This window comes from Orbicella franksi, chromosome 13, assembly GCF_964199315.1.
Source record: "Orbicella franksi chromosome 13, jaOrbFran1.1, whole genome shotgun sequence".
NCBI classification, from domain to species: Eukaryota; Metazoa; Cnidaria; class Anthozoa; order Scleractinia; family Merulinidae; genus Orbicella; species Orbicella franksi.
The window spans coordinates 17,501,507-17,644,063 of record NC_138157.1 but is presented as its reverse complement, the minus strand read 5'-3'; the positions used below and the strand labels follow the sequence as shown (position 1 = coordinate 17,644,063).

The window sequence follows — 142,557 nt, the reverse complement described above, 5'->3', positions numbered from 1 at the left end:
AAAAGCTTCAATTAGGTATACATGTAAATATCAGTCCTTTAAATCTTTCGTCGTTTGCAAATGGTAGACTGAAAGACAGCTGGGGTTTTACTAGAGTTCAGTGACTGGAGTGGGAAAATCCTTGAGGCGTGGAAGAGCTTAAGTATAGCAAGGTCCTTATAGACTGACCAGCAGCGGCAAAGGGATCTTTGAAGTCTGGCTTGACCAACTGTACCCAAAACGTGTTGAATCATACACAGGATAGTTATATAAGATTACACGACTATATCACATTGTTTCTTAACGGAGTTACGTCACGGTTTGGGCATCTTCATTCTTGAAAAGTTTAGCCTATGTTCGTCGTTTGTAATCCGCGTTAATCTTCTCCATCCTTAACCACCCTTGTTTCTTTATGGTTTATTGATATCTCTTTGGTGTTTTTATTTTAGTTAACTACTATTTTTAGGTTTCCTTCAATTCAAAAGTAGTTTTGTACGTGGCCAAAACAACTCAAATACCGTGACTGAGCTCCTTTAAAGCCCACTTTATATTTTTCCAAAAAATTTAGCCTCTCTAGTAGAGCTCATTCTCCATCCCGCCAAACGTCCACACACCCTTCCCATCTTCCCTCGCGTCACTCGTCCCGGTAAGGTACACACTAATACGCAAGTATCGATTTCATGAATTCGATTCAGGCCTTTTCTACCTTTCATCCAGTAATTAAAATGTTTGATAGAATACCTAGCAAGAATCTTGCTTGGAGTATTGCTGACTTTACTTCTAACCAGCGTAGTTGGAGTACGTAATATGACCATGTGTCCATTACTTGATCGCCTTCTGCTTGGGGGCATTTGACTTGATTTAGAAGAACTTGGTTCATTTGTAGAAACACGTCTGGGAGCTGAAAGGTACATGTAGATATAAGATATCAGTTATTATTACTGACTGAGCCATAGTTGAGATTGGTTCTACACTGTAGTTGACAAGAGACCGGCAACTTTCCCTAATAAAGAAGCTTGCATAACATGTAAAGGTACAAACTGCAGCTACTCAAAGTCCACTATCTCCGTTCCTACCGTATCTTATGATTAATACTTTTGAAGCCAAGAAAGGTTTTTGAAAGAGTTTACACTTCTACTGATACGAGAGAGAAAGAAATTGCCTGGAAGCAGGGGAATTTTTTCCTGTAAAATACACGTCTGTAAATATGCTCAGTGTATACCTTTACTGATTCTCTGGAGAGTCTTTCCTTTTGAGTCCATAAGAAACTTCTCACCCTGAATGTTAACGGTTTTTGTCAACTTTCCTACGGGAGTAAAGCGCTGTAAATTAATTTGTAGCTTAATTAAGAGGTGATCTTGTTGACAAATGAACACATATTTTGATCACAATTACAGTGCTGAAATAATAAACTGTAGATTTCCATGAAAAGATTCCTCACAAGTACCAAGAAAAAGTACAACTAATCGTAAGCGTAACATTAAGGCTCACTCCAATCGATCACATGTTCAACTAAATTCCAATTCAAGGCTGTGGTCTACAAAAAATTACTAGGAGCCTCAAGGTTCCTAACCATATGCATGATATCCTGGGTGGCCAGCACTTAAGCTTATACGAAAACAGTAAATTTTTTCAGTCGCCCAAAGGCAAAAGTTGACTTTTACCACTTTTTTGACATTGAAATATACTGTAATAAGTTAAAAGAGGCTCACCGATTTTGCTTGTTGACAAACTTTTCATGCCTCTACCACTTTGCCTCTCAGTTGAAGATGTTCTTGCTTTGGTGAGTTTATTGGATGACGTCTTGTATGAAACACCTCCAATAACCACTTCTTTATTTAACTTCTGCAAACAAGCAGCATTAGGAAAAATTAGTATTATGATAAAATAAAAAAAAAAAATGGTTTAAACGTTACAGTGCAAGGAAGTTGTTCTAAATAGTTTTTTCTCTCCCCCCCCCCCCCCCCTCCCTTAATCAACAGATTTTCAGACTAAAATGGAACCATTATGAAACAGGGTGCAAAGAAAACCAATTTTTGAGCTAGCCTTCTGGGCAAGCTGAAACTATGATGTACTAGTCCAGAAGCCATTCTCACCTCCACCTCTCCCACAGTATAGCTAGTATGACTGATGTCCTTGAAAAGATGACAATAATTTCATCTCTTACAGTAGATGTGTGATTAGAATTTCTTGTAGATTCACCCCCTCCCACCACACCCACCCACTCAAAAAACGGTTGCCTGTCAGGCAGGTAAAGGCTAAAGCCCACTAGCCCAAATGCCAAATCCACTAGCCCCAGACTATCAGATACAACTTTCTTTGCATGCTGTAAAAGCAATTTGTCATACATGTACAGGGTAACTGCATCAACAACAGTTTGTTGAAACAATCATGCACTCAAACCTTTCAAAAGCCAAACATATTTAATTCTCAGTATTGAAATATTCACTGATTATCAACATCATGCTCTCCTTCCCTTTCTTTTATTAAAGACATTTTCTACTATTGTTGTCTAGTCGTTTCAGACGGGGTTTTTAAGCTTTTTTGTGTCCAGTTCTATCCTTTAATATTATAGTTACATGTTTTTGTTTTTTTTGTTTCTTTGTTTGTTTGCTTGTTTAGGAGTTCATGTACATGTACTGTAGAAGGGGACAAGAAAGGAGAGAATTTTTCATGTCCCAATGTTTTCCCACTGTTAATATATTGGTCGTAAATCTACATTTACATTTTGGAGGGCAACATCTGACAAACTACCCCTGCTACAAACTAGTCTTTACTTCAGTCGCAGCTTTGTTAATGTGTTTGTTGGTTTGTTTTATTGGTTGCTGTTCTCACACAAGTATCATCTATGCAGATATTTGTTTTTTCATTTTTACATGTACAATGTATGTTTTAACCACAACATAATTTATTTTGCTGCAATATAATTTTTTTTTATATTTTATATTTTTTCTCTGATGGATTGCTATTTTGTGCTTACAAGCACTTGATTGTTTGCTGCATGTTCTAACACATGTTAACATGTCTATTCTTTTTTTCTTGCAGCATTATTTTTAAAGTGCACCTAACCCCCAAAATTTTTTTTCGCTAAAACAAATCTAGACTTTATTTGAAGCATTTGGGCAAAGAAATTTTTGAATTTGGTTGAATCCTCGATTTTCTATGCCCTTTCAAAGTCGCGATTAAGTGTTTCACGACCGCGTTTTAGGGAGTCTGGGGCGGCGGTACCTGATGACGTCTACCCAGGAACCAAACACAATAGCGCCTCAGTCAACTCACTGTATTTGCTCGAGAAAATAGAATGCAAAACTAATCGTTCCGATGTATTTTGGGACTAAAACGTCCAAGAATCATTTTGTCTCAGAATCATTTCTTTTTCGTCACTGGAGGCAGAGTTAAGTTTCGATTCGGAAGGCTCCGAAATAAACTTCGATCGAGCACGTTCGACAACTGTGAACTCACTGCTTAGAGCTTTGAGAGCAATTTGCAATATTTCAAGCGACGACGGGGAAGACGTCTTTGCGGACGAGCTGCTTGTATATTAGGAATGGAAAGCTAGATACGAAGTGGAGGAGCAGGCAAACGAACAGCAGGAAAGAAAACTCAAGGACTGCTTTGGATGGTAATTTCGTCAACTAAACATAAGATTCCCACGCGTGTTTATAGCCCGTTTACATTTGTCCTTACCGAGAATGTATTTTGTCAAGGTTCTGTTAAATCCAGTTTGTGTTTTACTTTCAGTTGAATGCTTCATGTTTATAAGAGCGACGTACGTGTTGCAGTTTTCGAGACTTGATGACCTCCAAAACATTGGCTTCGATCGATTGAAAATCGTATTGTTTGGACCTGTATTTTTGAAGCTGCGGGAAGCAAGGCGGAAGGAAACATTTCATACAATTACCGATTTCACATTGTCACACGTTTTAAGTCGTAACTCCAAATAACCAATGTAAATTGTTCTCAAAGTTTGCAGTGAAATTCGTCGGATAAGCGAAAAGGATGTGTTCCCTAAGCGGTCCGCAGATAATGTTACGCGGTCATATTTTCGACGCTATTGCACAGAATCTTTGTCACACTGCTGATTTCCAAACCTTCGAAAAACTCTGTGAGTCTAACAATTTTGTTATCATGTAATTCTAGAGGATTAATCTTCGACTTTCATCTAAATCGAAAGAGAAATAAGTGTTGATTAGCGGCGTACAGTTGCGATCTATTTACGTATCAGTATAACGCTTCTTGATCATGACCGGATCACACAACTTTGCCGGTTATGTTATAAATACTGCGGGATTGGAAGATATAGGTTGTCGGTGGTATTTCTACAAATTGCTGGTTAGCTTTAAGCAGAAAATTTATGAAAACAGCGTTCGAAAGTCTCCGGAACAAATTCCAGTGAGAGTTCTTCAATGGTTCTCACAGATTCAGTTCGCTTGTTTCGGTTCGACAAAATCAACCATCGTTTACGTCTTTATTGCACCATTAGCCGATCATCGCCAGTAAATTGTACAGTATACCTTTCTTTAAATCTGGAATATTGCTGCAACAGCCGATAGCACCTCTGGAAGGCGTTTCTGCGCACCTTTCGAATGTGTATTGCACCATCCTGAAGGAGATGAGAGGAAATGAGATATCCAACCTTCCTGGGTAGACGTCACAAGAGCCGCTGGACCCATTCTCCTCAAACTCGGTCGTGAAACAAAATGGCGGTGTTTTGGAGCTATTTTCGAGATTTCGTCGTGGCACAGAAAATCGAGGATTTAACGGAATCCAAAAATTTTTTCGCAGAACTATTTCAAATAATAAGTAGATTCGTTCTAGCGAAAAAAAAATTTGGGGGTTAGGTGCACTTTAACTAGTGGCTTTTTTGAACATACATCAATACTAAATGTACATATGCCTCTGTAATGTTTCTTTATGTGCATGTACATGTAGCTACAGAGTGTAGTACAGTAGCATAAACATAATTAATTTGAAGCTTTGTGGAGCTACATTGTTAAGACTCTGACTCTGACTTTCTTGATCAGTGGACAGGAGGGGGAGAGGAGAATAATACCACACTGATGTTGTGCCAGAATGCCAGAAATGAGCTGGCTACTGGTCACAAATTATATGTACAAAGTGCATACCCTTCTCTACATGACTGTATGTAAAACTGTAAATGTAATCAGGGTCTAGAAGTGTGCAGTCTAATATAATATGATGAGGCATATAGTAATTATATATTTCAATAACAACTACAACTTGATGAAATAGATCCGATTTTCTCATCTTCGTAAATGCGAACATTGACGGCCATGCTAGAAGCTTGTACACTGTTGGAAGGATGAGAGTCAAAGATCCTCTCTTAAATTATACACCTGAAGGTATGTGTATCAAAAGAGGAAGCATTTTATGTCAGTTACAATGTACATGTACATGTAGCCCAGGCCACTATAGGATTGTGGAAATGAAAATAATGTCAATCAAACCCATTGTTAACTGGCCAGATACATGTAATAAACATTACAAAATATATGCTTTGAAAGAAAGTGATCTCAAAATTTACTGCAATATAGAATTAGACCAGTCACTTCACCAGAAGTGAATTAATATACATACATGTAATATACTGTAGTATTATCAATATGTGCATAATATGCATTATGTATGTTAAGTTTTTGTATACAGTCATGTAAATGTACATGTTGGCAGAGACAAATATTTATTATAGTCTCTTAAAACAAAAAAGTGCATGACTGTAGGTACTTTGAAAAATTATCAAACCTGAGCTTTAATAGCAGCTTGTTTCCTCTTTGACCTCACAAACCTGTATCTGGAAAAGTCCAGTTAAAAAAGAAGCAAATGTCAGGAAACATAATTGAACACTAAGATGTGTATACAACAATTTGTGCAGCAAACAGGTATACACCCCAAAGCACATGTACTGTTCACATGTATATAATTACCCTCTTAACAGACACGTCTAGTTTCTAACAAAACAAATCCAAATTTTACTCCGGAAACATATCCTCTTTTGATATACATGTAAGTAAATGCAAAATTTAATTAGATAATTCTACAGTACCTTGTTACATGTACATATCATAAGAAATTACATGTTTGCTAGACAATCAAAGAAGACAGTTACATTTCAGCTTCACTACGGGACAGACAGAACACAATATGATCCACTACTGTAGGTTTATTTTGCATGTCTTGACCAAGCACCAGAGTACTTCAGTGTACAACCTAGTACAGACACTGATATAATCTTTCACATGAAATGTTACAATTTAATTTATAACTCATTATGATAAGATCAAATTCACATTCACAATTTCCACTTGGCTACTAATTACCAAAAGGTAGACCATACACATACCGCTCAATCAATCCTGTAGAGGATCTTCTTGACAAAGCTCTTGATTGACCTTTCCTCCTGTCTAACTTTAAAGCACTCTGAGACCTCCACACACTAGAAGTCTGCAAAACAGACCACAGGTGTCTTGTTACAGAATGCAATGAACCTTGATTGAATACAGAGTATGCACAGAACTAGGGTCTGTAGCACATACATGTACTACAGAACTGCACTTCCATTCCCTATCCCCTGAACTTTGCCTTGATGTCAGTCATGATTTTTCTGTTTTTTAGCTACATGTAATTTGGACAACATACATGTATGTACATTGTAGATCAGGGCTTAAAATAGTAAACAAATATAAAATTACAGAGCTGGGTGATGCTGATCTGTTTTGCCATACACTTGAGTTGTATCACATTAAAATTAACAGCCAGGGTTTGGTCTTTGGCAGTTCAAAACTACAACTGTCTGGTAAAATTTTTGATCTTTTCTACCATAAGAATAGAAAACTCCAGGGTTATGATTCCTTTGAGTTTCCTTGTAGCTTCTTTTATCTTATGGAGTTTTGCTTTTATTTTCACTACTTTATATGTAGATGAATACTAAAGAAATGCTATTAAAACGTGAATTAAAATGAAAAATTAATTAAATTGAAATATGACTGTGAATTCATTTTTTTCAATTTACTTATTTTATTTTCATTTTATTATTGGTTACTATAGTGTTTTTAGGGGTAGTACATGTAAAAATAGGGGGTCCATGGACCCAGTCCATATTTTGATGGACCCGGTCCATGGACCTGGTCCACAGAGGGGGTCCCTGGACCAGGGGGCCATGTTTTGTACTCTCCCAACATCACGGGCTCATCAAGGATACTCAGCCGTAAGTACAGGTGTTACAGGTTAAGGCCCTTAATGACAGCCCTGAGTGGTACAGTGGAACCCCACCTTATGGACATTCCATCGATACCTTATTCTGGGCTGAACCAAAGGTGTCCTTACTTTTTTCCTTATTTAAAGAACCTCTAAAACACAGATAACCTGCCTATACACAGCCAGATTTTTGTGGTCCATTGGTGGAATTAACAGGGTTCCACTGTTTTTACTTGACCCTAGCAGGAAGTCTGCAATCCTTTAAAGTGTCTACTGAAGAGTAAAAGTCGATTCAGCTGTGTCAGTTCAGCTATGCCTCATTGACTAATCACTCAAAAAAACTCAGGCTTGTAGCGCAATTGTTACCTATACTGTCATGTCCAATCATGTACATATACAGTACTTCAAATACTTGAGGATCTTATTCACAACTCAACCTTGGAGGCCTGCATTTATTTACCACTGACATTTGACCAAAAAAATAAACATTATTAAGATATTTTAAGATGATCACTTGTACTTTCTCACAACATTGCATCTCATCATAAAATACTGTACCTGATTTTGGAGTATTTTCTTTTGCGTTGAATGCACTGGTCCTCTGATCAATTTAGTTTTGTTAGCTGTTTTCAGCATTCCTCGTTTCTGACCAGCACTGCCACTAGCAGTATTTTCTTTCCTTAGCACGAACGGATTCAGTTTTCTTTTGATTCCAACTTCAACAGAAGCTACAGAATCTCTAGGTTTGGTCCATTTTAGCTTGGATCTTGAAGGCTTGGATTTCTTGGTACTTTTCTTTTGACCAAGACTGCTGGAAGCAGTTGGCTTTGGTTTTGACCACTTAAAAGATCCTGGAACATTTGATGGAACTTTGTGGTGAACATTTGATGAACTTGGTAACTGCCCTGTACTTGGAAAGTTTGATTTCTTAGCGTAAAGTTCTGAATCTGAGAGGCTCTTACTATTCGCAGAAGACAAAACTGTGCTTACACTTGGCTTTGACCACTTCAGTGCTGATTTCTGAGCAACAGCTGATTTGGGAATAGATACACAAAATGTTTCCTTTTTATTCAAAACATAAGGATTCTTCGCTGTGACTTGATGGCTTGGCTGTGAAGATGAAGAGTGATGAGAAATTAAAGATTTCTGCGGCAATCCTGTCTGCAGAGGTGATGATACTGTACTTGATGATATTGTTGGGGTTGATGTCGATAACTTAGAATAATTTTGTCGTGTAATAGCTTTGTTGTTAGCAAATGATTTTGTGCCTTTAGCACATGTAGTCCAAGATGACCCAGACAATCCAGAAATGCCAGGAACATTCAACCCAGTCACTGTGGTGTTTGAACCTGGAATCGAGAAACACAGCCAGTAAATTTGCAGACTTCTGAATGACTAGGAAAGGATGCTTTTGTTTCTTTTATTTCCTGTTTGAATATCAAGCTAAACATCAACATCAATGCAAGAGGTAAGTAAACCTTGTTGTTATATTGCTGGAGATAAGTTGAATCTAACGCGTGCTCTCACTGGCTGATTTATGGTCACATGACAAAAAAACAATGATCCCTTGGCCAACAGTTTTGTTTACCCACAAATCTTGATGTTTTCCTTGACTTCGTCTTGGGAAACATCGAGATTCAAAGGAAAACTGAACTGTTTCTGCCGGGAACAGCAATTAAGTGTATATTAGTGTATATTATACCACTCATTACAAAACCCCAAAAACTCAACAAAAAAGTTGGAAAGTACATGTATTTCTTAACAAAATGCATGTCACCTACCTCTGGGGGTTAAAGATAATTAAGGTATTCATTGAAGAAGTCTTAAATAAACTTTGTGGGCTGAGATGAGCACATTACAACTTTAAAACCTTATACATGTACATACATACATGTACCTTACAGTGGACAGCAATTAATGCCATGAGCAACAAGTGTGCATTGCACAGCAACAGGAAAATACACAGGCAGCCCAAGCTCACGATGCAAGGAGTTATTATTATTTTTTTTAATCTTTATACGAATGTTCAGCACGTGGTAATAGTAGATGTCGGCGGTGAATATGTCACGTTTCATGCGCTGAACATTTGCATAAAACTTAAACAAAAGAAATAAATAATAACTCCTTGCCTCCTGAGCTTGGGCCACCTGTGGAAAATATCTTGTAAGTGCATTATCTGTCGTTACTACTAAAAATGATGGATTTACAGTTTAGTTCTGCCAAAGATAGATACTGCACAGTTCTCTCAATTTAAAGCAGTACATAGTGCATATTGTAGGTGTGAGAATTACATTGTGTAGTTACTGTTATGTTCTGATGAAGTACCTCTTATACAATCCTGGAACTCATACCTGAACTGACACTGGTCATCTTCCTTCGATCCAGACTATATGAATGGTTGTGGGGAGGGCCTGTTGCTGGTCGCTTCTTTTCTTCACCTGGCTGTTTAGGTTTTTGCCAAGAAAATGAGCTTTTACTCTTATTTGATATGTTATTATTAATTGAAGAAACATGGCTTACATGTGATGTTGTCTGTTTATGGGATTTGATGAGATCTACATTGTATAGAAGCAAAACAGAAAGTAAGTATGACTGTACAAAGATAATACCTTTGTAATACAGTTTGGATTTTGCAAGCACTCTGACTGATTGGTAAGAAAGCTATGTTTTGAACATGGAAAGCACTGGAAATAAACAATGTAAAAGTTGTCATCAGATGTTGTCCCACCAAATTTTTAAAATTATCCAACTATCTTTGCATTATGATAAGACATCATAACCGAACACCAATTTTAAGACCTTGTTTGCTAATTTCAAATATGTTAAGAATCACAAATCATATCGATCTGTGGTTTATTTTCCTTAATTACATGTAACTTCTCCAGACTTGAATAAAATGAGAAAAAAAAACCAAGATCCTTTGCCAAGTGCATGAAGTTTGCACTACATGTCTATGTACTAGCAAACTTCCTGTGTAGTCGTTTACTTTTGTGCGATGACTGATTCAAGCTACAACTTTCATTTTCTAAATTTCCTGTCAAAGAACTTTGAATTCTTGAATACAAATTATCAAGCTTAAGCTTATGGCCTTTACCCTTCCTTTCTTTAAACTTTAACAGCATTAATAAAGTCTTTGCTGCTTTGCTCTGCAGACTCTGTGTGTGGAGCTGAACCTATGCTTTCACTCTTTCAGTCACTGTGACCGGTTTACCAACTCAACGCTTAGAATAAGCAACTTGATCACAAAAAAACGATGAATTTTTCTCTCTTGACAAATGCTTTTTTTATGGGTTTACTGGGACAATAAACCCACACGGGATGTTGGGAGCTTTTTTTTTTTTCATGTGGATTTATTGTACCAGTAAACCCATGAAAAGAGCAGCCTATTACTCAAACACCAAAGTTGGCTACTATGGACATTGGCAAGCAAAAAATAAACTTTGAAATTTGAAATGAATACCCCAAGAGTGTACTACATGTGTAACGTCTATATGAGAGGAAGACGTTTGTGTACGAGAGAAACATTTGTAGGCAAACAATACAGAAACTCTAGGTGCATGTAGCTTGTGCTTCAATTCGTGATAACTATAAGCATTTCATACCAACACGTCTGTCTGAAAGTATACAAAATGTATGTAACCAGTGGGTTCATCTAAGTTGTATGTACGTGTATGTAATGTATCTCTTCCCTGGTTAGTTTTTCGTATATTTTTTCAGTCCTCATAGTGCACCAAAACCACGGAATATAAACTTTGTACTTTCAAGTCTTGGAAAAGTTACCGACACAGTTCATAATTATAAACCGTTCCCTTCCCCTCAACATGAGTCGATCGAAGATCAAGGAGAACATTGTCTTTCGATCTGTATTTAAAAATATTTTACCAGCCAAATTTCACTTTGAAGCTTTCGGACGAATATATGCGCTCGGAGATAATTTATATCCCTTTGATAGTAATTTTCAAGCTTTACCCTCTGTCGTTTACAAGTCAAAACAGCACAATCGACTGAGCACGAAAAACTAAAATGCTTTTAGCTGTATATGTTTTACGAAATACAAAATGGAGTGCAAGGTTTACATGTTTTCAGTGAAATGAACTTCATTTAACCGTATTACTAATACCAAATACTAAAGAGATAACAAATAGTTCGATAAAATAGCACAAACGTAACTAGAATTGTAAAGCAACGAAAACTTACCCGTCAGGAACGCTATTTTTGCTTTCAGCTTGGACGAGTCGTCCGCCATGATGTTTGTGCCACAGAAGAACTGCTGACGTCCTGACGTCCTGACGTCATAAACGCTTGTAAAATTACAGGAATACCACCTTCTCAAACTGCACAGCCTACCAGAGAAACTGCAGCATGTCAGAGTATGGTTTTTTTCTTTTCTTTTCTTTTTTTTTTTTCGAAGAATGTGAGTATTTTTTCCTAAAGATTTTGAACCCAGAGACCCACACCTTCGTTGATTTGCTTTGGCAGATGGCACTTTTCAAAGGAAATTGGCTCCCGGTTTTCGTAAATGGTAAATTCACTTTCTTTCAGTTTGTGTGTGAAAAGATGTGTTCAGTCCCAAACCTTCTTTAAGACGTTTTGACATGGTTGTATTGTTAACTAAGAGGAAATGGACTCAAATTGAGTCATTTACATCGTTACCAGCGGAGATATTACCCAAAACAAGAGCTTCAGGTGTTTGTAACGGCGCACCATTCGTCCAACTTTGCACGTTGAATGACACATTTAAATCAGGTCAATTAGGATTTGGCCTGTAATTCCTGATTCAGTAATTGGTTTTAAAGCTTTTATTTCAGAAATGTAGAAAAGAACAATGTATATACATGTAAATATTAACTTAATTTATGACACCTCACTCTTTTGATCATGAGTTATTTATTTTTAAACTTCTAGTTCTGTATTTACTGTTTTAGAAGTATACCATGGCCAATTAGAGATTGCCGATATTGAATCTGCATCCCGTCCGATGCTAGAAAAGAATGCGTCAGGTCTCCCAAATATTTATAGAATAAAATAAATTGAATTGAAGTCCGTCCCAAACTGTATTAAAATATAAGATTGAAACAGTTAGTCAAAACACATATTTATTAGTCAATGGTTATTTCCGGCTTGTTATTGGAGAACTGTGAAATTTAATCATCGCTATCTCACTGAAGAGTGTTTTATATACAGATCATTGAAAATTTTGTTTACTAAAGCTCTTAGCATAATGTATTCGTAAACGCGTAGCTATGTAAATTGGGCTCAAGTTAACTTGTGGCCACCGAAATGCTACAAAAAGTAAGGTTCTTGTCAATTTTCATCGTCTTAAAGATATGCTATCGTGTTCACTGCTATGAGGAATGTCAGAGTCTCACTTTTGCTGCGATTGGAGATTTCGGTGGAACTCCATTTCCACCGTATTACACAAACACGCAAAAGAAAGTAGCAAAGGTTATGGGAGAAGTATATGTGTTGGAAGAGAATTAACATAGCTGATTTTACAGCCGCGTTTTATCATTAGAATTATAACCCTTCCTATATAGCATAAGACGTGAGTTTTGTTGGAAAGCCAAACGTCAACCGGCGGCTGAAGGACTTGTATGAGAATTTTGGATGTCGATTTGGTATATATTCGGCCGAGTTTGCGCTGGTTTTAATAGCAGGCACGCGCACCTCCCTATGGCGCCCATCTCTCCATGATGCTAGAAGTTTCCCATATACCGCGATCACACTAAAGCTCCCTTCAATATCCATCCCGGTTAAAAGAGAAGTTCAATTGTTCTCAACTTGCCTCAAGACGGTCAAAGCGACAGAATCTTTCGGGCGCCGGTATAGTCAAACTCCATTTCTGAACTTCAACTGGCTAACCTTGCCAAGAGACTTCTCAATTCTTAATTCGGCATATATAAGTGTTCGGGAAATATATGTTTTTTGTTACTATAATTGTTGTTTTAGTTCTGTGAAGTGCCGGGCATGATCCACAAATGGAATCCTGATTGGACTAGAGTGTTTGAATTCAGGGGAGTTGATAAATCCACGCGCAACCGAAGTCAAATTTGCAAGCATTTCTCAGTACAACGAAACATGCACACTTTAAGCGGGTATCGACGCTTATATTATGTTTGTTACACCAATAAGTCCAAGTTCATAAAACAGATGGCCAGAAAAAAAGATGACCGGTTTATACATGTAATTTTTAAAATTCATACACATTCTAATATGTTGCCATGCACCCTCAGAACATAGGAAAGTATCCAAATTGTACCAAATTAAAATTTAACCACAACATACGTGATATGTCAAACACGAAAGACCGCGTGTTTGACCGCATTTCCAAAACCGAGAAGAAACGCATCGTGTCTCAAAATATTTTTTAAGAATGTGAGAGTGTTTTACTAAAGATTTCGCTACCAGAGAATTATACCTTCTTTGGAATGCTCTGGCAAATGGAGTTTTCATGGCAATGGCAAATCGTAAATTCGCTTTCTTTCCGTTTTCGTTTGGAAAGATGAGCTCCAGCTTTAAAACGTTATGTCATAATTGCATGGTTAACCAAGCGAAAAGGCACTCAAACTGAGTCATTGTCGATATTAAATTTGCATCCCGTCTGATGCTAGAAAAAAAAAAAATGTCTCGTGTCTCCCAAATATTTATAGAATAAATTAAATTAAAATGCGGGATTTAAAAAGACATGTCCGTCCTTAAACTGCATGTACTGCTCTATTAAAATATAAGATTGAAACACTTAGGCAAAACACATATTTATTAGTCAATAGCTATTCCCAGCTTGTTATCGGAAGAACTGAAATTTTGATTATTCATCAGTGCTTACTTGTGTTATCACTGAAAGGTTTGTTTATTAACTCTCAGCATAATGTATTCGTAAACGAATAGCTATGTAAATTTGGCTCACGTTAACTTGAAGACAACGGAAATGTTAGAAAACGTTAGGTACTTGTCAATTTTTCTCTTGTTACAGATATGTTGTCATGTTGGCAGCCATGGGGAAAATCAAAGTCTCACTTTTGCTGCGATTGGAGATTTCGGCGGAACTCCATTTCCACCGTATTACACAAGTACCCAAAAGAAAGTGGCAAAGGTTATGGGAGAGGTATGTGTTTGAAGAGACCATCCATAGCTGACTTTATATTATTTGTTATTCGAATTATTTTTTACGTCTTTCAATTATTAGAATTATAACCCTTCCTTTATATATAGCGATGTACACTATTTTCCTTGGAAAGCCAAAAATCAAGGGATGAGGGAACTTGAATGAAAATTTTGGTACATCTGGCATTCTAGCCGAGCCGTCAAATTTTTTTTTATCGGCGTCAGTAAGTTGCCAAAGGGAAGCAATCTGCGGACATCAATGAAACTTTACAAGACTTTGAAGGGTGACTAGTTCAGGCTTCACGTTAGGTGAACAGAATCCCAAACAAACTCAGTACAGTCGAGCTGATTCTAATATCAACAGCCTCCCTAAGGCGCCCATCTCACCACAATGGCTCGGAGTTTGCATCCCAACTGCATTACCTGTATACCGTGATCCATAATCTCTGCTATAATCTGAAACTCCATACAATGGCCAGCTCGGTATAAAGAGAGCCGGTTCAACTGTAATAACCGTAGCGATATTAAATCACTGACATAACCACCAACCGCAGTGAGTGTTCTCTACCGCAAGCGGTCAAAGAGACAGATATAGCCCCACACTGCCTAACTTCTTAAGTGACTGTTCAGTTCTCAATTCTGCTTATAGGCGTTCGGGTAAAAATGATTTTTTTTATCATTGCTGTTTTAGTACAAATCAGTGTACAATACACCAAACGGAATTGAAGTGTTTACTACAACCAACGACAATATTCGCAAGCATTTCTCATACAATGGTAACGAAACATGCTTACTAAAAGGAATATCAGCTCATGTTGTGTTTGTAAGTCAACAGGCCTAAGTTTATTAAACAGAAGCCCAGAATATTCTGCACGCTCACAGGTTAATGCGTAATATATCAAACGCGAAAGACTTCATGTTTGACCACATTTACAAACACCGACAAGAGAGTTGAAAGTATATTTGACAAACTTCCAGGTGTTTGAAGAAGTGGTCAAACAGTGCACTGAGTGTTTGATGTATCTTCGCAATCAAAGCTAAAACTAAGGAGAAAACAAAGAAATAAAATCATGAAATTCTATGCTAATTAAGATCAGATATTCAAACTGGCGTTCTTGGTTTCCGGAACTTCGCGTGATCGAATTGTTATAAAAACGTTTTTTTAAAAAGAAATGGCTCGTTAAAACCTGTTTTGATATCCGGTTTGCAAAAGAAGTCTCAAGGCCCGGTGAATCAGTTATCAATATAGAAACTCTCGGGACCTTCAGCCATCCGTGATAGTCGAGGTTTGAAGTCTGTTGTCCTAAAGAACACAACACTTTTGTAAGAATGCTCTGGAAACCTCTTATTGCATGGAATAAAAACTAACATTTCAATCACAATGAGGAGCTTTGAGACGCGAAAAATTGTTATGCAAATTGGCTGGCTGCATATTGAATGTGCAGCCAGGTAATTTGTATACATATGTAAGTCAAAGCCAAGATTTGACACCTCTCGGTGTGACTTCAGGTAGTCGCCCGCAAAAACTAACTTAAGCTTCCCTACCTATCGTGACATGGGTGTTACCACAATTTCCGATTAGTGCATTTTTTTTATCATTTTCCTAATACAATACATTATACCAATTAGATATCGCTTTGTCTGCTATGTTTTAGTGCTTTTACAGCAACAAAAGTCTTCGCACTTCTCCATCAAAATATATTCGGGAAACTTTCCAACTAGTTATCTCCATAGCGAGAAACCGAAACTACTAGTTCGTCAGTTTAGCGCTTTTACAACAACAAAATGTCAAGGAGTTCATGGCATATGAAGCAGCAAACTCCTTGATACTTAGCTATGGGAAGATCTTTAGTTGCAGCGGTACAGTTAATTTACAGTTGTTTAGTCGTGAAGGATGAATCTTGAAAGAAACCGTCAGAGTTCAACGTAGAAAGGAAATATGGAAATATTCTCCTTGGTTTTGCCACAACGTCATCGCATCTCTCCATCAAATTATAAAACTCAGTCATTTTTCGGTATTTTTTTCGGTAAATTTCCCAACTAGTTGTCTTCCATAGCGAGAAACGGAAGCTAGTATTAAATTTTAGCGCTTTCACAGCAACAAAATGTCTTCGCATCAAACTCAATAAGTTTTCGGTAAATTTCCCAACTAGTTATCTCCACTAGCATTTACAAAACTCGGAATTTTTTTTCGCACGTTTAGTGCACTCTCAGCGGTTTCTGGAAACACAACAATGTCTACGCATTCTTTAGATATATGAGCACAAATTCTACAACCGGGTTTACAGGAAGTAAACGGCTGCTGACGACAATGGTTAATTGCTTCAGTTCCTAAAAATCGGCATAATAAAATACGCTCTAATTTCCTTAATGGCCGGTCGCTCGTCGAGCTAATTTTTCAAAGCCCTATTTACCACGACCATGTTCGTGAACAACATTCCATGTACTTTTCGGACAAGAAATGCTAGAGAGTATGTCTTTTTTCGCAGATGGTTTTCCGGTACCATCAACCAATTGCGGCGCAACGTAGCTGTCTTTGTAGAGTGATTTTAAATGTGCAGATTTAGGGTCGGGAAGTTTTGCTTCGCTAAATGCGACACTTGTCCCAAAATCATGATCACTGGATAAAGTCTTTCATCACCTCGCTTTTCCAAAACAACATTGTCCGATTTTAGATCATTATGTGTGTATCAAACACCTAATGCTTCCGCGGTGCCACAAAGAATCACGTGCCACTCCTGTTTTCCAGCAACATGCTTTGTTTTTGCCGCTTTGTTTTCGGACAACAATTTTTTAAGCTCTGGCTATTTGTACATTATACACATTTACATTCCCAACAAATGAAAAGTACCTACGTTTCTGGGTACCTTCTGCGATGATTCCGGCACCAGCGCTTCTATCCTGCGCGATCACTGCTAGACGACGAAATAGCGCCATGAGGTCAATAATGAAGCAAAGAAGAGCGTCAGCGAAGCGCATAGCCTTCTGGTCATCTAAAATCCCACATCCAGGCAGCCACTGTGGGTAGAATGTACCTGAGAATAACAATCTATAAATAGGGTGACTGTTAGGTATAACTCTTAGGTATATTCTACCCACGATTGTTACAAAGTTAATATGATGGCGTGACTATTAGATTGTAACTCTCAGGTATATTCTACCCGCGATTGTTACAACGTTAATATTATGGCGTGACTATTAGATTGTAACTCACAGGTATATTCTACCCGCATTGTTACAAAGTTAATGTTATGGTGTGACTACTAGATTGTATTAGCTCACAGGTATATTCTACCCACGATTGTTACAAAGGTAATATGATTACTCTCAGGTACATTCTACCCACAATGGCTGCCTGGATATGGGATTTTGAATACCCAGCCCGGGCTCTGCACTTCGCTGACGTTCTTCATGGCTTCATTCTTGATCTCATGTCAACATACTTACACTTGCGCCATTTTGTCGTAGAGCAGTGATCGCGGGTAGAATCGCTGGTCAAGTAGCTTTGGTCGTATAATTCGCTTTGACTTGTTAACTTTCCACAGCCCATGGGTTGAAGTCGCATTTTCGGCACAATGTATTTGTCTCCGATTATGTTCATGTCAACGGCATTTCAGTTATTATCCCTCAGTCCGAAAAGACCATTCTTTTTGAAATACTTCAGAAACGTTGAGCTAAATCTTCTTCGTTCAAAACCTACCAGTTTTCCACCCAGTCAAGTCGACGTGTGCTGTACCTTTTGACTTAATAGTTATTAATAACTTCTCGGGGGCTAAAATTACACCAATATTCCCCAATTTTCAAAACTGCACGTGTTCAGAAAACTGAGATTTGAAGGATAATCAACACAATAGCCTCTATTTGGCGCGAAAATATGCTCGGATATTTGTCCTTGGACATTCTCTACGCTCTAGGAAAACTGTTCGCTTCTAGGAACAGACTGTCCGCGGACAACTATCCGAGCATATTTTCGCGCCAAATGGAGGCTATTGTTTATGAAATTGTTAAAACAACAAAATAATATGAGGTTAATCGACCCCAACTGAACGAATATTGACTAAACATACTTGTTTGCGTTATTGTTTTATATTTCTTTTTTCAAGTAGCAAGAAAGAGTATTTCGGGAAATTGGCCGCAAAACTGTGTTACTTGTTTGATAATCTCCAGGGCGGTTTTCCATTATTTACTTTGGGGCAAAAATTTCCCTGAATGCGGTTCCTCGCTCGTGGCTCACGTTTCCATTCTGTTGTCTTAATACTAGATGGTACGCCAGCCTTCTCTTGACCGCTTCAGTTTCTAAGCAGTGTTCTATAAAAAGATGGACACACTGAGAATTTCTGAAATCTCGGCCCTGATTCTAGTTTTAGTGTTAAAGAAAGCCTTATGCATCCACGATATTAAGTGTTTAAATTTTCGTTACAGGCGTCGGTTCGCATTTTTTTTTCACATATTGTTCTATAATAATTTAATCTAGAAGAAATCTGTTTAATTGACAGGATGTATTAAGACTGGGATGCCTAAAACGTCATTTTGAGAAAACACCTTTGACCGCAAGTGTCAATATAATTATTTCATATCTAAAAAATGACTGACGCAACCAAACACATTTGTAATCTTCCCTGCTGTGATTTTGTTTGGACTCTGAAGTTCGACATGAGTGACGTTTTCTTAGTTAATTAAATTTCTTATTCATTCTTAGTACGCTGATTTCCAAGGAGTAAAATTCGTCATTGGATTGGGCGATAATTTTTATTACAAAGGTGTTCATACGGTGGATGATCCCCGATTTACTGCGACCTTTGAGCACGTGTACACGAGCCCCGCCTTAAAAGAAGCGACGTGGTACATGATTGCTGGAAATCATGACCACGGCTCAAACGTCTCTGCACAGATAGCTTACACTAAGATCTCCCCTCGCTGGCACTTTCCGAATTTCTTTTACACTAAAGGTAAGAAATTTAAAATAAATGACAGACCCTTGACAATGGCTTAAAAAAATGTATGCTCTGTCTTCTCAGTGGTTGATTAGCGTTTCCCTGGTAAAATAACTTTTCATCATTTAAATTCCAACATTTCGATTTGAATGTAACTGAACTGGAGGGAAACTGTCGACCGTTGACTTTAGTGTTGACCCGCACGATTCATTCTACGGTTGATGGTTTTACGGCTGTTTGCTTGCGAAATTAGGAAGTTTGAGTGATCACGATTGGTTTATAATCAATGAAAAGCTGGGCGTGTGCCAAAAAGCGTGCACAGGCGAATAAATAATAGGGACCTTACGCATATACGACGGCGACGGACAGGACGACGCCTAGTAAAAATGTGTTTCTATTTTACTTAGGAATTTCGCATTTATTTGGAACTATCCAATGTGTTTGTCGCAAGAGTCGGTATTAAAACTTGCCGCTGCTGAATATGCTACGAATGCGTTCAGTTCCAAATAGAAATACCAAAAATTAGCCGTTGTGGTTCACGTTCTCCAGACAACGCAGAATTTGTCATTTCACGTTGTTGTTTCGCAGAGGGCGGCAAAGAAATGTGCCAAGAAATATAATGCACGTGCACGGCCATCGTTTTTCTCGTTAAACCTTTTGTTTGGTGACGTTAATTCTCGTTGCCGTTGCCGTCGTGTTTTGCGTAAGGTCCCTAATAAAGACATGCGCGGAACTGTAAAACCCTCCCTTTAACCTTACAAACTGAAGAAAAGACTAATTAATACTTTTCGTATGTCTCGAGTCTTTTAACATAAAATCTTAACCAAAAGGTTTGTAGTTTTTTCTCTTAGTTAATTATACAAGACAAAATTAAGGTGGCACGTACCAGAAGTCTCTAAAATGAAATAACTTTTTTTTTTTCTATTTGCAAAAAGAAATTTCATTATATAGTCAGTACGTTCTTATTCTTTCTTTTCCAGTTTTGAAGTTACCAGGAACTTCCAAAACAGTTCAACTGGTCATGTTAGATACAACTATGCTGTGTTGCAGAAAGTGAGTAGAATTTTGTCAATGTATGAGTGTGACAATCGATGTAAAAATGGAATGAGAGCAATCAGTAAACGCGACTCTCCTATAGGTGTATCCTTCCAGTTTCCTTTTTTATTGCGTTTTTTCCTGTAGAAAGGTTCAAATTTCGGCATATACAGGAGAAATCCCAATCCAATGGTATGAAATATCTGTAAATTATTAAGATTTTTTTTGACCGTCTTCAAAAAATGTCATGGAAAGATGGAAAGCCGCACACTGTAGCACTATCTATGAAACCGTATTGTTACGCACGAGGTGGCCTCAACTAAAAGCCTGGTGGTTTCTAAAGGTCACTTCGCCATACATTGAAATATTTACAAATAATTACTGTATTAGGTAAAAAGGCAAATAAACAGAATGAATGAAAGATGCACGAAGACAAAACGCGTTGTGTCGTCGTCTCCGTGAACTGGGTCAGAAATAATTGAACTCACAGATATTGCTAAGCAACACGATACATTCCTATAGCAACATGCTGGCCAACCTCGGTCTCTTTGAAATTAGGGAAAGGCCCTGGGAACGAGGTTGAAGTAAAAAATAACTGCCGCTTATTTTGAAAGGCTTTTCAAAATGCCTTTTTGCTTACTGGTTTCGGCAAATCGCTCCTGCTTCAGCTTTTACCAAATTTCTTGCCTGTAAAGGCAGTCAAGAATGTTCCGCCCCTCCCAATTTCAAAGGGAAAATCCCTGGAACGAGGTTTCAGCCGGCGGGCTCTGGCGGATCAAAAGCCAGACTTAGGGAGGTATGCGCGACATTTATTTGGAGTTGTTTGTTTTTCCTATTTTGATAATAGCCAACTGCAGAAGTTAAGGAAATTCTCAAGTCAACGACAACAACTAACCTGGATAAAAGATACACTTCGAAGTTCTACGTGAGTGTTGTCTAAATAGGAAATGCAATAATGTTTTTAAACCGGTGGGGGGCGTAGAAATTTCTAGCTTTCGCACTGTCCTTGTGTGACTCTCTCCCAGGCGTTCATGGTCAATTGATTTCGGTGGCGTAACTGAGCTAAACGGTGACAGGCAGCTCAGCGGCTTTTGTGACAAGTCAACAATAACGCCAAAAATGTTGAACAAGTGGGAACCAGTGTTTTCGAAATTAAAGTCATTAGAACTAAGGTAATGTCAGAAATACTTTGGTTCTTTTAGTTTTTCAGACGTATTACGGAATTTGTTCGCGCATTACACTACACGTACAACTTTGCACTTGGTTAAATAAGCTCGTGCTCTGTTATTAACATGAAATCTCATGTAAAACCAAAACCACCGTTGTCTTTTACGCGCATACGCATATATTTGCTTCATGTTCTCACCGGCTTGTTTTCTCAATATTTTCACTAGTTTAAATTGGTCATTGTAATTGCTTGGGTTTTGCTTTAAGCTCCTCAAATGAAAACCACCATATCTTCTTATTGTATTCCAGCGCGGACTACCTTATAGTAGCTGGCCACCATCCCGTTTTCTCAGCCGGTTCTCATGGCAATACTCGATACCTTGAAATTAAACTCAAGCCACTGCTGGAGGAAAATAACGTCACGGTTTACCTCAGTGGCCATGATCACAGTCTACAGGTAAATGTCTACAGCCGCCTACCCAGGGAACTCTTTCGGTAGCCTGGTGAAAAGGTTCCCAAACTCCCGTTTAAAGATGTCCTTTTGAAGTTGTCCGTTTACAATTGACCGTGAAACAAGAGAAATTGCTTCCATGGCAACACTGCTTTGCAAGTGAGATCATGTCCTGCTTGTATTTTTGCAGTGACGCCTTAAGAAATCTTTACCGACGTCATCGGTTGGCTTACTGTGGGTGTAACATAGAAAGAGACGTTGGCTTTCTAAACCTGGAAAAAACTTCCGAGTGGCAAAGGCGCTAATAAGCGTTTTTGTTCATTCATTGTTAAGTGTTGAGCTTTTAAACCCACGTTACGCAAAAAGTACTTTACGCATCGGGCTTAATTCAATTTATTTCTGCCGTGCCTTTCCATCATTCAGGGTAAATATATATATTTTTTGTATCTGGGTTAGATAAGAAACAAAAACTTTTATGATGAACAAATATTGTAAACAAATTCCTCTCTATCAACAAGTTACAACAAGTTGAGACCTGACAGGGTTGACCGTGAATTTAATTGGGTGTGCCAACTTTAATTGACTTATTTACCCCCGATAGCCCAACGCTAATCAGGCTCATGTGCCAGTTAAAATAAAACATAACTTTTGTGATAAAACAATTAAAACAAGTGAACAATGCCACTCCAACCATCATGTAATACTCGCGCTACTCTTGTTTATTTCGCTCATGGAATTGTTTCCGGAAGAGGCTAAATTCATAATTAGAGCTCCTTGAGCTACTGGGCTCAATGTTTAAACCACATCGTTACAGATCTTGCAAACTGATAGAAGTAAATGGTCTCCTTTTAAATTTCCATTTTTCAGGGTTTTTTTTTTTGTTTCATTTTCTATATTGACATTGTCATATCACTGTATTTGTTAGGGCCCGTTTACATGGAAAGAGGTTGCCTCGGGGGGATAGGGGCACCCTACCTAGTAGGGTTGAAGATACCGCGGTTCTACATGCAAGCTAGGAGCACCCTCCCCCCTAGGGCCAAGAGCTAATTTGAAGGGGTGGTCGCTAAGTTTAGTAAACAGACAAAATGCGGATCGCAGACAAATTTCGGCGGCAAACGCAATTCTTGTCACTCTATCATCTTTGGCCGCTGCTTTTCAGTTGTGTGGATTGATTTTAACATATTTAATTCTTGAAAAACGTCGTCTTCAAATGGTTGGCTTTCAAATCGCTAGCCAGTATGATATTGCCGTGGCCCGACTTCGAAACGCTCCGATTCCAAACGATAACGCAGTCGTGGCTGGTGATCCTCCCCAAATGTCTGTCAAAAAATCGTAATGCTCTTTCACAATGCGCCCGCTCCCGCTTCGTGAGCCTTTGTTAACGGCGTTGCGATAATCTTGCCTTAAAGCCTTGGTATTTTCCTTGATTCTGGAACACCCACTCTTTACCATGTTTATTAGCGCCTTTTCTGCCTCACTTTCCGAAATGTATTTGTTGTACTCTTCCTTGTTCATATTCTTGAACTCTTTTTCTGGGAGAGTGACGTCCTCCGGACCAGTCTTCTAGTCTTCGCGGCTTCTTCTTCACAGGCGAACGCTTGCTCTCCATCTCCGTCTTTGCCGCTTTCCAGTTGGTCGTTGAATTCTAACTGCTCCTCGTTTTGATCTTTCTCCTCGTATTCTAAGCTTTTCTGCAGCTGATAGCGGCGAAATAATTCACCTTTAGAAATGTTGTTCGTAGCCATGTTGAATTCTTCCTGAAATTTCGCGCCTTTTACTTGGTGGTCAGCGGCCTTATCATAACAAGACATAGCCCTAGCCCCCCGAGCCAGCCCTACCGTTTCGTTCTACATGGGCTTATGTCAACAAAAGTCAACCCTAGCCCCTAGGGGTACCCTACCCCCTAGGGGCACCCTATCTTGCATGTAGAACGAACCGCATAAAACAAAAGAGAAGGGAAACCCTACTACATAGGGTGCCCCTATCCCCCCGAGGCATCCTCCTCCATGTAAACGGCCCCTTAGAGCAATTTTCACTTGACTGTTTCTTCTTGGTGTCGAATATAACTCGCGTTTACTTTGGTTTGCATTACTACGACAGGTGATTAGCTTAAAAAACTCGCACCACTTTCTCATCCAATCAGAAGTAAAACCGAAACCAATCGTGACTCGCTCGCACACGTTTTCCCGCTTTTTGGGTGGTCTGCATGTGTTTGCGTTGAGTTTTGATTGGTTCACTGGATTGCCTGTGTTCTTTGTGATTGGCCATAGTGATTCGGCTGGTTCTGGTTTTAAAACACTCAATTGAGAACTGCGCTTTGTCTCTGGTGTAAATTAAGTAACAGTACAAATAAAGTTATTTTAATATCTATTTTTAGCACTTCAAAGAAAACAACTCTATTGTGAACTACTTCGTATCTGGGGCAGGAGGTGGGAATTTTCAAAGACAAAGCCATTGGAACAAGGATCATCACAAGATTGTCAGCAAAAAACTCAAGTGAGTAAATTACGCCAATGGTACTTCATTCGGCGATTTGACTTGGTAACATTCTGTGTATGTAAGACAGAGTCCAGTACAGGTCTCTCTTTCTTTGCAAACAAATGTTTGTTGTGTTTTCAACTCCTCTCAACATTCTCTCTTCAAGTCATTGCTCGTTATTTCAAAAAAGACTACTGTGGAATCTCGATTTTTTTCGAGCCCGCAAGAGAAACGAAGATTCATTAGAAAAATCGGGGACGAGCTTCAGACACCGGAGGTAAAATTAAAGTATCTGATTGGGTGGGGGGAAGGGGGTGGAAACGACTTTTGGTTCCAGTTATCGGGAGATTTGAAAAGTCGAGAGTTCAAGAAATCGGGATTTCACTGTAATTGTTTCAGTTTTCTGAAAACTATAACCTGTGATAGAGATGAACTAGACGAATATCAGTTCAAGTCTAACCAGAGAGCCATCTGTCTCAATTAAATAATTAGGAAGGTTTCCAGTTGCTAAGCTACGTTGTGTTACTAAGCAACGTTTCTGACGAAAACTGCGCCAACTGACCTAGTATTAAGGACGTTCGCGCTAATTGTTTCTGCGCATCCTTACTGCGCACGCAAATTCACACGCCACGTCACGCATGAGAGAGTGCGCTAAGTAATAAAATGAACATGATAGGGCAGATGGCCATTGCTATAGCTTTGCCAGGATTTAATGATCTTGGACGTTCGGTGACCCGTACTTTTCTTTGTAGTAACATTTTTTATTTACAATTATCTCCACATTGTCCAAAAATGAACAAAAAATCAAGTACAAATAACTGGCGCAATGGCGCCGAATTTCGCTTTGCTGACTCCCTTTGCTGGTTCAAGGGGTAGCAGGAACTATATCTGCCCTGGTGAACCCCTCAAGAATGCTTCTGTGCTATTGCGTTTCATTAAAACAATTTACACTTGCATTCATTTTGTATTTTCAGGTTTTTCAATGGTTACTATGGAGCTTTCACTTTGTTCAAAGCCACTCCTGAATTTCTCAAAATCAAGCAAATCAATGAGAATGGAAAAGAGTTGTACAAGGCACAGTTAAGGCCAAGGAAATCAAGAACAGTCGTGGCTTTCGATTTTATAAAACCGAAAACACAACCGAAATTAATACCAAGTGTGAAATCGACATTAAACCAAAAACACAACCGAAATTAACACCGATATAAAACCAACATCAAAACCGAAATTAAAGCCGACATTAAAACCGAAATCAAAACCGACATTAAAACCGGTATTAGTACCTCGCGGAATTAGTAACCTATGGGGTCCATTTATTGCTCTTTTACTAGCCGTTGTGGGTACCTTGGCTGCCACAGTCTTTTTGTGTGCGCTTCGGTCTTCCAAAGCGTGTAGAAAAACAAAAAATCGAAACATCTGAACCAGGGAGCCTGAAGAGTCGAGTCAAGAATCTGAATCTGAAAATTAGCTTCAGTTAATAGCTAAGTTGTACATCCACTATAAATGTATTTATATATAAGCATCTTTAGTTCCTCTAGTGTCGATCTTGTGATCATTCCAGCTCAAGGTTAGCCTACCCGTCTTTCTTGTCAATGATAAAGGTTTAAGTTTCCGTACTCGTCTTGGAGGTTTAGTTTTTAACAATAGCTTATAACGGTGATCATGTCTACTGACCAATTGTTGAGGCCCTTCACTGAACGGTTCCTGATTTGGCGTAAGTTCTTAACTGAGTGTTACACTCGTTGCATCAAGTGCTTTGCCTTTCATTTGCTGGAGTCGCATAAAAGTGTTTAGGTTAGTGTACCGTAAAGACGTTAAATCCTCCAAGGTCAGTCGTTCTGTAAGCCCACAATGCTTACCGATGGACTTTCAAGTGCGTGTGTAGTCAATCAAAAGGAGTTTGCCATGCAAGTCACTGGAACGAGGTCAGCCAATGGAGATTAGATTCCTATGACCTCTCTCTACTTGTTACCGAATGCCCCAATAAACCTCTATTTTCGTCTCAGTGGCGTTCATCCTTTCTCCAGCACCTCCCTCACGCTCTACATTCTTTTATATTTTCATGTAAGAGAGCGACCGGGGAGTCGGGTACTTGTATTCATGTCTTAGGTCTCGTGTCACCCAAGCTCACGATTCTTATATTCAGGGGTAAAATATACTGATTTGCACGGATTACAACTAGGGCTGTCACTAAGGTACTCCAAATTTAAAAAAAAAAAAGATGCTCACAAGTTCTCAAAAGGTTGCTTGCTCAAAAGTGTCCCCCAAAATAAATAAAAGTTGCTCAAAAGTTGTTCCAAAATCTTCACATTGCTTTTCACATTTTCTACAAGTTCTTAATTTCCCTACCAAAGAACCTTTTTTAACTGCTACTTGACTCCTCAGCATTTAATATCTGCTAAAAAGAGTTGCAACCTTTTTCTTTAATCTTTTCGTTCATTATTTAACCCATCTGGCATGCTTACTCTCGCACTCCAGCGCTTTGGTAACTATCTCGGCGTCACTCGAGCTTGAGGAATCGTACTCCGCCTCTACTCCGCCATGTTCAATTTTATCTATCACCCACCGCTGACCAGTTGAATCACCTTTTCAAACCAAAGGGAAACCAATGCGGACAATGTCTCACTTTGTGGAAAACTTAGAAATGTTTAGAAAACTATGCCGTATTTGACGATTGTGACCAAAAAATGCGAAAAATGTGCTTCATGAGTGCTTTATACGGCCAGTTTGGTCTTCATAATTTTGCTGTATTGTCTTAGAACATAAGAAGTTGCCCCAAATTAGAAAAGTTTCCCGAAATTGAAAAAGTTCAGTGCCCAAAAGTTTCCGAGCTTCTTAGGGACAGCCCTAACTATAGGTAGAAAAGGCATTTAACAAAAATGGTTACTAATTAAATATCGTTTGTAGTCTTTATACGGACCGGTTGACAAACAATATAGAATCATAAATAAACAAAAACAACATTATTTTAGCAAGGGACCACTTCACCAAAGGTGCTCTTCCAAGGAGCCTTGCAAATAGAAAATATAACATTATGCGTTTGGAAAATTTAAAGGATGAAAGCAGAACAATGAAACGTTTTTATAAAAAGTGCATTGAATTCGTCATAATACGAATAAAAACAAGATCAACAATTTTTTGTGATTATCTTTCAGTTTAGCAAAAAAAAGAAAAAAAAAAAAGAAATGTTTGCCTTGATGTTGCCTGTCTATTTGTTGTTTTGATTGTCCTAAACCTTTAATAAGCTGCATTTTAAAAACAGTCTGAAATGTGTCTTAAAGGTTGTGGAACTATCAAGAAAGGCGGACCACAGGAAGAAATATTTTAAGCTTTACGGACAAGCGTACGTCTGCATCTACCAGTAACATCTTAATCTCCAACCTCAAGTTGGATAAGTACAATTTTCTTTTTTTTGCCAAAATATTTAAAATCCTTTTTTGCAAGGCGTCAGTAAATTTGCAGACGGCTGCGAACATTTCAAAACGGCAAAAGGTCGACATCTATTTAAGCACTACACACGTCTTTCGATTTATGCATTCCTTTAAGGCCTGTCAAACGACTTAGTCCAAACAAAACACGATCCATAGCTTTAGACCTTTTGTATGAATGTTTGTTAGTGATAAAGGGAGAATACACAGTGCCAAGAGATGGGGGAAATCTAGTACTAGTCTACTTACAACAGCAAGCTTCCTCAATGCAGATGATGTTACGTTTTTTCCTGCATTTAAGTTAGGAGGCCGAAAAAATTGAGTTCGATTCATTCCGTTGTGTTTACCAGATTGTGCAAGTTACCATGAAAATCTGTGTTATGCGTATTTCAAGGCTGCTTGGAAGTGAATCGACATTGTTCGGGTGAAATGACATTCATATTACTGCGACAGGTCACGGGAATTTGTCTAGTCCCACAAGAGGGGATATGTTGGAGACTGAACAGTCCTTGCAACAAATTATATTACCACCTGGTGCAATCTACTAAGAGCTGTGTTTGTTGTGGTTTAATAATTATCAAGGTTCTTTTTCCCACTGTTCGTTCAACCGTTATAATGAAGGTGTCAAGTGTAGACAGCAGTCGTGCACTTTAAAAATATCTCTGCTCTGGATTGTTGACACAGGTGGCAGTACGCATGCGCAGCCAAAACCAACCATTGTTGACGTCACCGCGATGTTGGTTATTTTGACAACTTACATGAACAGGGTTCGAAGATTTATTAATAACATGAGGGGCCACAAAGGTGGAGTATAAAGACGTCGATCGAACGAACTCATGGCCGGGAATGAATGGAGGAGGTTAGGCTCTTGTTACTGTTCCTGTTTTTACAGATATGTTCCCGTGTTGGCGCTACGGAATATCCAAGGCTCACGTTCGCTGCGATCGGAGACTTCGGCGGGATCCCACTTCCACCGTATTCCACGTACATGCAAAAGAAGATAGCGAAAGTTATGGGAAAGGTACGAGTTTATAAAGAGTCGCTTTTTGATTTCACGACGCTTTTGCTCTTAGTTTTATGATCCCTTATCTCTTTATTACTGGTTGCTTGTATTCACCTATTCAAATTTAACGGGTGGCCTCTACTTGAACTAGCTAAGGGAACAGAGCTTTTGGCTTTATATATTTTAATGTGTATTATTCGCTCGACTTATCAATTGGTTTCTGTGGTGATTAAACTTAAAAATAACTCAGAACTTAAGGCGCCCCGAGGGATGATTTTCATTTAACCGGACGACTTAGTGCTAAATCTTCCGGAAGTATTGGTTGTGTTCGCGATCAGGGAGCTAATAAATTATTTAGCGAAGAACCAATTGATCCACATGCAACTTCACAAGCAACTGCACACTGAAATTTAGTTAGGTGCTACTTTAAGCTTCTTTTACAGGGCAACCAAAGCGATTGAATTCTAGATCTGGAGTTTGAAAAGTGCTGAAAGGGGGTTGCAATAGGAAGGCAGTATTTTTGAAAATATCATTTGGTGCTAAATAAAGTGAAAAAAATTCAGAAAAAATGCTTATCGTAATCTCGGTAAGAGAGGTTCTTGGATAGAGTTTTGACAAGCGGTTTGACTTTGACATTTTATAGTAACGAACTTTAAGATCATATCGAAATCGGAATCTTTTAACTTTAGTAATCTCTGTCAAAGGATTCAAGAATTTCCTCAATTTTTTCAAAGTTCATTATGCAAATTTGAAGCTGTTTTTTTTCTTTTACAGTTGCTAAGGGAGCATCTCAGATCCCTTAAATATTCGTTCAGTGGTTCATTGACGCGGCCAATGTTCCCAGTGACTTGGAGACTGAATTGCACTCTAGGCGTCAAAGTTCACAAATGTTACTTTGAATCGTAAAATATGCTCAGCTTTCGTAAATAAAAATTAGTGCGCGCTCTCACGAATCAAAATATGTCAAGCGTAGTTATAGCCTCTAAGGCAGGGATTTATGTCAGATTTTTAAGCTGCTTTGGGCATTTTTTTCTTGGGTAGTCTGGTTAAGTACAGGAGTTTATTTTGTTAACTTGGGGCAGTCACTGCTGTCAGTGAAAAGCATTTCTGTACTTAGCAACAAATCAACTCCTTCACTACGCGACGTTTTAATAGGCTTGCTAATGTTAGTGTGTAAATCATGTTTGTTTAATGGTTTCATTGTTTGACAACAGCTGTTTGGACCCACTTCTTTCGTCCATTAATCTTGGACATTTTGCGGTTTCGAATCCCTGCCTTAAGCTTTATTCTTTTATCACGGTAGGGTGTTTGATATGATGTTTTATTGCCTTCTGTTCAGCGAGATAATACGCTGCAGTCCAACGGAGATGTGCGATAACGTGTCGTTAATCCCTGAGGATTCATCCCTGTATCATGATGGCGTCACGGGACAAATTCTCAATCCTTGAACGACAAGCGACTAGAAAAACATTTTCAGAATCGAAAAGAGCAGAGCAAAATTAAGACATGTACAAAGTTCCAGCTCAATAGAAAAAATATTGAACATGTGAGAGTTCGTTAAAAATATTTCACTTGAGTGGGTGGCAAAATTATTTGACCCATAGTTATATTTAACAATCTGTAAAACTCTCACATTGTCAATAGTTAATTTTGCACTAATGAAAACTCTGCAGTAACCTTGACCTACTCTTCCCGTGACTTGCACTCCAGATCCCACATGGGACTCGTATGTCTCGTGAGGTAATTCGATCGGAGTATAGCAAGAACCACGAATATTCATCATGAATAATTTTAGGGAAGACAGCACCTCAAACATATAACGCGATCATATGGCTGTCATATGGCTGTGACAGCCTTCTAGAAGGTTATTGCCGTCTTGCTTTGCCATAAGCGATCATTTCTGGGTTTTTGAATGAGTAGATTTCACAGAACAATAAAGATAAAATTATGGTTGTAAGCCACTCACGCGATTACAGAAAAGAGAAATTACTAAACATAAAGTTTCAAGACTGTATAACGACCTTATCATACTGACTTCTTTAGAGGGCCAATAACTAAAATCAACCAATCAAATTGCTCCATAGCCGGTCTAAAGTTTTCTAAGTATTGGACCTGGACTGTTCCAAATGATCCCTTGCCGCCACTATTGACGATTTTCTAGTTGTTTTGTGGGGGCTTACTTAGTTTGCCAAAAGCCTATTAACTTACTCGTAACAAGTTCTTTTCCCCTTTCTTCTAATTCTCTTGTCCTTCTTTTTCTTTGAGAATATCAAAGTTAACGTGAGTAAACGCCGACTCGATCTCAGAATTACGCGTTGGAAGTTAACTGTGCCTCTTTCTAGTCCGTAATTGTGGAATTTTTTCCTGAACAATTTCATTCATGTAATAAATCTCTTATTAACCAAGCACAAAGGCCGTACTGAGAGAATATCGCCCCTCGGTCTTTGCTGTACGAAACTCGCTGTTCTTGGTCTGCACTGTCAAGACCTCGGGCCGATATTCTCCTGGTACGGCCCTTACGCTTGGTTAATAAAGACCTATATTTTTGGCCTTTCAAGAGCTTTCCTGGGAGCTTTCATTTTCGCTGTTCAAGGCTTCGTCACAAAACTCCTGAATGAAAATAATCTATTCAAATGCTTGGATAAAGTGTAAAGATAAAGTCTGCATGCGAGCCAAGAGGCTCATCAGGCCGGCGCTTATCCCCTGTTTCTGTAGCATGAAGCGACTAGGAGTATTTCTACTCCCCCCTGGATGGGATGCTAGTCCATCCATCTATCCCAACATTAAATTCGCCGGTACCCATCTATACACCTGGGCGGAGAGAGACGTTGTGTAAGTGAAGTGTCTTGCCCAAGAACACAAAACAGTGTCCTCGGCCAGGGCTCTAACACGGACCGCTCGATCCGGACTCGCGCGCACTAACCATGAAGCCATCGCGCCTTCACAAAAGCAGAGTTTTTACTCTTGCTCGTTCAAGAGCTAATGCATATCGAAAAGTTTAGAGGCAATGTTACTGGTCACGCTTGAAATTTGCATAATGAAAATTAAACCAATGAATGGAACTTCTAGCATGATCAAATCCTGAGCTGTGATTGGCCACCCCTGCCGACAAGATGGGGTTATCTTGCCCACTCGGGATTACCCCGCTGTGCCCGACAAGACAGTGGTTTTCTACACCCATATAACATTTGTATTTAGCAAGATGACTGGAAACTGGCCTTATTCGTTTTTCTTTGTGTGTGCGTTCATGGACCCGTCGACTGCGTTTCGATCCATATTAGCACACAAAAAAGGAATTGGTCAACATGCAGCCATCTCCATGCTATTTGACCAATAACTCCTTTACACATAATGCTGCCGTTTTTTACTCGGCACTTTGTTTTCTTTGTAAACGTGCAGAATGCGTCTAAGACATACAGCGGTCTAGCCATTTTGAAAATTGTAAGACAGGGACCATCCATAAATATATTGTTTAATTGGTGTTTTCATTTACATTTTTTTTTAGAAAGCCGATTTAAAAGAAGTAAAATTCATCATTGGATTAGGCGACAATTTTTATTATGAGGGTGTGAAGTCGGTTGAAGATCCTCGCTTTTGTTCGACTTTTGAGCGTGTGTACACGAGCCCCGCCCTAAAAGCAGCCACGTGGTACATGATTGCTGGAAATCACGATCACGCCTCTAACGTCTCTGCACAGATAGCTTACACTAAGATCTCCCCTCGCTGGCACTTTCCGGATTTCTTTTACACTAAAGGTAAGAAATTAAAATAAATGACAGACCCCTGACAATGGCTTAAAAAAATGGATGCTAATAATAATGATAATAATAATAATAATAATAATAATAATAATAATAACAACAATTATATTCCAGAAGGAAAATTTAATCCCTTGTTGCAAAAATCGAGCGGAAATTCCAATGAAGATTTGTCGTGTGCCATTTATAGGCACCCCTGTTTATGGTGTGAATTACCCAAATTGGAAGTCTGAAGCACTTCTCCAGAAGGTCCGAGAAGTTTCGACCGTTTATCGTGCGTTTATCGTGTTTTGGGGGACGGAAATGACAGTTTGTGGTCATTTTTCTTAAATTCCTATTCGACTATAAAGATTGCAGCTACCTCTCGCGTGCCCGATCACAAATGCAAATGGTATCATGGAAACGTGAAATGGTAATGGAAAATGTCCAACTTGAAAAAAGAAAAAAAAACACCCGCACGTTCAGAGGGAACTCCAAATCTCTAACAGAATTTCCGTTTGCGTTGTTTTCATCTATTTATACAAGCACCAAAAAAGAAAAAAAAAAAAAAAAAAAGACAGTTTTCTTCAATCAGAATGTCATAATAGGGTTAACCGCTAGAAGGTATTTAAGTAGTTAATCTTCAAGCGCTGGCCTGGAGGGCTAAATTTGACCATAAACCGCTATTGAGCGAAGAGTTATTTGCTATCAGTCGGTGAAAGCCTATTATTTTAAACCAGGTTTCTATGTTCAAACATTCCGTTCTATCTGGTGAATACCCAAAACCTCTCCACTCAGATGAAGGAGCATTTTACGTATTCAATTACTTTCAGACTGAAGGAACTACAAAATGATAATTTTCTAAAGTGGAAAAAAATACCAAAGAGAGAAAAGTCCACAGAAAAAATAAGGAAAATTTAAACAGATAACAACTGACAAAGTTGAAAAATTATTAGGACTGTCTTTTTCAAGATACATCGTCCGTGACATCGCTATGTTGATGGTATTTTAAGTTACCCAACAACGACAATTTAAACGTTAATGCAAGCTTGTATACACGTGTCACAATATATTTAAACAAGTCATTTTACACCTGGCTGGTTAAATATGGGGTTGCGTCTGCATGTCGCGCTAATCCAAAGGCAGTTCAACTGACAGTCTACATAATCCCGAATTCGAAACATCAAGTAACCCTCATGTGGATGTAAGTCATAACCAACCAATGCGATGGAATAAAATAATTTTTGAAGTTTTCATATAATTTCCGTGCTTTTGGCATCATGCTACGTAAATAATGACGATATACACCAAAAGCATTTTTTTTTCCCATTCTTTGCCTTTGACATCCTGAAAGAAAAAGAAAAAATTAAAAAAACTTGGCGTTATCTTTATATATCTCTCAATGTTTCAGTTTTGGAGATACCCGGATCATCCAAAACAGTTCAGCTGGTAATGATAGATACGACCTTACTCTGCTGTAAACAGTAAGTAGAATTTACTATCATTTACTATTATTAATAATACTATTCTAGTTAATGGCAAGGCGCAAGTCTTCACTGACTGATCCACTGGACCAGTCTCATGAAGTCCGTCCCAGGTTACGTGACTCCTATTTTGCGATTGTCAAAAGTGTCACTGTGTAAACCTCGAGGCCAAACGAGAAAGATAGTCCAAACGTTGTATATGAAAGTCAGCACTGGTTTCACATCAGCCATCTGTGCGCATACATGGAAAAGGTTTCACAAGCTAGCGTAATAGCTGATAATGGTTAAATAAAATTAAGACGCACTCCCTTCAACTGCTCATTTGAATTTCCCTTTTTTTGTCTAGTCAGAGGCATTTAAAGAATTTGCCCGGTCCTCAAGAGCAACTGAGATGGATAGAAAAGACGCTCAGAGATTCCAGGTGAGTATTTTATTGCTCGTGTACCACGTTCTCACCACTGGCAGGAATGACAATGTAGGCTCTCAGTAAGGAGAATTGTTACTTAGATTTTAAAATATGGGGCAATGGCAAAAACGGATAAGAAATACTTAAAAAGGCAAGCGGTGTACTTGATCATAGAATCAGTTACGTCATAAACAAAACAACACGTGTTAACAACGCGTCCAACGCATGGCCTAATTCAGTGTGAGTCTTGTCGGCCACAATCACACAGAGCTTCTGTAGTATAGTCTCACGTGTCTCGTGTCACGTGTCTCACGTGTCACATGTCCAGCGTAGACCTTAATCCTCCGTATGACCATGGCTGTGCTCGAGTAACTTAATTTATTTTAAATTTTAGTAAGAGCTCATTTAACTTATATTTAATTGCGTTTCAGCGCTGACTATCTCATAGTGGCTGGTCACCATCCAGTCCTGTCAGCCGGTGTTCATGGCAACACTCAATATCTGGAATCTAAACTCAAGCCCTTGCTGGAAGAGAATGACGTCACGGCTTACTTGAGTGGTCACGATCATAATCTGCAGGTGAGTAACGCTTCCCATCCTGCAGTGCTTGCTGAGTCCAGCGTGTATCTCGCGTAACCGTTTCGATGCCTCGCGCATGCGTACTTAAAAAATCCACTCTCCACTGGGACAAAAATCAAAATCTGATGGAACAATCGGTGCGCGCTTGCAATTTGCCGAAAAAATAAATCCGCTTTAATTAAGTAATCTTTGAATAATGGGAACGATTCTTCCAAAATTAACTGAACAGACAAGAGGCAGATCATTGTGAAGTTCTTCCTGGGTTGTCAACAGAACCCATAGCGCGATTTTCATGGAGATTGTAAGCTGGAGAATAGCGCGTATGGTAATCGGCCTTTTTGGCGTTTTCGTTTCAACTGAGAAAGAGAAGAACCTCTAGAGGTATTTTAGAATATGTTTTCGAAAATTATGTATTCTCGGCGCCTTGCGAGAGAAAGTAGGTCGTTCAGTCCTCGACAATCAATAAAGGATCTTATGAACGTGAGGCTACAAGAGAATCAAACAGAGACTTTTAGATAGCGGTATGAGTGCGAGATCGATTAGGAGTTTCAAATTCCATTCTAAAACTCATTAATAACTCGTCAAGTTAAAACAAAGAAAATCACAACTGTAAAGGAGGTTTGGATACCTGGTCTTAATTAGCATAGGTTTTGACGATTTTACTTCTTCGCTTACTCCTTAGTTTTTGTTTCGATTAAGAAGATATATCAAACATTCGAGAGAGTGTTTCATTGGCCGTCCAAACAACTCGAATTTCGTCTCAACTCACATCTCGGTGTTTGGGTATCTGGATGGAACACTGTCTCTCGTGTTTGATATATTTCACATCTAGTCACCTTCTCAGAGCCCTGACTCTTTTCTGTTGCTGACCAGTTTTGTAAGAGACTATCGATAGGAGATTGGATGGAAATATGATTATCAAAATCGTACGTAGGTACTAGTTTTAAAAAGGGAAACTCTTTCTCAGTCTGGTACTCTTACTCCCATCTAAAGGTCACAGTTACTTCTCCCCCCCCCCCCCCTCCACCCGCGCTTCCTCCGCCATCCGAGCAAGATATCTGCTAACTTCTCGGGTAAATTGTGAACGTCCGGGTATGAGTAATATGAGACCAATACCTTGAGTGTTTCTGCTGGTTATTTGCAGCACCTCAAGGAAGAGCACTCTAACGTGCACTACTTCGTGACTGGAAATGGCAATTTTTACAGTCCGGTCCCAATGCATAGACATAGAGTCCAAACATCACTCAAGTAAGTCAAGAATATATGATCATAGTTTTCTCCTACAAGAAGATCCGGCACGTATGTCGTCAATTTTTCGTCTGTGTGCCTATTTATCTCGTCGTCTGTTTGGTCTGTCTGTTTATCTCAGCTCTATCTGTCTGCATGGCTGTTTGTCTGTCTGTCTGTCTATCTGTCTGTCTGTAAATCAATCTGTTTGTCTGTCTAACCACCTGCCTGAGCTGTCTGTCTGCCTGTCTCTCTGAGCTGTCTGTCAGTCGGTCTGTCTGAGTGAGCTGTCCTTATGCCTGTCTTTATGCCTGTCTGTCTGGTCTTTCTGTTTGCTTGGTCTGCCTATCTGTCAGTCCTATCTTTCTGTTTGGTATGTCCGGCCTGTCTAGTTACTCTTTCTATCTAGATCTGTCTTATTCGTCTGTCGGTACAGTCTTTCTTTACTGTATGTCTTCTGGTGTGTTGTTTATTTGTCTGTCTAGTCTTTCTGTTTGTTTGGTCTCCCTGTTCAGCGTCAGCAGACAGCAGTGTGGCAGCTTTGTCTGTCTGTCTTTCTGTGATGTCTGTTTCATCTGTCTGCCTGGTCGATCTGTTTGGTCTATCAATCTGTCTCTGTCTCTGTCAGCAACTTAATATTAATGACGTAACACCACGAACACCTCTGCACTGTTTCTGATTGGTTGTTACGCGCGCGCGAGAATTCAAATTGAGCGTGCGTAACTCTCTCGAAGTAGCAGTAGGGGCTGATACAATTTTTTTTATAGAAATGGTTCCTTTAGAAAGCTCACAAACTTCGTTCGTTTTGTCTTATTTTCAGATTTTTCAATGGCGAGAGTGGAGCGTTCACTCTGTTTGAAGCCTCTCCCGAATCTCTGAAAATCTCTCAAATCAACGATAATGAAAAAGAAGTGTACAGCGCCGAGTTAAAACCAAGGACTATCCTTCGTTCACTGAGTGATAACGAAAACACGATACTCGATGAATTCTTTACTTCTCAGACTTAGATGTACGTTCGTTACTAGTAGAGATAGCTATATAAATGTATTAAATAGCTAGGTGACAATTGGCCAAACATTATGTAAATATTTCTTCACTATAATGGTATTAACATACCACAAAAATTCAAGAACATTCCTTCCCATCAGGGATAGAGTAGAACCTCACTACCTCAAACTACTTTTTCCCCCTCGAGCATACTTTTCAGTCATTTAATATCGGCTATTTCAAACCACCGTTTTCTCAAGCCATTCTTTTCGTTTTCCTTGAGGGTTCGAGATAGGGGAATTTATCTATACTTAGATTTTTTTATGTTAGGGGCAAGGGTGCTGGGAAGGGTGTAAACCAGCATTTTTGTGGAATTGATTGGGAGTATTCCACTTCTGTGTTCTGATCGACTAAACGTGAAATTTTGATCTCGATGAAACGTTAGTTTGTTATTGTTTGCTTTTCTGATCGGCTTATCCGTTTAAGCATCATAACAAGTTCTCAAAAGCGAAAGATGTAATAAGAAGAATGTAGTTTTTATAGGTTTAAAAGTTGCTTTGAACGTTAATGTCTCGTCACTTCTCCCCCTCAGTCCCTGAAAGGATCTCTTATCTGTGGGAAGCGTTATGATCGAAGAGGGGAGCAGAATTTTTGTCGATATTTTTATTCGGTTTGTAGAAATGGCTTTTTGCATCGGAAGAGCTTCATTTTAAGTTATGTAAATATGAATAAAGTAGCGTAAAATAAGCTATAACAGGTTCATAGAAGGTGAAATATATTGAGTAGGTGATAATAGACTAGAAAGGTTGTTGATAGCGAACACGTAATGTGACAAGAAGAGATAACTAGTATCCAATCTCTCCTCATCCAGATAGCATTGAAATGATGACTAATATTGATTTGAAATACGAGAAATGGGGGAGGGGTAGGTGGGCTCCGTTTCATAACCAAAATCAAATTGTGAGCCTCAAATATGGAAACGTTTACATTAGTGTAAACCTCAAATTATTTTAAACGTATCAATGGTCGTATGGAGAGGGAAGAACATGCTTGTTTGGACTACTGGAAGTCGAGTCTGGTCAAGTCAAGTCAAGTCAAGTCATCCTTGATTATTTAGGCAGGGTAGTCCCATCAGCCATAGGCCGGTATCAAAAGCGGTCCTGCGCAAAATCAAGACTACATGATAAAAAATTCAGGATATAAAAATTACCGCAAAGTTATGAACAAGGAGTTTAAAAATTGAATAAGAAGGAAATTACATATCTATGAAGTACGATTTTTCTAGATCAATACAACAAAAGAGAACAAAGTATATCTAAGTATTACATTGGTAGAAAACTAATTGCTAAAATGAAAACTAAGAGAGTTCTTAAAAATGGAAAGCGAGGTGGCTTCTTTTACTGATGTGGGTAAATCATTAAAAAGAACCGCGCCTGAAATTCTAAATGCGTTTTTCCCTAGCGTTAACTTAAAGTTCGGTAGGTCAAAAGTAAAAAGCAGTTCACAATGGATCCGCGGTCATGGTTCTTAACCAATCACAAGTTTTTCTATGAAATCGTTGACTTTTTCGTGGCTGATATGAGCCCTGAACCAGTAATTTGCTCAAAAGTTGCTCAAAAAGGCAAAACTTGCTCGACGTTGCTAGTACCGCAAAAAGTTGCTCCAAACGCCAAAAGTTGCTCGAAAGTTGCCGAGCACAATTCCTCTTAATTATTTAGAGCACTGGACCTTCTTCAATCCAATTTGTGGTAATAATTCGATAGTTCCTTGAATCGGTGGAGGATCTGAACCATATCATGAACAAACTTAATGAACTGTCTGTAAATCTTAAATTTACAGACCTGGGGCCCGTTTCTCTAAAGCCCCGGAAATGTTTCGGACCCGTAAAGCAATTTTTAGTTCATCTGTATCTGAAAACGGAGAAGTGTATACGCCTGAAACTTCTTGTATGAAGAGAACCTCTGTTTATATTAAGAATATGCGAATAAAACAACTCTGTAATCATCTGGTTTGAGATTTTGCTACGGCTTTCCGGGTGCGAAAACATTTCGGGGCTTTCGAGAAACGGGCCCCTGGTGCTTTAATGGGACATTGCACCAGAGGTAAATTAACATTATGATAAAAAAACATAACACAGTTTGCGTTTAAACAAAGGTTCGGAATAAAAAAAAAAAAAAAATGTCCGGATTAAGATGTCTTAAGATGTTTAAATTTGACGACATTTTGTTTTGATTCAGGCTTTTTCTTTCAGCTTGAAAATGCAGCATGAAATTCAGATCAGAAAAACAGATCATCGAGACTGCAACCATAATGAGCGACAAAATTCTGAAGTTTCTGAAGCTTTTTAGCGAACCCTTTATCAGTTCTTACAGTTGTTCCATACAGTATTGCAATAATCGAAGTGGAGTTGAAAAATAGTCGAAGTGGGGTTGAAATTTATTAATTTTACCGTTTTTGTAAACGAAATTATCTACCTGTCTGTCTTTCGATCTATCTATCTATTTACTATATGGCAAAAAATAATTAAGTAAAAGGTGAGCGAAAGGTCTCCATATCCAAGGTTTTGACACTAATAAATTGATTGATTGACTGACTGACTGACTGACTGACTGATTGATTGATTGATTGATTGATTGATTGACTGATTGATTGGTTGAAAGTGGACAGGAGATCTAGAGGATATATTTAAACAGGCTTATAAAAATAAGCCAAAAGTACGGTGCTAGATTCAAAACGGTGTTTCGTAAAGTACGCACAAGTCCCCATTGGGACAGCTTACCAATTCTGGGGGATGATGGACAAGTGACTATGATACACTTAATATTCGTTTTTTATGCCCCAGAAGAAAAAGACGCTCCTCTAAACTAACTAGGTCTTCCGGTTGACTGCAATCTCAGAAGTGTCCCTGCCCCAGTCCAGTGACTTCGCTTGGTCGCCATCTTTATAGACGGCGCTATCTTCATGGCAAGTTCAACTGATTGAAGAGCAAGCCTGGGTAAAGTTTACCAAAGTTCTGGGTTGTTTAACATTTACAAGGCGAAACTGGTTTGTCAAAGGTCTGTGCAAATGACAAGCAAAAATGCCTAATCGTAAGTTCCGTTCGAATTGACCATTTTACCATTAACTCAAAAAAACCCAATTTACCGAGAGAAGCCTAGGACGAGTTCGACCTGATCATAAGTCCAAGATGGCAGTAAAGAATTACAAATGGTAAGCACATTTTCCACTCGGATATATCGGTTGGAAACTTTGGACTACCCTTCAAGACGTCCCGTTTGATTTCGAAAACTTTCCGATCGGCAAGCCAAAATTGTCTTTCAATTTATATTCTGACCAAAATTTCAATGCCAATCAATCTTCCAATAATTGTTTTTGGTCAAAGACGCGGGGCTTTAATCGGGCTTCATCGGCTGGGGTGCTGAAAACTTTGTTATGTGTTCAATTTAGACAATTTCTGCTTTCAGAACGGTTTTCACTTGAGTGTCGAAAGCGATTTACATTAGCTTTGGTTTTGCATTATTACGCGGCGCGATTGGCTAAAAAAACTGGCACCAGTTTCTCATCCATTCAGAACAAAAATCCAAACTAATCAAGAATCGCTTCCGCGCGTTTTTTCGCGCGTCGCGTCGGCTGCACTGATTTGTTTGAAGTTCTTGGTTCAATAGATTGTCTGTGTCATTCGTGATTGGTTAAAGTGATTGCTAACGTTTTCGTCTCACGAAGCCCAATTGAAAACAGCTTCGACAACAATTATAAAACGTAAAGAGGACAATATTCATACAGTGAATGTCAATATAATTGCAATATTTATATTATCTCCTGGGGCTCTTGCCTATTTTAGAACTTAAGGTTACAGTATACCTTCGGGTCGGCAATTTTCTTCAAATTTGGATTTTTGGGTCAAAATAGTGGTCGAAGAATAATCTCTAATTTCTGAAAAAAAATTTTGAAAAAGGCTAAATATTGGCGGAGAAATGGCGGTTTTACGTTTTCACCGGAAGTAAAAGTTACCTCTTGATTGACAGCCCTATGGCGCGTATGCAATCAACCGAGACGATTTTCGCGGGAATTACCTATGTGGATGTCACGAATTGACTACTCAGTTGATCAGCATTGTTGTTCTGACTACCCAGCATTTTTGGTATTAGGCGTGTCTCTATTAAGTTATAAGTAAACATAGACCACGTTTAAACCATGGACCAGTTCGAAAAAGCGAAAACAGCGAAGAACGAATGAAAATACATCAGTGAGTGAAGAAGCGAAAGTTCGCCACGCAGATGAAGCTATAGTTATCGTATAAGGCGGGGAAATATTCGTGGTAAGAGAAAAGAAAGGTTCTGTAAAAATTTCGGAACTTGACAGCAATAACAGGATGCTGAGTCCGATATCGTCGGACTCATTGAGACCATTTGAAATATTATCCATGCACAGTTGCCCACACACAGTTGCTCTCTGCGCTTTCTTTTGTTTGTTTCCTTCGCTCAGCCACTCTAGCGTTCGTATCCTTTTTAGTCTTCCCCATTTTGCCAGACCAACTTCAAGAAAAACCGAGCTACAGAAAAATTCTCTCTCTGCCTTCGGTTCCTTGAGCGCATTGCTAAACACAAGAGTTTTTTAGAGATTCGCGCGTAAATTTCACCAGGGGGTTAACGGTAATAAACTTTCCCTGCACTGATTGGCTTAGTTATCTGAGAACCCAGTTGAAGGCGTTTGTGGGCGGAGTTTGTTTGCGAAGCATAAAATTGTTCTTAGCGCTGTTTTCTCGAATAAATCTTTTCACTTGAAGCAGACACTTTAAAGAGTTATAACTCAAAGGGATTTTGTTCAATTGCTCTTAAATTTGGACAGTGGCTAGTTTAACATATAAACTACAAAAGCGTGTCTGGGAATTGTTAATTTCGAGATACTTTTTCTTCGAGAGCGATTTTTGTACGATCACTCCACATTTTTTAAATCCTATTTCGAAAATGTTCTGTAACTTTTTACTGCAATTGAATATACCAAAACGCAGACACGTTTTTTAAGCGCTTTGGGCCCTGAAACCGAGGAAAAAATTAAATTGGCGAAAAACGAAATTCGCTTTGACTTGTAGCTTTCGAAAGGTGATTCGGGCGCTCGCATTTAGTGGTCGTGAAAAATTCGACAATTCATTTTCTTTCAAAATTCTTGGTATAGTTTGATAGCCAGCTCCATAAGCTTTAATTTGATATAGGGGTTTAGGTATCTACAGCTTAAACTGCACGCGCTACATCGCTTGCGCGCGAGACACCCCTTAAGGTATACTGTAACCTTAAGCTTTCCTGAGTTAATCTGCATGACAAGAAGGTCCCGGATGAATTCTGCCTTCTCTTTTTCCCAACTTTATTTGGACCACTATTTTGAGGAAAAGGTAGGTATTATAATTTTTTTAGAAAAATTTCAAGATTCTTCTGACACATGACTGGAAATACGACATTTAGAAAAAAAGGTTCACTTTTGATTCAGATTTTCTTTCAGAGAAGGTTTGTGAAGCTTTTTGTTTATAATAATTTTTATCATTAAATCTAAATTAGTTGAACGGCACTTGCACATGTGTATCAATGAAAATCACATCGTTAACTGGCATTTGATCTTCAAGATTCAAAGGCAACTGAAAACCTCAATAAAAAAACTGCCTGGTGGATACTGTAAAATAAAAAGACAAATGCCTCAAATGATAACCATATTTGTAGACCTCAAGTTTCGAGTGGAAACTGAATGTTAAACGAACGTGGTGAACATTTCGTCTGGTTCTAACACCAGCCAGGCAGACAGAGCTAATCACCACTGGACCCACATATAGTTATGGCAGGTTTACTTCAGTCACGTTTACAACAATCTCGGAGCTTGCCGGTATACGACAACTTAAGGCTTTCACATCCTCAGTTGGAACAGTTGGGAATGAGGGCTGACGACCATGTTGGTCGCCTGTGGAAACTTTCAGACATGGCCTATCAGCACGGGCTTTCTTTTTGCCTTCAGTCGGCAGCGGAACAATCGAACTACCTCTGAATAATTTCTTGAAGGCGATTCTGAACTCGTTGGATCTGAACATGTAAATGATCGGGTTGAGAGCGCTGTTTATTGCTGTCAACACAATGACGACAGAGCGGAGTGCGTTGGGAATTCGACTGGGGCCAAGTTTTACCGTGAGCAGTACACAGATGAATCCTGGGAGATAGCACAAGGTGAACGCGCCGATCACCATAACTGAAAAAAAAAACAAACAATAATCTGATCACCTACTGTAACTCGTAGCTTGCTAACGCAATCACAAGTTAAAAAAGGAAAAAAAACCACAATAACCAGGTTAAAACAAGTAACTTAGACGAAAAGCAACTCTGGAAGAGACGACATAAGTTTGATTGATCACACTGATCAATGTTGTTTTATAGTTCGACCCGAACTGTATATGAATGTCAAATAATTATCATGGAATACGATGCTAATCATTCAAAACAGTAAAAAAGCACTTAACAGGCTTCTTAACAGGCTGCTGCAGAGAGGAGTGGCAAACATGTACTAGCAGACGTGTACAAAGTGTAAGACACACATTGTACATGTAACGTTGGACAAAGCTTTTCCTCTAACCGGAATATTTTCCTTTAAATTCAGAGGTTCTTTCAAGAATCTTCCAGGTTATTTACTGACAAAGTTAGGCAAAATATGTAAAATTAGTCTTGCTGGCTTCTGTTTGCATTTCTACCTTTCTTTTCGAGTTTTGTTTTTTAATTTTAACTTTTTATTTTATTTTTTTTTTATTTTATTCAGGCCACAGTTTCAAGAGACAATGACATTTTATAGCTGGCACATTACTCGTGGTTCGGACAACAACAAACGAATCACGACTCGGAGCAGAGTAAAGTGACCAAAAATGAACTTAGAATAATAGCAAAGTGAATTTAAAGTGTACCGTTAGGACTAACAAAGCTCTGGTTACCTATTGTCTTCATCCATTTCATCTCTTTTTTCTTCCTTCTTCTTAACTCAGCAGTTTCGGGATTCAGGTTTTCGCAAGGTTCAACTCGGCTGCTCTGATACCAAGAGATTTTGGCGACATGGCCATAGACGAAAATCGTCACCACAAATGGAATCACCAGAAACAGGGTGCCGTTGAATGCGAGATGAACTTTGTACAACGAGGGTGGCTCGCCTGTGGACTCAGAGCAACCGATCATGCTTGTTCGAAACTGAGAGTGGGCTCCGCCACCAAAACACAGAGGCAAAACCACCGTGGAAACCACAGGGGCACCCCAGGCAACCAACAAGGCTAGCGTCACACGTCTTCTGGTGACAATTTCAGTGTACCTCAGAGGATATATGATAGCAATGTAGCGATCGCAACTGAGAAGACAAATATGACCAATGCTGACGTACAACAGTACTATAAACAGCACTATAAAATGTTCGCACGCTTTGTTTACTGCTTGAAAATCGTACAGCCAAATCAAACGGAAGAGGAGAAACGACAGCAAGGAGAAGTCAGACATTGCTAAGCTGGCCAAAATAGAACTGCTTGGTCTTTGTCTGAGGGAACGCGTGCCCCAAATAACCAGGCAAACAGAAATGTTACCGAGGAAGTTTGCTATGAACGTGGGGCTCAGAACTGCGGTTTGTAAAGCAATAGAGACGGCACTTGGCTGGGACGCTGTGAAACTAGGACCAAAACTTTTAGAAGCGCTATTAGAATCACCCATGTTGCTTAAGACTTCGTTTCCTCGATCGATTTCTTACCAAACTGTTGAAGTACTTGGAACTGTACGTTTATCAGTAGCGATTGATTATGAAATCGCGGGATTTCATGCACAGACTTTATGAGTTCTTTTCAACGACTCGTGTTCACTTCCTCGTTTTTGTCCTGGCCGCATAATTAAAAGTCGTCATTAAAAGGAAATCCTCTGTAATTATTTCAATGTAATCATAACTTAATCGAGTGTTTTGAAGAAGATATCAGCCTGGTCTATGAACGCAAATAACAAACTACAGCTTCATAAAAAGTTTATGTTTCAAAAAACTTGGGCTGAACTGATTCAGAACTAGTGTCAAAGCTTGCTGTGTACATTTAACTAAATAGGTGTGACACAACAGCAGAAAATCAGAAAATTAAGTGCCATTGTTATACTTTGTGTAGGCTTTACCGTTAAATTTGACGAAAAGAAGTGATAAGAAGCTTTTTATAAAATTTACAGCATTTCTGAGGTAAAATAGTCTTTTGTAACTCGTTGTCAGTTGTCACTTAAAAAAATGATTAAGAATGATAATATTTCAGAGGAATTAGTCACTTATTTAAACTAAGTACTTAAATTTTGTTTATTTGATCCTCAAAGCAGGTAGAAATGTGTGAAGGTTACAAACAAACGCAGTTTTTATTTTTTTTTTAAATAACAATTATAATAAAACAAAGGGAAAAACGGAAGACTTAGGATATGTTTGACGGAGAAACATATTTCGTTTTTGTGTCAACGTTTCCTCTTTTCGTATTTCTCGTGATTTATTGCTTCGTTCTCGCGCAACACGTGAGTTGTAACTTTAGCGTAAATTTAAGGTAGCTCAAAACAGTTTCCAGCACTTTCCAAGACTGATAATTTGATGAGTCATTATAACCACTCTTTATCAGTTGATGCTACAATCATGGTATCAAAACACTGTCTAATCATTGCTGAAAACGCTGTTATCATTTTCGTGACACAATAGGTTACCATGACAAGGTAGCTACTAAACAACACTTAACTTTAGCTTTAAGCACTTCTATTTCAAAAATAGCACGAGGAGACCCCTTTATCTTTATCGAATTTTGATGAGCAGGATAAAATTCAACCAGCATTTTCTAAAGATGCGTTCTTCACAGTCCAGATGTAGGCATATCAGACCGGAATTATACACGCTTTTAGCCATATATTTTTTCCTTTCCGAACAATTTTTGTCGTAATTTTTCTTGGCTGTATTTATTGAATGGTTACAGGAGCCATAATCGGGGACGGAGACCGTAAGCGCGCGCCATTTCTAGTATTGGGGTTGTCCCCATGATATGGGACAATAATTCTATTTTTAGAACAAATTGCGCCATCGCCTGCGGCACACGCGCGTACATGCTGCGAGGATTTTTGCGGATGTCGCGCGGGGGGAAATGGCGTCCGAAATTCCCGATATTTTTTATGTTTTTGGCCCACAACTCAACGCGTTTACGTCTGTTGGAATTTTGCTTAAGTATTTTCGTCGTAAGCTGCTCCAGTTTGAGTGAAGTGAGACAGTGTCGAATTTGGGTATGTTCCGCTTTAAGCTTAGATATATATCGCTGACCAAGTTGTGTTCTGACGGATGCTTCTTTTACATGAGCTGTACATTACTCCACTTTAAATTTCACATATGTTAAAGATTAACAGCTTTTCCATTACACAACAAAAAACTAGCTCGATATATTTAGATATAGCAGAGCTTCAGGACTTCATAGTTTCCTAGCTCCTCTTGCCACACGCTTCCGAGGAATTTGCCAGTCTATCGCGACCGAAAAGTAAAACAAAATAATTCTTAGTTTGAGTTTCGCCTGAATTGTAAGCAACGCTTGATGTTTCATTAAGGCCCAATAACTTTACGTCCGTAGATACCGCTCAGTTTTATTCGTGTAAAAATCCAGTAAATTCTCTGTTGTCGATGAATGAGAGCGCCCGCCGATGCGTGTTTTGTACAGTCAGTAAACATGACAAATTGTACTTCCGCCGCACTTTCGTGTGAAAGCGTACATCGAACTCAAACAAGAATTCTATAGTTTTTAAATATGTTTAAGCTTGATAAATGTTTGAGAACATATTAAAAGCTAAGCTGAAAATATGCGAATAAAGCAGAAATAATCAGCAAAGTTACGATGACGCTTTCTTTAATCAACTTCGAATAACCATTTTGATTTTGTTGATCGAGTTATCAAACTCCTTGTCTATTTCCATTTTCGCAGTGTAAAACTTCACTATGCTTATGTTGAAGAAACACACATGATGTTAGTAGCCTTTTTTGCGTTCGTGAAATTTGTTTCAGCATCTCAGCACAAAAGATAACGAAAGAAATCTTTGTCAAGATTTGTTGACAATTGAAAACAACGACTCGGACTTGAAAGTGCACGAGCCGCACTATGCAAATGAGCTAATTGTACGCGTCAGACTTTCCTTTCAAAAACTTTTGCAGACTCACCAAACAAGCAGAAGCAATAAGAAACCATCAAAACAGGTTTTGGTTATGATTAACCATTGTCCGAGAAACTCACAAATTAACTCGATACCAGAGTAGAGAGTTTTCTTGCTATATTCTTAAGTCAGAACAAACACAAAAACATATGCGTAAGCTTACAACTAGCGCGAGCAGATCTTATTATTCATTCCCAGCGCGAGATTGAAGTCTTGTTTTCGACCCTGAAAAACCCACCTTTTCCGTTGGCTCAGAGCATAAAACTACATATAAGCGCCCTGGTTCTTAGTCCCTGTCTTATACCCTGCCATCGCTGTGAAAGATACGCAAGAGAATCTCTCAACTCTCACCATTTGATCATGCAACGTGACAACATCCACACGAAAACCCCCGACATGTGCGTGGATCCGCGCGGATATATGACGTCAGGATGGCGCAATTTGTTCTAAAAATAGAAAATTGTCCCATATCATAGGTGCGCGCGGATCCCAAGACTTACGGTCTCCGTCCCCGATTATGGCTCCTGATGGTTACGATTTTCATTTTAAATTTATATTCAAAAAATTCTTTTAAATTGCGTTCTCCTAAAGGCTGAGAATGTTTGAAATATCACTCGTACTGTAAATCCTTAATTGCATTCATATGATTTTGATAACAACAACAACAATAATGATATTCATTTAAACTTGGAGACCTTTCGCCAAGTAGTGACCCACAAATACAGAATGCTTTTTAGTTTATTATTATCTTTGGTACTGAAATTTGACCATTTCATTTTTTTTAATTCTGGACTTGGCATGTGCTTTTCCATACTTCCCTCCTTTTGTATCACCGGAATTAAACATCGATTAACAAAATAAGTGATGTTGATGGCATTTGTCTCCAGTCACCTGCTCTAAAGAAAGGGAAAAGGTTCAAGACAGATTATAAAGATGAAACTGTTTTGAATGGCTGAGATAATGAACAAAATATGTTATTTCCTGTTATAATTCGGGCGAAAATTTCAGTATTTTAATCATGAAAACTGAACTCTTCACGGATTTCATCATTTATTTGGCTTCTCAGATACTCGCCTGTGTTACTTCAGGAAATGTTTATTGCAAATTTTCGTTCAATTTTCCAAAATTTAAACGTACGTTAAAAGACGCCTTTATAACGACTACGAAACTCAAACATTGTACTGCAACCGACATGAACAATCACTCTTAGTTTTGGGGTATTTTGTTCACTAATATATTATTAAGTTATCTACAGTAAACCTCAATCTTATGTTAGTACGTGATAAATTCTTCTCATGAGATTTCATCGCAAGCTCTTTCCATTGCTCCGTTTGAACGAGAGGATTCATCCGTGCTAAGGCAGAATTCTCGATTTTCGTTACTAAATTTGAATTTTCTCCTGCCTTCTTATTACTTATAAATTTTCAAGCCACTTGAACAATAACGAGGAAAGTTTGCCTAAGCCGTTTAGGAAAATAACTATTTTTGAAGAAATCAGGTGACAATTAAGTCGCGGCTGATAAACAGGCAGCGCCAATAATCAAGCGACGCAAACTTAATAATAGGTATCGCGCCAACAAGCTAGAACTTAGAACTTAGGCTTTCCCGTGTTAATCTCCATGACAAGAAGGTCCTGGATGTCATCTGCCTTCTCTTTTTCTTAGCTTTATTTGGACCGCTTTTTTTAGGAGAAGGCAGGTATTATAAAATTTTGTTTCTCAAATTTCAACATTCTTCTGACAGATTGGAAATACGACATTTGGGAAAAAATGTTAAAAAAGACTGTCTGGTGGATACTGTTAGGCCCAGGTCAAACGCCGTACTTCACACGAGCCGAACCTAATGACAGTTTGGGTCGACTCAAATAATTGTAAGAACGCCTGTTTGAGTCAAACGTTGAACTTAATTCAGTCGAACAAAACTGCTACACCAAACAAATAACAAAAGCGGTCTTGTTGCAATTGGTCAGTGGTTTTTCAAGGTAAGGTTTAAAATGACACCTTTAGACCTAGACCTTTGATTATGCGTTTGGTTCGACTCATGTGAAGATCGGCGTTTGACCCAAAGTAGGTCTTCAGGCGTTATTCACGGCTGGCCAGGCGTGAAGAACGCCTCAGCGGCTCCAAATAGAATCAGTTGAACTTAATTGGGTCAAACGCCGAACTTCACATGAACCTAATAGGTTAAATTGGGTTCGGCTCATGTGAAGTATGGCATTAGACCCGGGCATAAGATGCCTTAAGAGTGAGTGTCAGCAAGAATCAAGCAAAATCGGAAATTAGCGGGAAAATGTACAATCTAAATTTGTTCAAACCCCGGCCGTTAGTAGTCAATTTTGAACTCCTCATCGCTGTGTGGTTTTTGGTTCGGCGGAAAATGGCGATACTAAATTTCTAGGCCAGAAGTTTAGGCTTGAAAAGTGCTTTGCTTTTCTTTGTACGTTCGAATATTTTCTACGAAAACATAAATAAATAAATAAAATAAAAGACTTTATTTAACCTGAAAGGCCAATCAGTGATCACTGGATCCCTGGTATTAACTGGCGATCAGCATTTACAGATAAAATACTGCTATTCATAAAATTTTACTTTAAAAAAAAAGAACAAGAAGATATATATAGTGAACGTTTACATTAAAAATTACAACCATTGTGGAGATTATATAAAAACAAGCATTTAAAAAGAAGAGCAGCAACGACAAACAGACAAGCAAAAAATTGAACCTAATTTACAGTACATACACGATTGATACGGTCTTGATCCATAAAATGCTTAAAAATATGTGTTTTAAACTTAGAAAGAGTGTTTAATTCTCTGATCTCTCTTGGTAATCCGTTCCATTCTCGTGCAGCGTCACACTTGAAAGTAGACTGACCCATTTTCGTTTTAGATGGTGTGACGTTTAAAAGTGTTGAGTCTTTAAGTATTCTTCCATGCAGATCAGACCTCTTAACAAGATATTCCTCTAACTGGTGCGGACAGTGAACATTGTGTACGATCTTAAACGCTAATTGTAATTTCAAAAACCGCCGTCTTACTATCTAAGGATAGCAGATATAGCCTGTTACGCATATCCTGTGAGCACGTTCTGCGATTCGCAGCAAGAATAATACGCATGGCCTGATTCTGTAATCTCTCTAATCGTCGTGAATTACTTTTTCCACAAACACCCCATATGATACACCCGTAATCTAGGATGGGTAATATAGTTTGTTTATAAATGTTCAGTAGAACTCTTTGGCTAAGAAAGGGCGCGATTCTGTTCAACATTTTGAGTTTAGGGTAAACTCTGGATGCAATATACGTAATGTGCTTATTCCAGGTTAGGCAACTGTCCATATATACACCTAAATATTTGCAATGTTCACTTTGTTTCAACAGCTTTCCGTCTAGTTTCACTTGTAAGTCACGAGTGTTAGCTACCGAATATCTTGATCCAACTAGCATAGCCTCGGACTTTTTATGGTTGCTGATGAGACCGTTGCGGCGCAACCAAACGCTTACTTGATTAAGATCATCGTTAACACACTGTTCAGCAGCACCAACATCATTGGAACTTGCATGAAATTCAGTGTCATCGGCATAAAGAATGACTTGGCTGTTTTCACAAGCACTGGATATATCGTTTATATGTATATTAAATAAGGTCGGTCCTAAGACAGAGCCTTGGGGGACTCCATGGGTGATTTGTTGCTGTTCAGACTTAATTCCATTGCAGCTGACATGTTGAGATCTCTCCGATAGGTAGCTTCTGAACCACTCGTACTCCTTTCCATGTAGATGTTTTGAAAGTTTCTGTAGTAGGATGTTGTGATCAATGGTGTCAAATGCTTTCCTCAGGCCGAGAAAAGCACATACAACTTTCTTGGTATTGTCAATTGCCATTTTCCACGAATCTACCGCTTTAATGAGGGCGATTGTTGTTGACGAGTGTTTCATAAAGGCAAACTGATGTTGTTTTATCATTCCAGCTTAGAGTGCAAAGTTTGTTAGAGCATTGTTCGTAAACGCTTCAAAGATCTTCGAGATGTACGGAAGCACTGATATAGGTCTGTAATTGTCGCATTCTGTTTTACAGCCACCCTTGAAAATAGGTGTTACTTTAGCCACTTTAAAAGAGGAGGGGAAGTGACCAGTGCTGTATGATAGGTTGAAGATCTTGGCTAGAACTATACTGATATGCGGAGCGGCAATCTTCAAAGCTTTGGCTGGAATGTTGTCTGTACCAGTTGCCTTTGTGTGATTGGTAGTACTCAATGCTTTAAACATGTCCCACTCGTTGATAATAGGTAGGCTGAAAATCTTAGATGGAGTCTGGGACTGGGGTACTGGTTGTTGTATGCCAGGTGATGGTCTGTTCTCAAGCAGCGTAGAGGCTACGTTTGTAAAATATTCGTTGAAGGAGTTGGCTATGTCGAGCCCATCATTCAGTTCTATTTCGTCAACAACCAACTTTTCGGTTCCAGATATTTTGCTTTTAGATAGTAGAATTTGCCTCAATGTTCTCCAATACGCTTTTGGATTTCCACGGTTCTCTTCAAGTTTGTAAGCAAAGAAATTCTTTCTTCTTTTTCTGTTAATGCTCGTTACCATGTTACGGAGGCGTTTGAACTCATTCCAATCTGTGGACAGTCCATGTTTAATTACCTTTTTGTGTAGCTGATCTCTTTGCCTCATAAGTCGAAGAACAGAACTATCAAGCTATGGGTGTGTCTGTTTTCGTACTCGCTTTAGTTTTGTAGGGAAGTTACTATCAATAAGAGACTTGAATAAGGATTCCCAGGCAGAATACGTGTCGTCGATGTCGTCAAAACAATCGAGAAAACTCCAGGGGGTTTTTTCCAATTCAGAGAGAAAATCTTTCATACTGCTTTCCTTCCATGATCGCGTTTTAATAATTCGATGTTTTGTTGGACAGGCCGCGGGGCATTTCATTATTCCATAAATGGGATAATGGTCACTGAAGGTTGTGCTCAGAGCGCCGGAAGCTTTAAACAAATTGGGCGTGGAGGTGATGAGTACATCAATAAGACTTTTTGTGCTGCGTGTTACACGGTAAGGCTCTTTTATCAACTGTTCTAGTTCGTTGGCCATAGGAAATTCCTGTAATCTTGTTGTTTGTTGAAGAGAGGTGTTAAGGCAATCGCAATTTAAATCACCTAGGATAATGACTTCGAGGTTATTTCGTGTAGCATATCTCAACGCATCATCCATGTAGTTGAAAACCTCCAGAGATTCGTTTGGGGCTCTGTAGATGCATTCAATTAAGAAATTGGTGTTGCATAATTTAGCTTGAATCCAAATTGCTTCCGACTCTGCCTCTAAGTCTCTTCGACAACTATATTTCAAACCATCCAGTAAATAAAACGCTACTCCTCCTCCTCGTCGATTTGTGCTTCAGTCTAGACGTTCTAACGAGTAGTTAAGAATTGAGATCTCAGAGTCCGCGACAGAATCGTCCAGCCAGGTCTCCGTTATTGCGATAATTGAAGGATAAACATCACCAAAAGTCAACCTTAATTCATCCATGTGCTTTAGTATACTTCTGGTATTGATGTGAACAATCATGCTTGAGCGTTTGCCATGAGTAATGTTCTGGGTAGTAGTTCTGAGTAGCGTCTGTCTTTCCACTGGGCCAGGATCGATTTGACGAGACATCACAGCATAGGGCGAAATAAGCGCTGATTTGGACGTTTGCATCGAACGGCAAGACAACCGCGTGTGTTCCTCGTTTCACTTGCTTCAATATAGCAACCCCGAGAGAAGTCGAACGACGAGAGCAGATAATTAAACCGGGTTTGAGTAGTAGACCATGAAAATAAACTTTGTCGAAAACGCGACCAATTGAGATTGAAGCAATCTGGACACCACGGGGTTCAAGATACCATGCAACCGCAAGTGGACTTGGTATATCTGTCATCTCAACCTTGGTTACCGACCTAAATCATGGTTAATTGCAGGGTAAATCGAAAATGCTACGCAGCAATAATAAATTCGGTCCAGCTCCAATTGCATCGTGGCAGAGGTGAAGTTACTTGTCAAGTTATGTATTAATGAAAACAGCTTCGGACTGGCAGCTGAAGCATATCGAAGTTTAACTAGACAGTGTGCTTGTCATAGATTAGCACAGATTAACGAAGTTTGGATGCTGAATTTAGGTCTGAGAAAGGTCAAACAAGAAACCACAGCACCGCAGATAACTTTATTTTACCGAACACCGTAGCGTGAAAAACACAAAATCGCACACCAAAGGGTTTGACATCACCAATGCATCACCGCTTAAAAAAACAAAAGAACAAGCTTAATTTTTGGTCCGTGGGCAGCTTTAAAGCTCCCATTCAATTTGCGTTTATGAAAATCCTCTCGCACGCCCAAAGCACAGGGAACCCGTGCACTTTATCAGCAATAACATAATCATTAACCAAATAAAAGCACTGTTAAGGTCCAGTAATACGGGCAACATTTTTCTTCAACTTGTCTCGCACCATTGTTGCATTGCAAGTTTGTGACCAACTTGTCTCGCAGCAAAATACGGTGTTGCAAGTTGAGGCAACATGTTGCGCAAAGTAGACTCGAGTTCTGCTTTCCGCAACCGGACAAAGTTCAGTTTTGCTGCTCGTATTATCACTGAAGCTACAACTTGTCTCGCAACAAATTTGAATTCAACGCTTGTGATTGGCTGTCGGAAAGCGCGGCAACGCGGCAAACAAAACAATCATGGCGGACGGTGAAGACGAGCGTCAATTCGAAGTAGGCCAGTAACTCTCGCAAAGTCATAAATTTGCCCTGTACAAAGACCTCGAGGGCTAACATAGTCTTTGGGACACCTCGTTTGCCCCTCCAAAACAAGCGGCAAAAGGGGCAAAAGGCTTGGAAGCACTGTCGCAAACATACAACTTTTCGCCTAGCTATCTGAAACGACACTGAGCTTTACTCTAAGAGAACTTGGCTGGCGCGGAAAATTAAGAAGAAAATGACGCCCAGAACTAGAAGTGCAAGTTCGTCGAAACGCTTAATTATGAAAGAAGGAACCATTTTTATTTACACACGATTGACCAATCATACGTGTAGAATTCCGCAGACTTGCAACACTGTATTATGTTGCGAGACAAGTTGGCCACAAACGTGGTAATACGCGCAACAGAGGGTTTCAACTTGCAATGCAACAATGTTGCGAGACAAGTTGAAGAAAAATGTTGCCCGTATTACCGGACCTTTGTTTACCCGTGTTCCTGGGTCTGTTTGAGCCGTTTAGAAGGGATTTGACTAGGGGCAAAGGCAGTTTATCTCAAATATCATCTTGTCTGCCGCTTTGTTTTCACTATCTTCATTAATTATTAACTCTCATCAGGGAGAGATTTTCAGATTTCATAAAATCCTCAAACCTTCAACTGAGCCGATAACTATATGAGATTGTGCAATAATATTGCATAATCTCACAAAACTCTTCGCAATGGTTAGACACAAAAGCATGTATTGAATAACAGATACTTTTCTTAGAAATTAATATTCATTGCGTTTAGCTCACCGCTTATGTTCTACAAAATTGTTTTCCCGCTCTGAAATTTTGTGAAAAGTTAAAAGTTGTACTGCAAAAACAATTTCTGCCAGTCGTTGCGAATCGCTTGAAATCAGACATTTATACCGTAAATTGAATAGCAGAAAGCACGAAAACTCGTCAAGTGCATTCCACAGAAATTCTCTTAAATACACCAACGAAGAGGTAAACTCCACTGAAACTGACTATATTTTAGTTAAAATTGTATGCCGAAATAAACACATTACGCGCCATTACAGAGCCCAGCCAGAAACAACACCAAACAACTCTCACAGATCAAACACTCGTTTGAACTTACTTACAGTGACTCTCCTTGCGATTTTAAAGTGAATAGAGGTAAACTTGTCGTGTAAATTGATCGTCGATAGAAGTGTAACTCGAGTACATTCAAACCTGTATTAAGCGAACACCTTCTCAAAATGCACCATTATGTAATAAACTTCTCTACATAGACACGTTCGTGCGGATTCGATGGCGGAATGTCTATGAGAAAGCGGCGGAAGGAGTGAAAGAAGGATCGATGGAAGGATCGAGTGAATCTCCCATCTATACCTACAACTTGGATTTTGCAAGTCAGAAACGATAATTGCAAGTACAGCCTGCTAAGCACGTAAACATATTTCAGAAGTTATGGAAGCTTTGATAAAACAAGCATGCCAATAAACGCTGTAATTTTAAAAACAGTAGTACATGTAAATAGCAAGACTCAACATCAACAAGAATAACCACTATATTTTCAAAGAGCTTTTTCACTGAGTTTGGGCGGAAATAGTAGATCTGTCTGTCACGGTCCGTCACGCAATCTCTTGTTCGATTTCGCAAGTTTAAGCGCTCTCTCATAGACCACAGCCTGATTTCCCCACAACAAAAATCATATCAGTTAAAAGCCCATCCCTAAAGAGGTATGATCTCTAAATTTCGTTTAATTTGTGATAAAGGTAGTGGGTAATTTCTTTTTCAAGTTAGGTAGTGATTTCCATAAAGAAACAGGGGGTTTCTTTCAGGAGTGGCGAATGGTCCTTCAAAAGCTCTGGGCCTCATAAAATTTTAGTCGAATTTCACGGGTCTCGCAGTCTCGTTTTTTAGCGGTTATGTGCGTCTCGCAGTCTCGTTTTTTCTAGGAAGCTGTCTCTGAGTCTCGATTTTTCGCAAGGCTAAGGGTCTCGAAGTCCCAAATCGTTCATTTATCTGTTTTTATAAATGACGTCTTCTCTTCACTTGATATGGAGTTTCAATGGAGCAGCTTACAAATTTTCCGAGAAAAAGTTAATCCTAACTTCTCCTAATTACCTTACTTCCACAAAAAGGTACAAAACCTACCGCAACGTCCGTTTTGGCGCCAGAAAAACAGTCACTTTTGTCTAGGATATCATAACGTAGTGTGTTATAATCGAATTTCCAGTTCCAGTCAGTTCCAAGAAGCTGGCGTAAGGCTGTACAAGCTCATTCTTGCTCTCAACTAAATCTGGGGCTCAAAGTTTAAGAGTCTGAACGTCTCGCGCCCGCACTCAAAACACTTTGAAGTCTCGGTCTCGCAATCTTAAATGTCAAAACATCTCGGGCTCGCAACGAAAAACGCTTGTCTCGCCGTCTCGCAAAGTCTAGCATTTACCGTTCGCCACCCCTAGCTTTCGCACAATGTCAGATTTTTTTTTCAAATGTCATATAAATTACAACCTGGAAATTGAAACCTGGATAAGTTGTAGAATAAGCTAATTGCAAATGGATATCTTCTGGCTTCATACTTCAGGCATGCGGTTTTCTTCAAAATGGCAATGAACCACATAGCGATGAATAGTTCAATACGGACTACTCATAGCCAAAGTTTGAGCGATTTTGAAATTTTCAAGTTTGCCACTCCATGTTTGATTTTCGTGGACATGTGCTCTTAATTAATTGACAACCATCTTTGATTCTGTCCCTCAGTTAATATTTAAACTTAACTAGCTATGCTGGCTAGGGTATTCCAATAGGGGGTGCAACGTATAATATCATTGTCCAGACAATAAAAAGTTTAATGCATGTAGACCTCGAGTTTCGAGTGGAAACTGAATGTTGAAGACCACGGTCAACATTTCCTCTGGTTCTAACACCACCCAGGCAGACATAGCTAATCACGGCTGGTCGCACATCTAGTCATGGCAGGTTTGCTTCAGTCACTTCTACAGCAATCTCGGAGCTTCCCGGTAAATGAAAACTTAAGTCTCTCACATCTGCAGTCGGAACAGTTGGAAATGAAGGCTGACGACCATGTTGGTTGCACGTGGAAACTTCAAGACGTGACCAGGCTTTCTTTTTGCCTTCAATCGGCTGGCGAACAATCGAACTACCTCTGAATAATTTCTTGAAGGCGATTCTGAACTCTTTGGATCTGAACATGTAAACAATTGGGTTGAGGGCGCTGTTTATCGCCGTCAACATGATGACGGAATGGCGGAGTGCGTTAGGGACTCGATTGGGTCCAAGTTTTACCGTGAGCAATATACAGATGAATCCTGGAAGATAGCACAAGGTGAACGCACCGATCGCGATAACTGAAAAAAGCAAACACAAAAACCAAAACCAGGTTAAAAAATGTAACTTAGGCCAGGAGGAAGTCTGTAAGAAAGCAAATCCTTACTCTCGACCAAATTTATTTGAGGTCTATATCATTGTGTCTCATTCTGAGAAGCTATATTTTAAAGTCACACCTGTCTGGTGATTGATCATTCTTATCGATGTTTTTTTTCGGCCCAAACTCTTAATTTAGTTTCAAATGATTATCAAGGAATACCATGCTAATCATTCAAAACAGTAAAAAAAGCACTGAACATGGCGCTGCATGTATATGGGTGATACTTGAGGGTTTGTTCCTTTTGAATCAGAGACTCTTTCAGGATTTTTCCAGGCTTTTCACTGTCAAAGTTAGCCAAAATAAGTTTGTTAAATAATGTTTGGATTTCTGCCTTTTTTTTCGAGGTTTCTTTTATAGATGTAAACTCTGGGCATTTTATAGCACGCAACATCTCATTGCCATATCAATAATCCCTCAGAAGCAAGCCATATTTCATGATCATCTGAAAAAAAGATGCTTCCTTGTTCTCGCCGTCAAACCCAAATTTGTAGCTCACGTAACAACAGCTTTTTTCGGTAATTAAAATCGTACATTGTGTTTGTATCACGTGATTAGTGTACTGACGGGGTCTCTAATTGCCTGCATGTGACGGGAGATGACACATAGGGCTCTTGATTAATTCTAGAAGAACGTGATGTGTTATCACCATAAATACATTACACGTGATTCAGATGAAAAGTAATGAATGGCTATCTGGACTAAAGTAAAGTTGATAAAATGAACTTAGAATACTAGCAAAATTAATTTGATGTGTATTGGTGGGATTAATAAGGCTCTAGTTACCTGTTGTCTTCACCCATTTCATCTCTTTTCGCTTCCTTTTCCTTAAGTCAGCAGTTTCGGGGTTCAGGTTTTCGCCAGGCTCAACTCGGCTGCTCTGAGACCATGAGATTTTGGCGATATGGCCATAGACGAAAATCGTCACCACAAATGGAATCACCACGAACAGGGTGCTGTTGAAGACAACATGAACTTTATGCATCAAGAGATGTTCACTTGTGAACTCAGAGCAACCTATGATGCTTGTTCTAAACTGAGTGCCGTCACTGTCAACGTAAAACAGGGGAAAGACCACCATGGAAATCACAGGAGCAACCCAGGCAACCAACAAGGCTAGCGTCACGCGTGTTCTGGTAACAATTTCAGTGTACCTCAGAGGATATATGATAGCAATGTAGCGATCGCAACTAAGAAGACAAATATGACCAATGCTGACGTACAAGAGTACTCCAAACAGTACTATAAAATGTTTACAGGCTTTGTTTGCTGCTTCAAAATCGTACAGCCAAATCAAACGGAAGAGGAGAAACGACAGCAAGGAGAAGTCAGACATTGCTAAGCTGGCCAAAATAGAACTGCTTGGTCTTTGTCTGAGGGAACGCGTGCCATAAATAACCAGGCAAACAGAAATGTTACCGAGCAAGTTTGCTATAAACGTGGGGCTCAGAACAGCGGTTTGTAAAGCAATAGAGACGGTACTTGGCTGAGACGCTGTGAAACTAGGGTCAAAACTTTTAGAAGCGCTATTAGAACCATCCATGTTGTTTAAGACTTCGTTTCCTCGGTCGATTTCTTACCAAACTGTTGCAGGCGGAACTGCATGTTTATTAGTGGCGATTGATAAACGTACAGTTCCGGGTATATACGTTCGATTTATACGTTTTTTTTTTTTTTTTCAGCGACTCGAGTTCGTTTCCTCGTTTTTGTCCTTGCCGTATATTTAAAGTCGTCTCTAAAAGGAAATCCTTTGTAATTATTTCAATGCAATCATAACCTAATGTTTTGAACAAGAAATCAGCCTGATCTAAGAACGCAAATACCAAGCTACAGCTTCCTAAAAAGTTTATGCCTCAAAACTTGGACTGAACTGATTCAGAACTAGTGTCAAAGCTTGTGTGTACATTTAACGAAATAGGTTTGACACAGCAACAGAAAACGGCGGAAAATTAAGGGCCATTGTAATGCTTCCTGTAGGCTTTACCTTTAAATTTGACGAAAAGAAGTTTTATGAGGGACTTTTTATAAAATGTATAGCATTTCTTAGCTAAAATAGTCTTCGATAACTCCTTGTCAATTGTCACTTAAAAAAGGTTTGGGAATTAAAATATTCCAAATGAATGAAAACTTTATTCACTTATTTAAACTAAGTACTTAAATTTTGTTTATTTTATCCTTAATTAAAGCAGGTGGAAAGGTGTGAAGGTTACAAAGAAACGTAGGTTTTTTTCAAAAATAACAGTAATAATAAAACAAAGGGAAAAAACGGAGGACTTGACACATGTGTGACGGAGACACCTTTTTCGTTTGTGTCACCGTTTCCTCTTATCGTATTTCTCGTGATTTATTACTTCGTCTTCGCGCAACACGTGAGTTGTAACTTTGGTGTCAATTTAAGGTGGCTCAAAACAGTTTCCAGCACTTTCCAAGACTTAGATTTTGATGAACCAATATCACCACTCTTTATCAGTTGATGCTACAATCATGGTATCAAGACTGTCCAATCGTTGGTGAAAACGCTGTTATCATTTTCGTGACACGAAGGTTACCATGAGAACAGTAGCCACTAAAACACCCATAACTTTAGCTTTAAGTACTTCTATTTTAAAAACGAATTTTGATGAGCAGAATAATATTCAACCAGCATCTTCTAAAGTTGCGTTTTTCAAAGCATCCAAATATAAGTATATCAAACCAGAATTTCAAACTTTTCTTTAAGTCGCAGTATATCCGTAGTCAACCACATGTGACTTAAATTTATGCATTATAAAGTGGAGATCACCGTGCTCGTTTAGGACAAAATGGAACATTAAGTTCGCTGTCGAACTTAGCTTGAAGGAAATTTCCTAATGTTTTATTAGTTGCACCTGCTTGAGTGGGTGCACTTTTAAAGAGAAAGTCGTTCGTCATGTTTTTTGATAAGCAAAGAGAAGGGTTGAAATGTAAAAGTAACGCAAAGACGTAACGTCATAATTGTTCAATATATGCTCACTGTTTTCCTTTCTGTATGTAGAGAGATGTAAAAAGTGAAACTATAACTCATTAGAATCGCTTTCAAACGGCACGGAAACACAAGTAGCACACGGAAAGGTCGAAGTAAGTCGTTTCATTGGATGTTTTTTGTTCTGACGCTGACGCGCAGTCACATAATGTTCACGGCTCGCTCGTTCACTACGATACCAGTGTAGTGAAACATTTCTCCAAATACAATAACAAATTTTATCCTTGAGCAACGGCTTTTGTGCCCGATTTCAGCTACATCTTTTATCCCTTCCGAACAATTTTTTTAAAAATTGTCCAACTTAAAGAGAATAATTTTTTATTGAATGTGGTTACGATTTTTATTTTTAATTTATATTTAAGAAATTCTTTCAAATTACACTCGCCTAAACTGGGCTAAGAATTTTCGAAATATCACTCGTACCGTAAAATCCTTAATTGCTCTCGCTTTCATATGATATTGATAACGACAACAATAATAATAATACTAATTAAAACTTGGACACCTTTCGCCAAGGAAGGCTCTCCAAATACAGTATGCTCTTTAATTTCTTGTTACTTTTGGTACTGAAATTTGACCATTTAAACTGAAATTTCATTAAAAAAAATTCTGGACTTGGCATGTGCTTTTCCACACTTCCCTCCCTTTGTATCACTGGATTTAAATGTCGATTAACAAAATAAGTGATGTTAATAGCATTTGTCTATAGTCACCTGTTTCAAAGAAAAGAAAAAAGTTCAAGGCAGATTATAAAGATTAAACTGTTTTGAATGGCTGCGATAATAAACAAAGTATGTTATTTCCTGTTAAAATTGGGCGGCAATTTCGGTATTTTAATCATGAAAACTGAACTCTTAACGGATTTCATCATTTATTTGGCTTTCCATATACTCCCCTGTGTTACTTCGGGAAATGTTTATTGCAGTTTTGCGTTCAAGTTTCAAAATTTAAACACACGTTAAAAGTCGCCTTTATAACTATTACGAAAACAAACATTGTACTGCGAGCGACCTGAAGAATCTCTCTTAATTTTCGGGTATTTTGTCCACTTATATTGTTAAATAACCTTGTTAGTATGTGATAAACTCTTCTCGTGAGATTTCATCGGAAGCTCTTTCCATTCCTTTGTTTAAACAAGAGGATTGTTTCGTAAACGGTCGATTCGTACTAGGAGAATTCTCGGTTTTCGTTTCTGGATTTGAATATTATTTTCCGGCCTTGTTATTACTTAAAAATTTGCAAGCCGCTCGAACAATAACGAGGAAGTTTATCTAAACCATTTAAGGAAAGAACTATTTGTAAAGAAGTGAGGTGAAAATTTCATCGCCGCTCATAAACATGCAGCGCCAGTAATCAAGCGACGCAAACTTGTGAGGCATCGAGCCAACAAACCAGCATGGGCGATTCGTTTGACGGGTCTCGACATTCTGGCGGGAGCTTCACTGTGTCGTCTCCGAGTATGGTATCCACAGCCTTGCAAACTGCAGTTCTAGGCCCCACTGTCATAGCAAACTTGGTTGGTAACATCTGTGTTTGCTTGGCCATTTGGCGCGTGAGAAGCCTCCGTCAAAAACCAGACAGTTATATTCTGGCCAGCTTAGCAATGTCTGACTTCTCCTGGCTGTCGTGTCTTCTCTTTCGCTTGATCTGGCTCTACGACTTTGAGGCTGTGTCCAAATTGTGCGAGCATTTCGTAATCATACAAGCAACACTCGTGCACGTCGATATTGCTCACATTTGTCTACTCAGTTGCGATCGCTACATAGCTATCCTTTGCCCTCTGAGGTACACCGAAATTGTCACCAGAACACGCGTAAAACTAGCCTTGTTAGTAGCCTGGGGTGCTCCTGTGGTTTCCATGGTGGTATTGCCCCTGTTTTATGTCGACAGTGACAGCACTCAGTTTAGAACAAGCATCTTAGGTTGCTCAGAGTCCACTAGTGAACCTGGCTTGTTGCACAAAGTCCATCTTGTCTTCAACATCACTCTGTTCGATGCGATTCCTTTTGCGGTGCTGATATTCGTCTACGGCCACATCGCTAAGATCTCTTGGTTTCAGAGCAACCGAGTTGAGCCTGGCGAAAACCTGAATCCTGAGATAGCTGACATGAGAAGAAGGAGGAGGAAAGAGATGAAATGGATGAAGACAATAGGTAGCAAGAGATTGATAGTTTAAATTTTGTTTCCCTTTACTATAGTAATTTAGTTTCCGAAGCATATTGAGATTTTATCCAATTAGGTCACTGACAGGACTGACAGAAAATACATTAAATGCGCATTTTAACCAGGAAATTCTATGTTTAGGACTAAAAGAAACCAATAGCATAGTCAAACGCGTGAGCTACAAATGCCTATTTTATGAAACGGACATCGTGTGTGTGATAGCAAATTAAAAATAATATTAACACTCTCCCGCGGAAGCGTAGATAAAAATTATTACTAGGGCCAGTATTGTTCCTTGTCAAGGTTTGTCGACCTTTGTTTTTTACGGCCTTTTTTTTTTTTTTTTTTCTTTTTTTCTTTTTTCGTGTCGCAATTGTACGCGCCTGCACTGTGGGAGATGATTTTGAGCTCACGACACTTGATTACACCCAAGGGTAAGGTTAAGGTGAAGTCGGCATTCAAGCCAAGTGGCCCATCAGGCCACTTGGCTCGAACGCGCGAACAGTGCTCGAACAGTCGTATGCTGGTACATCCCAGGGTTACCTCTTAGCATTAAATTTTCTGGAACTGATTTAAGCACCGGGATGAGAAGAGACAATGTGAGAGAATAGTGTCTTGACCAAGAAACAGCACACTGTCCCCGGCCAAGGCTCGAGCCTTGACCGCTGTTGTATTGCCATTTGTTATCTGTGTTTTACAACATGCAGACTGAAGTTGGAAAAATCCTTTTTGAAATGCCTTGCCATGTCCCTGTCCGCCATCCAATATAAATGACAGGACAGGAAAACTTACGAGCACGGTGAGGGGGTGAGCAAGTGTAGTTGAATTCGCCCGCGACTGTTTGTTTTACGTGAGAAAGCGCCACAAGTGTAAATTTGCCCGATATTTTTGCTCATGATTGTAGATATAAGGGCCAACCACATTATTTTTTCTCTTTCACTTTTCGTTACGCTCCAGTCTATCGGCTCTTCCTCCCACTGGTTCGTATTGCAGTAAACCCTGTATATTTCTGTAGGTTATGCTGCTAGTGTGATGATACGAAGGGTGTGGCGTCCCCTAGACCAGCTAAGATCAGTGAACGTTCACCATCGTGCCATTTCTAGTAGTTAATATAGATATCTTTTTAATTTCTCTTTTTTTTTCTTACAGTAATGGTGATTGGAGCGTTTGTGCTTTGCTATGTCCCAGCGGTGGTCTATGTCCTGCTCACCGTCAAACTCGGTCCCAGTGGAGTACCCGATGCAATCCGCTCTGCCGTTATTGTGATGTTGGGAGTAAACAGCGCTCTAAACCCGATCATTTACATGCTCAGGTTGAACGAATTCAAGCGCGCCTTCAGAAACCTTTTCAGAGGTGCTTCGGTTGAGCCCAGCCGCACCGCCACCACGCGTATTGGCGAGACCAGCCTGGATGCATCCAAGTGCGGAGTGCGACATGATCTGCGTCGTTTATCGGTGTCCCAGTTGTGAGTGCAACGGTCGCAGAAGCACGTAGACCAAGATCGGATTCGTAGCGCGAATGATGGCGACGAAGGGGAAGACAATGAGTGGAATGAGAACTGGGAGGAGAGATAGGCCGAAAGGACCAGCTTCCGCTCGCTGCAAAACGCCCGACTACCTTTACAAATTGGGAGCCTGGGACACACCAGACTTCAATTACGGAAGTGGTGGTGGATTCAAACATTGAAACTTTTAGACAAGATTTATCTGACGAGAATCTTAACCAGGAGAACGGACGCTAGACTAATTATCAAGGCAGTCGGTGGAAACCCTCGGGGATGTACTTTATTCCAGAAGCAATCGAATTGTCTCAAATAGTAACAAAAAGAAAACGAAAATTGTCCACGTACGTTTGCTGGATCGCTAAATTGTGTAAGGTTGTTGCTGAACGGACTGGTTTTGAGCGCATAAAAAAGCCCTCAAATTGTTTAGGGATTACAAAGGTCCTCAATATATTACAAAATTACCAGTACATTAAAGCTGATTGATTAACTGTGCACATATGTAATCGAAGATTTTAACATTTATTAAAATTGTCTTCTCAGAGTCATCTCGTTTGTAATTTTGCAGTCTCTTTTGTAATTATTCGTTGTACTAGAAGGCATTACATTCAATAGCTGTGCTTTGGGCTAAATAAATTAACCGTAATAAATGTCAGTCAGGCTGAACTGAGGATTTATAGGTGTTAACAAAATCCTTTTCACATGAATGAATCATGTGGCAGTCCTTATACAAACAACACTACACGCAGCTAATCAGGTGTTTAACGCTGGGTAATTTATAGCGCACGTACAAATATATCCACGTGTTAAGAGCGTGAATTGCTGTTTCGATAGATCACAAAGAAACAATCATGAACCTCAGCAAACTTCAAGGACAATGTGTTAATTGGATCTTCGTGGTGAGGAGCAGAACGTGTCGAAGGTCGTGCCGAAGTCCGAAGTTCGTCAAAAATACTCCACTGTGCTGCACGTCCTATTTTCAACTTTTTTTCGGTGTTCAGGAATGTGATAAAACCTTGTCTCCGGTGTTTGATATGTTTCCTCAACACTGTAGAATAGTTTACAAATTTGTTGTTGTTGTTGTTTTGTTGTGATAATTTTTGGGGGAACGTGCTCAACTTTCAAACATGTCTTAACCTGTACCCTTTCAAACCGGAACAGACCAAGAGATAACTTTAATATTTTAGAAACATGACACTGGTGTTTTCCAGAAACTGGATATATAAAGCTAAAACGTTCTTCAAATTGTGAGTATTTTCTTCCACAACCACAGCTGCAAGGTAGGCACTTAACCGATGAACTTAAATGCAGTAACTTTGTTTTGCTTTGCTCAGTAAATGATGAATTGAAGGTATTTCTTGATAACCGCTAACCCACATTATGTATCGGATGACTTTGTACGGTACACGCTTGAATACTGGAAACTACACACACGTAAGAACCTTTTCCTCTAGAACAAAAACGAAGTTTTCACGTCAAGTGGGTTGCCTCGACTTTTTTTTGTAGCTACCGTAAAGATCACATGAAAACCAGTCTTTACGACTCGACTAAATGACAAAAGAAACTAATCTCACAAATGTCCTTTTCTACATTGTAAGTCAAAACCAAAATGAAGAACCGAGGTCATAAGTCGCACATCACCAGACTGTAAGCCACGACTGATTTTGTCATACAAACTGTGATGCAGACTTTTACCGCTGACAATTTTACGATGAAATAACGATTGCCAAGTAATGAAACACTGTTAGTCGAAACATTTTCCAATGTCTGTCCGACAGTCTCTTTTAACCTAATGAATAAACTGAACAGTAATAGTCGAACACAATTATAAATGTCTCTCCTAAATCTTCGAGGAATCTTTGGAATTTTTCGGAAAATGACCGGAAACTTTCGCTTGACTGAGGATCATTTTCAAACAAACAATTTTCAGGAATAGTCAACATCTTCTTATTTCTTTTTATGTTGGTGTTATATAAAAAGATATCAAGTTAATTACCCATGGAGAATTTGCAAATTTCTGCACACAGCCACATACTGTGGTACTACAGTGACACTGGAATTAAAAGGGACACCCTTGGGACACTCGCTAATGTGCCCTTAATACAGGGTGTTCGCTCTAAACAGGTTCTAATATATTGTGGAGTATTAGTTAACTAGTAGTAATCAGAGATTATGAGAGCGCGTTCGACGCTCTCACATTAACATATATATACCCTAAATAAATGATTTCACTAGCTGACTTTCAACCTTTGTCTATTGCTAAAATTAGCATTTTTCAGCAGCAACCGAGGTTTTACAGTCAGATATGCATAGTGTCAAAGTCCATGCTAGTGAAGAGGTCACGATTTGTCGATACGTTGCGTGACGCTGCCAGTTTCTGTAGACTCTCAAGTTTCATAGAATATTTAAATTACGTACATTATTCTAAGCTAGCATTTGCAATCGCGTGATCGTTTCGCGTGGTCGATTATCGTAAACAAACTTCGTGCGACTAATTCGAGTATTTCCCCTAATGAATAAAGTAGTCTTATGGATCTTGCCTACAGAGTACTTTTCCACCGATTCCAAACAATAAAATTGCGACCGGATAAAGACTGAGCTATCTGTCGCGACTGAACCAATCAACAAATGCAATCAAAATGTAGCTGTTCCCACGATTATCATCCCAAAGCCAAGTCGCGTTAATAAACAAGGACAATTCCCTCAGATTTCGTTAAATGCCACCGTCGAAGCGTTTAAATTCGCCAAAACCTAACGCTGAGACCACATAATAGCGAAGCGTACGGCGACTGAATGGAAAGAAGTCAAAGAAAGATCCATAGGAAAGACGAGCTCACATAGCCTGCTCACACACTCACATGTTCGCCACATGTCTTATCACATGTCTTAGCATTAAACGCTACCAGTTTATTGGCCGTGACATGCCCCTGCAAAAATCAAGCGGGGTGGCCATTTTGGTGTCCTTACAGGAATGTGGGGTTTTCGGCCTATAACCATGCACAGGGCAACCAACTCTGAAAAGCCACAGGTCACAATTAGGTTTGCGTTCCACTTCGTCGAACGCAATTATTAAATCTTTTGTAACACAGTCTAACACAGTCTAACACAATGTTCATGCCGCGAGTAAACGTATCAATCTAAAATAATTTACTTAGCTTTAAAATGACATCGCTGACCGATGTTAAAGGAGTCTGTGCTGAGCTTTTAGAGGTAAAAAGCCCTTGAAGTGTCCGCTTTGCAGGTTTTGTGCGACAAAATGGCTTGATATTGGTGTCCCCATCCGCTGCACGCAGGTTTATTTTAAAGTTAATGTGGGAAGAAATTTTAATAGATGGTGTCCGCTTAATACAGGTTTCACTGTATTCTCTATTTATTCTTACTCGCAGATCAAATGCCATCATATCAAAGTCAAATGAACATTTCCCACACCATGTTGAGTTTACTCGTTTTACCGCTGATCGCTTTCTGCGCCACAGCAGACAGCAAATCAAGTGCAAGTTCAAGTCAAGACAAAGTGAGTTGATTACATTAAAAAGCTAGTCAGTATAAATCAATCCCTAATACTTAAAATCAGGCTGATTAAAAAGGTAAGATAAGATAAAATAAGATAAGATAACATAAGTGATCTCAGTTGTGGCCAAGGTCTTTGAAGGAATCGTCTATGGTCAATAATTATTATACGCCTACATAGAAGAGCATGACATCATCTATAAATATCAATCGGATTTTCGTGCTATACACTCAACTGTCTCGCCTCTCCTTGAGGCCACGGACACGTGGGCGTACAACATTGACCGCGGTAAAATCAATGCGTTGTTTTCTTAGACCTAAAAAAAGGTCTTCGCCACAGCTGACCACGAGATCCTCTTGTCAAAATTAAGAGACCACGGCATATATGGAAACGCGCACAAATGGTTTCAGTCATATTTAGAGAATGGTACTCAAATGTACCCCATCAACCCGTCGCTCTCTAAAAGTTGTTCATTAAGTTGTTACGTCCCCCAGGGGAGGATTGCGGGGCCACTACTATTTCTATTATATATCAATGATCTTCCAAACTGTCTGTCAAATTGTGAACCGAGGATGTACGCTGATGACAACAATCTTACATATGCAGGGGATAGTGCAGACAATGTTCAGTTGCATCTAAATCAAGATTTAGAAAATGCTCACAATTTGCTGATAGGAAGCAAACTGACTCTAAATATGACCAAAACCGAATTGATGTGTGTCCCTTGGGATGATCAACCCTCCGTACTGAGGAACGCGCCCTTAAGTGACCGCGTCACACTCCCCTTCTTCTTTAGTAAGTGCATGATATCTGAAAATCACCTAGTGTCGAAAACGTTCGGTTTTTTACTTTTAACTTTTTTAGCCGTGTAAATAGAAATGATTTTTAAAATCAAAGTAAATATTATGACATATCTATTATTGTTACCAACCTCTTCACTCTAAACGCTCCTGTGAAATCTTTCTGCTAGGTTTGACCACAGACGTCTAATTAACCCATCCGATGCTCAATTTCTTGTTATGGCTGTAATTATGAATGTAATAAAAGGAAACTCTTAATATTTTTTTTCGTATCAAAAATTCAGTCTCGCAGTCTACCAAAGAGGTCAAAGACCATTCGGAAAGAATGGAAGAATAGATGTATCCGTTCTGTGTTCCAAAGCAACTTTTATGAGCTAACAAATGCTCATTTTGCTTTCTACATTAAGGAAATTCAACCGACTTGCGGTCAAAGTTGCTGTTGTGGCGCACCAGGAATCCCAGGTATCCCTGGCAGCCCGGGTCCCGCCGGACCAGCAGGTGCTGGGGGGTCGCTCGGCCCGCAAGGACCCATGGGACAACGTGGAGACCAAGGCTATGATGGCAAACCAGGAAGTCAAGGCCCTCCAGGCCCCCAGGGACTTCCAGGGACGCTGACAAGTAACTGGAAACAGTGTGTTTGGAAAAATATTAACGACGGGAAGGATACTGGATTGATCAAGGTAAATGTTACACTTACCATTCTTTCGGCTATCTCGTGTGACATTTTTACCCATTACACAATGTACTTGTTCAGCTCTCTGGCCCCTCGCAAATTAACCCCTTTTTCCCCCAACCTGCAGTTTGTCACGTTTCTTAACAGCACAGCAGCACCAGTTTTTAAAAGAGGTTTCTAGCCTAGACCGCTTCAAGTGGGGTCCAACGAACTATCACACTAGCACACGTCTCCTACAGGGATAGCACTGTGGCAACCTCATTTGACTACATTGCGTTACTGGTATGCTGCCAGTGAACTCCTTGCTAAGAAACACGTCAGCACCTAAACTTGAATTTCTTATTCTTGAAGGGTTTGGTTTTTTTTTCGAGTTTGTTTTAATATTTTTATCTTCGCCAACTGTATTTTGACCTTTTCAGTGAGATATGTTTAGTGAGACAGATGACTGAACTGAAAAGTCTCGATTCAATTTAACGGCTTGGAAGAGGTGCAGGCGGCCCTTCATCTTGGTCGTGAAATATAGAGTAATATACTCTTCTGTAGGCGCTTTCACAGCCTAGCAAAAGCATTAAAATTAATTCGGAAGCTATTTTCTTGTGACCCTCGTTTGTCACAGATTGTATTTATTCGTAGGTATGTAAGAAAGGGCCTTTAAAAGTTAATTTGGTCTTATGCCATAGTTTGGACTCTTATAATTCCATAGCACAGATACCATGATGCATTACAACTGCCTTTAAGCTGAAATTAACTAACAAATATGCAGCATAGAGCGAGTTACAACGCTTCCATTACAATATCTCGTGTCTAAACATGACCGTGCCATGTTATACTCGTTAACAAGGTAGACGTCGATAAAAGTACTGCTATGAATCCAGGCCGAGCTGAAGAAACGTTTTCTTTCAGAGATTTGAACTTATATTTTAACGTCCCATGGTCACCCTTCCTGTTCAAAATTTCCCGTTCAATTAATTTTTGCAGGAATGTCTTTTCAACAAAGCGTCAGACCAAACAAGCCTGCGCGTCTTCTGGAGTGGCAATCTTCGCATCTATAACTGCCATGCCTGCTGCAGACGATGGTATTTTACCTTCAACGGAGCTGAGTGCTCAGGTCCAGAGGCGATTGATGGCGTGGTCTATATGGTACACGGAAATGGTGGCAAGAAAGATTTACACCGCCCTCGCCACATCGAAGGAGTGTGTGAGAACATCGCCAAGGGCACTGTCCGCGTGGGATTCTGGGTTGGTAACTGTGCCAGTCAAGGATCTGCTGACGCGTACACGGGTTGGAACTCAGTGTCCCGGATTTATGTGGAAGAAGTACTACCTCCACAGGCTTAAATTCTGAAGATACGAGGATAAAATTCCAAATCTCAAATTCCAAAACGCCTCATCTCGAAAACAAAGCAATCTGCTGAAAACCCCACAATTTATATGACAATAGTAACAACAACAGTATTAATACCAGAGATTATGATCCTGAGAGAACAAATTCCCGTGTCTATGATAATCTTTTCCAATCTATTTTAATCTTCGCGTTACGCTGTGAAAGGTATATTAGACTCGGTCCCATGATTGCGCAGCCAATGCCCAACAGTCATTCGGGTCGCGTCCATTTAAATCCGAAAGTAGAAATCTAACCGGTTAACAGAGAAATAAAATCTTTTTTTTAATACCATACTGTTTGCATTGGAAATCATTTTCAAAGCGCTGGGAAGGAAAAATATCTTACACGTGTTTCTCCGAAGTTAAAATAGTAGTCTTATCATTCCCTTGCACGAATGATTACCGGCACAGCGCCAAGACTTGTATTCAAGTGAATATGATAGAAGGATCACGTATTTGAACTGCGGAGAATGATATGAGGACAAGATTGATCATCGCAGTTATACAAACAACTTAAGTAGTTGTGAAATTAGAAGCCTGGAAAAAATTCAGGTTTGAACGGGATTCGAACCCATGACCTCTAGATCGATATCAGTACAGTGCTCATCTGGGAGTTGGCCACGATAATCAATCATGGCTTCACTTGTATTCGTCACCATCTACGGGTATATTACGAATTCACAACGTGACCAGCTCCCAGTTGGCTTGACAGCTCAGTTGGTAGAGCACTACACTGAGGGCAAATGTTTGCATATTTAACTTCGAAAGTGCTGTGTAATATTTACCAAGGTTTGCAAGTCCACGGCGAAAAAAAAGCTGCTTCCCCGGAACTACCGCACCGTTTGGATCGCGATAGAGGTCTCTTTGGAAAGCATTTTCAAAGCACTCGGCAGGAAAATTATCTTTTATGTGCTTATCCTATGTTGACTTCGAAAATAAGTCTTGTCATTTCTCTGCATGACTGGTTCACATGAGGCGCACTGGCAGCTGACAGGAATTGTATTCTAACCCGCTCGAAAGTAGTTTCACGAAGAGTACTTAACGGATTAAAGCGAAAAATATCTCTTTGGAAAGTTCTTTAAAAGCGCCGGACATGTTATGCTCCTCTTTCCTTACAAATTGCGCTCCGAAAATCCAGGCGAAAGTTTTTTGGGCACCATGAATCCTCGAATTTGTGTCTCCCTTCAAATAAGCGCCCCTTGGAATAAGCGACCCCTCTATCGGCCAAAATTTAAAATAAGCGCCTCCCCTCGAATAGGCGCGCCCTCTCCTCCCCTTGTTTTATGCAAGAGTTACTGAAACAACAAAAGATGTATAGTTTTGGTCGTGTCCAATCACGAGCAATCACGAGCAAATCATTATCGACTCATTCAAGCACTACGAATTGACCATTGCAACGGATGATACTGACGATCTACTGATTCACTGACTGAAGCCCAGCCAACCTTGTGCAGCATGACTAGACTGGTCAAAGGTGTTATATCACGTAGTTCTCCAAAAGAGACAGGATCCTTCTAAGAGACTGACACACACATTTATTACAAAAAAAATACCCCGATCATATCTGACCACGATTTGGGAAAAATTAAATAAGCGTCCTCTCTCCCCCCTCCCCCACCCTCGCTTTAAAACGGCGAATCAGTGCCCCCGTCTTCTCCTAGATTTGAAATTAGCGCCCCGGGCACAAATTCGAGGACCTACGGTATTTTTTACGTCATTTAGCCAATCAGTTTTGGCCAACACATGTCTTTCCTAAACCAGCCTCGCAGTATGACCAAGTGCTAAATTAACATTGAGAAACATTATCATGGGACGAGGCCATGCACTGGGTATGTGCTCTCTCAGATCGTAATCTTGTGATAAATATCAATTTAAACTTGGAAACACAATGCTATCGAGCCTATAAATTTCTGGTTCTTTTTGGTACTGAATTTTGGGCATTAAAACTGAAATTTCATTGAATATTTTTGTTAATTCTGAACTTGGCATGCGCTTTTCCATACTTCCCTCTCTTTGTGACGCTGGAATTAAACATCGATTAACAAAATAAGTGATATTAACAGCATTTGTCTCTAGTCTCCTGTTTTGAAAAAAAAAAGAAAAAAGGCTCAAGACAGATTATAAAGATTAAACTGTCTTGAATGGCTGAGAGAGTGAACAAAATATGCTATTTCCTGTTATAATTTAGGCGCAAAATCATGAAAACTGATCTCATCATAAAAACTGATCGGTAGATTTTATCACTTATTTCACGGTTATTCAAACAAAACTTACATTTTCCATGTATCAACATTGCCCAAATCCATTTGCGATAAAACAACGGCGAAAAAGCATTGGTCTCTCCCCAAAATCGTTTTTTGGATGTAGAAACAACTTTTCGCTATACATTTTCATCTAGCGACTTGCCCCCTGACGATCCCGGAGTCCTTTGCGCATAACACGGGTATCCGATTACTGGCAACTCATTCATTCCCTTTATTCTGCCCCACAGTTAATATTTAAGGAATAGCAAACATTTACCGTGTTTCTATCGAGTTATAGAAACACGAGTGGAAATTTGGGAGAACGAGAAATGCTGTGGGAACACGAACTGCAGGCGATTGTTTCCACAGTTTTTTCCAATTCTCCCAAACTTTCACGAGTGTTTCTATAAGTCGATAGAAACATGGAGAACATGTTTTCTATTTCTTTTAGAAAACACCTTGACGACAAAAAAGAAAAACAGCGTGTTTACGTTGATCATCAAAATGTGAATTCTCTTTGCTCGCGCCATTATTACTTCAACAGCTCGTGCTAATTCTGTGTTTCCATCGAGTTATAGAAACACGATTTTTTAACCAATCAGCGCGCGTATTTTCTTGTGGCTTTTTCCTAATTAAACTTAACTAGCTACGGTGGCTACGGTATTCCAATAGGGGGTGCCACGTATAAAATTATTGTCCAGACAATAAAAATTTTAATGCATGTAGAGGTCGAGTTTCGAGTGGAAACTGAATTTTGGAGAACACGGTCAATATTTCCTCTGGTTCTAACACCACCCAGGCAGACAGAACTAATCACCGCTGGAGCTTGCCGGTAAACGACAACGTAAGGCTCTCACATCTCCAGTTGGAACAGTTGGAAATGAAGGCTGACGACCATGTTGGTTGCACGTGGAAACTTCCAGAGGTGACCGAGCAGCAAGGGCTTTCTTTTTGCTTTCACTTGGCAGCGGAGAAATCGAACTACCTCTGAATAATTTCTTGAAGGCGATTCTGAACTCGTTGGATCTGAACATGTAAATAATTGCGTTGAGGGCGCTGTTTATTGCCGTCAACACGATGGCGGAATGGCGGAGTGCGTCGGGGACTCGACTGGGCCCAAGTTTTACCGTGAGCAATATACAGATGAATCCTGGGAGATAGGACAAGGTGAACGCACCGATCGCGATAACTGAAAAAAGCAAACACAAAAACCAAAACCAGGTTAAAAAATATAACTTAGGTCAGGATCGAGGAAGTCTGGAAGAAAACAAATCCTTACTCTCGACCAAAATTATTTGAGGTCTATATCATTGTGTCTCATTCTGAGTAGCTATTTTTTAAAGTCACACCTGTCTGGTAATTGATCATTCTGATAGATGTTATTTTTCGGCCCACACTCTTAATGAATTTCAAATGATTATCAAAGAATACCATGCTAATCATTCAAAACCGCAAAAAAAAAAAGCACTGAAGATGGCGCTGCATGTATATGGGCGATACTTGAGGGTTTGTTCCTTTTGAATCAGAGACTCTTTCAGGATTTTTCCAGGCTATTCACTGACAAAGTTAAAACAAGCCATATTTCATGATCATCTGAAAAAAAATATGCTTCCTTGTTCTCACCATCGAACCCAAATTTGTAGCTCACGTAACAACAGCTTTTTTCGGTTATTAAAATGGTGCATTGTGTTTGTATCACGTGATTAGTGTACTGACGGGGTCTCCAACTACTTGTATGTGACAGGAGATGACGCATGGGGCTCTTGGTTAATTCTAGAAGAACGTGATGTGTTATCACCATACATACGTTACAAGTGATTCAGATGAAAAGTAATGAATGGCTATCTGGACTAAAGTAAAGTTGATAAAATGAACTCAAATTACTAGCAAAATTAATTTGACGTGTATTATTAGGGTTAATAAGGCTCTAGTTACCTGTTGTCTTCATCCATTTCATCTCTTTTGGCTTCCTTCTCGTTAAGTCGGCAGTTTTGGGGTTCAAGTTTTCGCCAGGCTGAACTCGGCTGCTCTGAGACCATGAGATTTTGGCGATATGGCCATAGACGAAAATCGTCACCACAAATGGAATTACCACGAACAGGGTGCTGTTGAAAACATGAACTTTGTGCATCAAGAGATGTTCGCTTGTGAACTCAGAGCAACCTATGATGCTTGTTTTAAACTGAGTGCTGTCACTGTCAACATAAAACAGGGGAATGACAACCATGGAAATCACAGGAACAACCCAGGCAACCAACAAGGTTAACGTAACGCGTCTTCTGGTGACAATTTCAGTGTACCTCAGAGGATATATGACAACAATGTAACGATTGCAACTGAGAAGACAAATATGACCAATGCTGACGTACAAGAGTACTCCAAACAGCAGTAGAAAATGTTCGCAGGCTTTGTTTGCTGCTTCAAAATCGTACAGCCAAATCAAACGGGAGAGAAGAAATTAAACGACAGCAAGGAGAAGTCAGACATTGCTAAGCTGGCCAAAATAGAGCTGCTTGGTCTTTGTCGGAGGGAACGCGTGCCACAAATAACCAGGCAAACAGAAATGTTACCGAGGAAGCTTGCTATGAACGTGGGGCTCAGAACTGCGGTTTGTAAAGCAATAAAGACGGTACTTGGCTGGGACGCTGTGAAACTAGGACCAAAACTTTTAGAAGCGCTATTAGAACCACTCATGTTGCTTAAGACTTCGTTTCCTCGCTCGATTTCTTACCAAACTGTTTCAGTACTTGGAACTGTACGTTTATCAGTAGCGATTGATTATGAAACCGCGGGATTTCATGCACAGACTTTATGAGTTCCTTTCAACGACTCGCGGTCACTTCCTCGTTTTTGTCCTGGCCGCATAATTAAAAGTCGTCATTAAAAGGAAATCCTTTGTAATCATTTCAATGTAATCATAACCTTATCGAATGTTTTGAATAAGAATCAGCCTGGTCTAAGAACGCAAATAACAAACTACAGCTTCATAAAAAGTTTATGCCTCAAAAAACTTGGGCCGAACTGATTCAGAGCTAGTGTCAAAGCTTGCTGTGTACATTTAACGAAATAGGTGTGACACAACAGCAAAAAATCGGAAAATCAAGGGCCATTGTTGTGCTTCCTGTGAGCTTTACCGTTAAATTTGATGAAAAGAAGTGATAAGAAGCCTTTTATAAAATTTACGGCATTTATGAGCTAAAATAGTCTTTGGTAACTCGTTGTCAGTTGTCACTTAAAAAATGATTAAGAATTATAATATTCCAAAGGAATTAGTCACTTATTTAAACTAAGTACTTAAATTTTGTTTATTTGATCCTTAAAGCAGATGGAAATGTTTGAAGGTTACAAACAAACACAGGTTTTTTTTTAAAAAAAAATAACAGTAATAATAAAACAAAAGAAAAAACGGAAGACTTGGCACATGTTTGACGGAGAAACATATTTCGTTTTTGTGTCAACGTTTCCTCTTTTCGTATTTCTCGTGATTTATTGCTTCGTTCTCGCGCAACACGTCAGTTATAACTTTAGCGTGGATTTAAGGTAGCTCAAAACAGTTTCCAGCACTTTCCAAGACTAATAATTTGATGAGTCATTATAACCACTCTTCATCAGTTGATGCTACAATCATGGTATCAAAACACTGTCTAATCATTGCTGAAAACGCTGTTATCATTTTCGTGACACAATAGGTTACCATGACAACAGTAGCTACTAAACAACACTTGACTTTAGCTTTAAGTACTTCTATTTCAAAACCAGCACGAGGAAACCCTTTCATCTTGATAAGCAGGATAAAATTCAACCAGCATTTTCTAAAGATGGGTTCTTCACAGTCCAGATGTAGGCATATCAGACCGGAATTATACACGCTTTTAGCCGTATATTTTTTCCTTTCCAAACAATTTTTGTTGTAATTTTTCTTGGCTGTATTTATTGAATGGTTACGATTTTCATTTTCAATTTATATTTAAAAAATTCTCTTAAATTGCGCTCTCCTAAAGGCTGAGAATTTTCGAAATATCACTCGTACTGTAAATCCTTAATTACACTCTCATTCATATGATTTTGATAACAACAACAACAATAATGATATTAATTTAGACTTAGAGACCTTTCGCCAAGTAGTGACCCACAAATACAGAATGCTTTTTAGCTTATTATTATCTTTGGTACTGAAATTTGACCATTTCATTTCTTTTTAATTCTGGACTTGGCATGTGCTTTTCCATACTTCCCTCCTTTTGTATCACCGGAATTAAACATCGATTAACAAAATAAGTGATGTTGATGGCATTTGTCTCCAGTCACCTGCTCTAAAGAAAGGGAAAAGGTTTAAGGCAGATTATAAAGATTAAACTGTTTTGAATGGCTGAGATAATGAACAAAATATGTTATTTCCTGTTATAATTCGGGCGAAAATTTCAGTATTTTAATCATGAAAACTGAACTCTTCACGGATTTCATCATTTATTTGGCTTCTCAGATACTCGCCTGTGTTACTGCAGGAAATGTTTATTGCAAATTTTCGTTCAATTTTCCAAAATTTAAACGTACGTTAAAAGTCGCCTTTATAACGATTACGAAACTCAAACATTGTACTACAACCGACATGAACAATCACTCTTAATTTTGAGGTATTTTGTTCACTAATATATTGTTAAGTTATGTACAGTAAACCTCAATCTTATGTCAGTATGTGATAAATTCTTCTCATGAGATTTCATCGGAAGCTCTTTCCATTGCTCCGTTTGAATGGGAGGATTCACCTGTGCTAGGGGAGAATTCTCGATTTTCGTTACTAAATTTGAATTATCTCCTGCCTTCTTATTACTTATAAATTTTCAAGCCATTTGAACAATAACGAGGAAGTTTGCCTAAGCCGTTTAGGAAAATAACTATTTTTGAAGAAATCAGGTGACAATTAAGTCGCGGCTGATAAACATGCAGCGCCAATAATCAAGCGACGCAAACTTAATAATAGGCATCGCGCCAACAAGCTAGAACTTAGAACTTAGGCTTTCCCGTGTTAATCTCCATGACAAGAAGGTCCTGGATGTATTCTGCCTTCTCTTTTTCTTAGCTTTATTTGGACCGCTTTTTTAGGAGAAGGCAGGTATTATAAAATTTTGTTTCTCAAATTTCAACATTCTTCTGACAGATTGGAAATACGACATTTGGGGAAAAAATGTTAAAAAAGACTGTCTGGTGGATACTGTTAGGCCCGGGTCAAACGCCGTACTTCACACGAGCCGAACCTAATGACAGTTTGGGTCGACTCAAATAATTGTAAGAACGCCTGTTTGAGTCAAACGTTGAACTTAATTCAGTCGAACAAAACTGCTACACCAAACAAATAACAAAAGCGGTCTTGTTGCAATTGGTCAGTGGTTTTTCAAGGTAAAGTTTAAAATGACACCTTTAGACCTAGACCTTTGATTATGCGTTTGGTTCGACTCATGTGAAGATCGGCGTTTGACCCAAAGTAGGTCTTCAGGCGTTATTCACGGCTGGCCAGGCGTGAAGAACGCCTCAGCGGCTCCAAATAGAATCAGTCGAACTTAACTGGGTCAAACGCGGAACTTGACATGAACCTAATAGGTTAAATTGGGTTCGGCTCATGTAAAGTATGGCATTAGACCCGGGTATAAGATGCGTTAAGAGTGAGTGTCAGCAAGAATCAAGCAAAATCGAAAATTAGCGGGAAAATGTACAATCTAAATTTGCTCAAACCCCGGCCGTTAGTAGTCAATTTTGAACTCGTCATCGCTGTGTGGTTTTTGGTTCGGCGGAAAATGGCAATACTAGATTTCTGGGCCAAAAGTTTAGGCTTGAAAAGTGCTTTGCTTTGCTTTGTACGTTCGAATATTTTGTACGAAAACGTAAATCAATAAATCAATAAAATAAAAGACTTTATTTAACCTGAAAGGCCAGTCAGTGATCACTGGATCACTGGTATTAACTGGCGATCAGCATTTACATATACAATACTGCTATTCATAAAATTGTACTTTAAAACAAAAAAAACAAGAAGATATATATAGTAAACGTTTACATTAACAATTACAACCATTGTGGAGATTATATAAAAACAAGCATTTAAAAAGAAGAGCAGCAACAACAAACAGACAAGCAAAAATTTGAACCTAATTTACGGTACATACATGATTGATACGGTCTTGATCCATAAAATGCTTAAAAATATGTGTTTTAAACTTAGAAAGAGTGTTTAATTCTCTGATCTCTCTTGGTAATCCGTTCCATTCTCGTGCAGCGTCACACTTGAAAGTAGACTGACCCATTTTCGTCTTAGATGGTGTGACGTTTAAAAGTGTTGAGTCTTTAAGTATTCTTCCATGTAGATCAGACCTCTTAACAAGATATCCCTCTAACTGGTGCGGACAGTGAACATTGTGTACGATCTTAAACGCTAATTGTAGCTTCAAAAACCACCGCCTTACTATCTAAGGATAACAGATATAGCCTGTTACGCATATCCTTTGAGCACGTTCTGCGATTCGGAGCAAGAATAATACGCATGGCCTGATTCTGTAATCTCTCTAATCGTCATGAATTACTTTTTTCACAAACACCCCATATGATACACCCGTAATCTAGGATGGGTAATATAGTTTGTTTACAAATGTTCAGTAGAACTCTTTGGCTAAGAAAGAGCGCGATCCTGTTTAACATTTTGAGTTTAGGACATACTCTCGATGCAATATACGTAATGTGCTTATTCCAGGTTAGGCAACTGTTCATATATACACCTAAACATTTGCAATGTTCACTTTGTTTCAACAGCTTTCCGTCTAGTTTCACTTGTAAGTCACGAGTGTTAGCTACCGAATATCTTGATCCAACTAGCATGGCCTCGGACTTTTTATGGTTGCTGATGAGACCGTTGCGGCGCAACCAAACGCTTACTTGATTAAGATCATCGTTACACACTGTTCAGCAGCACCAGCATCATTGGAACTTGCATGAAATTCAGTGTCATCGGCATAAAGAATGACTTGGCTGTTTTCACAAGCACTGGATATATCGTTTATATGTATATTAAATAGGGTCGGCCCTAAGACAGAGCCTTGGGGGACTCCATGGGTGATTTGTTGCTGTTCAGACTTAATTCCATTGCAGCTGACATATTGAGATCTCTCCGATAGGTAGCTTCTGAACCACTCGTACTCCTTCCCATGTAGATGTTTTGAAAGTTTCTGTAGTAGGATGTTGTGATCAATGGTGTCAAATGCTTTCCTCAGGTCGAGAAAAGCACATACAACTTTCTTGGTATTGTCAATTGCCATTTTCCATGAATCTACCGCTTTAATGAGGGCGATTGTTGTTGACGAGTGTTTCATAAAGGCAAACTGATGTTGTTTTATCATTCCAGCTTCGAGTGCAAAGTTTGTTAGAGCATTGTTCGTAAACGCTTCAAAGATCTTCGAGATGCACGGAAGCACTGATATAGATCTGTAATTGTCGCGTTCTGTTTTACAGCCACCCTTGAAAATAGGTGTTACTTTAGCCACTTTAAAAGAGGAGGGGAAGTGACCAGTGCTGTATGATAGGTTGAAGATCTTGGCTAGAACTATACTGATATGCGGAGCGGCAATCTTCAAAGCTTTGGCTGGAATGTTGTCTGTACCAGTTGCCTTTGTGTGATTCGTAGTACTCAATGCTTTAAACATGTCCCACTCGTTGATAATAGGTAGGCTGAAAATCTTAGATGGAGTCTGGGACTGGGGTACTGGTTGTTGTATGCCAGGTGATGGTCTGTTCTCAAGCAGCGTAGAGGCTACGCTGTAAAATATTCGTTGAAGGAGTTGGCTATGTCGAGCCCATCATTCAGTTCTATTTCGTCAACAACCAACTTTTCGGTTCCAGATATTTTGCTTTTAGATGGTAGAATTTGCCTCAATGTTCTCCAATACGCTTTTGGATTTCCACGGTTCTCTTCAAGTTTGTAAGCAAAGAAATTCTTTCTTCTTTTCCTGTTAATGCTCGTTACCATGTTACGGAGGCGTTTGAACTCATTCCAATCTGTGGACAGTCCATGTTTAATTGCCTTTTTGTGTAGCTGATCTCTTTGCCTCATAAGTCGAAGAACAGAACTATCAAGCTACGGGTGTGTCTGTTTTCGTACTCGCTTTAGTTTTGTAGGGAAGTGACTATCAATAAGAGACTTGAATAAGGATTCCCAGGCAGAATACGTGTCGTCGATGTCGTCAAAACAATCTAGAAAACTCCAGGGTTTTTTTTTCCAATTCAGAGAGAAAGTCTTTCATACTGCTTTCCTTCCATGATTGCGTTTTAATAATTCGATGTTTTGTTGGACGGGCCGCGGGGCATTTCATTATTCCATAAATGGGATAATGGTCACTGACGGTTGTGCTCAGAGCGCCGGAAGCTTTAAACAAATTGGGTGTGGAGGTGATGAGTACATCAATAAGACTTTTTGTGCTGCGTGTTACACGGTAAGGCTCTTTTATCAACTGTGCTAGTTCGTTGGCCATAAATTCCTGTAACCTTGTTGTTTGTTGAAGAGAGGTGTTAAGGCAATCGCAGTTTAAATCACCTAGGATAATGACTTCGAGGTTATTTCGTGTAGCATATCTCAACGCATCATCCATGTAGTTGAAAACCTCCAGAGATTCGTTTGGGGCTCTGTAGATGCATCCAATTAAGAAATTAGTGTTGCATAATTTAGCTTGAATCCAAATTGCTTCCGACTCTGCCTCTAAGAGTCTTCGACGACTATATTTCAAACCATCCAGTAAATAAAACGCTACTCCTCCTCCTCGTCGATTTGTGCTTCGGTCTAGACGTTCTAACGATTAGTTAAGAATTGAGATTTCAGAGTCCGCGACAGAATCGTCCAGCCAGGTCTCCGTTGTTGCGATAATTGAAGGATAAACATCACCAAAACCAACCTTAATTCATCCATGTGCTTTAGTATACTTCTGGTATTGATGTGAACAATCATGCTTGAGCGTTTGCCATGAGTAATGTTCTGGGTAGTAGTTCTGAGTAGCGTCTGTCTTTCCACTGGGCCAGGATTTGACGAGACATCACAGCATAGGGCGAAATAAGTGCTGATTTGGACGTTTGCATCGAACGGCAAGACAACCGCGTGTGTTCTTCGTTTCACTTGCTTCAATATAGCAACCCCGAGAGAAGTCGAACGACGAGAGCAGATAATTAAACCGGATTTGAGTAGTAGACCATGAAAATAAACTTTGTCGAAAACGCGACCAATTGAGATTGAAGCAATCTGGACACCACGGGGTTCGAGATACCATGCGACCGCAAGTGGACTCGGTATATCTGTCATCTCAACCTTGGTTACCGACCTAAATCATGGTTGATTGCAGGGTAAATCGAAAATGCTACGCAGCAATAATAAATTCGGTCCAGCTCCAAGTGCATCGTGGCAGAGGTAAAGTTACTTGTCAAGTTATGTGTTAATGAAAACAGCTTCGGACTGGCAGCTGAAGCATATCGAAGTTTAACTAGACAGTGTGCTTGTCATAGATTAGCACATATTAACGAAGTTTGGATGCTGAAGTTAGGTCTGAGAAAGGTCAAACAAGAAACCACAGCACCGCAGATAACTTTATTTTACCGAACACCGTAGCGTGAAAAACACAAAATCGCACACCAAAGGGTTTGAGATCACCAATGCATTACCACTTAAAAAAACAAAAGAACAAGCTTAATTTTTGGTTCGTGGGCAGCTTTAAAGCTAAAGCAATAACATAATCATTAACAAAATAAAAGCACTGTTAAGGTCCAGTAATACGGGCAACATTTTTCTTCAACTTGTCTCGCACCATTGTTGCATTGCAAGTTTGTGACCAACTTGTCTCGCAGCAAAACACGGTGTTGCAAGTTGAGGCAACATGTTGCGCAAAGTAGACTCGAGTTCTGCTTTCCGCAACCGGACAAAGTTCAGTTTTGCTGCTCGTATTACCACTGAAGCTACAACTTGTCTCGCAACAAATTTGAATTCAACGCTTGTGATTGGCTGTCGGAAAGCGCGGCAACGCGGCAAACAAAACAATCATGGCGGACGGTGAAGACGAGCGTCAATTCGAAGTAGGCCAGTAACTCTCGCAAAGTCATAAATTTGCCCTGTACAAAGACCTCGAGGGCTAACATAGTCTTTGGGACACCTCGTTTGTCCCTCCAAAACAAGCGGCAAAAGGGGCAAAAGGCTTGGAAGCACTGTCGCAAACATACAACTGTTCGCCTAGCTATCTGAAACGACACTGAGCTTTACTCTAAGAGAACTTGGCTGGCGCGGAAAATTAAGAAGAAAATGACGCCCAGAACTAGAAGTGCAAGTTCGTCGAAACGCTTAATTATGAAAGAAGGAACCATTTTTATTTACACACGATTGACCAATCATACGTGTAGAATTCCGCAGACTTGCAACACTGTATTATGTTGCGAGACAAGTTGGTCACAAACGTGGTAATACGCGCAACAGAGGGTTTCAACTTGTAATGCAACAATGTTGCGAGACAAGTTGAAGAAAAATGTTGCCCGTATTACCGGACCTTTATTTACCTGTGTTCCTGGGTCTGTTTGACCCGTTTAGAAGGGATTTGACTAGAAGCAAAGGCAGTTTATCTCAAATATCATCTTGTCTGCCGCTTTGTTTTCACTATCTTCATTAATTATTAACTCTCATCAGGGAGAGATTTTCAGATTTCATAAAATCCTCAAACCTTCAACTGAGCCGATAACTATATGAGATTGTGCAATAATATTGCATAATCTCACAAAAATCTTCGCAATGGTTAGACACAAAAGCATGTATTGAATAACAGATACTTTTCTTAAAAATTAATATTTATTGCGTTTAGCTCACCGCTTATGTTCTACAAAATTGTTTTCCCGCTCTGAAATTTTGTGAAAAGTTAAAAGTCGTACTGCAAAAACAATTTCTGCCAGTCGTTGCGAATCGCTTGAAATCAGACATTTATACCGTAAATTGAATAGCAGAAAGCACGAAAACTCGTCAAGTGCATTCCACAGAAATTCTCTTAAATACACCAACGAAGAGGTAAACTCCACTGAAACTGACTATATTTTAGTTAAAATTGTATGCCGAAATAAACACATTACGCGCCATTACAGAGCCCAGCCAGAAACAACACCAAACAACTCTCACAGATCAAACACTCGTTCGAATTTACTTACAGTGACTCTCCTTGCCATTTTAAAGTGAATAGAGAGAAACTTGTCGTGTAAATTGATCGTCGATAGAAGTGTAACTCGAGTACATTCAAACCTGTATTAAGCGAACACCTTCTCAAAATGCACCATTATGTAATAAACTTCTGTACATAGACACGTTCGTGCGGATTCGATGGCGGAATGTCTATGAGAAAGCGGCGGAAGGAGCGAAAGAAGGGTCGATGGAAGGATCGAGTGAATCTCCCATCCATACCTACAACTTGGATTTTGCAAGTCAGAAACGATAATTGCAAGTACAGCCTGCTAAGCACGTAAACATATTTCAGAAGTTATGGAAGCTTTGATAAAACAAGCATGCCAATAAACGCTGTAATTTTAAAAACAGTAGTACATGTAAATAGCAAGACTCAACATCAACAAGAATAACCACTATATTTTCAAAGAGCTTTTTCACTGAGTTTGGGCGGAAATAATAGATCTGTCTGTCACGGTCCGTCACGCAATCTCTTGTTCGATTTCGCAAGTTTAAGCGCTCTCTCATAGACCACAACCTGATTTCCCCACAACAAAAATCATATCAGTTAAAAGCCCATCCCTAAAGAGGTCTGATCTCTAAATCTCGTTTAATTTGTGATAAAGGAAGTGGGTAATTTCTTTTTCAAGTTAGGTAGTGATTTCCATAAAGAAACAGGGGGTTTATTTCAGGAGTGGCGAATGGTCCTTCAAAAGCTCTGGGCCTCATAAAATTTTAGTCGAATTTCACGGATCTCGCAGTCTCGTTTTTTAGCGGTTATGTGCGTCTCGCAGTCTCGTTTTTTCTAGGAAGCTGTCTCTGAGTCTCGATTTTTCGCAAGGCTAAGGGTCTCGAAGTCCCAAATCGTTCATTTATCTGTTTTTATAAATGACGTCTTCTCTTCACTTGATATGGAGTTTCAATGGAGCAGCTTACAAATTTTCCGAGAAAAAGTTAATCCTAACTTCTCCTAATTACCTTACTTCCACAAAAAGGTACAAAACCTACCGCAACGTCCGCTTTGGCGCCAGAAAAACAGTCACTTTTGTCTAGGATATCATAACGTAGTGCGTTATAATCGAATTTCCAGTTCCAGTCAGTTCCAAGAAGCTGGCGTAAGGCTGTACAAGCTCATTCTTGCTCTCAACTAAATCTGGGGCTCAAAGTTTAAGAGTCTGAACGTCTCGCGCCCGCACTCAAAACACTTTGAAGTCTCGGTCTCGCAATCTTAAATGTCAAAACATCTCGGGCTCGCAACGAAAAACGCTTGTCTCGCCGTCTCGCAAAGTCTAGCATTTACCGTTCGCCACCCCTAGCTTTCGCACAATGTCAGATTTTTTTTTCAAATGTACTGTCATATATAAATTACAACCTGGAAATTGAAACCTGGATAAGTTGTAGAATAAGCTAATTGCAAATGGATATCTTCTGGCTTCATACTTCAGGCATGCGGTTTTCTTCAAAATGGCAATGAACCACATAACGACGAATAGTTCAATACGGACTACTCATAGCCAAAGTTTGAGCGATTTTGAAATTTTCAAGTTTGCCACTCCATGTTTGATTTTCGTGGACATGTGCTCTTAATTAATTGACAACCATCTTTGATTCTGTCCCTCAGTTAATATTTAAACTTAACTAGCTATGCTGGCTAGGGTATTCCAATAGGGGGTGCAACGTATAATATCATTGTCCAGACAATAAAAAGTTTAATGCATGTAGACCTCGAGTTTCGAGTGGAAACTGAATGTTGAAGAAAACGGTCAACATTTCTTCTGGTTCTCACACCACCCAGGCAGACAGAGCTAATCACGGCTGGTCGCACATCTAGTCATGGCAGGTTTGCTTCAGTCACTTCTACAGCAATCTCGGAGCTTCCCGGTAAATGAAAACTTAAGTCTCTCACATCCGCAGTCGGAACGGTTGGAAATGAAGGCTGACGACCATGTTGGTTGCACGTGGAAACTTCAAGACGTGACCAGGCTTTCTTTTTGCCTTCAATCGGCTGGCGAACAATCGAAGTACCTCTGAATAATTTCTTGAAGGCGATTCTGAACTCTTTGGATCTGAACATGTAAACAATTGGGTTGAGGGCGCTGTTTATTGCCGTCAACATGATGACGGAATGGCGGAGTGCGTCAGGGACTCGATTGGGCCCAAGTTTTACCGTGAGCAATATACAGATGAATCCTGGAAGATAGCACAAGGTGAACGCACCGATCGCGATAACTGAAAAAAGCAAACACAAAAACCAAAACCAGGTTAAAAAATGTAACTTAGGCCAGGAGGAAGTCTGTAAGAAAGCAAATCCTTACTCTCGACCAAAATTATTTGAGGTCTATATTATTGTGTCTCATTCTGAGAAGCTATATTTTAAAGTCACACCTGTCTGGTGATTGATCATTCTTATCGATGTTTTTTTTCGGCCCAAACTCTTAATTCAATTTCAAATGATTATCAAGGAATACCATGCTAATCATTCAAAACAGTAAAAAAAAAGCACTCAACATGGCGCTGCATGTATTTGGGTGATACTTGAGGGTTTGTTCCTTTTGAATCAGAGACTCTTTCAGGATTTTTCCAGGCTTTTCACTGTCAAAGTTAGCGAAAATAAGTCATGTAATCTTACCGGCTAATGTTTGGATTTCTGCCTTTTTTTTCGAGGTTTCTTTTATAGATGTAAACTCTGGGCATTTTATAGCAGGCAACATCTCATTGCCATATCAATAATCCCTCAGAAGCAAGCCATATTTAATGATAATCTGAAAAAAAGATGCTTCCTTGTTCTCGCCGTCAAACCCAAATTTGTAGCTCACGTAACAACAGCTTTTTTCGGTTATTAAAATCGTGCATTGTGTTTGTATCACGTGATTAGTGTACTGACGGGGTCTCTAATTGCCTGTATGTGACGGGAGATGACACATAGGGCTCTTGATTAATTCTAGAAGAACGTGATGTGTTATCACCATAAATACATTACACGTGATTCAGATGAAAAGTAATGAATGGCTATCTGGACTAAAGTAAAGTTGATAAAATGAACTTAGAATACTAGCAAAATTAATTTGATGTGTATTAGTGGGATTAATAAGGCTCTAGTTACCTGTTGTCTTCACCCATTTCATTTCTTTTCGCTTCCTTTTCCTTAAGTCAGCAGTTTCGGGATTCAGGTTTTCGCCAGGCTCAACTCGGCTGCTCTGAGACCATGAGATTTTGGCGATATGGCCATAGACGAAAATCGTCACCACAAATGGAATCACCACGAACAGGGTGCTGTTGAAGACAACATGAACTTTATGCATCAAGAGATGCTCGCTTGTGAACTCAGAGCAACCTATGATGCTTGTTCTAAACTGAGTGCCGTCACTGTCAACGTAAAACAGGGGAAAGACCACCATGGAAATCACAGGAGCAACCCAGGCAACCAACAAGGCTAGCGTCACGCGTGTTCTGGTAACAATTTCAGTGTACCTCAGAGGATATATGATAGCAATGTAGCGATCGCAACTAAGAAGACAAATATGACCAATGCTGACGTACAAGAGTACTCCAAACAGTACTATAAAATGTTTACAGGCTTTGTTTGCTGCTTCAAAATCGTACAGCCAAATCAAACGGAAGAGGAGAAACGACAGCAAGGAGAAGTCAGACATTGCTAAGCTGGCCAAAATAGAACTGCTTGGTCTTTGTCTGAGGGAACGCGTGCCATAAATAACCAGGCAAACAGAAATGTTACCGAGCAAGTTTGCTATAAACGTGAGGCTCAGAACAGCGGTTTGTAAAGCAATAGAGACGGTACTTGGCTGAGACGCTGTGAAACTAGGGTCAAAACTTTTAGAAGCGCTATTAGAACCATCCATGTTGTTTAAGACTTCGTTTCCTCGGTCGATTTCTTACGAAACAGTTGCAGGCGGAACTGTATGTTTCTTAGTGGCGATTGATAAACGTACAGTTCCGGGTATATACGTTCGATTTATACGGTTTTTTTGTTTTTTTTTTCAGCGACTCGAGTTCGTTTCCTCGTTTTTGTCCTTGCCGTATATTTAAAGTCGTCTCTAAAAGGAAATCCTTTGTAATTATTTCAATGCAATCATAACCTAATGCTTTGAACAAGAAATCAGCCTGATCTAAGAACGCAAATACCAAACTACAGCTTCCTAAAAAGTTTATGCCTCAAAACTTGGACTGAACTGATTCAGAACTAGTGTCAAAGCTTGTGTGTACATTTAACGAAATAGGTTTGACACAGCAACAGAAAACGGCGGAAAATTAAGGGCCATTGTAATGCTTCCCGTAGGTTTTACCTTTAAATTTGACGAAAAGAAGTTTTATGAGGGACTTTTTATAAAATGTATAGCATTTCTTAGCTAAAATAGTCTTCGATAACTCCTTGTCAATTGTCACTTAAAAATGGTTTGGGAATTAAAATATTCCAAATGAATGAAAACTTTATTCACTTATTTAAACTAAGTACTTAAATTTTGTTTATTTTATCCTTAATTAAAGCAGGTGGAAAGGTGTGAAGGTTACAAAGAAACGAGGTTTTTTTCAAAAATAACAGTAATAATAAAACAAAGGGAAAAAACGGAAGACTTGGCACATGTGTGACGGAGACACCTTTTACGTTTGTGTCACCGTTTCCTCTTATCGTATTTCTCGTGATTTATTACTTCGTCTTCGCGCAACACGTGAGTTGTAACTTTAGTGTCAATTTTAAGGTGGCTCAAAACAGTTTCCAGCACTTTCCAAGACTTAGATTTTCATGAACCAATATCACCACTCTTTATCAGTTGATGCTACAATCATGGTATCAAGACTGTCCAATCGTTGGTGACAACGCTGTTATCATTTTCGTGACACGAAGGTTACCATGAGAACAGTAGCCACTAAAACAACCTTAACTTGAGCTCTAAGTACTTCTATTTTAAAAACGAATTTTGATGAGCAGAATAATATTCAACCAGCATCTTCTAAAGATGCGTTTTTCAAAGCATCCGGATATAAGTATATCAGACCAGAATTTCAAACTTTTCTTTAAGTCGCAGTATATCCGTAGTCAACCACTGTGACTTAAATTTATGCATTATAAAGTGGAGATCGCCGTGCTCGTTTAGGACAAAATGGAACATTAAGTTCGCTGTCGAGCTTAGCTTGAAGGAAATTTCTTAATGTTTTATTACTTGCACCTGCTTGAGTGGGTGCACTTTTAAAGAAAAAATCGTTCATGTTTTTTGATAAGCAAAGAGAAGGGTTGAAATGTAAAAGTAACGCAAAAGACGTAACGTCATAATTGTTCAATATATGCTCACTGTTTTCCTTTCTATATGTAGAGAGATGTAAAAGTGAAACTATAACTCATTAGAATCGCTTTGAAACGGCACGGAAACACAAGTAGCACACAGAAAGGTCGAAGTAAGTCGTTTCATTGCATGTTTTTTGTTCTAACGCTGACGCGCAAAGTCACATAATGTTCACGGCTCGCTCGTTCACTAGGATACCAGTGTAGTGAAACATTTCTCCAAATACAATAACAAATTTTATCCTTGAGTAACGGCTTTTGTGCACGATTTCAGCTGTATCTTTTACCCCTTCCGAACAAGTTTTTTTAAAATTTTCCAACTTAAAGAGAATAATTTTTTATTGAATGTGGTTACGATTTTTATTTTTAATTTTTATTTAAGAAATTCTTTCAAATTACACTTGCCTAAACTGGGCTAAGAATTTTCGAAATATCACTCGTACCGTAAAATCCTTAATTGCTCTCGCTTTCATATGATATTGATTGATAACGACAACAATAATAATAATACTAATTAAAACTTGGACACCTTTCGCCAATGAAGGCTCTCCAAATACAGTATGCTCTTTAATTTCTTGTTATTTTCGGTACTGAAATTTGACCATTTAAACTGAAATTTCATTAAAAAAAATTCTGGACTTGGCATGTGCTTTCCCATACTTCCCTCCCTTAGTATCACTGGATTTAAATGTCGATTAACAAAATAAGTGATGTTAATAGCATTTGTCTATAGTCACCTGTTTCAAAGAAAAGAAAAAAGTTCAAGGCAGATTATAAAGATTAAACTGTTTTGAATGGCTGCGATAATAAACAAAGTATGTTATTTCCTGTTAAAATTGGGCGGCAATTTCGGTATTTTAATCATGAAAACTGAACTCTTAACGGATTTCATCATTTATTTGGCTTTCCATATACTCCCCTGTGTTACTTCGGGAAATGTTTATTGCAGTTTTGCGTTCAAGTTTCAAAATTTAAACACACGTTAAAAGTCGCCTTTATAACTATTACGAAAACAAACATTGTACTGCGAGCGACCTGAAGAATCTCTCTTAATTTTCGGGTATTTTGTCCACTTATATTGTTAAATAACCTTGTTAGTTTGTGATAAACTCTTCTCGTGAGATTTCATCGGAAGCTCTTTCCATTCCTCCGTTTAAACAAGAGGATTGTTTCGTAAACGGTCGATTCGTGCTAGGAGAATTCTCGGTTTTCGTTTCTGGATTTGAATATTATTTTCCGGCCTTGTTATTACTTAAAAATTTGCAAGCCGCTCGAACAATAACGAGGAAGTTTATCTAAGCCATTTAAGAAAAGAACTATTTATAAAGAAGTGAGGTGAAAATTAAGTCGCCGCTCATAAACATGCAGTGCTAGTAATCAAGCGACGCAAACTTGTAAGGCATCGAGCCAACAAACTAGCATGGGCGATTCGTTTGACGGGTCTCGACATTCTGGCGGGAGCTTCACTGCGCCGTCTCCGAGTATTGTATCCACAGCCTTACAAACTGCAGTTCTAGGCCCCACTGTCATAGCAAACTTGGTTGGTAACATCTGTGTTTGTTTGGCCATTTGGCGCGTGAGAAGCCTCCGCAAAAACCAGACAGTTATATTCTGGCCAGCTTAGCAATGTCTGACTTCTCCTGGCTGTCGTGTCTTCTCTTTCGCTTGATCTGGCTCTACGACTTTGAGGCTGTGTCCAAATTGTGCGAGCATTTCGTAATCATACAAGCAACACTCTTGCACGTCGATATTGCTAACATTTGTCTACTCAGTTGCGATCGCTACATAGCTATCCTTTACCCTCTGAGGTACACTGAAATTGTCACTAGAACACGCGTACAACTAGCCTTGTTAGTAGTCTGGGGTGCTCCTGTGGTTTCCATGGTGGTATTGCCCCTGTTTTATGTTGACAGTGACAACACTCAGTTTAGAACAAGCATCTTAGGTTGCTCAGAGTCCACTAGTGAACATGGCTTATTGCACAAAGTCCATCTTGTCTTCAACATCACTCTGTTCGATGCGATTCCTTTTGTGGTGCTGATATTCGTCTACGGCCACATCGCTAAGATCTCTTGGTTTCAGAGCAACCGAGTTGAGCCTGGCGAAAACCTGAATCCTGAGATAGCTGACATGAGAAGAAGGAGGAGGAAAGAGATGAAATGGATGAAGACAATAGGTAGCAAGAGACTGATAGTTTAAATTCTGTTTCCCTTTACTATAGTAATTTAGTTTCCGAAGCATAATGACATTCTATCCGATTAGCTCACTGACAGGACTGACAGAAAATACATTAAATGCACATTTTAACCAGGAAATTCTATATTTAGGACTAAAAGAAACCGATAGCATAGTCAAAAGCGTGAGCTACAAACGCCTATTTTGTGAAACGAACATCGTGTGTGTCATAGCAAATTAAAAATAATATTAATACTCTCCCGCGGAAGCGTAGATAAAAATTATTACTAGGGCCAGTATTGTCCCTTGTAAAGGTTTGTCGACCTTTGTTTTTTTCGATCTTTACTTATTTATTTATTTATTTATTTATTTTTCGTGTCGCAATTGTACCCGCCTGCACTGTGGGAGATGATTTTGAGCTCACGACACTTGATTACACCTAAGGGTAAGGTTAAGGCAAAGTCGGCATTCAAGCTAAGTGGCCCATCAGGCCACTTGCCTTGAATGCTCGAACAATACTCGAACAGTCGGATGCTGGTACATCCCAGGGTTACCTCCTAGCATTAAATTTTCTGGAACCGATTTAAGTATCGGGGTGACAAGAGACAATCTAGTAATAGTGTCTTGACCAAGAATCAGCACACTGTCCCCGGCCAAAGCTCGAGCCTTGACCGCTGTTGCATTGCCATTTGTTATCTGTGTTTTACAACATGCAGACTGAAGTTTGGAAAATCCTTTTTGAAATGCCTTGCCATATCCCTGTCCGCCATCCAATAAAAAAGACAGGACAGGAAAACTTACGAGTACGGTGAGGGGGTGAGCAAGTGTAGCTGAATTCGCCCGCGACTGTTTGTTTTACGTGAGAAAGCGCCACAAGTGTAAATTTGCCCAATATTTTTGCCCATGATTGTAGATATAAGGACCAACCACATTATTTTTGCTCTTTCACTTTTCGTTACGCTCCAGTCTATCGGCTCTTCCTTCCACTGGTTCGTAATTGCAGTAAACCCTGTATATTTCTGTAGGCTGTATTGCTAGTGTGATGATAGGAAGGGTGTGGCGTCCCCTAGACCAGCTAAGATCAGTGAACGTTCACCATCGTACCATTTCTAGTAATCAATATAGATATCTTTCTAATTTCCCTTTTCTTTCTTACAGTAATGGTAATTGGAGCGTTTGTGCTCTGCTATGTCCAGCGGTGGTCTATGTCCTGCTCACCGTCAAACTCGGTCCCAGGAGTACCCGATGCAATCCGCTCTGCCGTTATTGTAATGCTGGGAGTAAACAGCGCTCTAAACCCGATCATTTACATGCTCAGGTTGAACGAATTCAAGCGCGCCTTCAGAAACCTTTTCAGAGATGCTTCGGTTGAGCCCAGCCGCACCGCCACCACGCGTATTGGCGAGACCAGCCTGGATGCAGCCACGTGCGGAGTGCGACATGATCTGCGTCGTTTATCGGTGTCCCAGTTGTGAGTGCAACGGTCGCAGAAGCACGTAGACCAAGATTGGATTCGTAGCGCGAATGATGGCGACGAAGGGGAAGACAGTGAGTGGAATGAGAACTGGGAGGAGAGATAGGCCGAAAGGACCAGCTTCCGCTCGCTGCAAAACGCCCGATTACCCTTACAAATTTGGAGCCTGGAACACACCAGACTTCAATTACGGAAGTGGTGGTGGATTCAAACATTGAAACTTTTAGACAAGATTTATCTGACGAGAATCTTAACCAGGAGAACGGACGCTAGACTAATTATCAAGGCAGTCGGTGGAAACCCTCGGGGATGTACTTTATTCCAGAAGCAATCGAATTGTCTCAAATAGTAACAAACAGAAAACGTGAATTGTCCACGTACCTTTGCTGGATCGCTAAATTGTGTAAGGTTGTTGCTAAACGGACTGGTTTCGAGTTCCTACAAAAGCCCTCAAATTGTTTAGGGATTACAAAGGTCCTCAATATATTACAAAATTACCAGTACATTAAAGCTGATTGATTAACTGTGCACATATGTAATCGAAGATTTTAACATTTATTAAAATTGTCTTCTCAGAGTCATCTTGTTTGTAATTTTGCAGCTTCTTTTGTAATTATTTGTTGTACTAGAAGGCATTACATTCAATAGCTATGCTTTGGGCTAAATAAATTAACCGTAATAAATGTCAGTCAGGCTGAACTGAGGATTTATAGGTGTTAACAAAATCCTTTTCACATGTATGAATCATGTGGCAGTCCTTATACAAACAACACTACACGCAGCTAATCAGGTGTGAGACCTGTTGACCTCGATGTTTAACGGTGGGTAATTTATAGCGCACGTACAAATATATCCACGTGTTAAGAGCGTGAATTGCTGTTTCGATAGATCACAAAGAAACAATCATGAACCTCAGCCAACTTCAAGGACAATGTATTAATTGGATCTTCGTGGTAAGGAGCAGAACGTGCCGAAGTTCGTTAAAAATACTCCACTGTGCCGCACGTCCTATTTTCAACTTTTTTTTCGGTGTTGAGGAATGTGATAAAACCTTGTCCCCGGTGTTTGATATATTTCCTCAACACTGTAGAATAGTTTACAAATTTACAGTTTTGTTGTGATAGTTTTTGGGGGAACGTGCTCAACTTTCAAACATGTCTTAACCTGTACCCCTTCAAACCGGAACAGACCAAAATATAACTTTAATATTTTAGAAACATGACACTGGTGTTTTCCAGAAACTGGATATATAAAGCTAAAACGTTCTTCAAATTGTGACCATTTTCTTCCACAACCACAGCTGCAAGGTAGGCACTTAACCGATGAACTTAAATGCAGTAACTTTGTTTTGCTTTGCTCAGTAAATGATGAATTGAAGGTATTATTTCTTGATAACCGCTAACCCACATTATGTATCGGATGACTTTGTACGGTACGCGCTTGAATACTGGAAACTGCACACCCGCAAAAACCTTTTCAAACTATGTTTTTTCTAGAACGAAAACGAAGTTTTCACGTCAAGTGGGCTGCCTCGACTTTTTTTGTAGCTACCGTAAAGATCACATGAAAACCAGTCTTTACGATTCGACTAAATGACAAAAGAAACTATTCTCACAAATGTCGTTTTCTACAGTGTAAGTCAAAACCAGAATGAAGAACCGAGGTCATAAGTCGCACATCACCAGACTGTAAGCCACGACTGATTTCGTCATACAAACTGTGATGCAGACTTTTACCGCTGACAATTTTACGATGAAATAACAATTGCCAAGTAATGAAACACTGTTAGTCGAAACATTTTCCAATATCTGTCCGACAGTCTCTTTTAAACTAATGAATAAACTGAACAGTAATAGTCCAACACAATTATAAATGTCTCTCCTAAATCTTCGAGAAATCTTTGGAATTTTTCGGAAAATGATCGGAAACTTTCGCTTGACTGAGGATCATTTTCAAACAAACAATTTTCAGGAATAGTCAACATCTCCTTATTTCTTTTTATGTTAGTGTTATATAAAAAGATATCAAGTTAATTACCCATGGAGAATTTGCAAATCTCTGCACACAACCACATACTGTGGTACTACAGTGACACTTGAATTAAAAGGGACACCCTTGGGACACTCGCTAATGTGCCCTTAATACAGGGTGTTCGCTCTAAACAGGTTCTAATGTATTGTGGAGTATTAGTTAACTAGTAGTAATCAGAGATTATGAGAGCGCGTTCGACGCTCTCACATTAACATATATATACCGTAAATAAATGATTTCACTAGCTGACTTTCAACCTTTGTCTATTGCTAAAATTAGCATTTTTCAGCAGCAACCGAGGTTTTACAGTCAGATATGCATAGTGTCGAAGTCCGTGCTAGTGAAGAGGTCACGATTTGTCGATACGTTGCGTGACGCTGCCAGTTTCTGTAGACTCTCAAGTTTCATAGAATATTTAAATTACGTACATTATTCTAAGCTAGCATTTGCAATCGCGTGATCGTTTCGCGTGGTCGATTATCGTAAACAAACTTCGTGCGACTAATTCGAGTATTTCCCCTAATGAATAAAGTAGTCTTATGGATCTTGCCTACAGAGTACTTTTCCACCGATTCCAAACAATAAAATTGCGACCGGATAAAGACTGAGCTATCTGTCGCGACTGAACCAATCAACAAATGCAATCAAAATGTAGCTGTTCCCACGATTATCATCCCAAAGCCAAGTCGCGTTAATAAACAAGGACAATTCCCTCAGATTTCGTTAAATGCCACCGTCGAAGCGTTTAAATTCGCCAAACCTAACGCTGAGACCACATAATAGCGAAGCGTACGGCGACTGAATGGAAAGAAGTCAAAAAAAGATCCATAGGAAAGACGAGCTCACATAGCCTGCTCACATACTCACATGTTCGCCACATGTCTTATCACATGTCTTAGCATTAAACGCTACCAGTTTATTGGCCGTGACATGCCCCTGCAAAAATCAAGCGGGGTGGCCATTTTGGTGTCCTTACAGGAATGTGGGGTTTTCTGCCTATAACCATGCACAGGGCAACCAACTCTGAAAAGCCACAGGTCACAATTAGGTTTGCGTTCCACTTCGTCGAACGCAATTATTAAATCTTTTGTAACACAGTCTAACACAGTCTAACACAATGTTCATGCCGCGAGTAAACGTATCAATCTAAAATAATTTACTTAGCTTTAAAATGACATCGCTGACCGATGTTAAAGGAGTCTGTGCTGAGCTTTTAGAGGTAAAAAGCCCTTGAAGTGTCCGCTTTGCTGGTTTTGTGCGACAAAATGGCTTGATATTGGTGTCCCCATCCGCTGCACGCAGGTTTATTTTAAAGTTAATGTGGGAAGAAATTTTAATAGATGGTGTCCGCTTAATACAGGTTTCACTGTATTCTCTATTTATTCTTACTCGCAGATCAAATGCCATCATATCAAAGTCAAATGAACATTTCCCACACCATGTTAAGTTTACTCGTTTTACCGCTGATCGCTTTCTGCGCCACAGCAGACAGCAAATCAAGTGCAAGTTCAAGTCAAGACAAAGTGAGTTGATTACATTAAAAAGCTAGTCAGTATAAATCAATCCCTAATACTTAAAATCCGGCTGATTAAAAAGGTAAGATAAGATAAAATAAGATAAGATGACATAAGTGATCTCAGTTGTGGCCAAGGTCTTTGGAGGAATCGTCTATGGTCAATAATTATTATACGCCAACATAGAAGAGCATGACATCATCTATAAATATCAATCGGATTTTCGTGCTATACACCCAACTGTCTCGGCTCTCCTTGAGGCCACGGACGCTTGGGCGTACAACATTGACCGCGGCAAAATCAATGCGTTGTTTTCTTAGACCTGAAAAAAGGTCTTCGCCACAGCTGACCACGAGATCCTCTTGTCAAAATTAAGAGACCACGGCATATATGGAAACGCGCACAAATGGTTTCAGTCATATTTAGAGAATCGTACTGAAATGTGCCCCATCAACGCGTCGCTCTCTAAAAGTTGTTCATTAAGTTTTGGCGTCCCCCAGGGGAGGATTTTTGGGGCACTACTATTTCTATTATATATTAACGATCTTCCAAACTGTCTGTCAAATTGTGAACCGAGGATGTACGCTGATGACAACCATCTTACATATGCAGGTGACAATGCAGACAATATTGAGTTGCATCTAAATCAAGATTTAGAAAATGTTCACAGTTTGCTGATAGCAAACAAACTCACTCTAAGTATGACTAAAACCGAATTCATGTGTGTTCCTTTCGGATGATCCGAATCATGATCAACCCTCCGTACTAAGGAACGCACCTTTAAGAGACCGCATCACACTCCCCTCCTTCCTTAGAAAGTGCATGATATCTGAAAATGACCTACTGTCGAAAACGTTCGGTTTTTTACTTTGAACTTCTTTAGCCTTGTAAATAGAAATTATTTTTAAAATCAAAGTGAATATTATGACATATCTATTATTGCTAACAACCTCTCTTTACTCTAAACGCTCCTGCTGTGAAATCTTTCTGCTAGGTTTGACCACAGACGTCTAATTAACCCATCCGATGCTCAATTTCTTGTAATGGCTGCAATAATGAATGTAATGAAAGGAAACTCTTAATATTTTTTTTCGGATGAAAAATTCAGTCTCGCAGTCTACCAAAGAGGTCAGAGACCATTCGGAAAGAACGGAAGAATAGATGTATCCGTTCTGTGCTCCAAAGCAACTTTTATGAGCTAACAAATTCTCATTTTGCTTTCTACTTTAATCAAGGAAATTCAACCGACTTGCGGTCAAAGTTGCTGTTGTGGCGCACCAGGAATCCCAGGTATCCCTGGCAGTCCGGGTCCCGCGGGACCAGCAGGTGTTGCGGGGTCGTCCGGCCCGCAAGGACCCATGGGACAACGTGGAGACCAAGGCTATGATGGCAAACCAGGAAGTCAAGGCCCTCCAGGCCCCCAGGGACTTCCAGGGACGCTGACAAGTAACTGGAAACAGTGTGTTTGGAAAAATATCAACGACGATAGGGATACTGGAATGGTAAAGGTAAATGTGACACTTACCATTCTTTCGGCTATCTCGTGTAACATTTTAACCCATCATACTAGCCCGGACCGCTTCAAGTGGGGTCCAAGGAACTATCACACTAGCACACGTTTCATACAAGGATAGCACCATGGCAACCTCATTTGACTACATTGCGTTACTGGTATGTTGCCAGTGAACTCTTTGCTAGGAAACACGTCAACACCTAAACTTGAATTTCTTATTCTTACAGGGTTTTCTTTCAGTTTGGTTTAGTCTTTTTGTCTTGGCCAACTGTATTTTGACCTTTTCAATGAGATATGCTTAGTGAGACAGATGACTGAACTGAAAAGTCCCAATACGATTTAACGGCGTGGAAGAGGTACAGGCTGCTCTTCATCTTGGTCGTGTAATATAGTGTAATATACTCTTCTGTAGGCATTTTCACAGCCTAGCAAAGGCATTAAAATTAATTCGGAAGCTATTTTCTTGTGACCCTCGTTTGTTACAGATTGGATTTATCGATATGTATGTAAGAAAGGGCCTTTGAAAGTTAATTTGGTCGTGTGCCATAATTTGGACTTATATAAAATTACCAGCAAAATATTTCGTGTCTAAACATGACTGTGCCATGTTATATTCGTCAACAAGGTAGACGACGATAAAAATACTGTAATAAATCCAGGTTGAGCTGAAGAAACGTTTTCTTTCAGAAATTTGAACTTAATTTTTAATGTCCCAAGGTCACCCTTCCTGTTCAAAACTTCCTGTTGATTTAATTTTTTGCACTAGGAATGTCTTTTCAACAAAGCGTCAGACCAGACAAGCCTGCGCGTCTTCTGGAGTGGCAATCTTCGCGTCTATAACTGCCATGACTGCTGCAGACGATGGTATTTTACCTTCAATGGAGCTGAGTGCTCAGGTCCAGAGGCGATTGATGGCGTGGTCTATATGGTACACGGAAATGGTGCCAAGAAAGATTTACACCGCCCTCGCCACATCGAAGGAGTGTGTGAGAACATCGCCAAGGGCATCGTCCGCGTGGGATTCTGGGTTGGTAACTGTGCTAGTTTCGGATCTGCTGACGCGTACACGGGTTGGAACTCAGTGTCCCGGATTCATGTGGAAGAAGTACCACCCCCACAGGCTTAAATTCTGAAGATACGAGGATAAAATTCCAATTCTCAAATTCCAAAACGCCTCATCTCCGAAACAAAGCGATCTGCTGAAAACTGCACAATTCATAGGATATTAATAACAACAATAATAATATTAATACCAGAGATTACGATCCTGAGAGAACAAATCCTCTTGCCCATGATAATCTTTTCCAATCTATTTTAATCTTCGCTGTGCAAGTTATTTTTAGACTCAGTCCCATGATTACGCAGCCAATGCCAACAGTCAATCGGGTCGCGTCCATCTAAATCCGAAACTGGAAATCTAACGGGTTAACAGAGAAATAAAACACTTTTTTAATACCGCGCTGTTTGCATTGGAAATCATTTTCAAAGCGACGGGCAGAAAAAATATCTTATACGTGCTCCTCCGAAGTTAAAATAGAAGTCGTATCATTCCCGTGCATCAATGATTACTGACATAGCGCAAGACTTGTATTCAAGTGAATATCATAGAAAGAAAATGTATTTGAATGCGGAGAGTGATCATTGCAGTTATACACACAACTTAAGTAGTTGTGAAATTAGAAGCCTGAAAAAAATTCAGGTTTGAACGGGATTCGAGCCCATGATCTCTGCGATAACAGTGCAGTGCCCATCTGGGAACTGGCCAAGATGATCAATCATGGCTTCACTTGTATTCTTCACCAACTACGGGTATATTTCGAATTCACAACGTGACCAGCTCCCAGTTGGTTTGACAGCTCAGTTGATAGAGCACTGCACTGAGGGCAAATGTTTGCATATTTAACTTGGAAAGTGCAGTGTAATATTTTGCGAAGGTTTGCACGTCCACAGCGAAAAAAGCTACTCCCCCGAAACTACCGCACAGTTTGGATCACGGTAGAGGTCTCTTTGGAAAGCATTTTCAAAGCACTGGGTAGGAAAATTATCTTCTATGTGCTTATCCTATGTTGACTTCGAAAATAAGTCTTGTCATTTCGCTGCATGACTGGTTTGCGTGAGGCGCCCTGGCTGCTGAAAGGAATTGTATTCTAACCCGCTCGAAAGTCGTTTCACGAAAAGTACTAAACGGATTAAAGCGAAAAATACCCCTTTGGAAAGTTCTTTAAAAGCGCCGGACAATTTTTCGTCCTCTATCCTTACAAATTGAGCTCCAAAAATACAGGCGCAAGTTTCTTGCGTACCGTAAATCCTCGAATTAGGGCCTCCTCTCAAATAAGCGCTCCCTTCAAAGAAACGCTTTTCCTATCAGCCAAAATTAAAAATAAGCGCCTCCGTTGGAATAAGCGCCCCCTCTCCTCACCTCCCCTTGTTTTATGGAAGAGTACTGAAACAACAAAGGATGTATAGTTTTGGTCGTGTCTAATCACAAGAAATTGATTATCGACTCATTCAAGCATGACGAATTTACGGTCGCAACGAATGGTAGAGAAGATCTACTGATTCATTTACTAAAGCCCAGCCAACCTTGTGCAGCAGGCTTTGACCGGCTAAAAGGGTTATATTACGTAGTTCTTCAATAGAGACAGGATCCTTCTGAGAGACTTCTAAGGCACTGACTCATACATTTATTACAAAAAAACCCGATCATATCTGACCACGATTTGGAAAAATTAAATAAGCGCCTCCTTCGAATAAGTGCCCAGCGTCTTCTCCTAAATTTGAAATAAGCGCCCCGGGCGCTAATTCGAGGACTTACGGTATTTATTGCGTCATTTAGATTGGCCAATCACGTACCTTTCCTAAAACAGCCTCGCATTATCACCATGCGCTAAATAAGATTGAAAAGCATTATCATAAGAAGAGGCCCGTGTACGGGGAATTTGTTCTCTCAGGTCATAAGCTCCTGATAAATATTAATTTAAACTTGGACACTACTAAAATAGAATGATATCGCGCCTATAAATTTCGGGTTCTTTTTGGTACTGAAATTTGCCCATTTCAACTGAAATTTCATTTATTTTCTTAAATTCTGAACTTGGCATGTGCTTTTCCATGCTTCTCTTTGTAACGCTGGAATTAAACAACGATTAACAAAATAAGTGATGCTAATAGCATTTGTCTTTAGTCCCCTGTTTTAAAGAAGATTTAGGTTCAAGAGAGATTATAAAGATTAAACTACCTTGAATGGCTGAGAGAGTAAACAAAATATGCTATTTCCTGTTATAATTTAGGCCCAAAATCATGAAAACTGATCTCAAAATGAAAACTGATCTCTTCACGAATTTCATCATTTATTTGGCTTTTCATATACTCCCCTGTGTTACTTCACGAAATGTTTTTTATTTTTTTTAATTTTTTAATTTTTTGCATTTTTCGCCTTTATAACTGGGGAAAACAAACATTTGTACTGCGACCACCTTAACAAACACTCTTAAATTTCGGGTATTTTCTCCACTTATATTGTTAAATAACCTACACTACAATTCAATCTCATGTTAGCATGTGATAAATTCTGCCCATAAGCTTTTCATCGGAAGCTCTTTTCATTCCTCCTATTGACCGGGAAGGATTCTTTCGACAACGGTGGATTCGTGCAAGGAGAATTCTGGGTTTTCGTTTCTAGATTTGAATATTATTCTCCGGCCTTGTTATTACTTAAAAATTTGCAAGCCGCTCGAACAATAACGAGGAACTTCACCTAAGCCATCTAAGGAAAGAACCATTTATAAAGAAGTGAGGTGAAAATTTCATCGCCGCTGATAAACATGCAACGCCAGTAATCAAGCGACGCAAACTTGTAAGGCATCGAGCCAACAAACCAGCATGGGCGATTCCTTTGACGGGTTTCGACATTCTGGCGGGAGCTTCATTGCGCCGTCTCCGAGTATTGTATCCACAGTCTTACAAGCTGCAGTTCTAGGCCCCACTGTCATAGCATACTTGTTTGGTAACATCTGTGTTTGCTTGGCCATTTGGCGCGTGAGAAGCCTCCGTCAAAAACCAGACAGTTATATTCTGGCCAGCTTAGCAATGTGTGACTTCTCCTGGCTGTCGTGTCTTCTCTTTCGCTTGATCTGGCTCTACGACTTTGAGGCTGTGTCCAAATTGTGCGAGCATTTCGTAATCATACAAGCAACACTCTTGCACGTCGATATTGCTCACATTTGTCTTCTCAGTTGCGATCGCTACATAGCTATCCTTTACCCTCTGAGGTACACTGAAATTGTCACCAGAACACGAGTAAAACTAGCCTTGTTAGTAGCCTGGGGTGCTCCTGTGGTTTCCATGGTGGTATTGCCCCTGTTTTATGTTGACAGTGACAACACTCAGTTTAGAACAAGCATCTTAGGTTGCTCAGAGTCCACTAGTGAACCTGGCTTGTTGCACAAAGTCCATCTTGTCTTCAACATCACTCTGTTCGATGCGATTCCTTTTGCGGTGCTGATATTCGTCTACGGCCACATCGCTAAGATCTCTTGGTTTCAGAGCAACCGAGTTGAGCCTGGCGAAAACCTGAATCCTGAGATAGCTGACATGAGAAGAAGGAGGAGGAAAGAGATGAAATGGATGAAGACAATAGGTAGCAAGAGATTGATAGTTTAAATTTTGTTTCCCTTTACTATAGTAATTTAGTTTCCAAAGCATAATGAGATTTTATCCGATTAGCTCACTGACAGGACTGACAGAAAATACATTAAATGCACATTTTAACCAGGAAATTCTATGTTTAGGACTAAAAGAAACCGATAGCATAGTCAAAAGCGTGAGCTACAAATGTCTATTTTATGAAACAAACATCGTGTGTGTCATAGCAAATTAAAAATAAAAATAATATTAACACTCTCCCACGGAAGCGTAGATAAAAATTATTACTAGGGCCAGTATTGTCCCTTGTCAAGGTTTGTCGACCTTTGTTTTTTTCGATCTTTATTTATTTATTTATTTATTTTTCGTGTCGCAATTGTACCCGCCTGCACTGTGGGAGATGATTTTGAGCTCACGACACTTGATTACACCTAAGGGTAAGGTTAAGGCGAAGTCGGCATTCAAGCTAAGTGGCCCATCAGGCCACTCGGCTCGAACGCTCGAACAGTGCTCGAACAGTGCTCGAACAGTCGGATGCTGGTACATCCCAGGGTTACATCTTAGCATTAAATTTTCTGAAACCGATTTAAGTACCGGGGTGAGAAGAGGCGATGTGAGAGAACAGTGTCTTGACCAAGAAACAGCACACTGTCCCCGGCCAAGCCTCGAGCCTAGACCGCTGTTGTATTGCCATTTGTTATCTGTGTTTTACAACGGACTGAAAGTGGAAAAATCCTTTTTTAAATGCCTTGCCATGTCCCTGTCCGCCATCCAATATAAAAGACAGGACAGGAAAACTTACGAGTACGGTGAGGGGGTGAGCAAGTGTAGCTGAATTCGCCCGCGACTGTTTGTTTTACGTGAGAAAGCGCCACAAGTGTAAATTTGCCTAATATTTTTGCTCATGATTGTAGATATAAGGGCCAACCACATTATTTTTTCTCTGTCACTTTTCATTACGCTCCAGTCTATCGGCTCTTCCTCCCACTGGTTCGTAATTGCAGTAAACCCTGTATATTTCTGTACGTTATGTTGCTAGTGTGATGATATGAAGGGTGTGGCGTCCCCTAGACCCGCTAAGATCAGTGAACGTTCACCATCGTGCGATTTCTAGTAGTTAATATAGATATCTTTTTAATTTCCCTTTTTTTTTTCTTACAGTAATGGGTGATTGGAGCGTTTGTGCTTTGCTATGTCCCAGCGATGGCCTATGTCCTGCTCGCCGTCAAACACGGTCCCAGTGGAGTACCTGATGCAATCCGCTCTGCCGTTATTGTGATGTTGGGAGTAAACAGCGCTCTAAACCCGATCATTTACATGCTCAGGTTGAACGAATTCAAGCGCGCCTTCAGAAACCTTTTCAGAGGTGCTTCGGTTGAGCCCAGCCACACCGCCACCACGCGTATTGGCGAGACCAGCCTGGATGCAGCCACGTGCGGAGTGCGACATGATCTGCGTCGTTTATCGGTGTCCCAGTTGTGAGTGCAACGGTCGCAGAAGCACGTAGACCAAGATTGGATTCGTAGCGCGAATGATGGCGACGAAGGGGAAGACAGTGAGTGGAATGAGAACTGGGAGGAGAGATAGGCCGAAAGGACCAGCTTCCGCTCGCTGCAAAACGCCCGATTACCCTTACAAATTTGGAGCCTGGAACACACCAGACTTCAATTACGGAAGTGGTGGTGGATTCAAACATTGAAACTTTTAGACAAGATTTATCTGACGAGAATCTTAACCAGGAGAACGGACGCTAGACTAATTGTCAAGGCAGTCGGTGAAAACCCTCGGGGATGTACTTTATTCCAGAAGCAATCGAATTGTGTCAAATAGTAACAAACAGAAAACGTGAATTGTCCACGTACGTTTGCTGGATCGCTAAATTGTGTAAGGTTGTTGCTAAACGGACTGGTTTTGAGCACATACAAAAGCCCTCACATTGTTTAGGGATTACAAAGGTCCTCAATATATTACAAAATTACCAGTACATTAAAGCTGATTGATTAACTGTGCACATATGTAATCGAAGATTTTAACATTTATTAAAATTGTCTTCTCAGAGTCATCTCGTTTGTAATTTTGCAGTCTCTTTTGTAATTATTCGTTGTACTAGAAGGCATTACATTCAATAGCTGTGCTTTGCGCTAAATAAATTAACCGTAATAAATGTCAGTCAGGCTGAACTGAGGATTTATAGGTGTTAACAAAATCCTTTTCACATGCATGAATCATGTGGCAGTCGTTATACAAACAACACTACACGCAGCTCATCAGGTGTTTAACGCTGGGTAATTTATAGCGCACGTACAAATATATCCACGTGTTAAGAGCGTGAATTGCTGTTTCGATAGATCACAAAGAAACAATCATGAACCTCAGCCAACTTCAAGGACAATGTATTAATTGGATCTTCGTGGTAAGGAGCAGAACGTGCCGAAGGTCGTGCCGAAGTCTGAAGTTCGTCAAAAATACTCCACTGTGCTGCACGTCCTATTTTCAACTTTTTTTCGGTGTTCAGGAATGTGATAAAACCTTGTCTCCGGTGTTTGATATATTTCCTCAATACTGTAGAATAGTTTACAAATTTGTTGTTGTTGTTGTTTTGTTGTGATAATTTTTGAGGGAACGTGCTCAACTTTCAAACATGTCTTAACCTGTACCCCTTCAAATCGGAACAGAGCAAAAGACAACTTTAATATTTTAGAAACATGACTCTGGTGTTTTCCAGAAACTGGATATATAAAGCTAAAACGTTCTTCAAATTGTGACCATTTTCTTCCACAACCACAGCTGCAAGGTAGGCACTTAACCGATGAACTTAAATGCAGTAACTTTGTTTTGCTTTGCTCAGTAAATGATGAATTGAAGGTATTATTTCTTGATAACCGCTAACCCACATTATGTATCGGATGACTTTGTACGGTGCACGCTTGAATACTGGAAACTACACACCCGCAAAAACCTTTTCAAACTATGTTTCTTCTAGAACGAAAACGAAGTTTTCACGTCAAGTGGGCTGCCTCGACTTTTTTTGTAGCTACCGTAAAGATCACATGAAAACCAGTCTTTACGATTCGACTAAATGACAAAAGAAACTATTCTTACAAACGTCCTTTTCTACAGTGTAAGTCAAAACCAGAATGAATGAACCGAGGTCATAAGTCGCACATCACCAGACTGTAAGCCACGACTGATTTTGCCATACAAACTGTGATGCAGACTTTTACCGCTGACAATTATACGATGAAATAACGATTGCCAAGTAATGAAACATTGTTAGTCGAAACATTTTCCAATGTCTGTCCGACAGTCCCTTTCAAACTAATGAATAAACTGAACAGTAATAGTCCAACACAATTATAAATGTCTCTCCTAAATCTTCGAGAAATCTTTGGAATTTTTCGGAAAATGGTCGGAAACTTTCGCTTGACTGAGGATCATTTTCAAACAAACAATTTTCAGGAATAGTCAACATCTTCTTATTTCTTTTTATGTTAGTGTTATATAAAGAGATATCAAGTTAATTACCCATGGAGAATTTGCAAATTTCTGCACCCAACCACATACTGTGGTACTACAGTGACACTGCAATTAAAAGGGACACCCTTGGGACACTCGCTAATGTGCCCTTAATACAGGGTGTTCGCTCTAAACAGGTTCTAATATTTTGTGGAGTATTAGTTAACTACTAGTAATCAGAGATTATGAGAGCGCGTTCGACGCTCTCACATTAATATAGATATAACGTAAATAAATGATTTCACTAGCTGACTTTCAACCTTTGTCTATTGCTAAAATCAGCATTTTTCAGCAGCAACCGAGGTTTTACAGTCAGATATGCATAGTGTCAAAGTCCATGCTAGTGAAGAGGTCACAATTTGTTGATACGTTGCGTGACGCTGCCAGTTTCTGTAGACTCTCAAGTTTCATAGAATATTTAAATTACGTACATTATTCTAAGCTAGCATTTGCAATCGCGTGATCGTTTCGCGTGGTCGATTATCGTAAACAAACTTCGTGCGACTAATTCGAGTATTTCCCCTAATGAATAAAGTAGTCTTATGGATCTTGCCTTCAGAGTACTTTTCCACCGATTCCAAACAATAAAATTGCGACCGGATAAAGACTGAGCTATCTGTCGCGACTGAACCAATCAACAAATGCAATCAAAATGTAGCTGTTCCCACGATTATCATCCCAAAGCCAAGTCGCGTTAATAAACAAGGACAATTCCCTCAGATTTCGTTAAATGCTACCGTCGAAGCGTTTAAATTCGCCAAAAGCTAACGCTGAGACCACATAATAGCGAAGCGTACGGCGACTGAATGGAAAGAAGTCAAAGAAAGATCCATAAGAAAGACGAGCTCACATAGCCTGCTCACATACTCACATGTTCGCCACATGTCTTATCACATGTCTTAGCTTTAAACGCTACCAGTTTATTGGCCGTGACATGCCCCTGCAAAAATCAAGCGGGGTGGCCATTTTGGTGTCCTTACAGGAATGTGGAGTTTTCGGCCTATAACCATGCACAGGGCAACCAACTCTGAAAAGCCACAGGTCACAATTAGGTTTGCGTTCCACTTCGTCGAACGCAATTATTAAATCTTTTGTAACACAGTGTAACACGGGCTAACACAATGTTCATACCGCGAGTAAACGTATCAATCTAAAATAATTTACTTAGCTTTAAAATGACATCGCTGAACAATGTTAAAGGAGTCTGTGCTGAGCTTTTAGAGGTAAAAAGCCCTTGAAGTGTCCGCTTTGCTGGTTTTGTGCGACAAAATGGCTTGATATGGGTGTCCCCATCCGCTGAACGCAGGTTTATTTTAAAGTTAATGTGGGAAGAAATTTTAATAGATGGTGTCCGCTTAATACGGGTTTCACTGTATTCTCTATTTATTCTTACTCGCAGATCAAATGCCATCATATCAAAGTCAAATGAACATTTCCCACACCATGTTAAGTTTACTCGTTTTACCGCTGATCGCTTTCTGCGCCACAGCAGACAGCAAATCAAGTGCAAGTTCAAGTCAAGACAAAGTGAGTTGATTACATTAAAAAGCTAGTCAGTATAAATCAATCCCTAATACTTAAAATCAGGCTGATTAAAAAGGTAAGATAAGATAAAATAGGATAACATAACATAAGTGATCTCAGTTGTGGCCAAGGTCTTTGAAGGAATCGTCTATGGTCAATAATTATTATACGCCTACATAGAAGAGCATGACATCATCTATAAATATCGATCGGATTTTCGTGCTATACACTCAACTGTCTCGGCTCTCCTTGAGGCCACGGACACTTGGGCGTACAACATTGACTGCGGCAAAATCAATGCGTTGTTTTCTTAGACCTAAAAAAAGGTCTTCGCCACAGCTGACCACGAGATCCTCTTGTCAAAATTAAGAGACCACGGCATATATGGAAACGCGCACAAATGGTTTCAGTCATATTTAGAGAATCGTACTGAAATGTGCCTCATCAACGCGTCGCTCTCTAAAAGTTGTTCATTAAGTTGTTACGTCCCCCAGGGGAGGATTTTTGGGGCACTACTATTTCTATTATATATCAACGATCTTCCAAACTGTCTGTCAAATTGTGAACCGAGGATGTACGCTGATGACAACAATCTTACATATGCAGGGGATAGTGCAGACAATGTTCAATTGCATCTAAATCAAGATTTAGAAAATGCTCACAATTTGCTGATAGCAAGCAAACTCACTCTAAATATGACCAAAACCGAATTGATGTGTGTCCCTTGGGATGATCAACCCTCCGTACTGAGGAACGCGCCCTTAAGTGACCGCGTCACACTCCCCTTCTTCTTTAGTAAGTGCTGATATCTGAAAATCACCTAGTGTCGAAAACGTTCGGTTTTTTACTTTTAACTTTTTTAGCCGTGTAAATAGAAATGATTTTTAAAATCAAAGTAAACATTATGACATATCTATTATTGTTACCAACCTCTCCACTCTACACGCTCCTGTGAAATTTTTCTGCTAGGTTTGACCACAGACGTCTAATTAACCCATCCGATGCTCAATTTCTTGTCATGGCTGCAATTATGAATGTAATAAAAGGAAACTCTTAATATTTTTTTTCGGATGAAAAATTCAGTCTCCCAGTCTACCAAAGAGGTCAGAGACCATTCGGAAAGAACGGAAGAATAGATGTATCCGTTCTGTGCTCCAAAGCAACTTTTATGAGCTAACAAATGCTCATTTTGCTTTCTACATCAAGGAAATTCAACCGACTTGCGGTCAAAGTTGCTGTTGTGGCGCACCAGGAATCCCAGGTATCCCTGGCAGCCCGGGTCCCGCGGGACCAGCAGGTGCTGGGGGGTCGTCCGGCCCGCAAGGACCCATGGGACAACGTGGAGACCAAGGCTATGATGGCAAACCAGGAAGTCAAGGCCCTCCAGGCCCCCAGGGACTTCCAGGGACGCTGACAAGTAACTGGAAACAGTGTGTTTGGAAAAATATTAACGACGGGAAGGATACTGGATTGATCAAGTTAAATGTTACACTTACCATTCTTTCGGCTATCTCGTGTGACATTTTTACCCATCATACAATGCACTTCTTCAGCTCTCTGGCCCCTCGCAAATTAACCCCTTTTTCCCCCAACCTGCAGTTTGTCACGTTTCTTAACAGCACAAGAGCACCAGTTTTTAAAAGAGGTTTCTAGCCTAGACAGCTTCAAGTGGGGTCCAACGAACTATCACACTAGCACACGTCTCCTACAGGGATAGCACTGTGGCAACCTCATTTGACTACATTGCGTTACTGGTATGCTGCCAGTGAACTCCTTGCTAAGAAACACGCCAGCACCTAAACTTGAATTTCTTATTCTTGAAGGGTTTGTTTGTTTTTTTTGAGTTTGTTTTAATCTTTTTATCTTCGCCAACTGTATTTTTACCTTTTCAGTGAGATATGTTTAGTGAGACAGATGACTGAACTGAAAAGTCTCGATTCAATTTAACGGCTTGGAAGAGGTGCAGGCGGCCCTTCATCTTGGTCGTGAAATACAGAGTAATATACTCTTCTGTAGGCGCTTTCACAGCCTAGCAAAAGCATTAAAATTAATTCGGAAGCTATTTTCTTGTGACCCTCGTTTGTCACAGATTGTATTTATTCGTAGGTATGTAAGAAAGGGCCTTAAAAAGTTAATTTGGTCTTATGCCATAGTTTGGACTCTTATAAAGTTACCGTGGACTTTCGAATAATTCCATAGCACAGATACCATGATGCATTACAACTGCCTTTAAGCTGAAATCAACTAACAAATATGCAGCATAGAGCGAGTTACAACGCTTCCATTACAATATCTCGTGTCTAAACATGACCGTGCCATGTTATACTCGTTAACAAGGTAGACGACGATAAAAGTACTGCTATGAATCCAGGCCGAGCTGAAGAAACGTTTTCTTTCAGAAATTTGAACTTATATTTTAACGTCCCATGGTCACCCTTCCTGTTCAAAATTTCCCGTTCAATTAATATTTGCAGGAATGTCTTTTCAACAAAGCGTCAGACCAGACAAGCCTGCGCGTCTTCTGGAGTGGCAATCTTCGCATCTATAACTGCCATGACTGCTGCAGACGATGGTATTTTACCTTCAATGGAGCTGAGTGCTCAGGTCCAGAGGCGATTGATGGCGTGGTCTATATGGTACACGGAAATGGTGCCAAGAAAGATTTACACCGCCCTCGCCACATCGAAGGAGTGTGTGAGAACATCGCCAAGGGCACTGTCCGCGTGGGATTCTGGGTTGGTAACTGTGCTAATCACGGATCTGCTGACGCGTACACGGGTTGGAACTCAGTGTCCCGGATTTATGTGGAAGAAGTACCACCTCCACAGGCTTAAATTCTGAAGATACGAGGATAAAATTCCAAATCTCAAATTCCAAAACGCCTCATCTCGAAAACAAAGCAATCGGCTGAAAACCCCACAATTTATATGATAATAGTAACAACAGCAGTATTAATACCAGAGATTATGATCCTGAGAGAACAAATTCCCGTGTCTATGATAATCTATTCCAATCTATTTTAATCTTCGCGTTACGCTGTGAAAGGTATATTAGACTCGGTCCCATTGCGCAGCCAATGCCCAACAGTCATTCGGGTCGCGTCCATTTAAATCCGAAAGTAGAAATCTAACCGGTTAACAGAGAAATAAAATCTTTTTTTTAATACCATACTGTTTGCATTGGAAATCATTTTCAAAGCGCTGGGAAGGAAAAATATCTTACACGTGTTTCTCCGAAGTTAAAATAGTAGTCTTATCATTCCCCTGCACGAATGATTACTGGCACAGCGCCAAGACTTGTATTCAAATGAATATGATAGAAGGATCACGTATTTGAACTGCGGAGAATGATATGAAGACAAGATTGATCATCGCAGTTATACAAACAACTTAAGTAGTTGTGAAATTAGAAACCTGGAAAAAATTCAGGTTTGAACGGGATTCGAACCCATGACCTCTAGATCGATATTAGTACAGTGCTCATCTGGGAGTTGGCCACGATAATCAATCATGGCTTCACTTGTATTCGTCACCATCTACGGGTATATTACGAATTCACAACGTGACCAGCTCCCACTTGGCTTGACAGCTCAGTTGGTAGAGCACTACACTGAGGGCAAATGTTTGCATATTTAACTTCGAAAGTGCTGTGTAATATTTACCAAGGTTTGCAAGTCCACGGCGAAAAAAAAGCTGCTTCCCCGGAACTACCGCACCGTTTGGATCGCGATAGAGGTCTCTTTGGAAAGCATTTTCAAAGCACTCGGCAGGAAAATTATCTTTTATGTGCTTATCCTATGTTGACTTCGAAAATAAGTCTTGTCATTTCTCTGCATGACTGGTTCACATGAGGCGCACTGGCAGCTGACAGGAATTGTATTCTAACCCGCTCGAAAGTAGTTTCACGAAGAGTACTTAACGGATTAAAGCGAAAAATATCTCTTTGGAAAGTTCTTTAAAAGCGCCGGACATGTTATGCTCCTCTTTCCTTACAAATTGCGCTCCGAAAATCCAGGCGAACGTTTTTTGGGCACCATGAATCCTCGAATTTGTGTCTCCCTTCAAATAAGCGCCCCTTGGAATAAGCGACCCCTCTATCGGCCAAAATTTAAAATAAGCGCCTCCTCTCGAATAGGCGCGCCCTCTCCTCCCCTTGTTTTATGCAAGAGTTACTGAAACAACAAAAGATGTATAGTTTTGGTCGTGTCCAATCACGAACAATCACGAGCAAATCATTATCGACTCATTCAAGCACTACGAATTGACCATTGCAACGGATGATACTGACGATCTACTGATTCACTGACTGAAGCCCAGCCAACCTTGTGTAGCATGACTAGACTGGTCAAAGGTGTTATATCACGTAGTTCTCCAAAAGAGACAGGATCCTTCTAAGAGACTGACACACACATTTATTACAAAAAAAACCCCGATCATATCTGACCACGATTTGGGAAAAATTAAATAAGCGTCCTCCCCCACCCCCCCCCCCTCCCCCACCCTCGCTTTAAAACAGCGAATCAGTGCCCCCGTCTTCTCCTAGATTTGAAATTAGCGCCCCGGGCACAAATTCGAGGACCTACGGTATTTTTTTACGTCATTTAGATTGGCCAATCACATGTCTTTCCTAAACCAGCCTCGCAGTATGACCAAGCGCTAAATTAACATTGAGAAACATTATCATGGGACGAGGCCATGCACGGGGTATGTGCTCTCTCAGATCATAATCTTGTGATAAATATCAATTTAAACTTGGAAAAACAATGCTATCGAGCCTATAAATTTCTGGTTCTTTTTGGTACTGAATTTTGGCCATTAAAACTGAAATTTCATTGAATATTTTTGTTAATTCTGAACTTGGCATGCGCTTTTCCATACTTCCCTCTCTTTGTGACGCTGGAATTAAACATCGATTAACAAAATAAGTGATATTAACAGCATTTGTCTCTAGTCTCCTGTTTTGAAAAAAAAAAGAAAAAAGGCTCAAGACAGATTATAAAGATTAAACTGTCTTGAATGGCTGAGAGAGTGAACAAAATATGCTATTTCCTGTTATAATTTAGGCGCAAAATCATGAAAACTGATCTCATCATAAAAACTGATCGGTAGATTTTATCACTTATTTCACGGTTATTCAAACAAAACTTACATTTTCCATGTATCAACATTGCCCAAATCCATTTGCGATAAAACAACGGCGAAAAAGCATTGGTCTCTCCCCAAAATCGTTTTTTGGATGTAGAAACAACTTTTCGCTATACATTTTCATCTAGCGACTTGCCCCCTGACGATCCCCGAGTCCTTTGCGCATAACACGGGTATCCGATTACTGGCAACTCATTCATTCCCTTTATTCTGCCCCACAGTTAATATTTAAGGAATAGCAAACATTTACCGTGTTTCTATCGAGTTATAGAAACACGAGTGGAAATTTGGGAGAACGAGAAATGCTGTGGGAACACGAACTGCAGGCGATTGTTTCCACAGTTTTTTCCAATTCTCCCAAACTCTCACGAGTGTTTCTATAAGTCGATAGAAACATGGAGAACATGTTTTCTATTTCTTTTAGAAAACACCTTGACGACAAAAAAGAAAAACAGCGTGTTTACGTTGATCATCAAAATGTGAATTCTCTTTGCTCGCGCCATCATTACTTCAACAGCTCGTGCTAATTCTGTGTTTCCATCGAGTTATAGAAACACGATTTTTTAACCAATCAGCGCGCGTATTTTCTTATGGCTTTTTCCTAATTAAACTTAACTAGCTACGGTGGCTACGGTATTCCAATAGGGGGTGCTACGTATAAAATTATTGTCCAGACAATAAAAATTTTAATGCATGTAGAGCTCGAGTTTCGAGTGGAAACTGAATGTTGGAGAACACGGTCAATATTTCCTCTGGTTCTAACACCACCCAGGCAGACAGAGCTAATCACCGCTGGAGCTTGCCGGTAAACGACAACTTAAGGCTCTCACATCTCCAGTTGGAACAGTTGGAAATGAAGGCTGACGACCATGTTGGTTGCACGTGGAAACTTCCAGAGGTGACCAAGCAGCAAGGGCTTTCTTTTTGCTTTCACTCGGCAGCGGAGAAATCGAACTACCTCTGAATAATTTCTTGAAGGCGATTCTGAACTCGTTGGATCTGAACATGTAAATAACTGCGTTGAGGGCGCTGTTTATTGCCGTCAACACGATGGCGGAATGGCGGAGTGCGTCGGGGACTCGACTGGGCCCAAGTTTTATCGTGAGCAATATACAGATGAATCCTGGGAGATAGGACAAGGTGAACGCACCGATCGCGATAACTGAAAAAAGCAACAGAAAAACCAAAACCAGGTTAAAAAATGTAACTTAGGCCAGGATCGAGGAAGTCTGAAAGAAAACAAATCCTTACTCTCGACCAAAATTATTTGAGGTCTATATCATTTTGTCTCATTCTGAGTAGCTATTTTTTAAAGTCACACCTGTCTGGTGATTGATCATTCTGATAGATGTTATTTTTCCGCCCAAACTCTTAATGAATTTCAAATGATTATCAAGGAATACCATGATAATCATTCAAAACCGCAAAAAAAAAAAAGCACTGAACATGGCGCTGCATGTATATGGGCGACACTTGAGGGTTTGTTCCTTTTGAATCAGAGGTTCTTTCAGGATTTTTCCAGGCTATTCACTGACAAAGTTAAAACAAGCCATATTTCATGACTATCTGAAAAAAAATATGCTTCCTTGTTCTCATCATCGAACCCAAATTTGTAGCTCACAGAACAACAGCTTTTTTCGGTTATTAAAATCGTGCATTGTGTTTGTATCACGTGATTAGTGTACTGACGGGGTCTCCACCGACGTGTATGTGACGGGAGATGACGCATGGGGCTCTTGGTTAATTCTAGAAGAACGTGATGTGTTATCACCATAAATACATTACACGTGATTCAGATGAAAAGTAATGAATGACTATCTGGACTAAAGTAAAGTTGATAAAATGAACTTAAATTACTAGCAAAATTAATTTGACGTGTATTATTAGGGTTAATAAGGCTCTAGTTACCTGTTGTCTTCATCCATTTCATCTCTTTTCGCTTCCTTCTTGTTAAGTCAGCAGTTTCGGGTTCAGGTTTTCGCCAGGCTCAACTCGGCTGCTCTGAGACCATGAGATTTTGGCGATATGGCCATGGACGAAAATCGTCACCACAACTATAATGGAATCACCACGAACAGGGTGCTGTTGAAAACAATATGAACTTTGTGTATCAAGAGATGTTCGCTTGTGAACTCAGAGCAACCTATGATGCTTGTTTTAAACTGAGTGCTGTTACTGTCAACATAAAACAGGGGAATGACAACCATGGAAATCACAGGAGCAACCCAGGCAACCAACAAGGCTAACGTCACGCGTCTTCTGGTGACAATTTCAGTCTACCTCAGAGGATATATGATAGCAATGTAGCGATCGCAACGGAGAAGACAAATATGACAAATGCTGACGTACAAGAGTACTCCAAACAGCAGTAGAAAATGTTCGCAGGCTTTGTTTGCTGCTTCAAAATCGTACAGCCAAATCAAACGGGAGAGAAGAAATTAAACGACAGCAAGGAGAAGTCAGACATTGCTAAGCTGGCCAAAATAGAGCTGCTTGGTCTTTGTCGGAGGGAACGTGTGCCACAAATAACCAGGCAAACAGAAATGTTACCGAGGAAGCTCGCTATGAACGTGGGGCTCAGAACTGCGGTTTGTAAAGCAATAGAGACGGTACTGGGCTGGGACGCTGTGAAACTAGGACCAAAACTTTTAGAAGCGCTATTAGAACCACTCATGTTGCTTAAGACCTCGTTTCCTCGCTCGATTTCTTACCAAACTGTTGAAGTACTTGCAACTATACGTTTATCAGTAGCGATTGATTATGAAACCGCGGGATTTCATGCACAGACTTTATGAGTTCCTTTCAACGACTCGTGTTCACTTCCTCGTTTTTGTCCTGGCCGCATAATTAAAAGTCGTCATTAAAAGGAAATCATTTGTAATCATTTCAATGTAATCATAACCTTATCGAATGTTTTGAACAAGAATCGGCCTGGTCTAAGAACGCAAATAACAAACTACAGCTTCATAAAAAGTTTATGCCTCAAAAAACTTGGGCTGAACTGATTCAGAGCTAGTGTCAAAGCTTGCTGTGTACATTTAACGAAATAGGTGTAACACAACAGCAAAAAATCGGAAAATCAAGGGCCATTGTTGTGCTTCCTGTGGGCTTTACCGTTAAATTTGACGAAAAGAAGTGATAAGAAGCCTTTTATAAAATTTACGGCATTTATGAGCTAAAATAGTCTTTGGTAACTCGTTGTCAGTTGTCACTTAAAAAATGATTAAGAATTATAATATTCCAAAGGAATTAGTCACTTATTTAAAATAAGTACTTAAATTTTGTTTATTTGATCCTTAAAGCAGATGGAAATGTTTGAAGGTTACAAACAAACACAGGTTTTTTTTTTTAAACAACAGTAATAATAAAACAAAAGAAAAAACGGAAGACTTGGCACATGTTTGACGGAGAAACATATTTCGTTTTTGTGTCAACGTTTCCCCTTTTCGTATTTCTCGTGATTTATTGCTTCGTTCTCGCGCAACACGTGAGTTATAACTTTAGCGTGGATTTAAGGTAGCTCAAAACAGTTTCCAGCACTTTCCAAGACTAATAATTTGATGAGTCATTATAACCACTCTTCATCAGTTGATGCTACAATCATGGTATCAAAACACTGTCTAATCATTGCTGAAAACGCTGTTATCATTTTCATGACACAATAGGTTACCATGACAACAGTAGCTACTAAACAACACGACTTTAGCTTTAAGTACTTCTATTTCAAAACCAACACGAGGAAACCCTTTCATCTTTATCGAATTTTGATAAGCAGGATAAAATTCAACCAGCATTTTCTAAAGATGCGTTCTTCACAGTCCAGATGTAGGCATATCAGACCGGAATTATACACGCTTTTAGCCGTATATTTTTTCCTTTCCAAACAATTTTTGTTGTAATTTTTCTTGGCTGTATTTATTGAATGGTTACGATTTTCATTTTCAATTTATATTCAAAAAATTCTCTTAAATTGCGCTCTCCTAAAGGCTGAGAATTTTCGAAATATCACTCGTACTGTAAATCCTTAATCACACTCTCATTCATATGATTTTGATAACAACAACAACAATAATGATATTAATTTAAACTTAGAGACCTTTCGCCAAGTAGTGACCCACAAATACAGAATGCTTTTTAGTTTATTATTATCTTTGGTACTGAAATTTGACCATTTCATTTTTTTTTTTTAATTCTGGACTTGGCATGTGCTTTTCCATACTTCCCTCCTTTTGTATCACCGGAATTAAACATCGATTAACAAAATAAGTGATGTTGATGGCATTTGTCTCCAGTCACCTGCTCTAAAGAAAGGGAAAAGGTTTAAGGCAGATTATAAAGATTAAACTGTTTTGAATGGCTGAGATAATGAACAAAATATGTTATTTCCTGTTATAATTCGGGCAAAAATTTCAGTATTTTAATCATGAAAACTGAACTCTTCACGGATTTCATCATTTATTTGGCTTCTCAGATACTCGCCTGTGTTACTTCAGGAAATGTTTATTGCAAATTTTAGTTCAATTTTCCAAAATTTAAACGTACGTTAAAAGTCGCCTTTATAACGATTACGAAACTCAAACATTGTACTACAACCGACATGAACAATCACTCTTAATTTTGAGGTATTTTGTTCACTAATATATTGTTAAGTTATGTACAGTAAACCTCAATCTTATGTCAGTATGTGATAAATTCTTCTCACGAGATTTCATCGGAAGCTCTTTCCATTCCTCCGTTTCAACGGGAGGATTCATCTGTGCTAGGGGAGAATTCTCGATTTTCGTTACTAAATTTGAATTTTCTCCTGCCTTCTTATTACTTATAAATTTTCAAGCCATTTGAACAATAACGAGGAAGTTTGCCTAAGCCGTTTAGGAAAATAACTATTTTGGAAGAAATCAGGTGACAATTAAGTCGCGGCTGATAAACATGTAGCGCCAATAATCAAGCGACGCAAACTTAATAATAGGCATCGCGCCAACAAGCTAGAACTTAGAACTTAGGCTTTCCCGTGTTAATCTCCATGACAAGAAGGTCCTGGATGTATTCTGCCTTCTCTTTTTCTTAGCTTTATTTGGACCGCTTTTTTAGGAGAAGGCAGGTATTATAAAATTTTGCTTCTCAAATTTCAACATTCTTCTGACAGATTGGGAATACGACATTTGGGAAAAAAATGTTAAAAAAGACTGTCTGGTGGATACTGTTAGGCCCGGGTCAAACGCCGTACTTCACATGAGCCGAGCCTAATGAAAGTTTGGGTCGACTGAAATAATTGTAAGAACGCCTGTTTGAGTCAAACGTTGAACTTAATTCAGTCGAACAAAACTGCTACACCAAACAAATAACAAAAGCGGTCTTGTTGCAATTGGTCAGTGGTTTTTCAAGGTAAAGTTTAAAATGACGCCTTTAGACCTAGACCTTTGATTATGCGTTTGGTTCGACTCATGTGAAGATCGGCGTTTAACCCAAAGTAGGTCTTCAGGCGTTATTCACGGCTGGCCAGGCGTGAAGAACGCCTCAGCGGTTCCAAATAGAACCAGTCGAACTTAATTGGGTCAAACGCCGAACTTCACATGAACCTAATAGGTTAAATTGGGTTCGGCTCATGTGAAGTATGGCATTAGACCCGGGCATAAGATGCCTTAAGAGTGAGTGTCAGCAAGAATCAAGCAAAATCGGAAATTAGCGGGAAAATGTACAATCCAAATTTCCTCAAACCCCGGCCGTTAGTAGTCAATTTTGAACTCGTCATCGGTATGTGGTTTTTGGTTCGGCGGAAAATGGCAATACTAGATTTCTGGGCCAAAAGTTTAGGCTTGAAAAGTGCTTTGCTTTGCTTTGTACGTTCGAATATTTTGTACGAAAACATAAATAAATGAATAAATAAAATAAAAGACTTTATTTAACCTGAAAGGCCAGTCAGTGATCACTGGATCACTGGTATTAACTGGAGATCAGCATTTACATATACAATACTGCTATTCATAAAATTGTACTTTAAAACAAAAAAAACCAAGAAGATATATATAGTAAACGTTGACATTAAGAATTACAACCATTGTGGAGATTATATAAAAACAAGCATTTAAAAAGAAGAGCAGCAACAACAAACAGACAAGCAAAAATTTGAACCTAATTTACGGTACATACATGATTGATACGGTCTTGATCCATAAAATGCTTAAAAATATGTGTTTTAAACTTAGAAAGAGTGTTTAATTCTCTGATCTCTCTTGGTAATCGGTTCCATTCTCGTGCAGCGTCACGCTTGAAAGTAGACTGACCCATTTTCGTCTTAGATGGTGTGACGTTTAAAAGTGTTGAGTCTTTAAGTATTCTTCCATGCAGATCAGACCTCTTAACAAGATATCCCTCTAACTGGTGTGGACAGTGAACATTGTGTACGATCTTAAACGCTAATTGTAGCTTCAAAAACCGCCGTCTTACTATCTAAGGATAGCAGATATAGCCTGTTACGCATATCCTTTGAGCACGTTCTGCGATTCGCAGCAAGAATAATACGCATGGCCTGATTCTGTAATCTCTCTAATCGTCATGAATTACTTTTTCCACAAACACCCCATATGATACACCCGTAATCTAGGATGGGTAATATAGTTTGTTTACAAATGTTCAGTAGAACTCTTTGGCTAAGAAAGGGTGCGATCCTGTTTAACATTTTGAGTTTAGGATATACTCTCGATGCAATATACGTAATGTGCTTATTCCAGGTTAGGCAACTGTCCATATATACACCTAAACATTTGCAATGTTCACTTTGTTTCAACAGCTTTCCGTCTAGTTTCACTTGTAAGTCACGAGTGTTAGCTACCGAATATCTTGATCCAACTAGCATAGCCTCGGACTTTTTATGGTTGCTGATGAGACCGTTGCGGCGCAACCAAACGCTTACTTGATTAAGATCATCGTTAACACACTGTTCAGCAGCACCAACATCATTGGAACTTGCATGAAATTCAGTGTCATCGGCATAAAGAATGACTTTGCTGTTTTTACAAGCACTGGATATATCGTTTATATGTATATTAAATAAGGTCGGTCCTAAGACAGAGCTTTGGGGGACTCCATGGGTGATTTGTTGCTATTCAGACTTAATTCCATTGCAGCTGACATATTGAGATCTCTCCGATAGGTAGCTTCTGAACCACTCATACTCCTTCCCATGTAGATGTTTTGAAAGTTTCTGTAGTAGGATGTTGTGATCAATGGTGTCAAATGCTTTCCTCAGGTCGAGAAAAGCACATACAACTTTCTTGGTATTGTCAATTGCCATTTTCCATGAATCTACCGCTTTAATAAGGGCGATTGTTGTTGACGAGTGTTTCATAAAGGCAAACTGATGTTGTTTTATCATTCCAGCTTCGAGTGCAAAGTTTGTTAGAGCATTGTTCGTAAACGCTTCAAAGATCTTCGAGATGCACGGAAGCACTGATATAGATCTGTAATTGTCGCGTTCTGTTTTACAGCCACCCATGAAAATAGGTGTTACTTTAGCCACTTTAAAAGAGGAGGGGAAGTGACCAGTGCTGTATAATAGGTTGAAGATCTTGGCTAGAACTATACTGATATGCGGAGCGGCAATCTTCAAAGCTTTGGCTGGAATGTTGTCTGTACCAGTTGCCTTTGTGTGATTCGTAGTACTCAATGCTTTAAACATGTCCCACTCGTTGATAATAGGTAGGCTGAAAATCTTAGATGGAGTCTGGGACTGGGGTACTGGTTGTTGTATGCCAGGTGATGGTCTGTTCTCAAGCAGCGTAGAGGCTACGTTTGTAAAATATTCGTTGAAGGAGCTGGCTATGTCGAGCCCATCATTCAGTTCTATTTCGTCAACAACCAACTTTTCGGTTCCAGATATTTTGCTTTTAGATGGTAGAATTTGCCTCAATGTTCTCCAATACGCTTTTGGATTTCCACGGTTCTCTTCAAGTTTGTAAGCAAAGAAATTCTTTCTTCTTTTCCTGTTAATGCTCGTTACCATGTTACGGAGGCGTTTGAACTCATTCCAATCTGTGGACAGTCCATGTTTAATTGCCTTTTTGTGTAGCTGATCTCTTTGCCTCATAAGTCGAAGAACAGAACTATCAAGCTACGGGTGTGTCTGTTTTCGTACTCGCTTTAGTTTTGTAGGGAAGTGACAATCAATAAGAGACTTGAATAAGGATTCCCAGGCAGAATACGTGTCGTCGATGTCGTCAAAACAATCGAGAAAACTCCAGAGGGTTTTTTCCAATTCAGAGAGAAAATCTTTCATACTGCTTTCCTTCCATGATCGCGTTTTAATAATTCGATGTTTTGTTGGACGGGCCGCGGGGCATTTCATTATTCCATAAATGGGATAATGGTCACTGAAGGCTGTGCTCAGAGCGCCGGAAGCTTTAAACAAATTGGGCGTGGAGGTGATGAGTACATCAATAAGACTTTTTGTGCTGCGTGTTACACGGTAAGGCTCTTTTATCAACTGTTCTAGTTCGTTGGCCATAAGAAATTCCTGTAATCTTGTTGTTTGTTGAAGAGAGGTGTTAAGGCAATCGCAATTTAAATCACCTAGGATAATGACTTCGAGGTTATTTCGTGTAGCATATCTCAACGCATCATCCATGTAGTTGAAAACCTCCAGAGATTCGTTTGGGGCTCTGTAGATGCATCCAATTAAGAAATTGGTGTTGCATAATTTAGCTTGAATCCAAATTGCTTCCGACTCTGCCTCTAAGTCTCTTCGACGACTATATTTCAAACCATCCAGTAAATAAAACGCTACTCCTCCTCCTCGTTGATTTGTGCTTCAGTCTAGACGTTCTAACGAGTAGTTAAGAATTGAGATTTCAGAGTCCGCGACAGAATCGTCCAGCCAGCTCTCCGTTATTGCGATAATTCAAGGATAAACATCACCAAAAGTCAACCTTAATTCATCCATGTGCTTTAGTATACTTCTGGTATTGATGTGAACAATCATACTTGAGCGTTTGCCATGAGTAATGTTCTGGGTAGTAGTTCTGAGTAGCGTCTGTCTTTCCACTGGGCCAGGATCGATTTGACGAGACATCACAGCATAGGGTGAAATAATCGCTGATTTGGACGTTTGCATCGAACGGCAAGACAACCGCGTGTGTTCCTCGTTTCACTTGCTTCAATATAGCAACCCCGAGAGAAGTCGAACGACGAGAGCAGATAATTAAACCGGGTTTGAGTAGTAGACCATGAAAATAAACTTTGTCGAAAACGCGACCAATTGAGATTGAAGCAATCTGGACACCACGGGGTTCAAGATACCATGCAACCGCAAGTGGACTTGGTATATCTGTCATCTCAACCTTGGTTACCGACCTAAATCATGGTTGATTGCAGGGTAAATCGAAAATGCTACGCAGCAATCATAAATTCGGTCCAGCTCCAATTGCATCGTGGCAGAGGTAAAGTTACTTGTCAAGTTATGTATTAATGAAAACAGCTTCGGACTGGCAGCTGAAGCATATCGAAGTTTAACTAGACAGCGTGCTTGTCATAGATTAGCACAGATTAACGAAGTTTGGATGCTGAATTTAGGTCTGAGAAAGGTCAAACAAGAAACCACTGCACCGCAGATAACTTTATTTTACCGAACACCGTAGCGTGAAAAACACAAAATCGCACACCAAAGGGTTTGAGATCACCAATGCATCACCGCTTAAAAAAACAAAAGAACAAGCTTAATTTTTGGTCCGTGGGCAGCTTTAAAGCTCCCGTTCAATTTGCCTTTATGAAAATCCTCTCGCACGCCCAAAGCACAGGGAACCCGTGCACTTTATCAGCAATAACATAATCATTAACAAAATAAAAGCACTCTTAAGGTCCAGTAATACGGGCAACATTTTTCTTCAACTTGTTTCGCACCATTGTTGTATTGCAAGTTTGTGACCAACTTGTCTCGCAGCAAAACACGGTGTTGGAAGTTGAGGCAACATGTTGCGCAAAGTAGACTCGAGTTCTGTTTTCCGCAACCGGACAAAGTTCAGTTTTGCTGCTCGTATTACCACTGAAGCTACAACTTGTCTCGCAACAAATTTGAATTGAACGCTTGTGATTGGCTGTCGGAAAGCGCGGCAACGCGGCAAACAAAACAATCATGGCGGACGGTGAAGACGAGCGTCAATTCGAAGTAGGCCAGTAACTCTCGCAAAGTCATAAATTTGCCCTGTACAAAGACCTCGAGGGCTAACAGTCTTTGGGACACCTCGTTTTCCCCTCCAAACCAAGCGGCAAAAGGGGCAAAAGGCTTGGAAGCACTGTCGCAAACATACAACTTTTCGCCTAGCTATCTGAAACGACACTGAGCTTTACTCTAAGAGAACTTGGCTGGCGCGGAAAATTAAGAAGAAAATGACGCCCAGAACTAGAAGTGCAAGTTCGTCGAAACGCTTAATTATGAAAGAAGGAACCATTTTTATTTACACACGATTGACCAATCATACGAGTAGAATTCCGTATTATGTTGCGAGACAAGTTGGTCACAAACGTGGTAATACGCGCAACAGAGGGTTTCAACTTGCAATGCAACAATGTTGCGAGACAAGTTGAAGAAAAATGTTGCCCATATTACCGGACCTTTATTTACCTGTGTTCCTGGGTCTGTTTGAGCCGTTTAGAAGGGATTTGACTAGAAGCAAAGGCAGTTTATCTCAAATATCATCTTGTCTGCCGCTTTGTTTTCACTATCTTCATTAATTATTAACTCTCATCAGGGAGAGATTTTCAGATTTCATAAAATCCTCAAACCTTCAACTGAGCCGATAACTGTATGAGATTGTACAATAATATTGCATAATCTCACAAAAATCTTCGCAATGGTTAGACACAAAAGCATGTATTGAATAACAGATACTTTTCTTAGAAATTAATATTTATTGCGTTTAGCTCACCGCTTATGTTCTACAAAATTGTTTTCCCGCTCTGAAATTTTGTGAAAAGTTAAAAGTCGTACTGCAAAAACAATTTCTGCCAGTCGTTGCGAATCGCTTGAAATCAGACATTTATACCGTAAATTGAATAGCAGAAAGCACGAAAACTCGTCAAGTGCATTCCACAGAAATTCTCTTAAATACACCAACGAAGAGGTAAACTCCACTGAAACTGACTGTATTTTAGTTAAAATTGTATGCCGAAATAAACACATTACGCGTCATTACAGAGCCCAGCCAGAAACAACACCAAACAACTCTCACAGGTCAAACACTCGTTTGAATTTACTTACAGTGACTCTCCTTGCCATTTTAAAGTGAATAGAGATAAACTTGTCGTGTAAATTGATCGTCGATAGAAGTGTAACTCGAGTACATTCAAACCTGTATTAAGCGAACACCTTCTCAAAATGCACCATTATGTAATAAACTTCTATACATAGACACGTTCGTGCGGATTCGATGGCGGAATGTCTATGAGAAAGCGGCGGAAGGAGCGAAAGAAGGATCGATGGAAGGATCGAGTGAATCTCCCATCCATACCTACAACTTGGATTTTGCAAGTCAGAAACGATAATTGCAAGTACAGCCTGCTAAGCACGTAAACATATTTCAGAAGTTATGGAAGTTTTGATAAAACAAGCATGCCAATAAACGCTGTAATTTTAAAAACATTAGTACATGTAAATAGCAAGACTCAACATCAACAAGAATAACCACTATATTTTCAAAGAGCTTTTTCACTGAGTTTGGGCGGAAATAATAGATCTGTCTGTCACGGTCGGTCACGCAATCTCTTGTTCGATCTCGCAAGTTTAAGCGCTCTCTCATAGACCACAGCCTGATTTCCCCACAACAAAAATCATATCAGTTAAAAGCCCATCTCTAAAGAGGTCTGATCTCTAAATTTCGTTTAATTTGTGATAAAGGTAGTGGGTAATTTCTTTTTCAAGTTAGGTAGTGATTTCCATAAAGAAACAGGGGGTTTCTTTCAGGAGTGGCGAAAGGTCCTTCAAAAGCTCTGGGCCTCATAAAATTTTAGTCGAATTTCACGGATCTCGCAGTCTCGTTTTTTAGCGGTTATGTACGTCTCGCAGTCTCGATTTTTCTAGGAAGCTGTCTCGGAGTCTCGATTTTTCGCAAGGCTAAGGGTCTCGAAGTCCCAAATCGTTCATTTATCTGTTTTTATAAATGACGTCTTCTCTTCACTTGATATGGAGTTTCAATGGAGCAGCTTACAAATTTTCCGAGAAAAAGTTAATTCTAACTTCTCCTAATTACCTTACTTCCACAAAAAGGTACAAAACCTACCGCAACGTCCGTTTTGGCGCCAGAAAAACAGTCACTTTTCTCTAGGATATCATAACGTAGTGTGTTATAATCGAATTTCCAGTTTCAGTCAGTTCCAAGAAGCTGGCGTAAGGCTGTACAAGCTCATTCTTGCTCTCAACTAAATCTGGGGCTCAAAGTTTAAGAATCTGAACGTCTCGCGCCCGCACTGAAAACACTTTGAAGTCTCGGTCTCGCAATCTTAAATGTCAAAACATCTCGGGCTCGCAACGAAAAACGCTTGTCTCGCCGTCTCGCAAAGTCTAGCATTTACCATTCGCCACCCCTAGCTTTCGCACAATGTCAGATTTGTTTTTCAAATGTCATATAAATTACAACCTGGAAATTGAAACCTGGATAAGTTGTAGAATAAGCTAATTGCAAATGGATATCTTCTGGCTTCATACTTCAGGCATGCGGTTTTCTTCAAAATGGCAATGAACCACATAGCGACGAATAGTTCAATACGGACTACTCATAGCCAAAGTTTGAGCGATTTTGAAATTTTCAAGTTTGCCGCTCCATGTTTGATTTTCGTGGACATGTGCTCTTAATTAATTGACAACCATCTTTGATTCTGTCCCTCAGTTAATATTTAAACTTAACTAGCTATGCTGGCTAGGGTATTCCAATAGGGGGTGCAACGTATACTGAATATCATTGTCCAGACAATAAAAAGTTTAATGCATGTAGACCTCGAGTTTCGAGTGGAAACTGAATATTGAAGAACACGGTCAACATTTCCTCTGGTTCTAACACCACCCAGGCAGACATAGCTAATCACGGCTGGTCGCACATCTAGTCATGGCAGGTTTGCTTCAGTCACTTCTACAGCAATCTCGGAGCTTCCCGGTAAATGAAAACTTAAGTCTCTCACATCTCCAGTTGGAACATTTGGAAATGAAGGCTGACGACCATGTTGGTTGCACGTGGAAACTTCAAGACGTGACCAGGCTTTCTTTTTGCCTTCAATCGGCTGGCGAACAATCGAAGTACCTCTGAATAATTTCTTGAAGGCGATTCTGAACTCTTTGGATCTGAACATGTAAACAATTGGGTTGAGGGCGCTGTTTATTGCCGTCAACACGATGGCGGAATGGCGGAGTGCGTCAGGGACTCGATTGGGCCCAAGTTTTACCGTGAGCAATATACAGATGAATCCTGGAAGATAGCACAAGGTGAACGCACCGATCACGATAACTGAAAAAAGCAAACACAAAAACGAAAGCCAGGTTAAAAAATGTAACTTAGGCCAGGAGGAAGTCTGTAAGAAAGCAAATCCTTACTCTCGACCAAAATTATTTGAGGTCTATATCATTGTGTTTCATTCTGAGAAGCTATATTTTAAAGTCACACCTGTCTGGTGATTGATCATTCTTATCGATGTTTTTTTTCGGCCCAAACTCTTAATTCAATTTCAAATGATTATCAAGGAATACCATGCTAATCATTCAAAACAGTAAAAAAAAAAAAAAAAACACTGAACATGGCGCTGCATGTATATGGGTGATACTTGAGGGTTTGTTCCTTTTGAATCAGAGACTCTTTCAGGATTTTTCCACGCTATTCACTGTCAAAGTTAGCTAAAATAAGTCATGTAATCTTACCGGCTAATGTTTGGATTTCTGCCTTTTTTTTCGAAGTTTCTTTTATAGATGTAAACTCTGGACATTTTATAGCAGGCAACATCTCATTGCCATATCAATAATCCCTCAGAAGCAAGCCATATTTCATGATAATCTGAAAAAAAGATGCTTCCTTGTTCTCGCCGTCAAACCCAAATTTGTAGCTCACGTAACAACCGCTTTTTTCGGTTATTAAAATCGTGCATTGTGTTTGTATCACGTGATTAGTGTACTGACGGGGTCTCTAATTGCCTGCATGTGACGGGAGATGACACATAGGGCTCTTGATTAATTCTAGAAGAACGTGATGTGTTATCACCATAAATACATTACACGTGATTCAGATGAAAAGTAATGAATGGCTATCTGGACTAAAGTAAAGTTGATAAAATGAACTTAGAATACTAGCAAAATTAATTTGATGTGTATTAGTGGGATTAATAAGGCTCTAGTTACCTGTTGTCTTCATCCATTTCATCTCTTTTCGCTTCCTTTTCCTTAAGTCAGCCGTTTCGGGATTCAGGTTTTCGCCAGGCTCAACTCGGCTGCTCTGAGACCATGAGATTTTGGCGATATGGCCATAGACGAAAATCGTCACCACAAATGGAATCACCACGAACAGGGTGCTGTTGAAGACAACATGAACTTTATGCATCAAGAGATGTTCGCTTGTGAACTCAGAGCAACCTATGATGCTTGTTCTAAACTGAGTGCCGTCACTGTCAACGTAAAACAGGGGAAAGACCACCATGGAAATCACAGGAGCAACCCAGGCAACCAACAGGGCTAGCGTCACGCGTGTTCTGGTAACAATTTCAGTGTACCTCAGAGGATATATGATAGCAATGTAGCGATCGCAACTAAGAAGACAAATATGACCAATGCTGACGTACAAGAGTACTCCAAACAGCACTATAAAATGTTTACAGGCTTTGTTTGCTGCTTCAAAATCGTACAGCCAAATCAAACGGAAGAGGAGAAACGACAGCAAGGAGAAGTCAGACATTGCTAAGCTGGCCAAAATAGAACTGCTTGGTCTTTGTCTGAGGGAACGCGTGCCATAAATAACCAGGCAAACAGAAATGTTACCGAGCAAGTTTGCTATTAACGTGGGGCTCAGAACAGCGGTTTGTAAAGCAATAGAGACGGTACTTGGCTGAGACGCTGTGAAACTAGGGTCAAAACTTTTAGAAGCGCTATTAGAACCATCCATGTTGTTTAAGACTTCGTTTCCTCGGTCGATTTCTTACCAGACTGTGCAGGCGGAACTGTATGTTTATTAGTGGCGATTGATAAACGTACAGTTCCGGGTATATACGTTCGATTTATACGTTTTTTTTTTTGTTTTTTTTTCAGCGACTCGGGTTCGTTTTCCTCGTTTTTGTCCTTGCCGTATATTTAAAGTCGTCACTAAAAGGAAATCCTTTGTAATTATTTCAATGCAATCATAACCTAATGTTTTGAACAAGAAATCAGCCTGATCTAAGAACGCAAATACCAAACTACAGCTTCCTAAAAAGTTTATGCCTCAAAACTTGGACTGAACTAATTCAGAACTAGTGTCAAAGCTTGTGTGTACATTTAACGAAATAGGTTTGACACAGCAACAGAAAACGGCGGAAAATTAAGGGCCATTGTAATGCGTCCTGTAGGCTTTACCTTTAAATTTGACGAAAAGAAGTTTTATGAGGAACTTTTTATAAAATGTATAGCATTTCTTAGCTAAAATAGTCTTCGATAACTCCGTGTCAATTGTCACTTAAAAAAGGTTTGGGAATTAAAATATTCCAAATGAATGAAAACTTTATTCACTTATTTAAACTAAGTACTTAAATTTTGTTTATTTGATCCTTAATTAAAGCAGGTGGAAAGGTGTGAAGGTTACAAAGAAACGTAGGTTTTTTTCAAAAATAACAGTAATAATAAAACAAAGGGAAAAAACGGAGGACTTGGCACATGTGTGACGGAGACACCTTTTTCGTTTGTGTCACCGTTTCCTCTTATCGTATTTCTCGTGATTTATTACTTCGTCTTCGCGCAACACGTGAGTTGTAACTTTAGTGTCAATTTAAGGTGGCTCAAAACAGTTTCCAGCACTTTCCAAGACTTAGATTTTGATGAACCAATATCACCACTCTTTATCAGTTGATGCTACAATCATGGTATCAAGACTGTCCAATCGTTGGTGACAACGCTGTTATCATTTTCGTGACACGAAGGTTACCATGAGAACAGTAGCCACTAAAACAACCTTAACTTTAGCTTTAAGTACTTCTATTTTAAAAACGAATTTTGATGAGCAGAATAATATTCAACCAGCATCTTCTAAAGATGCGTTTTTCAAAGCATCCGGATATAAGTATATCAGACCAGAATTTCAAACGTTTCTTTAAGTCGCAGTATATCCGTAGTCAACCACATGTGACTTAAATTAATGCATTATAAAGTGGAGATCACCGTGCTCGTTTAGGACAAAATGGAACATTAAGTTTGCTGTCGAGCTTAGCTTGAAGGAAATTTCTTAATGTTTTATTACTTGCACCTGCTTGAGTGGGTGCACTTTTAAAGAAAAAATCGTTCATGTTTTTTGATAAGCAAAGAGAAGGGTTGAAATGTAAAAGTAACGCAAAAGACATAACGTCATAATTGTTCAATATATGCTCACTGTTTCCCTTTCTATATGTGGAGAGATGTAAAAGTGAAACTATAACTCATTAGAATCGCTTTGAAACGGCACGGAAACACAAGTAGCACACAGAAAGGTCGAAGTAAGTCGTTTCATTGGATGTTTTTTGTTCTAACGCTGACGCGCAAAGTCACATAATATTCACGGCTCGCTCGTTCACTAGGATACCAGTGTAGTGAAACATTTCTCCAAATACAATAACAAATTTTATCCTTGAGCAACGGCTTTTGTGCACGATTTCAGCTATATCTTTTACCCCTTTCGAACAATTTTTTTTTAAAATTTTCCAACTTAAAGAGAATAATTTTTTATTGAATGTGGTTACGATTTTTATTTTTAATTTTTATTTAAGAAATTCTTTCAAATTACACTTGCCTAAACTGGGCTAAGAATTTTCGAAATATCACTCGTACCGTAAAATCCTTAATTGCTCTCGCTTTCATATGATATTGATAACGACAACAATAATAATAATACTAATTGAAACTTGGACACCTTTCGCCAATGAAGGCTCTCCAAATACAGTATGCTCTTTAATTTCTTGTTATTTTTGGTACTGAAATTTGACCATTTAAACTGAAATTTCATTAAAAAAAATTCTGGACTTGGCATGTGCTTTTCCACACTTCCCTCCCTTTGTATCACTGGATTTAAATGTCGATTAACAAAATAAGTGATGTTAATAGCATTTGTCTATAGTCACGTGTTTTAAAGAAAAGAAAAAAGTTCAAGGCAGATTATAAAGATTAAACTGTTTTGCATGGCTGAGATAATGAACAAAGTATGTTATTTCCTGTTAAAATTGGGCGACAATTTCGGTATTTTAAACATGAAAACTGAACTCTTAACGGATTTCATCATTTATTTGGCTTTCCATATACTCCCCTGTGTTACTTCGGGAAATGTTTATTGCAGTTTTGCGTTTAATTTTCAAAATTTAAACACACGTTAAAAGTCGCCTTTACAACTATTACGAAAACAAACACTGTACTGCGACCGACCTGAAGAATCTCTCTTAATTTTCGGGTATTTTTTCCACTTATATTGTTAAATAACCTTGTTAGTTTGTGATAAACTCTTCTCGTGAGATTTCATCGGAAACTCTTTCCATTCCTCCGTTTAAACAAGAGGATTGTTTCGTAAACGGTCGATTCGTGCTAGGAGAATTCTCGGTTTTCGTTTCTAGATTTGAATATTATTTTCCGGCCTTGTTATTACTTTAAAATTTGCAAGCCGCTCGAACAATAACGAGGAAGTTTATCTAAACCATTTAAGAAAAGAACTATTTATAAAGAAGTGAGGTGAAAATTTCATCGCCGCTCATAAACATGCAGCGCCAGTAATCAAGCGACGCAAACTTGTGAGGCATCGAGCCAACAAACCAGCATGGGCGATTCGTTTGACGGGTCTCGACATTCTGGCGGGAGCTTGACTGCGTCGTCTGCGAGTATTGTATCCACAGCCTTGCAAACTGCAGTTCTAGGCCCCACTGTCATAGCAAACTTGGTTGGTAACATTTGTGTTTGTTTGGCCATTTGGCGCGTGACAAGCCTCCGTCAAAAACCAGACAGTTATATTCTGGCCAGCTTAGCAATGTCTGACTTCTCCTGGCTGTCGTGTCTTCTCTTTCGCTTGATCTGGCTCTACGACTTTGAGGCTGTGTCCAAATTGTGCGAGCATTTCGTAATCATACAAGCAACACTCGTGCACGTCGATATTGCTCACATTTGTCTACTCAGTTGCGATCGCTACATAGCTATCCTTTACCCTCTGAGGTACACCGAAATTGTCACCAGAACACGAGTAAAACTAGCCTTGTTAGTAGCCTGGGGTGCTCCTGTGGTTTCCATGGTGGTATTGCCCCTGTTTTATGTTGACAGTGACAGCACTCAGTTTAGAACAAGCATCTTAGGTTGCTCAGAGTCCACTAGTGAACCTGGCTTGTTGCACAAAGTCCATCTTGTCTTCAACATCACTCTGTTCGATGCGATTCCTTTTGCGGTGCTGATATTCGTCTACGGCCACATCGCTAAGATCTCTTGGTTTCAGAGCAACCGAGTTGAGCCTGGCGAAAACCTGAATCCTGAGATAGCTGACATGAGAAGAAGGAGGAGGAAAGAGATGAAATGGATGAAGACAATAGGTAGCAAGAGATTGATAGTTTAAATTTTGTTTCCCTTTACTATAGTAATTTAGTTTCCGAAGCATATTGAGATTTTATCCGATTAGGTCACTGACAGGACTGACAGAAAATACATTAAATGCGCATTTTAACCAGGAAATTCTATGTTTAGGACTAAAAGAAACCGATAGCATAGTCAAACGCGTGAGCTACAAATGCCTATTTTATGAAACGGACATCGTGTGTGTGATAGCAAATTAAGAATAATATTAACACTCTCCCGCGGAAGCGTAGATAAAAATTATTACTAGGGCCAGTATTGTCCCTTGTCAAGGTTTGTCGACCTTTGTTTTTTTCGGCCTTTTTTTTTTTTTTTTTTTTTCTTTTTTTCTTTTTTCGTGTCGCAATTGTACGCGCCTGATCCGTGGGAGATGATTTTGAGCTCACGACACTTGATTACACCCAAGGGTAAGGTTAAGGCGAAGTCGGCATTCAAGCCAAGTGGCCCATCAGGCCACTTGGCTCGAACGCTCGAACAGTGCTCGAACAGTCGTATGCTGGTACATCCCAGGGTTACCTCTTAGCATTAAATTTTCTGGAACTGATTTAAGCACCGGGATGAGAAGAGACAATGTGAGAGAATAGTGTCTTGACCAAGAAACAGCACACTGTCCCCGGCCAAGGCTCGAGCCTTGACCGCTGTTGTATTGCCATTTGTTATCTGTGTTTTACAACATGCAGACTGAAGTTGGAAAAATCCTTTTTGAAATACCTTGCCATGTCCCTGTCCGCCATCCAATATAAATGACAGGACAGGAAAACTTACGAGTACGGTGAGGGGGTGAGCAAGTGTAGTTGAATTCGCCCGCGACTGTTTGTTTTACGTGAGAAAGCGCCACAAGTGTAAATTTGCCCAATATTTTTGCTCATGATTGTAGATATAAGGGCCAACCACATTATTTTTTCTCTTTCACTTTTCGTTACGCTCCAGTCTATCGGCTCTTCCTCCCACTGGTTCGTAATTGCAGTAAACCCTGTATATTTCTGTACGTTATGCTGCTAGTGTGATGATATGAAGGGTGTGGCGTGCCCTAGACCCGCTAAGATCAGTGAACGTTCACCATCGTGCGATTTCTAGTAGTTAATATAGATATCTTTTTAATTTCCCTTTTTTTTTCTTACAGTAATGGTGATTGGAGCGTTTGTGCTTTGCTATGTCCCAGCGGTGGTCTATGTCCTGCTCACCGTCAAACTCGGTCCTAGTGGAGTACCCGATGCAATCCGCTCTGCCGTTATTGTGATGTTGGGAGTAAACAGCGCTCTAAACCCGATCATTTACATGCTCAGGTTGAACGAATTCAAGCGCGCCTTCAGAAACCGTTTCAGAGGTGCTTCGGTTGAGCCCAGCCGCACCGCCACCACACGTATTCACGAGACCAGCCTGGATGCAGCCACGTGCGGAGTGCGACATGATCTGCGTTGTTTATCGGTGTCCCAGTTGTGAGTGCAACGGTCGCAGAAGCACGTAGACCAAGACTGGATTCGTAGCGCGAATGATGGCGACGAAGGGGAAGACAGTGAGTGGAATCAGAACTGGGAGGAGAGATAGGCCGAAAGGACCAGCTTCCGCTGGCTGCAAAACGCCTGATTACCCTTACAAATTGGGAGCTTGGGACACACCAGACTTCAATTACGAAAGTGGTGGTGGATTCAAACATTGAAACTTTTAGACAAGATTTATCTGACGAGAATCTTAACCAGGAGAACGGGTGCTAGACTAATTATCAAGGCAGTCGGTGGAAACCCTTTGGGATGTACTTTATTCCAGAAGCAATCGAATTGTCTCAAATGGTAACAAACAGAAAACGTGACTTGTCCACGTACCTTTGCTGGATCCCTAAACTGTGTAAGGTTGTTGCTAAACGGACTGGTTTTGAGTACATACAAATTCCCTCAAATTGTTTAGGGATTACAAAGATCCTCAAGATATTACAAAATTGCCAGTACATTAAAGCTGATTGATTAACTGTGCACATATGTAATCGAAGATTTTAACATTTATTAGAATTGTCTTCTCAGAGTCATCTTGTTTGTAATTTTGCAGTATCTTTTGTAATTATTCGTTTTACTAGGAGGTATTACATTCAATAGCTGTGCTTTGCGCTAAATAAATTAACCGTAATAAATGCCAGTCAGGCTCAACTGAGGATTTACAGGTGTTAACAAAATCCTTTTCACAGGCATGAATCGTGTGGCAGTCCTTATACAAACAAAACTACACGCAGCTGATCACATGTGAGATCTGTTGACCTCGATGTTTAACGCTGGTTAATTTATAGCACACGTACAAATATATCGACGTGTTAAGAGCGTGAATTGCTGTTTCGATAGATCACAAAGAAACAATCATGAACCTCAGCCAACTTCAAGGACAATGTATTAATTGGATCTTCGTGGTAAGGTGCAGAACGTGCCGAAGGTCGTTCCGAAGTCCGAAGTTCGTCAAACATACTCCACTGTGCTGCACGTCCTATTTTCAACTCTCTTTTCGGTGTTCAGGAATGTGGTAAAACCTTGTCTCCGGTGTTTGATATATTTCCTCAAAACTGTAGAATAGTTTACAAATTTGTTGTTGTTGTTTTGTTGTGATATTTTTGGGGGGAACGTACTCAACTCTCAAACATGTCTTAACCTGTACCCCTTTAAACCGGTACAGATCAAAAGATAACTTATTTTAGAAACATGACAGCGGTGTTTTCTAGAAACTGGATATATAAAGGTGAAACGTTCTTCAACTTGTGACCATTTTCTTCAACAACCACAGCTGCAAGGTAGGCACTTAACCGATGAACTTAAATGCAGTAACTTTGATTTGCTTTGCTCAGTAAATGATAAATTGAAGGAATTATTTCTTGATAACCGCTAACCCACATTATTTATCGGATTTCTTTTTACGGTACACGCTTGAATACTGGAAACTACACACCCGCAAAAACCTTTTCCATAAGTCGCACATCACCAGACTGTAAGCCGTGACTGATCTTATCATAAAAACTGTGATGCAGATTTTTACCGCTGACAATTTTACGATGAAATAACAATTGTCAAGTAATGAATAAATTAAACATTGTTAATCGAAACATTTTCGAATGTCTGTCCAGCAGTCTCTTTTAAACTAATGAATGAACTGAACAGTGATAGTCGAACACAATTATAAATGTCTATCCTAAATCTTCGGGAAATCTTTGGAATTTTTCGGAAAATGATCGGAAACTTTCGCTTGACTGAGGATTATTTTTAAACAAACAATTTTCAGGAATAGTCAACATCGTCTAAATTTTTTTTTTTGTCAGTGTTATATAAAAAGATATTAAGTAATTACCCAAGGAGAATTTGCAAACTTCTGCACAAAACCACATACTGTGGTATTGCAGTGAAACCTATATTAAAAGGGATACCCTTGGGACACTCACTAATGTGCCCTTAATACAGGGTGTTCGCTCTAAACAGGTTCTAATATATTGTGGAGTATTAGTTAATTATTAAATCTTTTGTAACACAGTGTAACACAGTGTAAGGTCAAACTGCTCATAACACAATGTTCATGCCGCGAGTCAATGCATCAATCTAAAATAATTTACTTAGCTTTAAAACGACATCGCTGAACAATGTTAAAGGAGTCTGTGCTGAGCTTTTAGAAGTAAAAATCCCTTGAAGTGTCTGCTTTCGCGGGTTTTGTGCAACAAAATGGCTTAATATTGGTTTCCGTATCCGCTGAACGCAGGTTTATTTTAAAGTAAAATTTAATAGAGGGTGTATGTCCGCCTAATGTGGGGTCCGCTTAATACAGGTTTCACTGTATTCCCTATTTATTCTTACTTGCAGATCAACTGCCATCATATCAAAGTCATATGAACATTTCCCCCACCATGTTATGTTTACTCGTTTTACCGCTGATCGCTTTCTGCGCCACAGCAGACAGCAAATCAAGTGCAAGTTCAAGTCAAGACAAAGTGAGTTGATTTCATTAAAAAGCTAGTCAGTATAAAAGAATCCTATTATCAGGCTGATTGAAAAGGCAAGACGAGATGACATGAGATGAGATGAGATAAGATATGATAAGTGATCTCAGTTGTCGCCAAGGTCTTTGAAGGCATCGTCTATGATCAATTAGACACCTACCTAGAAGAGCACGACATCATCTGTAAATATCAATCGGGTTTTCGTGCTATACACTCAACTGTCACTGCTCTCCTTGAGGCCACGGACACTTGGGCGTACAACTTTGGCCGCGGCAAAATCAATATAATGCCGTTGTTTTCTTCGACCTAAAAAGGGACTTCGACACATTTGACCACCAGATCCTCTTGTCGAAATTAAGAGACTACGACATATATGGAAACGCGCACAAATGGTTTCAGTCATATTTAGAGAATCGTACTCAAATGTGCTCCATCAACGGGTCGCTCTCTAAAAGTTGTTCGTTAACATGTGGCGTCCCCCAGGGGACGATTTCAGGGTCACTACTATTTCTATTATATATTAGCGATGTCCCAAACTGTCTGTCAAATTGTGAACCGAGGATGTACGCTGATGACAACCATCTTACATCTGCAGGTGACAATGCAGACAATATTCAGTTGCATCTACATCAAGATTTAGAAAATGTTCACGATTGGCTGATAGCAAACAAACTCACTCTAAATATGACTAAAACCGTGTGTGTTCCTTGGGGATAATCCGAATCACGATAAATACTAAGGAACGCACCCTTAAGAGACCGTGTCACACTCCCTTCCTTCTTTAGAAAGTGCAAGAGATCTGAAGATGACCTAGTGTCGAAAACGTTCGGTTTTTTATTTTTATTTTTTAGCCTTGTAAATAGAAATGATTTTAAAATCAAAGCAAATATTAGGAACATATCTATTATTGCTATGAACCTCTCTTCACTCTACACGCTCCTACCGTGCACTCTTTCTGCTCGGTTTGCCTTGTTTGACCGCAGACGTCTAATTAACCCATCCGATGCTCAATTTCTTGTAATGGCTGCAATTATGAATGTAATAAAAGAAAACTCTTAATATGCTTTTTCGGTTCAAAAATTCAGGCTCGCAGTCTACCAAAGAGGTCAAAGACTATTCGGAAAAAATGGAAGAACAGATGTATCCGTTCTGTGCTCCAAAGCAATCTTTATGAGCTAACAAATGCTCATTTTGCTTTCTACATTAATTAAGGAAATTCAACCGACTTGCGGTCAAAGTTGCTGTTGTGGCACACCAGGAATCCCAGGTATCCCAGGCAGCCCGGGTCCCGTGGGACCAGCAGGTGTTGCGGGATCGCCCGGCCCGCAAGGACCCATGGGACAACGTGGAGACCAAGGCTATGATGGCAAACCAGGAAGTCAAGGCCCTCCAGGCCCACATGGACTTCCAGGGACGCTGTCACGTAACTGGAAACAGTGTGTTTGGAAAAATCTCGACGACGGAAAGGATACTGGATTGATCAAGGTAAATGTTACACTTACCATTCTTTCGGCTATCTCGTGTAACATGCAGGGTTTTTTTTTGTTGTTGTTCAGTTTGTTTTAATCTTTTTATCTTCGCCAAATGTATTGTGACCTTTTCAGTGAGATATGTTTAGTGAGACAGATGATTGAACTGAAAAGTCTCGATTCAATTTAACGGCGTGGAAGAGGTGCAGGCGGCCCTTCATCTTGGTCGTGAAATAAAGAGTAATAGACTCTTCTGTAGGGGAGGCGCGGTGGCCTCGTGGTTAGTGCGCTCGTCTTCGGGTCGAACGGTCCAGGTTCGAGCCCTGGCCGGGGACATTGTGTTGTGTTCTTGGGCAAGACACTTTACTCTCACAGTGCCTCTCTCCACCCAGGTGTATAAATGGGTACCGGCGAACTTAATGCTGGGGGTAACCCTGCGATGGACTAGCATCCCATCCAGGGGGGAGTAGAAATACTCCTAGTCGTTTCATGCTACAGAAACCGTGAGAAGCTCCGGCCTGATGGGCCACTTGGCTCATACGCAGACTTTACCTTTACCTATACTCTTCTGTAGGCGCTTTCACAGCCTAGCAAAAGCATTAAAATTAATTCAGAAGCTATTTTCTTGTGACCCTCATTTGTCGCAGATTGGATTTATTGGTAGGTATGTAAGAAAGGGCCTTTAAAAGTTAATTTGGTCTTGTGCCATAGTTTGGACTTATGTAAAGTTACCGTGGACTTTCGAATAATTCCATAGCACAGATACCATGATGCATTACAACCGCCTTTAAGCTAAAATTAACTAACAAATATGCGGTATATAGCGAGTTACAACGCTTCCATCACAATATCTCGTGTCTAAACATGACCGTGCCATGTTATACTCGTTAACAAGGTAGACGACGATAAAAATACCGCAATAAATCCAGGCCCAGCTGAAGAAACGTTTTTTTTTTCAGAAATTTGAACTTATATTTTAACGTCCCATGGTCACCCTTCCTGTTCAAAATTTCCCGTTCATTTAATTTTTGCAGGAATGTCTTTTCAACAAAGCGTCAGACCAGACAAGCCTGCGCGTCTTCTGGAATGGCAATCTTCGCATCTTCGCATCTATAACTGCCATGCCTGCTGCAGACGATGGTATTTTACCTTCAACGGAGCTGAGTGCTCAGGTCCTGAGGCGATTGACGGTGTGGTCTATATGATACACGGAAATGGTGCCAAGAAAGATTTACACCGCCCTCGCCATATCGAAGGAGTGTGTGAGAACATCGCCAAGGGCATTGTGCGCGTGGGATTCTGGGTCGGTAACTGTGCTCGTTACGGATCTGCTGACGCGTACACGGGTTGGAACTCAGTGTCCCGGATTTATGTGGAAGAAGTACAACCCCCACAGGCTTAAATTCTGAAGATACGAGGATAAAATTCCAAAACTCAAATTCCAAAACGCTTTATCTCCAAAACAAAGCAATCTGCTGAAAACTGCACAATTCATATGATAATAATAACAACAATAATGATATTAATACCAGAGATTATGATCCTGAGAGAACAAATCCTCAGTCGTGTTCATGATAATCTTTTCCAATCTATTTTAATCTTCGCGTTACGCTGGGAAAGTTATATTAGATTCGGTGAGGTTATTGCGCAGCCAACGCCCAACAGTCATTCGGGTCGCATCCATGTAAATCCGAAATTAGAAATCTAACCGGTTAACAGAGAAATAAAATCATTTTGTTTTTTACCACACCGTTTGCATTAGAAATCATTTTCAAAGCGCTGGGCAGGAAAAATATCTTATACGTGCTTCTCCGAAGTTAAAATACAAGTCGTATCATTCCCCTGCATGAATGATTACTGACACAGCGCAAGACTTGTATTCAAATGAATATCATAGAAAGATCATGTAATAACTGCGGAGAATGATATGAAGACAAGATTGATTATTACAATTATACACACAACCGTAGTAGTTGTAAAATTATGGGGTTTGAACGGGATTCGAACCCATGAACTTTGCGATACCAGTACAGTGCTCATCTGGGAGCTGGCCACTATGATCAATAATGGCTTCACTTGTATCTTCACCATCTACGGGTATATTACGAATTCACAACGTGACCAGCTACCAGTTGGCTTGACAGCTCACTTGGTAGAGCACTGCACTGAGAGCAAATTCTTGCATATTTAACTTCGAAAGTGCTGGGTAATATTTACCAAGCTTTGTTTCCCCAGAACTACCGCACCGTTTGGATCGCGATAGATCTCTCTTTGGAAAGCATTTTCAAATCGCTGGGCAGGAAAATTATCTTCTATGTGCTTATCCTATGTTGACTTCCAAAATATGTCTTGTCATTTCGCTGCGTGACTGGTTCACATGTGGCGCCCTGGCGCCCTATTCTAACCCGCTCGAATTTCGTTTTACGGAGAGAACTTAACGGATTAAGGCGAAAAATACCTCTTTGGAAAGCTTTTTAAAAGCGCCGGGCAATTTTCTTCCTCTTTCCTTACAAATTGCGCTCCGAAAATCCAGGCGCAAGTTATTTGCGCAATGTATATTCTCGAATTTGGTCCTCCCTTCAAATAAACGCCCTTCGAATAAGCGCCACTCCCATCGGCCAGAATTTAAAATAAGCGTCTTCCCTCGAATAAGCGCTTTCTCTCCTCCCCTTGGTTTATGGAAGAGTACTGAAACAACAAAAGATGTATAGTTTTTGTCGTGTCTAATCACAAGCAAATGATTATCGACTCATTCAAGCACTGCGCATTGACCGTCGCAACGGATGGTATTGAAGATCCACTGATTCATTGGCTGAAGCCCAGCCAACCTTGTGCAGCATGACTAAATTGGCCAAAGGTGTTATATTGCGTAGTTCTCCAAGAGAGACAGGATCCTTCTGAGCGACTGACACATACATTTATTACTAAAAAACCCGATCATATCTGACCACGATTTGGGAAAAATTAAATGAGCGTTCCCCCGCCCTCCCTTCTTCCTCGATTTAAATCAGCGCCAGCTGGACCGGGTTGTTCAAATTTTGATTTGAGTTTTGTAACTTTGCGGTGAGATTTTCTGTCTTTATTGTTTGGCCTTCTGTTTTGAGTTTGAATAATCTTAAAATACACAAAACATAAGCAGTGAAAAACATTAGTATACAAGAAAACAAATATACTTCGGTTAAATTTTAATCCTGGGTTAGCGTTAACCACTTTTCGAACATCCCGGCCCAGGGGCCCGTTTCTCGAAAGACCCGGTAAATTATCGGGCCCGGTAAGTCACCCGGTAAGTCCTCGTAAACTTTGCGGGTGTTTGTCAAAGTTCCCGTTATTTTCGATCCCGTTAAATTTCCCGGTAACTTGCCCGGTAACTTACGGGAGGTCGTGACCTCCCATAAAGTTACCGGGAAGTCACAAATGTTGCAAAACCAAACAAAATGGCGGCCGGAGGCGGACTTTTTTGTTTCACGGTCTTATCAAAGACGCTCCTTTCTAGCCGATATGGCTGACTGCGAAGTCATTGAACGATTTCGGCTCTCACGAGCAAGGATGGAGTGGCTCGTTGAGGAGCTTAAGGAGGAATTGGAGAGAAACACGGCGAGTAGCTGCACGCTGGCTCCGGAAACCTAAGTATATATAATTGTTGTTGTTTAATTTTTACAGTTTGAAGGCGTTTGCATGCAAGCGCTATATAACTGTGAAGTTCTATTTGATTGTTTTTCAAAACCAACAAACGGCGGGAAAAAAAATAAACACTGTCATGTGAACGCCGATCACTCGCCGCGCGTTTTCGAAATGGCTTCTTTGTATGAACAAAAAAATTGGTTCCTGTCACGCAAACCTGATCTTACTGCAAGCCAAACCTGTTTCTTGTGCTTTAATTGCAGTTTTTTTTTTTTACTTTTTTGGAAGGGAGGAGGAAATTAGAAAACAGACATTCTACAAAAATTAAACATAGTAGATCTAGAGCGATCGTGAAGAGTCGCATTAGGCGCGGTGCACAAATGCTGACAAATGTTGGTTATAGCATTTCTAGCTAGATGAAACACGAAGAAGCGTCCTGTACTCACGATAGATAAACGAGAATAAAGAACATTAAAATTATTCTCCCCAATCTCATAATTGTTTCAGTCGCATTTTTATTGATCTTAGCTTGCTTTATGCTAGAACAGTCGATTTGGGATCAATGAAAATTACGCTTGATGTTTGCAGGAGAAAACGATTAAATCACGCCTAAAAATTTTAGTAAGATCCTTCCTTATTCCAAATATTCCGTACACTTACTTAAGCGTAATTCGTATGAGTATAAATTGCTGAAATAAGTGTTTGTAGCTAAATTTCAAGTTCTCAAGTTCCCATTGTTTCCTCGGCGGTCCGCAGATCTTGTTTGATTGCTCAGTGGAACATTTTGAATTAGAATGAATCACGGAAAAAGACAACACTCCTAGAAAAGAGCGAGATTGTCGATCGAAGTCTTCGAATCGATCTACAAAAGCCAATTGATCATCACTTTCAAATAATATGACCATGCAAAATGACGATCTCTCTCAGTTGCTCTCCTTTGACACAACCATAACTTCGAAGTTAAACTTCGCAGTGTTCTTCAAAAAGCATCACAGTCGCAACGACAACAGAATCGATCAGAATCGAATGTGCACGTATAGTCCCAAGTGTATCTCCTTCTCTCGCGAACGAGCGTGAAGTGCGCGCTAGAGATTGGTAACAACCCGCTATTTTATCGGGCCCGGTAAGTACCGGGAAAATTTTACGGGTGCTACGAGAAACGCTGTTTCGGGCCCCGTAAAGTTTCCCGTTAACCGGCCCGGTAAGTTATCGGGCCCGGTAAGACACTCAGTAAGTCCCCTTAAACTTTTCGGGTGTTTCTCGAAGCTCCCGTTATTTTTGATCCCGTTAATTATCCCGGTAACTTGCCCGGTAATTTACGGGAGGTCGTGACCTCCCGTAAAGATACCGGGGAGTCACAAATGTTGCAAAACCAAACAAAATGGCGGCCGGGGCGGACTTTTTTGTTTCAAAGACGCCCCTTTCTAGCCGATATGGCTGACTGGGAAGTCATTGAACGATTTCGGCTCTCACGAGCACGAATAGAGTGGCTCGTTGAGGAGCTAAAGGAGGAATTGGAGAGAAACACGGCGAGAAGCTACCCGCTGGCTCCGGAAACCCAGTTTGAAGGCGTTTGCATGGAAGCGCTATATAACTATGAAGTTATATTTTATTGTTTTTCAAAACCAACAAACGGCGGGAAAAAAAATTAATGAATAGATAAATACTGTCATGTATAGATAAACACTGTCATGATCGGCGTTTAAAACGCCGATCACTCGCCGCGCGTTTTTCAAAAGGCTTCTTTGTATGAACATCAAAATGGGTTCCTGTCACGCAAACCTGATCTTACTGCAAGCCAAACCTGTTTCCTGTGTTTTAATTGC

At 39.7% G+C, this 142,557-nt stretch overlaps 13 protein-coding genes and 4 pseudogenes across 15 annotated transcripts in view; 10 read left to right on the top strand and 7 right to left on the bottom strand.

Annotated features, from left to right (window-relative positions):
- LOC145466433 (uncharacterized) overlaps positions 1-11,819 on the bottom strand; it is a 19,071-nt gene extending 7,252 nt beyond the window's left edge. Inside the window, exons 1-8 of one of the 2 annotated variants that reach the window (XR_014041889.1) lie at positions 11,392-11,819; positions 9,546-9,749; positions 7,753-8,543; positions 6,341-6,441; positions 5,743-5,791; positions 1,692-1,824; positions 1,202-1,285; positions 721-880 (exon numbers count right to left, since the gene is read on the bottom strand). Coding sequence is in view for 1 of the 2 variants with exons in the window: in XM_081450153.1 (XP_081306279.1) it covers positions 721-880; positions 1,202-1,285; positions 1,692-1,824; positions 5,743-5,791; positions 6,341-6,441; positions 7,753-8,543; positions 9,546-9,749; positions 11,392-11,440 (1,571 nt within the window). In the remaining variant the exon portion in view is untranslated. The remainder of the gene's footprint in view (positions 1-720; positions 881-1,201; positions 1,286-1,691; positions 1,825-5,742; positions 5,792-6,340; positions 6,442-7,752; positions 8,544-9,545; positions 9,750-11,391) is intronic. The other variant, XM_081450153.1, reaches the window with a different exon arrangement.
- A 2,277-nt stretch (positions 11,820-14,096) lies between these two features.
- On the top strand, positions 14,097-27,483 carry LOC145466547 (tartrate-resistant acid phosphatase type 5-like). The gene is made up of 8 exons (XM_081450264.1): positions 14,097-14,299; positions 18,998-19,247; positions 20,213-20,285; positions 21,115-21,192; positions 21,744-21,891; positions 24,263-24,381; positions 25,338-25,532; positions 25,579-27,483. Exons 1-8 carry the CDS (start codon positions 14,123-14,125, stop codon positions 25,781-25,783), a joined length of 1,245 nt encoding a protein of 414 aa, XP_081306390.1. The 5' UTR covers positions 14,097-14,122; the 3' UTR covers positions 25,784-27,483.
- Positions 27,484-27,690: 207 nt separating this feature from the next.
- On the top strand, positions 27,691-39,391 carry LOC145466470 (tartrate-resistant acid phosphatase type 5-like). The gene is made up of 7 exons (XM_081450191.1): positions 27,691-28,812; positions 32,300-32,549; positions 33,943-34,015; positions 34,362-34,436; positions 34,853-35,000; positions 36,145-36,248; positions 37,048-39,391. The coding sequence occupies exons 1-7, from the start codon at positions 28,642-28,644 to the stop codon at positions 37,232-37,234; spliced, it is 1,008 nt and encodes a 335-aa protein (XP_081306317.1). The 5' UTR covers positions 27,691-28,641; the 3' UTR covers positions 37,235-39,391.
- Positions 39,392-44,062: 4,671 nt separating this feature from the next.
- Positions 44,063-45,089, bottom strand: LOC145466494 (D(1)-like dopamine receptor). The gene has a single exon (XM_081450225.1). The coding sequence runs from the start codon at positions 44,927-44,929 to the stop codon at positions 44,135-44,137; it is 795 nt and encodes a 264-aa protein (XP_081306351.1). The 5' UTR covers positions 44,930-45,089; the 3' UTR covers positions 44,063-44,134.
- A 13,264-nt stretch (positions 45,090-58,353) lies between these two features.
- On the bottom strand, positions 58,354-59,129 carry LOC145466503 (cannabinoid receptor type 1A-like). The gene has a single exon (XM_081450233.1). It carries the CDS (start codon positions 59,116-59,118, stop codon positions 58,354-58,356), a length of 765 nt encoding a protein of 254 aa, XP_081306359.1. The 5' UTR covers positions 59,119-59,129.
- A 2,786-nt stretch (positions 59,130-61,915) lies between these two features.
- Positions 61,916-62,752, top strand: LOC145466498 (5-hydroxytryptamine receptor 2A-like). Its single transcript, XM_081450229.1, has one exon. It carries the CDS (start codon positions 61,973-61,975, stop codon positions 62,750-62,752), a length of 780 nt encoding a protein of 259 aa, XP_081306355.1. The 5' UTR covers positions 61,916-61,972.
- Positions 62,753-65,501: 2,749 nt separating this feature from the next.
- LOC145466507 (collagen triple helix repeat-containing protein 1-like) lies at positions 65,502-70,562 on the top strand. The gene is made up of 4 exons (XM_081450235.1): positions 65,502-65,520; positions 67,627-67,754; positions 68,959-69,231; positions 70,203-70,562. Exons 2-4 carry the CDS (start codon positions 67,632-67,634, stop codon positions 70,560-70,562), a joined length of 756 nt encoding a protein of 251 aa, XP_081306361.1. The 5' UTR covers positions 65,502-65,520; positions 67,627-67,631.
- Positions 70,563-73,659: 3,097 nt separating this feature from the next.
- Positions 73,660-75,544, bottom strand: LOC145465088 (trace amine-associated receptor 4-like; annotated as a pseudogene).
- An 11,616-nt stretch (positions 75,545-87,160) lies between these two features.
- LOC145466504 (cannabinoid receptor type 1A-like) lies at positions 87,161-87,925 on the bottom strand. The gene has a single exon (XM_081450234.1). The coding sequence runs from the start codon at positions 87,923-87,925 to the stop codon at positions 87,161-87,163; it is 765 nt and encodes a 254-aa protein (XP_081306360.1).
- Positions 87,926-90,776: 2,851 nt separating this feature from the next.
- LOC145466499 (D(5)-like dopamine receptor) lies at positions 90,777-91,798 on the top strand (annotated as a pseudogene).
- Positions 91,799-94,172: 2,374 nt separating this feature from the next.
- Positions 94,173-99,390, top strand: LOC145466509 (collagen triple helix repeat-containing protein 1-like). Its single transcript, XM_081450236.1, has 4 exons — positions 94,173-94,320; positions 96,440-96,567; positions 97,794-98,066; positions 98,838-99,390. Exons 2-4 carry the CDS (start codon positions 96,445-96,447, stop codon positions 99,195-99,197), a joined length of 756 nt encoding a protein of 251 aa, XP_081306362.1. The 5' UTR covers positions 94,173-94,320; positions 96,440-96,444; the 3' UTR covers positions 99,198-99,390.
- A 2,296-nt stretch (positions 99,391-101,686) lies between these two features.
- On the top strand, positions 101,687-102,904 carry LOC145466496 (D(5)-like dopamine receptor). The gene has a single exon (XM_081450227.1). It carries the CDS (start codon positions 101,954-101,956, stop codon positions 102,731-102,733), a length of 780 nt encoding a protein of 259 aa, XP_081306353.1. The 5' UTR covers positions 101,687-101,953; the 3' UTR covers positions 102,734-102,904.
- A 2,158-nt stretch (positions 102,905-105,062) lies between these two features.
- On the top strand, positions 105,063-110,655 carry LOC145466553 (collagen triple helix repeat-containing protein 1-like). Its single transcript, XM_081450269.1, has 4 exons — positions 105,063-105,509; positions 107,631-107,758; positions 108,962-109,240; positions 110,230-110,655. The coding sequence occupies exons 2-4, from the start codon at positions 107,636-107,638 to the stop codon at positions 110,587-110,589; spliced, it is 762 nt and encodes a 253-aa protein (XP_081306395.1). The 5' UTR covers positions 105,063-105,509; positions 107,631-107,635; the 3' UTR covers positions 110,590-110,655.
- A 3,026-nt stretch (positions 110,656-113,681) lies between these two features.
- On the bottom strand, positions 113,682-115,610 carry LOC145466207 (growth hormone secretagogue receptor type 1-like; annotated as a pseudogene).
- Positions 115,611-127,259: 11,649 nt separating this feature from the next.
- Positions 127,260-128,024, bottom strand: LOC145466502 (cannabinoid receptor type 1A-like). Its single transcript, XM_081450232.1, has one exon. It carries the CDS (start codon positions 128,022-128,024, stop codon positions 127,260-127,262), a length of 765 nt encoding a protein of 254 aa, XP_081306358.1.
- A 2,787-nt stretch (positions 128,025-130,811) lies between these two features.
- LOC145466497 (5-hydroxytryptamine receptor 2A-like) lies at positions 130,812-131,672 on the top strand. The gene has a single exon (XM_081450228.1). The coding sequence runs from the start codon at positions 130,884-130,886 to the stop codon at positions 131,661-131,663; it is 780 nt and encodes a 259-aa protein (XP_081306354.1). The 5' UTR covers positions 130,812-130,883; the 3' UTR covers positions 131,664-131,672.
- Positions 131,673-134,440: 2,768 nt separating this feature from the next.
- On the top strand, positions 134,441-138,857 carry LOC145466512 (collagen triple helix repeat-containing protein 1-like; annotated as a pseudogene). The gene is made up of 4 exons (XR_014041910.1): positions 134,441-134,450; positions 135,505-135,632; positions 136,854-137,126; positions 138,145-138,857. The product of XR_014041910.1 is annotated as a collagen triple helix repeat-containing protein 1-like (transcript).
- Positions 138,858-142,557: the final 3,700 nt, after the last annotated feature.

Excerpts from the sequence above, each read along its gene's own strand:
- LOC145466509 (XM_081450236.1), top strand. The coding sequence starts at position 96,445 with ATGCCATCATATCAAAGTCAAATGAACATTTCCCACACCATGTTAAGT. Across the intron at positions 96,568-97,793 it reads CAAGTTCAAGTCAAGACAAA|GAAATTCAACCGACTTGCGG; the intron begins GTGAGTTGATTA and ends ACTTTAATCAAG. Across the intron at positions 98,067-98,837 it reads GGGATACTGGAATGGTAAAG|GAATGTCTTTTCAACAAAGC; the intron begins GTAAATGTGACA and ends TTTTTGCACTAG.
- LOC145466503 (XM_081450233.1), bottom strand. The coding sequence starts at position 59,118 with ATGGATGGTTCTAATAGCGCTTCTAAAAGTTTTGACCCTAGTTTCACA.
- LOC145466553 (XM_081450269.1), top strand. The coding sequence starts at position 107,636 with ATGCCATCATATCAAAGTCAAATGAACATTTCCCACACCATGTTAAGT. Across the intron at positions 107,759-108,961 it reads CAAGTTCAAGTCAAGACAAA|GAAATTCAACCGACTTGCGG; the intron begins GTGAGTTGATTA and ends TTCTACATCAAG. Across the intron at positions 109,241-110,229 it reads CTGGATTGATCAAGTTAAAT|GAATGTCTTTTCAACAAAGC; the intron begins GTTACACTTACC and ends TAATATTTGCAG.
- LOC145466470 (XM_081450191.1), top strand. The coding sequence starts at position 28,642 with ATGGAGGAGGTTAGGCTCTTGTTACTGTTCCTGTTTTTACAGATATGT. Across the intron at positions 32,550-33,942 it reads GGATTTCTTTTACACTAAAG|TTTTGGAGATACCCGGATCA; the intron begins GTAAGAAATTAA and ends TCAATGTTTCAG. Across the intron at positions 34,016-34,361 it reads ACCTTACTCTGCTGTAAACA|TCAGAGGCATTTAAAGAATT; the intron begins GTAAGTAGAATT and ends TTTTTTGTCTAG.
- LOC145466504 (XM_081450234.1), bottom strand. The coding sequence starts at position 87,925 with ATGGATGGTTCTAATAGCGCTTCTAAAAGTTTTGACCCTAGTTTCACA.
- LOC145466507 (XM_081450235.1), top strand. The coding sequence starts at position 67,632 with ATGCCATCATATCAAAGTCAAATGAACATTTCCCACACCATGTTGAGT. Across the intron at positions 67,755-68,958 it reads CAAGTTCAAGTCAAGACAAA|GAAATTCAACCGACTTGCGG; the intron begins GTGAGTTGATTA and ends TTCTACATTAAG. Across the intron at positions 69,232-70,202 it reads AGGATACTGGATTGATCAAG|GAATGTCTTTTCAACAAAGC; the intron begins GTAAATGTTACA and ends TAATTTTTGCAG.
- LOC145466547 (XM_081450264.1), top strand. The coding sequence starts at position 14,123 with ATGTTAGAAAACGTTAGGTACTTGTCAATTTTTCTCTTGTTACAGATA. Across the intron at positions 20,286-21,114 it reads ACTATGCTGTGTTGCAGAAA|CCAACTGCAGAAGTTAAGGA; the intron begins GTGAGTAGAATT and ends TTTTGATAATAG. Across the intron at positions 21,892-24,262 it reads GCCATGATCACAGTCTACAG|CACTTCAAAGAAAACAACTC; the intron begins GTAAATGTCTAC and ends ATCTATTTTTAG.
- LOC145466498 (XM_081450229.1), top strand. The coding sequence starts at position 61,973 with ATGGGCGATTCGTTTGACGGGTCTCGACATTCTGGCGGGAGCTTCACT.
- LOC145466496 (XM_081450227.1), top strand. The coding sequence starts at position 101,954 with ATGGGCGATTCCTTTGACGGGTTTCGACATTCTGGCGGGAGCTTCATT.
- LOC145466497 (XM_081450228.1), top strand. The coding sequence starts at position 130,884 with ATGGGCGATTCGTTTGACGGGTCTCGACATTCTGGCGGGAGCTTGACT.
- LOC145466494 (XM_081450225.1), bottom strand. The coding sequence starts at position 44,929 with ATGGGTGATTCTAATAGCGCTTCTAAAAGTTTTGGTCCTAGTTTCACA.
- LOC145466502 (XM_081450232.1), bottom strand. The coding sequence starts at position 128,024 with ATGGATGGTTCTAATAGCGCTTCTAAAAGTTTTGACCCTAGTTTCACA.